This window comes from Sebastes fasciatus, chromosome 11, assembly GCF_043250625.1.
Source record: "Sebastes fasciatus isolate fSebFas1 chromosome 11, fSebFas1.pri, whole genome shotgun sequence".
Taxonomy (NCBI): domain Eukaryota; kingdom Metazoa; phylum Chordata; class Actinopteri; order Perciformes; family Sebastidae; genus Sebastes; species Sebastes fasciatus.
The window spans coordinates 13,455,947-13,593,963 of NC_133805.1; the positions used below are offsets into that span (position 1 = coordinate 13,455,947).

The following is a 138,017-nucleotide window of genomic DNA, read 5'->3' on the forward strand; positions in this document are numbered from 1 at the left end:
TATAAAAGATAGCTATGGAAAAGAATGAGCGAGTAATGCAAATGTTGAAGGAAATATGATTATTTGCTTTCTTGCTGAGAGATTAGATGAGAAGATCGATACCACTCTCCTCAACTCGCTTGGAACCGTTCTTTTTTGGTTTTCCATTATAGCAAAAGTTGTGGATAGTACCTGGTACTTTTTTGGTACCACCTTGGTCGAGGTTCCAAGCGAGCTGAGCAGACACTACACGGTAGAGTTAAAACACTGCAGACCGCTGATTGGTCAGAGAGAATCGTCACATGCATGACATGGAACATCCTGCACAAACCCGCCATTTTTAAATACAATTAACAACAATAGCGACCACAATTTTATTTTATTCACTTGACCCCAATTTACAAAAAATGGCAGCTTGCAAAACCATACAATTAACAAAGTAGAGACGTTCCTCTATTTGGTTGCCGATGGAACGATCCAGCGAGAGAACACAATGTGTTTGTGTGCATGGCGTTGATGATATCACGGCAGTTTCACGTGGTGTCTCTGTGACGATCAGTTTAGAATCCCCCTTACATTGAGGGGGTACTATCTGCGGAGGAAAACAGAATCGAGAAAAATATCTGGTACAAAAAACGAGTTGAGTCGAGCCGTGTCAACATCCATGCTAACGGCCTCTGTGAGGCTGTAATTAGGCACGATGGTGCTTTGAGCTACATGCTAACACATCATAGTTTAGTGTGTTCGCATTCAGGCATTTGCTAATAGCACTAAACCAGAGTACAGCTGAGGATGATGAGACGGTCATTTGTTTTGCAGGTATTTGGTCATAAACCAAAGTATTGGACAAATCCAAATTTTGACAAAATGATGCAGCTATAGAGGAAAAGTCCAAGCTAAGCTAAGTTAACCTTCTCCTGGCTGTAGCTTCATATTTAACAGACGGATATGAGAGTGGCATCGATCTTCTCATCTAACTCACAGCAAGAAAACAAATAAATGTATTTCCCCAAAAGTCTAAATATTCCTTTAAATCCAAATGAGTTTCAAGACTGAAAAGGACATTTTTTATTTTCCTTTTCATGTCATTGTTACAGCAATCTGACATTGAAGCACTTCTTCTGTTCCATTGATTGTTTATTTCCCTACAGCACTTTTTTTTCACATTTTATTTATTGAATTCGGGGCACTTTACTTTATTTGATCTTATTCTGTTTATTTTCATTTAGTTTATTTTTATTGTGCTTTTAAACGATGTTTGAATGCCTTTATTTGCCTTATGTGAAGCACTTGAATTGCCTACGTGTTCGAAAGGTGCTATAAAAATAAACTTGCCTTGACCTGCCTAGAATGTAATTTTTCCATTGACCTCCATGCATTTCTGGTTTCTGGTGGTTTTAAAATGCTTCTATGTGTCTGTCTTTTTCTTGTGTAATGGTAATACATATCTTATAGGCTATTCCTTTCTAAGGGGTCAAAGGTGTCGATCAATAGCCTGACTTCGACATCATTAAATAGTGACGTACTGGGTGATCAAGCATCAACAGATTAGGCAGTAGTGAGTGATGTAAGTACTGGTGGCTGTATAGAGAAGGTTCATCTTTATAATAAAAACAGTACTCGTGAGCGATGTGATCATAGATCTGAGTTTCTAACCTCGGCTGAAATGATTCTGTCAAGTGGAGGACAAATGGGAAGCAGCATGTATACATTATGCGTGTGCATCATGCACATGCACCCTGCAGATAGGCTACATACATGCACACTTTCATGCTTGAAGTCCTGACACATGGCTTTAAGGGCTCAGAGAAAAAAAAAGGCTCTTTTCTTCCTCCAGAGCTAAATGAAGCGAGGAAGCTACGGCAGCCTCCAACAGACAACCTCATTTGTATCAGTTCCCTCTGCCTGAGAGAGAAACGAGCGACGGAGAGAGAGATAGGTAGAGATTAAAAAGATTGATGCTGGAATAAATGACTCAAAAAACATTTGTTGGAATGAAAAGGCCCTTCACACCCACTCTCGACCACTACGGCATTGTGCATTAAAAAGAGGCCAAAAAACCAAGATCAATACTCCTATTCTCTCTGATTTCCCCAAGTGTATGCCAAACCACGTTAGCTGAAAGTGATAGGGAGGGCATTAAACATAATGCAAGCTGCTAGCTATTAGCTCGCAGGGCAGACATGGACAAAAGTGGGGCCTTTAACAAATTCAATAACTGACTTCCTCTGCCTGCCGCAAGCTGTCTCCGAAGGACCTTTTCACACTCTCGGATGATCCTCGACACCCTCCCCCCCCCCGTCCTTCCACAGTCCTAGGGTCATCTTCAGTCCTCTGCAACCTGCTCCTCCTCTTGTCTTTTCTCGCCTCGGACTCGTCTTCAGAACCCTCTAGGGGAGATCTCTCGTAATTTGATGCCTCTTTTCTCGCCTTTCACACTTTAACACAAGAATAAGTAGTAGCTGGATGAATTCACTGTGCTCATTAGGAAGGGGAAGCTTATCTGCTCAGGACACTAAGCTGTGGCTAAATTGGTCATAATTTTACAATTTCTTGCACTATGAAACAAGATTCTGATCTATTAGTGCATGTCTGAAATCACACATTATCCTCATCATGATAAAAACAATATTTAATTTCATGATGCTCATATGGGAGCGATGAGGAGCCGTGTTTCCGTGTCTTTGGGGTTGTATAGCAACAACTACAGGGTGACTGACTCTGCCACTCTTGCGGGATATCGGTCTGCTGCCAAGTCCCTCCTGATTTGGCTGTAATTAACCAGGCTGAGCCTTGTTTGTGCATGCGGACATGAATAGTAGCTTGTTATTTGAACATTAATGGCTGAGTGTGTGTGTGTGTGTGTACAGCCCATAGTTCACCTTGGAACAGCGCCTCAGCAGCTGTGTGTCCTCTGGAGCGATGTTTATGTTTATGTCAATACATCCTCCTGTAATCATGTTTTAGGATGTCCCGGCTTCACAGTTTTCCAGGAAAGGGATGCGTGCGATGTCTGTATCTGTCAACACATGTGCCAACTCACCTTTCACTGTCACATTTGGCTTTACTCTGATGCCATTTCCCTTTTCCTTAAGGTAGACCTTGTGTGGAAAAAGTTTCAGATTATTTTGAAACTAAAGCACAAGAAGTTATTTTCCAATTAAAAGTTTTTCTACTAGCTGCCAAAAAGAAGAAGAAGAAGAGAGTTACGGTCATAGCTGAAGATAGTCTTTAATGATTTGACCTTGGTGTCTCTCCTTGCTAGGACAAAAGTTCACCTGCAAAATGAAGGAACAGCGAACAGCATACAGAGAACATGTTAAACCCATTTTGCCATCCATTAAAAGTTGATTTATTCCAGTGCTACTACGTACATTATGCATCATGTGGCAGTGTACACAGAACAATGATTGGGTTACATTTCGTCACTTTTTGGGTTTTTTTCACTCTGTTATTGATCAGTAGAAGTGTGGTCAGATTCCTGCTCTATGAGGAAAGCCTACTTTTCAGGATAATAAAAAGACTCTGGGATGCGTTTATCACTTGGACTCATCTACCGTCATCAGAATAACATCATGAATGTCCCTCACTTCACTACAAAATACTGTGCAATTTTTTTCTGGTGGACAAAATTGGGTCACTATTAAATATTGGAATGGTGTTTTGGCAGGACTTTGTTGGTGACAGGAGAAAACAAACCTTTACAACAGGGTAAAAAACCCCAACATATTATACCTCCACCAGCAGAAATAAAAAAAAAGTGTGAAATTAATAGAATCTTTAATTTGATATTTCAAAACCTTCTTATCCTTTCTATATGTTTTTCTAGTGCCTATTGCACCCAGTCACCTTTACCCTGCAGTTCACCATTTGTCCCGTTTACTTGGCGACATCTACAATGAGGTCATATTTACAGGACACCCACTCTTGCTGTTCACAAACCCCCGGGCTAAAATGAACGTCAGTAAATGAGCTATTGCACTCATCTTTCTAGTCTCGCCCTCTTTTCCCGGTGCCTGATGAAGGATGAACTCCTTAACACCAGTATCGTCACATCTCTCTAGGGAAGACACTTCAGCATCTGCGATCCTTCCTGGTGTAACTGAATATTACACACTGAGTGCAACATGGCAACATGACCTGGGGGTTCCCTTGCTTCTTCCTTTCTGTTTTTTTCATTCAAACCACTCAAAGGTCTTCGCTGCGGGCCGTTTGGGAAGCTTCTTTGTGTGCGTGGGGACTGATGCTCTTAATGATGACAGATGACAAACGCGAGGCTAAAAACCTGCGGTGTAATGAAGAGGTGGAAACCCTAGATACGAAAAAGGCAGGTAAGGCCGCAATCAAGCAGATAGTCTTCCATTAGCTGTCCTGACTCGTTGGATGACGCTGATTGAAACGGAGACTGTAATGGCATGATAGATCCCTCCATACTGGGAGGGTTTGAGTGTAGCACTGTACGAGAAGTGGCTAAAGGTGGGGGCAGTAAAGAGTCATGCTTCATCAACTCAAGTTGAAAGGAAAACGCTAATATTCATGCTTGATTAAGTTCCACTCGTAGCAAACTGAATGTGTTCTTAAATGAAGTGCTCTCTGGCCAGTCCAGAGCCTGTGGGAGAGTGGACTAACCGTCTCACAGGGTTTAGACTTTGCCACGACTCAACCAAAAGCAGCTTGGAAATAATTAAAATCCAGCAAAATAATAATGATCATATTTGTCTAATGGCTAAAGGGGCCATAAAGATGATTCTTTTTTTATCACTAACATCCTTTTGGGACTCGGATTATCTACCATTCAAACTACTTTAGGACAGCATGCTAGCCCGCTAACCCGCTGACTTCCTGATCTGCCTTTTATATGTACTTTGGAGAAAAAAAATAACTTTAAAGATCCTAAATATCTCAGTCATCACAACTCTAGGATGCATCATACACCATGCCTTTGAGATTTAAAATGTCCTAATGTCTACTCTGTCAACGTGTTTCAATGTCTTTCAGAAAGACAAAACAGAGGCCTGATACTGTAATGTTAAAGGAATAGTTTGACTTTTTGGGAAATACGCTTATTCACTTTCCTGCTCAGAGTTCGATGAGAAGATTGATACCACTCTCTGTAAATGTGAAGCTACTGCCAGCAGCCGCTTAGCTTAGCTTAGCATAAGACAGCAAAAAGTATGAAAACAGCTAGCTCTGGACAAAGGTAATAAAATACACTTACGAGCGCCAAAGCTCACTAATTAAGTTTGTTTAATCCAAACAAAAACCCAAGTGTATAAACAACAAGTTATGGTTTTATGGGCGGCCTATTTCCTGGAGTTGTGTTGTCAATAAGAGGATGTCAGGCAACCAGCGGAGACTCCAGGAAGTGACTGCACTATTTTACTTTTCAGTTCTGTTTGGCTAGAAAGACACATGTTATATTACGCAGACTCGTGACGGTTAAGGAAAGTTAAAGTTATATCTCCCACTAGTACAATTCTCGAGCCTCTGGCTGTGCGACCACTTCGCTCAGAGCAGAGCAGTCAATCGCAGCTGTCAATCATGACGTGTGACCATCTTTTTATGGCATCAAATAACTAATTAAAACCAAACATATATCAGCTTGATAAGAACTACCTAAAATGGCATCTTTGGGAGAAACATTTTTTAAGTGTACTTTGACTTTTTAGTTTGGAGGGGGCAGGATTTATGACCTATACTGCAGCCAGCCACCAGGGGGCAATCGAGATGTTTTGGCTTCACTTTTGGGGAGCTGTCATGTCGTCCATCTTTATAAACAGTCTATGGATTAAACAAACAAGATATAATGTGTTCACTTTAGACAGAGCCAGGCTAACCCCATGTTTCCAGTCTTGACGTTAAGCTAAGATAACCGGATGCTAGCATATCATACAGACACGAGAGTGGTATCAATCCTCTTATCGAACGCTCGGCTAGAAAATGAATAATTGTATTTTCCAAAACTATTCTTTTAAATTTGCAGAGGGACTCATTCATCAAAGTTTCTTCAGCACTTTTATTTGTATCCTTTCAGGATTCTTTTGTATTTGTCTTCATCTCATATTTTAAACAGGGAACATCAACTTCTGCAACTCTAAAAACCCCTAGGTATCCTATAGTAAAAAAAGGTGTTGTAAAAATTACCAAAAGAAAGAAAGGCAACAACCAAACAAAATTAAACATAATAAAATCAAAATCATGTAAAATGATCAAGCCATCCGAGGAAGATCGTGTTCCGTTTCCACTACCATGCAACGGGGCAGAGTTGGCTTCTCGGCTCGACCAGTGACGTGTGCCTGTGTGGCCGTATGTACAGTACCAGCAGACCTCAAGCCTTGCCACTATCTGAAGACCACAGGAAGCTCTAATTAGTGGTGGTGAGGAAGGTAGACTACTACATATTTCATTGTTGTGTGTATGAGTGTGCAGCATTGAGCTAAAAGTGAACTCGTTCTCTGACAAACACACTCGCAAATACTCTCAGTCTGTCTCACTTTCGCTTTCTCTCTGAACTTTTTCATTTCTCACGGTGTTAGTAGAAATAGAAAAAAAATAAGATTTTTCAAAACATTTAGAGTTGCTGTGTAATGGAGGCAATGTTATGCATTACATTAAGACATTTCTTTAAATTTTTGGAGAGGAATGTATCTGAAAAAGGAATGCAATGCTGTATTCAGACTGTTAACATCGTAAAAAAGCTCTGAAATTAGTAATTAAATAACCCTCTACTATTTATACATTCAGGCACTGAAAAATCACATGTCAATATGTAACTAAAAAAGATAGTCGCTCTCATTTTCCCTTGGTAAGAACAAGGAAGCTGAAACCTTGAAGTTGGCAACTGTGTACATTTTTCCTACCCAGTAGTAATGCCGTATGCATCCCCTTTGCTCTTCTTCTGTGTGACAGTTTCCCCTCCCCCTTAAGTGCATTTTCAAACGCTGACCTGACGTCAGCGCTTTCGTAGCCTCGTCTAAAGCTTTCACCCTAACCTATGGGAAAGAATCTATGACACTAGTCTTTTGAAAGGGAAATCCAATGGTTTGTCTCGCTCTCCTCGCCGGACAAACGGATAGACGGACGGATGGGTGGACGGATGTCCTCCATGGCCTCAGAGGGCCAGCAGGTGAGCCGAAGCCCTCGGCTCCACAGACCAACTTCCCCCCTCGTGGTTAAGGACTCTCCGGTGTGATAGCCAGCTCTCACCCCAGCGACCCTGAACTCAGTCATTTTTTAACTATACAAGGGCTTTTACAAAAAAGCTAACTTGAACAGCCATACAATGGCTAAAACATAAACCATATCTCTACTTTATCTCGGTTTTTCAGTCATTTTTAACTTTTTTTTTTCTCTTTTTCTTTTTTTGGATGCATTTGTGTTTTTTCTTGGTTTTAAGTCTTTGTTTGCTTTTCTTTGTTCTTTTGGAGTAGCTCTGATCCAGTCCTGTGCTGAGAGGCTCAGTCACAGAGGAATTGGTTTTTGGATTTGATGTTGGGTGGGAGGGAGGGAATAAGGGCAAGGATCAGGTCGGGGGTCAAGATATGGGTTCATTATTAGTCCAGACATGGACTCGCCAGTGGTTACGGGGGACGGCTTTGGATAGGACAGAGTGAGGTGACGAGTTGGTTTTGGGAAAGAGGGGGCTCGAAGGTGATTGCAGAGGGGTTTGTCAAGGTTATCCGCTATCAGAGGAGGTGTGTGGTGCTGTGGAGGGGGAGCGCCGCCTACGGGCGGTGGAAGTCCAGGATCGCTCGGAGCGTTCGGAGCGTTCGGAGCGTTCAGAGGCTAGTGAGGCGGGCCGAAAGCGGTGAACAAAGCCGTCCAGGAACTCCTGCTGCTGCTGGGTTATGGCTTGGGAGATGAGGCAGGGCAGCGCCTGCAGGCTGCCCGTCACCGAGTCCAGCTTGTCCTCCAATATGCCGATGCGCTTGTCCAGCTCCTCACTGCGCTCCTGCAACTCTGACACCAGGTCATACATCACATTCTGGGTCTAATGAAGGAGAGAGAGTAAATGTGTTTGGGGAGATGCAAGAACAGGAGGACAGAGGAGGAGGGCCGGACAAAGGAGGGAGAGACATGATAAACAACATTAAATTCTGTTTTACAACTTAATAACCACGAGGAGAGATGCAACAAATGAGATTTACAGGAGGCGCGGCGTGTATATGCATTGCCTTTCATGTCGTAAATGACATGGGCCTACTGTAAATCTGACTTACTCAGCCTGAAGAGGAGGAAATAATGACAGGAAGCCGTGTGAAGGGGAGCGGTATAGTTTCAGCAAGTCAGCATTGATTTTTATCTTCCCACCGTTTCACAACCAGCTTCTCCTCCAATCCATTTATAGCCAGAGAAGGTCTTTAATGCTTTATGCTTGACACAACTCATTCATATAATGAAAAGCGTCTCTATTATTTAGGCACTTATTATTCCACAATGGATGCAGTGGGGCCAGTGTTATTGTATGTGGTATCTGCATGTAATTCTTCTATTCAATGGGGCAATTTTATAGGTTATGAAATATATAATAAAGTCTATTCTTTATTTTGACAAATATATTTAATGGGACATATAATTTAATGGTCAGCAGTAAAGCTACAAAAATACATTATACCCATTTAAAGCTTTTTCCAGGCCATTAATACACCTCAGAAATCAAATTATTTTCTTATGTATAAGCCAGAAATCAAAGGGTTACTTCACCATGAGGCTTAACAAAGAGACACTGAGTCGTTGAACTAGTGTAGGGTGTACACAGATGGATCTGACCGGTGAGCAGAGTAAGGGCAAGTCAACACACATTAAAGGCGTTGGCCTCAGAACCTTTTAAAATACACACTGGAGTGCAAATGCCATCCACATCAAATGAGGCTGCAGCCATGCACCTCCCTTTGAACCCCCTCTCTTCTCTGCTCTGCTGGGTCAGCTGACGTCCGTACAGCAGGACAGAAGCTGCCGAGGCACGACAGCGTTTCACCCTCTTACAGCCAGATACAGTTTACAGTGTGTGGTTAGGCTCCGGTTCCTCAAACTCTTGCACTGCCATACAATGTTACCGGAAACAGGAATTCAGTCTGTGTTGAGTTTGACTTTGATTTTAGTTATTTGATAAATATTGATACACATGGTGACAGCAAAACTTCAGGGATAGTCCTGGACCTGTTTCCATTGTTGTCTCCAGTGATTTCAGAGCTCATATAGGCCCGACCAAGAGTGAGACAGTTGGTCTACATTGAACATTAAAGGGAGAGTTTGGGTGTTTTGAAGTGGGGTTGTATGAGGTACTTATCCATAGTCAGTGTATTAACTACAGTAGATGACGGTTGGCACGCCCCCAGCATCGAGAACAGACACAGTGCCAGCATGGGAGCAAAGCATTGTACTGCTGTGGATGTATTTTAGCCACCTAAAAGAAAGGCTCACCTAAAAGAATCAATATCACTTTAACTGTACGCTATATCTAGATTATTTTCACCGCTTTGCCTTGCAGTCAGACAGCCCTTTCTAATGGGTAAATGAAGCCATCTATGCTCTCGCCAAAGCCACCAGACTCCATTGAAAAGCCATGTAATTTTCCCCAGCGGTAGAGCAGCAGCTCCCGTGATCTGTGAGGTGAAATTACTGTTTTTTTCCAATGGAGTCTGGTTGTTTTGGTGAGAGCATAACGGCTTCAGTTCCCCGTCGGAAACATAGACTATATAGCAAAGTAAACCGGCAAAAATATTCTAAATATATAAATTGATAAAGATTTTTTTTAGGTGGGCCTTTCTTTTATGTTATGTGCAGTAACTCCTGTCTGTTTCTCCAAACTGGGGTGTGTGCTGACTGTCATCTACTGTAGGTAATACACCTATTATGGATAAGTACCTCATACAACCCCACTTCAAAAACACCCAAATTATCCCTTTAAGACAATGTGTGTTGTTTGGCGCTGGGCAGGTGGTGTACAGTGCGTTAATCAAAGCCTTTTTTTCCACATACAAGTAGTCATGTGATGACTTAAATATCGATTCTAGCCACTTTAAAGTTAAATCAGAAGGGAGACTTACCTTCGCCAGGTCCACCAAGGTGTTGGCCTGATCATTGAGTTTCCTCTGCTCCATCTTCACACTGCGCAGTCTTGTGGAGACATAGGGAGGGTGGGAGCAGGAAAAGGAGGGGAGGAGGAGGTGGACAAAGGAGAAAGGGGAGGAGAGTGGCAGGGGGAATAAGGGAATAGAGGGCGGTTTGCAGGAGTGGAGCATAGAGAGAGAGAGAGACGGGTTGTTTGGGGGTGATGAAGGAGCAGAGAGAGCAGAGAGGGCCGATAGGGAAGAAAGAAAGAGGAGGAGGAACAACACATTTTTTAACAGGTGTGCTCTCTCACTGATGACATTGAAAAGAGAGATGACTGCCTGCATGCATCGTAAACATATGTACTTTACATATCTATATGTATACATATACAGTATATAGAATATATATATGTATATATATACACAAGCATTCCTGGTCTTGGTCAATGCAATACCAACCAAAACATGCAAAATTGCGGAAGCATACTACGCTCATTTTGAAAAAAAATAAATAAATAAAGACTGTTTATCATGTTTTATCTTTTCTTTGTTACAACAAGATCTATTTGCTCATCACTTTTTACCTTAAAAAAGTTTTTTTTTTCCTGCGATGACAAATTTAATACTGAGAGTTGATCTTGTTACAACCCCAAAGGAATTTGTTTCTCAATAAGAGGTAAAACAATATCTCAATATAGTGCCAAAAAGGTATTATTACTATGACAAAACATGATGCTTTTTTTCCAGCAAGAATGCAATATGCTTCCATACAAGAAAACCTTAAAGTTTATGTTTGAAATCAAAACATTCTTATCTCTTTCCACCCAAAAGTAAGACATCAAAAAAGGAAAAAAAGATGACATGCCCTTTGTCAGTGCTACACACAGCTCAGTGGTAGGACTTCATTTAGACACTGGTCATTCAGTAAGCGTGCAGTGACTGTGAGTGACTTTGTGCACAATGAAAACGTGAGTCTTTCAGTGTGTGTGTGTGTGTGTGTACATGTACATGGGTTGATGTGTGTATATATGTGTGCGTGTGGATGCCACAGATAAAAGATGCCAGAAATAAAGTGTCTGATGACACTGCTGAACACACGGCAACATAGACATTTCAAATAACAGGACATGTTTTGTGATGCCTTCAACATTGTGCCTCCCTTTATCCCTAATCAAATACATTACGGCCCCTGTAAGAACTGCTAACGCTGACGCCAATAATGTGTCATTGTTAGCGGTGGCACCACACACCCATCTATTTGGATGTGTCGAGAGGAAGAATTTCCCCCGTTTGGCAAATTATGGGACAGGATGACATTCAAGGGCATTTATTCATGTGCAAATCAGTATATCAGAGCGGAGTGAGACTGCTCGCTTACGGCTCTCTCTCTGTGGGAAGCCGTTTCAGCTCGTATGTGTCTGTTTGCTCCGCTTTGTTATCCCTTATGGCTGTCGAAGGATGGGGGCTAAAAGCTAAAAGCGCTACTTATTAGTGTAACGCATTAGGAGTACAACTTTATTTAACAAAACCACAACCTACATCTTTTTGTGCTATGTCGTGTGCAAGCTTTGGCATTTGATCTCAAATAAGAAAGGGTAAAAAAAAGCAAAAATCAATACATCAATTATTTAAACCTCATTACATCACATTAAGGGCTGTCAAAGTTAACCCGATAATTACGCGTTAACACAAATTCGTTTTAACTAATTTCTCTAACGCATTAACGCAATCGGGGGGGTAGTGGGCTCAGTTTTAAAGCTAGAGTGAAGATACTGATATCATATGAAACTAGATAAACGTAAGGAACCCATTGGTAACAATTGGTGTCATACTAGCTTGTCACAAAGGAGGCAAAATAATGCTCCAATCTTGGAAAAAACTGGCATGGCCATTTTCAAAGGGGGTCCCTTGACCTCTGACCTCAAGATACGTGAATGAAATAGATTCTATGGGCACCAACGAGTCTCCCCTTTACAGATATGCCCACTTTATGATGATCACGTGCAGTTTGGGGCAAGTCATAGTCAAGTCAGCACACTGACACACTGACAGCTGATGATGCCTGTTGGGCTAGAGTTTGTCATGTTTTGTGCTGTTAATTGTTTTGCATTAATAAATAAATAAATACATTTGCATAAAGCAATCATATTTACCCTCTCCCATGTTGATAAGAGTATTAAATACTTGACAAATCTCCCTTTAAGGTACATTTTGAACAGATAAAAAATGTGCGATTAATCACGATTAATCACGGACGATCATGCGATTGAATATTTTAATCGAATGACAGCCCTAATGACATTACATTAATGTGTGTGCGTGTGTTCATGTCATCACAAAAGCACCAGGAGTGTAGGATGAGTGCTGTTGATGCAGGTTAATATAGCCTCCAGAGCAGCTATATTAATCATGGGCAACATTATACAGTACATCGTAGATGATTATGAACCGCTGACCAGGCCGACAAAGCTCACAGCTCATTCTGTGCAAGATGCTTTTTTTTCTTTCACACTTTCTCTCTCCAGACAACCCTCCACTATTGACACCGGTGGCAAAATGTAGATGCTTATTTTTTTTGTTTCATTCCATTCAAAAGGGGGGATGGGAGGGAGAGGGAAGTAAATGGAACACTGAAGTAAAGAAAAAACTCAAAACAATTCAGCATCCAGCATTTGCTTGTTTTCTTTTTTTTTTTTTTTTTTTTTCATGCATGTCAAACGCAGACATGGAGAGAGGAGGAGGAGGAGGATGTTGAGGAAACAGTAGGAGGAGGATACATAGAAGACTCAACTTACTTCTGAGCTCTGCAGTGATAGAGCAAAACAAAGACAGAACACAATACAGAGTTTTAACCCCACAACATTCACGAAACGAGTGAAACCATTACACTTCTCACTGTAAGCACAGGGTAAAAGGGGGTCGGAGGGAGAGGGAGACGGGGAGGGGGGCAGGAAGGACCATTACACTAGATCGCAGTGTGTGCGCTGGTGTACGTGTATGTGTGTGTGTGAGAGTTTACATTTGTGTGAGCATAACAATCAATGGTACTCTTGAAGAGGACATTGTTAACAAACGCTAGACATGTTCTCAGCTACATCTCATCAGTTTATTCGAAATATTAATAATACAGCCTAAATATTATGTACCACGAATAACATTAAAGACAATCAAGACATCTGTTTTGCATGTAGTAGTTTGATTCCCTCCTCGCTGGTTGGTGGTCATATTTCTGTCAGACATTTTAGATATAACACAAAACAAACGCAGTGTGGGACTTACTGGTGAATGGCTTGGAGAAACTTGCGCTGGTGTTTCCGCACCTTGGCGTGATCGATCTTCTTGACCAACTTAGTGTGTTTGTAGATGAGCCATGTTTCCCTGAGTACATTGGCAGCTGTGTTCTTTACCTGTGAAGCAAGGTTGAGAGAGGCATAAGAGAGGGTACAATAGCTTCTCCAAGGGCAGCGTCGGCACTAGAACGAATATCCAACGGGGGGCGCGAGGGTGGAGGTTTCATTTCAACATTGGGGACACACACACACACACACATATTATGTGGGTGGTCTGGGGGTCGTCCACCAGGAAATATTAAGTGTCTAACACATTTCCTTCTGTTGAATTTTTGTGCATCAATTTATGGTGGAAATGTTTGGTCACACTTCATTTTACAGGTCCGCAAATTTCATGGTAATTAGGTTATAATTATTAAGTAACCTATTTGAAATTTCTTTGGAATTACTGACAAATTACCCCAATATTTACCTCAAAATGCATCCAAAATTACTTTATTATAAACATTATTTAATAATTATATTCTGCTATTTCCCAATAGCTGGTAATTTATTTAATACATTTCCAGGAAATTTTTATTTATGTAAAGGAAAAAAATAAATTCAGGCAACAGCTGACAATTCCAAATACAATGGAATATAATGAAGTGAGGCTCTCAGGCATTCTGTATTGCTCTACCTGCAGTGCGCTCTTGGCGCTCCGCCGGTCACTGGCATGACCAACGTGACCAGAGATCACCGCCAGCGATAGAGACACCCCTCGGTGGCCACGGAGTCGTGTCACATGTAGCACATTTCCTCTGTCGCACACTCCGAGGCTCGCACCATACTAACAAAATTAGTCCACGAGTCTGTCTGCGCCTCTGTCTGTGCTCAGTGTCTCCTCTCCTCATCCCTGTGTGTGTGCGAGTGCAGACGTAGGCTACTTAAAAGTCACGTTTGCGGACCCTATCCCCCCTAGATGGCGACGTTTTGAGGCTGATGTCTCCGCGCATTACGCACCGCCTCTCCAGCAGTTCCTGGCTGCAAGCCCATCTGGAGACTTGCGCTCAGCCCTTTCGATCCGAGCCCTCCCGGGTTGCTTCAAAAGGCAATACAGTTTTCATTATTTATCAATACATGTTTATCATATTTATTAGAATATCAATTCATTTGGAAGCTCATTTGGACAGGCATTGACCCCCCCAATGCAAAAGTTTAAAATTTTGATGTGAGAGAATAAGTTTAGTGTCGATGTAGGACATTTGCACAGAGAGTATAATGAGGACACCCTGAATACCAGTGGCTCTCAGGTCAGGACTCCAAAGGGATTTCAAGATAAATCCAAAAAGTCACAGGATAATTAGTGGAATAAGAGAGATGGAAAAATACATTTCTGCTCCATTTTCTTTTCTTTTGTCTCATACGTCGGGTGTTTGGATCCCATTATACATGCTTATAGGTCTACTTTTAGCCTAGTTCTTTCAGCCTTTAAAAACGATTCAAATTACACAGTCTGATGTTTAAATGAACAGCCTGAAAAACGGAAAATCACTTTTTGACCGAACTGTTTGCAACACATATCCATATGCAACCTGTTATGAGGGCTCAGAGGTAGATCATAAGTAGTCAAAACTCCAAACCCCCAACATTGGGCCCCCTTGTTGGAATAAAAACAGCAATATATGATCACAGTTACTAAAAGCAGCGGTACGCTGTGACTCACTCGTTTGCAGAGTTGTGTGTCCATCATGAAGTTGTGGACATGTTTCTCAGCCTTGGTCAGCTCCAGCTTCCTGGCTACCACTGCAACCACCAGTGCAGTGCAACCAGCTCCCTGTTGCACAAAGACTCGGTCAAACAAACGCAGCAACATTTTGTTTGTGAGCGTTCAATATGCAACTTTACTAGATTTAATAATATAAAATAAACGAGAACCAGCAGAGAAACAAGGGAAGGCGGTTCAAAGTAATGAAATGTCTTGGAATGTTATTTAGCTAGGAACAGTAAGTTGCATTTGGCATTTCTAGTAAGTCTCTTCTGAAACACCAGCTGAAAGAAGTTTTTTTTTCTCGATATGAACAACTTCACATAACATCAGTTAAGTAAGGCAAAATAACTAAACTGTGTTCAAGTTTTCTTTTTTAAAGGCCTTTACACACCGGGAGCATGACGAATATACAACACGAAAATGCTGGCAGCGATGCGAATTTGCTTTTTCAAAAAAAAAGGTTCGGATAGAAAAAAATTACGTTGCTTTATTGCCGCATAATATTCGCGTTCAGTGTGGTACTCAAGTAGTACTCAGTTTGAAACAATATACTGACGTGCAATTTAATCAAACGAAGAAAAAAAAACGCCTGCAGTGTAAAGGCCTTAAGAGTGGACTGTAATCAATGAAAAGCATATGTATGTGGGTGAATATAGTAGATGACTCAAACAGCTCAGCGATCAAACATTAAATCATTTCAGTTGGGGCACCTCAGGTGGTTTCAGACTTTTTTGATCACAAATTGCTCAAAAATCTTCACATATTTATCAACTCTATAAAAGTGAGGTTTAGTATTTTCTCACTGTTCCAGTCCTCCTGTGAGAGTGGTATGTAGTTTATTTGAGAAAGAAGAAGAAAGGAACCCACCATAATCCCTGTAAGCAGACACACGCCTTTCCCACAGTACGTGTGCGGTACCATGTCCCCGTAGCCAATGGAGAGGAAGGTAATCGAGATGAGCCACATGGCTCCCAGGAAGTTACTGGTCACTTCCTGTTTGTCATGATACCTGAAGTGACGAAGACAAGCACAAGTGGGATACACACAGTGAGTAAAACCGCACGCAGTTTCCTGAACGTGAGCATGCTGGAGAATGACGTGGTGCTGAGTGAACCAAACAGGCGTGGTGGGTGGAGGAGGTGGAGGTGGTGAAGATCGAGGAGGAAGAGGAGGAAAAAATCATGGTTTACACCTGTTTTGTAAAGCCAGTTTGGCCTAAAAGAAAAGTCCATTCTGAGTAAAAAAATGACGGTATATTCAATGGATTTGCAAGAGACAATATAATTTCAATTCTATGGCTTTGGGTAGTTTCTACCTGAGAGTTTAATGGAGAAACATGTGTAGGAATGTAGGCAGAAAAAAACAAATAGTGTCCGTTTTGGACAGAAAATGAACACCACTGAACATGTGCTTCATGTTCAGTGTCTGTTAACATAAAAATAATAACCATTTGGTGAGAGGAATGATATGAAGGAGCATTCAAAAAATGAGTCTGAGGCCAAATCACTTACGTACATTTGCATAGAAATTACAATTTGAGACAACGTGTTTCCAATGACAAAGAGACGGGCCGTGTCGCTGGAAGTGACTGGATAAAGAGCACCGCAGGTCAATCTTGATTTGAATATGACAACCCAACAAATGTAATGTCTGAGCATCCAAAAAAAATGCACATACTGCTGCAAACTAACAATTGGCTTATTGGTCACGGTTTGCTGTAAATCTTCCTCCATAGAGTTTACGCTGCACCCAAAAAAAAAAAAAGGTTTGGCAATGCAAATCATCACTTCAAACATCGCTGAAAATAGCTGACAGCTATGCTTGAATTGTCAGTCCAAAGGCCCACAGTGCATATGCAAAGATGTTTCTATAAAAAAACACACACACACACACACTGTACAAAGCTGGATTGATGATGACATTCCCATACCTTTTGCAGCGAGACAAAAGTCCATCACAGAGGCAAATCTGCCTTATCCGCCCACCCTCATTCAACTCGTCTAATTATTCCCAATGGGCTGTCTAGGAGGAGATCAGATAAGATTTAATTTTGGAGTTAAAATCAAATATTCATTAAACACTTTTGAGACAACATCTCACCAACATCCTTCTGACAAGACGACATAGATGGAGTCTTGGGATTTTAGTTAAGGCTTTTCTTAAGGGGATTCTGACAGGGCCAATCATGAATCACTAACGACTATCCAGCGGTGGCCCAGCATGTGACTCAAAAGGGCCGGAACAATCACCTCTAATTAGCGCACAAGTACAGATGGAAGCACTTTGGGGCCAGACGAAGAATTTCTTAAGTTTTCCTTTCCAAAACAAAGGCAAATGCCCGCTACTCCTTCTCCTCCAAGACAGATCATTATCAAATATCATAAATGAACTAATCATGCCTTCTGCAACGTTCTTAAAACTCCCCCTCTCACAAGTGTCTATTCATGCTCAAAGTCAAGGGGGGGGGAAATAACTATGAGCCCTCTTTTGTTCCCCTCAGAATGACCATAAAAAGTGTGCGGTCTGTGGGATTCAAGCTTCATAAATGACATGCAGAGAAGCAGTCTGTGCAATACCATGCAGGAATAAAAAAAGATGTCTGCATCCTGCATGCTTCAAAACCAGTATATTGAGAGCAGGGGGAGCGATGGGGAAACCCGGGGTCCATTTAGAGACCCCGGGTTTCCCCTTCCACCTGGTGATACTGCAGTATCACCAGGTGGAAGGGGACTGTACGTGCGTCTTTCGTGGACGGGCTTTCATTTGTAAACAGTGGGGCAGGATTGGATGCGTAGCAAAGGAAGAAGCTCATTGAATTTGACACCCCTGTCTCTTTTACCTGCATCCCAACACTTCGCCAGCTGCCCTTTGATGGCTGCCAGGGGGCTCAACTTGATCAGCTGGCTAAATATTGTAATTACAAGTGACTAGTATGTTAATTTCATTCATCTTGTCATCAAGGCGAGCAGAGAGTGAGTCATGTCTTCAAGGCAGGCAGAAATGCGCTGCACCTTTTAGCACAGTGAACAATGTAGTCTCACAGCGGCCTTCTCTCTGTTGTAAATATACCCTCCGTAAATATGCTCTGACAAAAAAATGCAGAAGGCATTGCTTTAAGAGAATGCTTCCTGTTTTATTATTGTTTTTTCTAATGGTGGAAATATTAATTATCTACTCTGGGGGGAAAAAAAGGCAAGAAACAGCAATATGGGAATAGAGACAGAGGCTGAATGGGGAGCTAATCAATAGCATTTTAAGGCTCTCAATATACTGTGTCAAGTTTTGGAATAGCATGGAGAAGAGCTGGCACCACTTTCAACCTATTCCAGGACCAGGAGGTATATAGTGTCTGGAGCAGACAGTTTTATCCCCCGCTGTTAAATTCTCCCTGACAGACACTCTGCAGCGAAAGCTTTATCCTGAAATCACGTACTCAAATATCTCAGAGATGATGTTGTTTATCCTCTCCTATACTGTATGTACAATAACAAGTCATTTTACATCCAAATGAGCTCTGAATCTTTGCGTCTGTGGTGGGTTAGAGGAGGGAGTACAGCACGATTCACACAACATAAGACAAACAATCTCTATGGCTCCATCTGCAACTAAACATGTCAACAATCAGAACAGGTACCAACAGCCTTCTTCATCGATCCCTTCAAATCATCACCGGTGTATCAACTAGTCTTAGTCAGCCCTAAAACCAACACTAGGATGTTCTCTGTTTATGTGTACTAATGAATGATTCCAAGTCATTTAAAGGGGGCATATCATGCTCATTTCTAGGTTCATACTTTTGGGTTTCTACTAGAACATGTTTACATGCTTTAATGTTCAAAAAACACATTATTTTTCTCATACTGTCCGTCTGAATATTTCTGTATTCACCCTCTGTCTGAAACGCTCCGTTTTAGCACCCAATTTGACTGTTATCAGGCCATTAAATAGGCGTTATCAGTCTCTATATGCACCATAGATGTGGGTCAAAAGGGGCCTACTACACCTACTACGTTGTAAAAGTGAAAATGAAACTTAAAAGCAACACGTTCTAACATGTTGTAAAACTGAATGAAATGTTACGTTTTGAACACAATCAAAATGGCTTTCTTAGGTTTAGGTAACAAATCTACAACTTCTTTAGGTTTAGGCAAAAAAACAAAAACAGTTAAGTTTAGGGAAAAACATTGTGCTTTGGGTTAAAATAACTACAAACATAAAGACAACTACACATTGTTGGTTTCACATGGGATGCAAACTCCAGTCTCCTGCGTGAAAACACTGTGTTTTGTGTCCCACACTGTCTATACTACAGCGCCTGACTTCGTCTTCTGCTCCTGTCATAAATAATACGGTCACTAGAGATCGTTGTCGTGTTCTTTTATACCTTCTTTCGGTGATCTACCATGTCAATAGATGATAAAACCTACTAGTGGGTGTAGTAGGCCCCTATTGACCCACATCTATGGGGCTTATAGCGACTGATAACGTCTATTTAATAGCCTGACAACAGTCTAAACAGCTGGTTTTAGCGCCTGTTTTTTTAAGTCCCCCTCTCAAAAAAGCCGCAAGACTCGCTGCCCGACGACCTATCCTAACCTTACCTATTTGAGATCAATGCCTGACCTTAACTATCTCAGGAGAGTTTCGCAATCTGCGTGTTACCTTCTAGACACAACCCTTTGCAAAGGTAGTTCTCAAGCTGTGGGCGGTATAGTCTAATGAGCCTGAATGTGGGGGAGTCAAATCTGAATGGCTTGTTGAATCACTTGTTTTCTTATCTAGACAGCCCACAAAAAACTGACTGGGTTGTCTTATTTCACTGTTTGTGGGTTGGTAGGCACTCCAGATACCCAAATGTATGAGCACAATCACTGAAAAAGTGAGTTTTTCATGAGATGCCCCCTTTAATATCTTAACTTCCATTGTGTGTAGATGAGCTCATGATACACAAGACGAGTCCTGAGGAAATAACGACGGCCAAAGTCGACGACACAACCTCTGAACAAACAGAATCGTAACGATGGATCAAATGTGAAAGAGCCACACACTTCCTTCTTCCAACACACACACACGCACACACTTATCAGGAATATTTGAGATGACTAAAAACACTACAATATACAATATTTCTAGGAAACTTTAACATGCATAACTAGCTTCAATCTCAATGTTTTGTGTCACAGTATTATCAGCAATTATCTTGAGGGTTTAGGTGTCATTTTAATGGGTTATTAATATCTTGTTTAGGAGTGAATCACCTCACATACATGACATAACTGTGAAATCGCCATGACACACTGCTTCAATATAAGAAGAGAAGAATAGAGCTGTTTGAGATTTTACACGTATAAAATGCCTCTAAAATACACATCTATTAGGAGGAAAGAGACTTTTAATAATGACAAATACATGCAAAACCTGATACTACATCTATATTTCAAACTTCCTTTAGGAGAATAACAACCTTCCCTCTGTTTCTACTTTCCTCCACCGGTCAGCTGCCACAGCGAAGCAAACGACTTCCTCCACATTCAAAACCTGCTGCTTAACATTCTGCAGCTATCGCCTGCATGCGTATGACAACAGCACTTCCCCTCTTCTTCCTGCCTTTTGCTTTCACATCAACAAAAACAAATTAAAACAATTTTTCAACGAGCGCAAGTCTTGTTGATATAAATGAATTTGAGCGCTGGCTGAGATTACTTGGGGACAAATATGTTGGGATGCTCCTCGGGGAGTGTGTTAGTTGCAGTAAACATGAGCAGATTAAACTCAAAGTGATGATGACCTAATTAAAAAACTGCAAACCTAACAGTGTTTTTACAGCGCAGCCAATATGCAAAGCAAGCAAGCAAGCAGCGGCCGCACACTCCAAGTGGACTGTAACAATTTTATGGTATGTGCATCTTTTAAAATGTTTCCAAGTTTCAAATAAATAAATAAATAAATAACCAAATAAAAAATCAGTCCAACTTAGTAAAGTTGAGCTAAGTCAGTGGTTCTCAAACTTTTTCTGTTATTCCGCCCTTTGGAAGAAGAAATATTTTAAAACATTATCACCTGGGAAAAAAATGGGAAAATATGATTTTAGGTTATTGTGGTGATATACATGTAATTTATGGTGCTGTTAGATCGCTGCTAGACCGCCTCATTAATACAGGCACGTGCGGTAGTAAAGTTTTTGACCGCACTGGAAATGTTATTTTTGAAAGGCTAAACACCAACAAATAAGGGCTGAAGCAGAATATTTCTGTAGTTATTAATAATAATAATTTGAATGTCAAAGTTAGGAATGAAGCTTCGAACTACTCGGTGCAGTCCTACCTCATCATATTTTCTTTTGATTACCGTCAGCTGAGCACATTGTCTTGTTTGTTTCTGAAGCATCGTCTGTTTTTCTTATTGTCCCTGTCAGATATCTGTTCATTCTGTAAACCTACAGATGACCTGTCTGAATGAACCCCGTTGCTATAGCCGATTAGCTTACGGTTCCACCGTGAAAAAGATTCCGTCATTGACACATCAACTCTGCATCACATTTTCCCCCCAGTCATGTGCGCCCCACCTGTCATGCCACACACTTTGAGAACCACTGAGCTCAGTCAATAGAAGTTTTATCAAAATATCTTTCAAAAATGTTTTGATTGCACATTTTAGATAAAATTGTTTGGCATCAAACCAGAATTACAATATCTGATGGCAATGTCAGTCTGTCAGTCGGTCCACCACCATGAAGTTTTGACATTCACGGCCCCCAGAGAATGAATCCTGATACGGTGATCCTCTGACTTTCTTTCTAGCGCCACTATAAGGTTCACATTTGTGGTTTTTATGTCCCCTTCACGATGAATTGTTATATCTTTGGTGATGCCTTAACTTTTCATCTAGTGCCATCATCTGATCAAATTTTCTTTTCTATCGCTTTCTATCACTTTGGTTTATGACTGATTATTCCAAAAACCTATTGACATTCCCATCAGCCTCAGCTGTGCATTGTTTGTGCCATGCCATTGTTCCGAGCAATGGGCCGTCGGAACAATGGGCCGTCCGCAGTTTTGGTGCTATTGCTAATTAGATTAGATTAAACTAAGATGGTGAACATGATACAAACATTTTACCTGCTAAACATCAGCATGTTAACATTGTAATTGTGAGCATGTTAGCATTTAGCTCAAAGCATCACTGTGACAAAGCACAGCCCCACAGAGCCACTAGCATGGCTGTAGACTCTTAGACAACTTACACTGCATCTTTGCAGAACATGTAAATATAAGGACATAAGACACTACTTGGAAAGATACACAAAGACATTGCTAGCTTGGAAAAAAAGACATTTCCACTTGGAAAAACATACATTTCAGATAATGCTATTTCTCTGGTTCCCTGTAATGTGTACGGTGAAAAAGCTTAACAACACTGTAAGAAAGGTTTTCATAGCAGCCTACGATACATGAGGTTTCATACATATATGCAGAGGAAAGAAAGTAGTATCTGCATCCATCTTCCTCCGCTGGCTTCGTGCCCGAGTTTAACTGGTCAATTAATTCTTAAACACACTTGACCAGTCGAGGGGCTCAATGTCACAATGACCCCTCGTCTTATAATCAAACACGGAGGAGTGGCGGTCTCACAAGGTGCGTTTAAATTGTACTTTAGCCAAATCATAAAATACAAACCAAGAGAGAGACTTGCTGTGTTGCAGAAGCCAGACATCGGCTTTTGATTAAGAGTGACTTAATGAGCCTTTGTGCTGTATATTTGTTGCGGGGAACGAAATGATTTTGTTGCACCAACAGCAATACGATTGCACTTTAATCATAAATTATACATAACGTATTGCTGTCAACCGACGAAGTTGTGAATCCAAAAGTAAAGACCTGCTTGGATTGGCTGACTTGCAGATTTTTCAGCGAGGCAGGCTTCAGGCCTCCGATGCCAGAAATGATCAAATGTGTGTGTGTTAGTGTTTCTCATCCATTTTAAATATTGCTGGATGAGAAATTCCAACGAGTCTGCTACACTGATATAACGAGTGAGATTACCTGAAAGTCAAACTATTACAAATAACAGCCCTTGAAACAGTCTTATGGTACTACCCTTACAAACTTTCATATCTAATCTGAACACTTGACCTCACAAAGTCAGGCCTTTTCTGTCCTTCCTAATCTATAACACCACCAGACAGGTTAATCTGAATGTTTCAGTGCTGGAGTGTGGCTATGTCTCTGGGGTTATCAGATAGTGAGTGTCCTATTACAGATGTTTCATTGAATTAGGCTGGAAACACCTGCTAAGAAACTACAAAACATTTATTTTGCTCATATATATAATATGCCAAAGGCCATTCATCACATACCCAGTAGAGTTCAAGTTTACTTTGCTGCAAACTCTGGGTATCCAACCTTCAGGGGACACGACAAGCTTTGAAACACCACCACCACCACCACCACCACTCCACCTCCACTGCCAACTAACACCTAAGCATTTTCTTTCATGTTCCCAGTCTTCCCAATGCACACCGCAAAACACCTAATCTGCTGTACTTCTGCCCACAATACCAAGTTTGGCTTTAAGGTATTGTTGCTCATTAGAACCCATGAGATAGCCGACCGTCTTCCTAAACTCTGCCCACATTCAGGTGCCCCACAAAATGCCTGCCCAAAAAGCTTTCATGGCTTTAATTATTTCATATCAAGTTGATTTAATTTCTAGCAGTTTGTTCTCCTTCGTTGCTGGGACACTTGGATTTCGTTGAGAGAACCTCATTCTATATCTGACAAAACACGTCTAACGCCGAATCCACACCAGAGCCGCCATACGATGTCTGTGAAAAGCTGCGGCAAAGTGCAGCCAAACGAAAAGTTGGGAAAAGTTTAGTTTAGCAAAGTTCAGCCAAAGACTGCCCACAGCCATTAAGTAAACAGATCATGTGACTCCTGTGACATGTTGACCTATGTTACAAAGAATTTCTTCCAGCCTGAAACACATGCACACGCCTCCCACGCCGCAGAAAAATCTAATTATTGCGGCAAGCTGAACTTTGTCGCTGTCTGGCGTAACTTTGGCGTAAGAGTAGAGATGAGTGATGAAAGGATTTTGTCCCTTGTCTGATTCTTTATCGGTTGTTTGATGCAACACTAATTGATAAAGTGTTACTGAGTATATAAACATTTTATAGCATCAATTTACTTTTATTGCTCAAATCCTCTTGAGAAAAATACAGGAAACCACAGCACCTTAATAATATCAGAATAACAGTTAAAAAGGTAACACCTAGGGGTCTAGTTGCGTTCGGAGTTTGACTACCATTAGGACACTTTTTCTTGTAACTTTTGTCTTTTAATTCCCTATTAAAGCTTATCAAATCTTTATGGTAGCTCTAATATTAACAGATAATAGATTGTATTTGAAGTAAGGGGGTACTTCTACTAGCTTTAGGGGATGCGGTACTCACAAGTAAGTAAAAAACACTACTCCTGATGTAAATAATAAGAGCAACATCTGAAGGAACCTTTTAAGCTACTAGCACCTGTCTTCGAACAAAGAACAGCGCTGCTTCGGCTCATGATCTGCAGATCGTATCTGGGGTGATTATATCTTCCACATTCTCTGTTATGCAAACATGCTTTGCGGGCTCTGTATATGACTTTGCCATAGGCTGCAATCAATACTATGCCTGCAGAGCGTGCATAGTTTAAAAACAAATTATCAGATCAAGGCATCAAACCATAGAGAATCCACCTGTCCTTGAGGTTGCAACGATTTGCATAAAATCCATCTGACTTTGTGGAGGAGACGTTCGTTCTAAAGATAATCTTGTGAATGATTCAGATTAAGGGAGAGGTGCATTAGACACTGGGATTGAAAATGCACAGCAAGCAGTATGGACAGTTCACCTTGTCATCCTTGGTGTCCACTGTCAGGCACACTGAGAGTGTCAGTATCATAGAAATAGACTAGGAGCAGAACGGACATTCCCATTCAAATCAACGTAGCAAGATGGTCAGAGCGGCAGCCATTTTTGCGACCGTTGTAGCGGGCTAACTTCTGTGTAAACTAAAACCCTGGTGACAAGATGCGGTTTGCGCTGTACTCGCCGCCGCCACATCCCAGTGCGCTGCGGCCAAAGTTCACCGCTAACGCTTTGCTCAGCACAGCGAAAAGCCATTGTTGCGCTGAGCAGACCATTGGAAATAATGGTTTTCAGAGAGCAGTGGCGTTGTTGCCGCGTTCAGTGTGAAAGGCCCGTAACGGTCCCTCCGCCTCACTCCCCGCCGCTCAGGAGAAGGACAAGCTACGTAGCTAACTAGCCAGCCATCCGTCTCCGGAGCTGCATCCATTATTTTCCCGGCAAGCTGCGACCCACTTTACGACCCCAGTGACGTGTGTTGTCACCATAACAACTAACAACAATCTCCCTTTTCTTTTGTACCGGTCAAAAGACCTGGGAAACAGTTCAATGTCCATTCTACTCGTATTCTATTTCTATGGTCAGTATGTTCTTCAATGTCTGCCAGATCTATGCCAGAATTTGTGGACAGAAATGCTTTGAAATAATGGATACATCATACATCCATTTAACCGGGAGAATAAGCATTTTTGTTGCCACCCATTTTGCTGCATTCTGAATTTGAATCTAATAACAAACTAAAAAAGAACAGCATTCGTTGCTACATTTGTGTCGGTGTCGTTGAACTCGTAGCCTGGAAACTGTAAAGTTGTAAAATATACCTGAATATTTTATGTAAACCTGTGGTTGGTGTGAGAAAGTTCAAGTTGCACCGGTGTGTGTTTCTCTGGTTAGACGTTGGGACAGTCTGTTCCTGGCTGCCGCTGTTTGTATCTTGTGGCTAAGCGATGACACAATCTGGATGTCAGACCTTGGGTGTAGGTGTAGCTGACTAGTAACTCAAGCCTCATAATCCGGCGGTGCGCTCTGAAGGAAAGTCAGCTAAACTTTCTGAGAGCTTGCCTACGGGTCCTCACCGGAGAAAGCGAGGTGAGAAACAGCAGTCTCACATCGCCTCGAAATAGCACGTTTTGTTTCAGATAACAGAGTTAGAAACAGGAGAGGAGAAGAATTAGATAACAGTTAAAGAGAAAAAAAGGAGCGAGAGACCAGGGAGGCAGGCAAAGGCATGCATGCGAGTGTGTAACTGAGTTCTGGCCGGATTAGGCCTGCTTGTTATGGATAAGGGAAGGCAAAGGGACGAGGAATCAGTAGTGGGGGAGAGATGAGGGAAAAACTGCAAAGCATGCCACGTTAGATGGGTACAGTAGGAGATCTGCAAAGGATCAGTCAGGAGTAAGAGCGAGAGGGAGGGAGCCTTATGGTAGTGAGGGAGAAGCCAAAAGAGCTTAGTTAAGGAGCTTAGTTGAGGTAGGTTAGCTCTGAAGATGGGCTGTATCAAGAAAGCACGGAAAGCGGGCCAGTGACCAGCGTTAAATCCATCTACTGTAACATTAGCATCCCTCCCAACTCCACCCTCCCTCTGTCCCCCATGGTTGTGTGTCTTTCATTCCCCCCATCTAGGCATTTTCCAGGTAGACTCCGTGCTCGTCCAATCTCACACCGTACTGCCCTTTGATTGGCTCAGGAGCGTGGTCAATGTGACAGTGTAACGGCGCGTTTATAACAGAAGGTACAAAAGTCACACACAGCACTTTGGGAAACAAGCGCCTCTTTTTTTTTCCACTTTTTTTTTTCTCGAAATGATGGGATTGATAAGTAAACATGAAAACGTGCATGCTGTTTCGATGTTTACCAGAGGAGGGGACGAAGGGGGAATGAGGACATTCAGTTCATGGGTGTAAACAAAAACTGGAGACACTGCATTCAGCACAGAGCATACTGCTCCTTCAAGAATGTCTAAATATAAGAAACAATGGAAAGCGATGCCCTCATTTACCTGCCTAGCAGTGAACTGCGTAACACTACTCATATATAGGCGATCAAAATAATGCTGTGCTAGATAGTAAGACACACCCCAGACAAATGACATTACCTCTCCTTGCATACTCAGACCTTCTTTTTGGCTACAGGAGACAAACTGTCTCCGCCTCTAGAGCAAAATCTTTGGGGCAGAAGCAACAGAAAGTCTTTGGAAAACCATTACAACACTGTTCAATTAATTTTGTGAAGGGGAGACACATAATGGGATGGTAATGTGTGAACACAAAGAACAGAAAGGCTTTTGCTCCTCGACAAATCTTTGGAGTCGCTGCTAAAAAGACTTTTTGTGCAATATGGATCTATAACAATTGCATAAGGAGAGGGACAGAAAAAAATGAGGAAAGACAAATTGCCCTCTGGCAGATTAGTGAAGGTGACTTGAAGGAGCTGCTCCATTTTAGCACAAATTTCCTCCTCCTCACTCCTCCTCCTCCACCTCCTCCTCCTCCTCCAGCCCCTACCGGCCTAACATACAATAATAGTTAGCAAAGAGACGCTTGCTTCAAAGTGCTGCTCACACCGTTGGTCCCTGCTGTGCTCCTACAGCCACTAAAAGCCTGTTTTCTTAGAAGGATGGTGCCACTTTCATGCCAACTAGAGGGCCTGTCTAATCCTCCTTTGCCATACTGAGTTTGGAAAGGATCATCGGTTAATTGTTTTAGAGGGGCTGCCCCTTTCTCCCCGCTACCACCCTACCCTCCAACCCCAATCAGGGCAGCAGTGGCGCCAGCTCGGTGCAAAATGATTGAAGTTGTTGTTGTTGTTGGTGTTTTTTTTCCACGGCTAGAGAACGAGGACTCACATGGTATCCCTATGGAGCAGCATAGTGGGGAAATAGAAAGTACAACAAAACATTATACAAACACACACACACACACACACACACACACACACACACACATGCAGGCACATCTACATGTGCATGCTTGCACCCATCCGTAGTAACGCACAAACCCACCAATCTGAACACACGTTATTCTGAAACTGAAACCAAAGGACTAACGGCATGCACTGCTCATGGAAAGTGTGTGTCACAGAACGTGTGTGTGAGAAAACCTTGTTAGAGATTCTGTGCTTCTCATCTAACCATCAATTTAAATCCAGATTTCCAAATTGGCCCCAGGGATGTGCAGTGTCAGATTCTCGTAGTTTTTTTTTCGGGTATAATTTATATGGAATTCCTGTCTTGGATAATGAGATACTAAAGACCCAATAATTACAATCATCTCAATGTTTAGCCAAAACTTTAAAGGTATAGTTCGACATTTTGGGAAATGCACTTTATTGTTTTCTTGCCGAGACTTTGATGAGGAGATCGATACCACTCTCATGCCTATACCGTAACTAAATGTAGCTAGAGCCATCAACATTAGTGTAGCATTAAGACTGGAAACAGCAAGTCTGGCTATGTCCAAATGTAAAAAAAATCCTCTAAAAGCGACCAATTAACACTTTATATCTTTGTTTAGTGTAAAAATTACAATTTTGGCGTTTTATGGACAGATAGGGACCAAACTGTTTCTGGGCTGGGACCATAGACTGCATATAAAGATGGACGTCATGACAGCTCCCCAAAAGTGAAGCCAAAACATCTGGATCGCCCCCTGGTGGCTGGCTGCAGTATAGATCATAAATCCCGCCCCCTCCATGTTAGCAGATGGGACATTGGTAAAACTAAAAAGTCAAATTGCACGTCAAATTTTTCCCAAAGATGCTTTTTGTCATTTCAGGTAGTTTTTTATCACGCTGATGTTCAAGTGTTAATTTTTCTGATAAGTTTGGTTTTAATTAGTTATTTGATGACGTAAGAAGGGGGTGAGACGTCATGATTGACAGCTGCTCTGAGTGAAGTAGTCACGGAGCCGGAGGGTCAGGAAATGTACGACAGAGATGTAATTTTAATTTTCCATAACCATCACAAGTCTATTTGATCATAAATGTATTTATAGAGATATTGTGGCTAGTTGTGTCTTTCTAGCCAAACAGCTACTGAGATGCTAACGTAGCAGCTAGGTGGCTCATGCTAACAAGCTGCAGCCGTGCTCAGCTCATGATTGGCTCGTATCCCGCTATGTATACAGTATGTGGCTAAGCTAACTGGCTTACCATACAAACACAGGAGTGGTATTGATTGTGTAACTCGCGGTAAGAAATCTAATTAGCGTCTTCCCTAAAATATCGAACCAGTGTTTATCTTTAAGACTGGGAATAAGAACATGATAGAGGGATAGAAGAAGCCATGAAATTCCCAAAATATGAATTATAGTAACCTGCTGAGCTGGACTGTAAAGAGACACTACTAATATTATACAAATTGGACAGTGTGTTGTTTTGAACATTAAGTTGAGGTGATGCCAGTTACACCTCACTGTGTCCCAGAGGAGCTTGGGTCAAAGGTCAGCTGGTTCACCCTGTGAGGTTTAAACCCACCAACCAACCAACAGCTGGGGGTGCTGAGGGGTCCGGGAGGATCTAGGGTTGGGCGTGCGAGGGGGAGGGGAGGTTAGTGACAGGCGTTAACACGGGCGGGTAGTTAAGAGGAGGGGTAGAGGAAGGGAGAGGGGGTACTTAGTAAAAGCAGGCGAGGTGAGCTGCAGGAGGTAACTGAGCATCTGTAGTCGGGGCTGACAGCCTTCGCCTGAGCTGATGCTTGACTTTTACAATGCAGCACCTGTGCAGCATCATATCGGGTCTGACAAGAACCGCTGCTATAGATCTTCCACTCTCCACCCACTCTACTCAAGTCCCCCTTCCACTCCAACTACGCACAAATGACTTTGAAACATCAAAGCTGGCATTAACGTCTCATTTCCCTATGCAAATGCAAAACGAGAAAGGGAAAAAAAAAAGCTTTTCATTTCTCCCTGCCTCTTTCATTTTCAGTGAGAATCGTTGCTGCCCCCTTGAGACGAAGCCCGATGAGCAGTTTTGGGGAGAAAACGGGTTAGGGTATCCTGGGGGCTGCTCCGCATTACCAAAACAAACCATTCAGCAAACAAACAATTAGACACTCATGAATTATGGACAAGCCATCTAAAATAGCAATAAAAACAAGGAGTGGGGAGTCGTGAAGCGATCGCTGAGCTAATGAAACGCATGTCGGGGTGTTTTTAAATAGTAGTATGTAGTAGTGAGGCTTCCTGTACACGTGTGCAGTATTTATATGTAACCTATCCTGATGATCCCACTCAATTCTTTGGACCAGTGCAGTTGAGCGACTGAAAACACGGAGAAGCCTGGCACAAAACAGAGACGAGAAGGAAGAAAGGGTGTCTAGTGATCCACAACGCGTGAATGTGCATCAGCCATTTTGTGTTTTTCAATCTGTCCCCAGCAACATCCATTATTCACAACCCCGTGTTTACCTCTCACAGACGCGCACAGTCCATGCAGCAATGATCCAGGAGGATATACTGAACACCAGCAGAACAGTTCCCGGACAGATGGTCATGAGGGTCTTCATGACAAAGCGTGTGTTGAAGTTGATCTTGTTGAGGGCGCCGATGCTGCGAGACGAAGCGTCCGTGAACAGCTTGCTGTGGAGCAGCATGACCCTGCCTATCAGGTAGAGTCTCAGGAACATGGGGATGGAGAGGATGATGTCCACGTCGGCGTCGGCCACCGACGGCGTGTAGGTGAAGGCCAGCCGCGCCGTCCAGGTGAAGACGTACTGGCCCGGGATGGGATGGATGGCACACACCAGCAACTCCAGCACGATGAAGAAGATCCGCTCATACGTCATGGCTATCCTCCAATCGTCCGCACCATTGTCGACCATAAACAGCTTAAAGGAAAACAGACATACACCAAAGACTTGTTTTAAAAAGTTTCTTCACTTCTTTAGTTTGAGATTTTGGCTTTTTCAGCCTTTTCTCCAATGTTTCCATCCTCTTCAACGCCCCTCACCTTCAAAGCTTTTATCATTACAAACACATTGAATCAAACCCACGGATTTTATTTGGAATTCTAGTCAAGATCTGAAGACGTCGTGCTGAATTAGAGTATGTATAAAATGAAGGAGAAGACATCTAGAAATCTTGCATTTGGTGTAACGCTGTAGCCGTAAAACAGTGGCAACGGAGATTTGGATATTTAATTTAATTCAAATGTGATACATCTGATGCAGCTCAGAAGAAGCAGAACAACCAGAAAATAACATAAACTGAGATGCAATAAAAGTCTGCAAAAAAAAAATAATGTAATATCAGAAATTTGGTCTACAGATTCATTGCATTGTGTTTTTGGATTATACTCATTCCATACAGTATATATTCATAACAGCTACGTAATGAATGATAGTGTCATACATTTAATTAAGTCAAGAAAAATGAGGTGCTACGTGGAAACAGTAGAGCTGCTCCCTCTTAGTCGGCTAGTTGACTAATCGGTAGTTTTGGTCTCAGTCAACAAAGATTTCTTTAGTCGATTAGTCGTTTTTTTATGCTTTTTTTCATGCTGAATGACTTATTTCTAAGAAACTTATGAGCACATCTCTGGTAAACACAAGATTTAAACTGGTGCTTTTGTGTGATTCTTTGAGGAGAAACTCAGTTTTACAGATCTGACGATTAAATCTAATCGATTAGTTGACAAATCGTACGAGTGTTAGTCAACTAAGAATGTCTTTGGTCGAGGTCAGCTCTAATAAACTGTGTTATAGCTTTCTAATTGTTGAACAAAACACCCTGACTTCTGTATTTGTGTACATTCCTTATGTGTGTACCACAATATATAATAACTGTACATCGTAAATGTATACATTATTTTGAGCATAAAGTCACGTTTCATAGCAATTACCTTTTAGCACAATAAAAATAGTATTTCAATTTGATATCCTCATTATCATCATCATCATCTTCACAACACTGATACCAAAAGCTGCTGGTACAAATGAATAAAACAACGTTATTTTTTTATGTGTTAGACTCACCTGGATTTCCCGGGCATGGTACATTATTATAAGACCAAGCAATATAACAGTGGAAAGGCTGATAAGGCATTTCAGTGCAAATGAGTATGAAGATTCCTGTGGTGAGAGAAAAAGACAGGAAAAAGATTTTAGAAATAGCCTTGTGAATTGAACACAATTAACATATTTACAATCACATCTTATATATATCTCAATAACAAGATAAACTCCTTGTATTCCTTGTATATTTAGCCTTAATAGATGGTGAATCACTACACAACCAATGATTTTAGATAGATTCAAGAGAAAGCTGAGTGTATTTACTGTTACTCAGTATTTCTAATCTGGAAGAGAAATATAAACACATGTATACACATAAGTATATATGCTCACAAAAGTACACACAGACAAGCACACACAGTACTTATTAGCCTAAACGTCTGACTGAGACGGGATAATGGGGTTTTACACTCAAACAGCGCAGTCAGGATGTTGCTAAACAATGCAGCTGCAGGTGTAGGTGCAGCCTGATATTATCTATGGAAGCTTTTCCCCGCCATCTAAACTACCAATTAATCAAAGCCCGGCACTAACAGGGGGACTTTCCATTTAATGGTAGGTGCAGAAGAGGCAAGGCTAGCATTAGCAGGGGGGGCCACCACAGTGAGCTTTGCTTGTGATAAATAGGCCAGCTGGTTGCTAGCGCTGCAGCGTTGTGTTTGTGTTTGTGTGTGTGTACACGGGGACCATAGATCTAGGAAATGAGAACCTGTACTACTCAAGTCCCCCCCCTCCCCCCTCTACGTTGGTAAAATGCCATTTGATAAATCAATTTAACAGCCCCGTTGTAAAAATGCGCTCTGCAGCAGGCTAATGATCGCAGGGTTGTTATTATAATAACAACGGCAACAACAAATGACAAGAACAATAAGTGGAGATATCGTTCATAATCGTCAGAGCGGTGACAGCCAGAGCTGCTCAATATTACTCCGTCCTTCGGTGGTCCATATTACAGAATGTATTTTTAGCTATCAACTAGATTGCTTTGCCCCTCAGGTCGACGACATGTTCTCAAGACATTCTAATGTCTGAAATTGTTTTGAGAAGTCCCTGGTGAAATAACATTGAGTAAACCAATTAATCCACCTGCCAGAGGTTCAAGGATTTTTCAGTCCCAGCGCTCGCTGCCTCTTAACGTGTTTCCCTCCTTCAGGGTTTAGAAAAACCTGGCTGAGCCTCAAGTGTCTGCCGTGTGATGTGACGCTGGATGGAAAAATGGACCATCCGCAGCACATGCTAGCTGTCTGATGTGGGAGGGGGTGCTGCTGTGCCACTCAGAGATGGGAGGTCATTTCCATTTCAGCTGCGGTCAGCTTGATGAATGGACTAAACCCCATTCAGTAACAGTCACAGACAAACTATTGACTTTCTTAAAACCCCATAAATCATCCTATAGATTACCACGCCGACTTACTATAGCGTGCACACACACAAACACAAACCTATGTGTAATCAAAAACCTATTTAAAAACTCAAATAGATCTGGCAGACACAAATGGAAAAAAATAAAATCTATCCCTCATGAAAAGGAACATACCAGTGGTTTTGTAAGTTTTAGCCCATTAACTACAAATGTACTTAATGCTGATGATTTTTCCAAACAAACCAAAAGCTTTTATGCCAAACATTTAGTATTTGTACCAGTCAACTGACAACATTTTTAACAGTATAGATCACAATCTAATATCAAACTTTGGATGCCAAATCATCCTTGAAAGCACCAGAGTTTTGAAAAAAGTCCCTTCTCAAGGCACCATGTGACAAAAATGTAACTTTGACAGCAAAATAAAGGTGACAAAATATTCACATTAAAGGAAGTTATACAGTCAAAAAGCTCCATTCCCTACAGTGGGAAGCTGTGATGTTCTCTGAAAAGACACTGAAACTGTCTTGTTCTTTGCAAAGGAAGTATTAGCACGACCACCACCCACTGATAAAGAAGAGACTACCTCTGTATTATGAAACAACTTGTCCCAGTTGTTGTTAGACCTTGTTCTTTTGAACAGCCTTAAAATAGTACTTATCACAGGTAAGTTTCAGGATTCTGCAAATCCATTTCATGACATAATGAAATAGATGGATACCGATGGCTGCCTGAAAGGTAGAAAATCAATGTGAAATCTGGTGTTTAGCTTTATACAATAGTCTGCAGTAATGTTCAAGCTGCACAGTAAAGCTGAAAAGGGGTCACTTGCAATGATGAACCCTCAGAGAATTATCACCCAAATGTGTGTTTTGGCATCTTTCAGCTCCTGTTTTGGTTTTACAGCCTGCAACTTTTTTGTTTGGTTCAGTCTTTCGCTTTCATCAACATAAGTTCTAGCCACAACAGGTAGCCGTTTTCAGTGACAATGAAGGGAGAATGTACAGAGAGCTGGTCATTGTTGTGAAATAAACCCCGACAGGGCGATGCGGCACTCTGACGCAAAGCCAGTGCTGTTCCGACAGCCCATTATTCCGAAACCCCAATAGTCTGAAAAATGTCCCAGTAGACCGAAATCCGTTTTATCTGACAGCCCGTTATCCCGGAAACAAATACCCATTGTTCCGGAGGCCCATTGCTCCGAAGATACACACTCTCCCTGCAACAAACAGAAGCACATGGCTAATTATTATGCAGAACGACATTATCTGACATTCCTGCCCTACTCTGCCTCTGATTGGCTAGTACTTGTTGCCTTTGTTGGTTGGGTTGGTTAGGTTTAGGCATGAGGAGTGAGACTGGTTAGGGATAGTGTAAGAATATCAGGGTAAGCCAATCAGAGGTAGAGTAGGGAGGGACATGCCTTCGCCATAGTAGGAAAAAAAACATTGTGGCCAGGTCCGATGATGTCATTCTTCATAAAAATAAGCCACGTGCTTCTGTTCGTTGCATGGAGAGTGTATTTCTGGAGCAATAGGTCTTCGGAACAATGGCGGTTTGTTTTTCGGGATAATGGGCTGTCAGACAAATGGGCTTTCAGTCTAATGGGACATTTTTTCGGACTATTGGGGTTTTGGTATAATGAACAATGGCATGGCACCCTGTACACTACTTATCCAGAAGTTAGCAACTAGCCGGTGATCAGACAAAATTAGCAATTCGCCAGAGCACAGACAAAGTTAGCAACTAGCTTTTGAATATAGTGTAACATAGCAAGCTAAAGACCCACTTATATTTCTCACAAGTTGGTGAACACCAAAACAGCTAAAACAAGAGTAAATATTGGACATTTATATTCGTCAGGTAGCCAAAGCAAGACTCCAAATGAATGCCAATGCTGGATGTGTAAATAGACAACTGCTAACACGTTAGCCATAAAACACTATAAGTCAAACTAAGTAAGTGACCAATAATGCTTAAATATATACACAACTTGTAGTTAATGGGCTCAAACATGCAAAACCACCTATAAGGTCTTCAGTCCTGTTAAATTTTTACTCACATGCAAATTGTCTTATTCCCCGAGATGAGAGACACCTTCTCAGTGACCTATTATATACTGCAGTGCACTGCAATGTCAACTCCCAAGTAAACAGCCTTATAAATACTGTGGTAGAAGGTAGAAGCTGCTCTGAGTGCTCTGAGTGCACAATATTATTCCTAAAAATACCCTGACACAGCAGAAGTGATCGGCTGATACGGAAGGACAACAACATGTCAAGAGGTGGTGACTTGGTCACCATGACCCTGACACCAAACTGCTCTGCTGATGTCCTTCTTCAAGAGTCCCACATGTTCCTAACGTGTGCTGGGTCATCTCCACTCTTATCTGCTAAAAGAGAAAGCTGCTGTGGGGCATTTGGAATGTCATTCCCATCTTTTATTCCAATTGACCTTTCTCTTCATCTCTGCTTGTCTTTATCTCTCTCGCTCTGCCTAAATCTCTATATATCTATCTCTCTTCATCCCCTTTCCTCCGCTATCCCCCTCTCCATCTCCCTCTCCTGCTGTGAGCTAGTGATTTCAGATGCTGGCTTCACAGGGAATGAAAGACTGCCACAATGGCACCAGTAGTGGAACCAATCCTTCGGCTAAACTCCGATCTGATGCCACTAATGAAGAAGTGGATATTTAAAGAGTTATTATGCTTATTTTCAGGTGCATACTTATTATTTGGGGTTTCTACTAGAACATGTTTACATGCTTTAATGTTCAGAAAACGGTTTACTTTTCTCACAGCTGTGCTGCAGCGCCTCTTTTCACCCTCTGTCTGAAACGCTCTGTTTGAACTCCTGCACCTCCCCCCTCCTCCTGAAAAGTCCAGTCTGCTCTGATTGGTCAGCTGGCCCGGTCTGTTATGATTGTTCAACCGAACGAAACTCTTTGTGTTACTTGGAGACATCAACATGTTACGGAAGAAATGGCGGAACTTCAAGCAAGGTGTTTCAGGCGGTTCAGGAGCCGTGTTTCTGTGGGGGAGAGTAACTCCCTTTGGCGTTGACTTTGGTCTTTGTAACTTTGCAGACCTTCTACATGCACAAAAGAATATATAACACACTAAAAGAAAGAGAAAAACCACTAAAGCATAATAGGTTCCCTTTAAGAAAAAAAAACTAGTAACAAAAGCAAGCCTATAGTCAACAATTTACTGTATAAAAAACAATAAAAATGCTAAATCTGAGATTTTATCCAATCGATAGACCGTTAGTCATAGTATAGATCACATGACACTGCTTTTGATTTGTATTTGTGCACTATTCCCGTCACCTTTGTTAGATAATGTATGTCAGTGTCTGTGCTAATAATCACTCTTCATACATGTGACAGCTGCCAACCCCACACAAATCAAAAATTAACAATAGCAGTGACAACACACAAAGCTCCCACTCATGCATCACACACATGCACAACCTACCTTAGTGTAAACCCCCCATGACAGTTCCGTCTCCGTCACCATGACAACAATCCCAAACATCCCAAAGATGAGTGCGTAGTCGCTGAGCCGCTTCCGCTTCTCGAACAGCGCCCTCCGGTGGCCGAGCCTGTAGCCAATGTCCCTGTTCTTCTTCTGCGTCGCCCTGCATGCGCCGCGCGTGCTGCCCTCCCTGACCAAGCTCTCGTTGGACGCCTTACTGGCATCTTCGCCGCCGTTGCCCTTGGACACCACCACCTCCAGGCCAGAGCTGTGCAGTGTTTGCAAGGGCTGCGTCTCCGAGTCGAGCTCCGCAAGGTTGCGGCGCGACGAGGACGCCAGGCTGCCCACTAGTGGTCTCACCACTCCGCCATTGTACTTGCAGGTGTTCATGGCTATCTGAGGGAGTCGGCCGCTGCTCTCGGAGAGGGAGGGCTTGGATCCAGCATGGCTCAGCTTCTTCTGCTCGGTATTGGCCTGTGAACGGGAAGAAGAGCGATAAATACAATACTATCACAACAAAAACAGTGTAAAAACTGACAGAAGGTTGAAGAGACACACACAGGTTTAGACTTTAAATAGAGCATTGATGTGGGAGTTACATCTCTGTGGCTCTGGAGAGGGCACAGAGAGGGAAGGATCTTGCAAAACAATTTTGGTTATAAAAGCAGACAGATTTAGTACTCAGCAGGACATGTGGCCAAACATACAGTACGAACCAAAATATCAACAGTTCTTGTTTGAAAGTCTCAAATACTCTTTCTTGAGAAACATACACTGAGAGCAAGTAACAGAGATGTGGTTGTTCATTTTAAGTTTAAGCCTGTTTAAGCCCCCAAAAGTCGGAAACTCCCTTTTATTTAACAGTTTGTTTCCGTCTTTTTCTTTCAAGAAAATGGCATCAAAATTGAATGGCTCAAAAACATATAAATAATGAATGGACTTTGATGTATAAATAAAACCATATAACCAATAGTGGACCCTACAAAGTGCAGAAAATTGAATCTTTGCGCTCCACAAATTTAGATATGAATGATTAATGCGCGGCGTGACCCTGTTTCCTCTCAGAGAAACACTCTTCCTCTGCAGAGATAAGAAGCTAGGCTGCCCAAAAGAGAACGAAGAAGAGGAAATGTGGACCTTCTCAAATCAAGCGTACCACAGAGAGCAAATGTGAGATTCCCACTAAGAGGAAAACAAGTGAACCCATTTCCTTTGAAACTCAAAGGGTCGTGGATGCTGTACATAGTGTCTGATGAGGTTAGGGGCGACTAAGGGGCAAGTTCAGGAAAACAGAGTGATGCATGAATGTATTCACACTAGGGCTGTCAATCCATTGAAATATTTAATCGCGATTAATCACATGATTGTCCAAGCAAATTAATCACACATTTCTTATCTGTTCAAAATGTACCTTAAAGGGAGATTTGTCAAGTATTTAATACTCTTATCAACATGGGAGTGGGCAAATATGCTTGCTTTATGCAAATGTATGTATTTATTATTGTTGGAAATCAATTAACACAAAACAATGACAAATATTGTCCAGAAACCCTCACAGGTACTGCATTTAGCATTAAAATAAGCTCAAATCATATCATGGCAAACTGAAGCCCAACAGGCAACAACAGCTGTCAGTGTGTCAGTGTGCTGACTTGACTATGACTTGCCCCAAACTGCATGTGATTATCATAAAGTGGGCATGTTTGTAAAGGGGAGACTCGTGGGTACCCATAGAACCCATTTTCATCCACATATCTTGAGGTCAGAGGTCAAGGGACCCCTTTGAAAATGGCCATGACAGTTTTTCCTCGCCAAAATTTAGCGTAACTTCGTAGCGTTGTTTAGCCTCCTTCTTGACAAGCTAGTATGACATGGTTCATGGTTGGTACCAATGGATTCCTCGGGTTTTCTAGTTTCGAATGATGCCAGCATGTTCACTCACTTTGCTGTAAAACCGAGCCTGATACAACCTCTGGAAGATCGATTAATTGCGTTAATGCGTTAAAGAAATTAGTGGCATTAAAACGATTTTGAAACGTTATTAAAGCGGCCCTAATTCGCACATAAACATTGTGTTCAACCATTAAATAGTAGTATAGTATATTGTGTATATCATTTCTAATTTGAATGAAATAGGAGAGAATTCATTTAACTTTTTTAAACTTATTCTACTTCTCTATCACCTGCACAAAATGTTCCTATTTTTCTTTTCCGACCCGATGCCGTGCAGACTCCTCTCTTCTTGCATTGAGTCGTCTATCGTGTCTGCTCTTCTTGGCAGATAGGAGCGAGTCTCTGTCCCGGTTACGCAGACAGAAAATGTTCAATCCATGCAGAGGCTGTAGAGCAGTCACCCCAGCAGCATCTATCTGCCTGTCTATCCTCTGCCCTTCAGAGACTCGGGCAGATTATCATAATGGGTTATGAAAACTTCACATGGAACAGTGCTTTTTCCGAAACAAGTCGGGGGTGTGTGATAGCACTGCTGGCCCTTTTTATTAGCCTTGACAAAGCATGCCTAATGCCTTTAAATGTGCTGGTGGGAATAAAGAAGGGCGGCCCTAATGGAAATTTACTAACTCCAGTCCTGTGATGCTATCGTCTTGCGCATATTGTGGCTCCATGAGAACAGGACTAAAGGTTAAGGATTAGTGCAGCCCATAGTGTTTCTAATCCCCTTTTCTGTATTAAATTGCTTTTTAATCTGTGCCATTAGGACCCCTCTACACTTTTGAAGACTGTGCAGTGAGTGAACTTTAGGTTTGAATGACAGGAAATCCTGTAGAAATAGATGCTGATATGGCAATAGTGGGCAAGCTGCTGTTCCTTATTTGAGGATAAAAATAGAACGGGGAGTTCCGACTTTTCCTAATTTGATTTCAGTTCCACAAATTAGAATAACAGCAAGGTCCTTAAAGGTGCAATGTGTAAGATATGGCCAGAACTTTAGTTTAGAAAATTTAAAAAATGGACTTACATTATGAACAACAGAATGTGAAGACGTTACAGTGTTGAAGTTATGTCACAGACGTCTATGTGTTGTGTTGCAGAGCTATCTACTGAAATTAGCATGCTAACCAGCTAGCCCCCGGTCCGTCCTGCCTTGTAATACCATTCAATTGTCAAGCTAATTTTAAGCGACCTTTTGCAAAAAAAGAAATGCAAATTAGACCAGTTTCCATTAAAGGGGAACACCACCTAAAATTTGTAAAAAAAGTAAGTAAAAGTAAGTCTCAAACTTGTGATGTCATAGGGTATAAAGTCTGGATCGGTCCATAGACGATGAATGTGAGACTGATTTGTTGTTTTCTTTTGTTATGCCAAAATTAACTTTATGCTATTGTAGTGTTGTCAATTGTGAAACAGAAAATGTTCCCATATACTCAGATCATTAAAATCATAAAAGTTTGATAAAATCACAAGTTTGAGTTTTAGCACTCTAGTTTTTGGATTTGGGAGAGAGTTGTTCATGTTTACTTATATTTCTTGGACTGTCTTAGACCGTAGGAAAAGCAGGTATGAATTTTGAAAATGGGCGTAGTTCCCCTTTAACTGGTTTGGGGGGAATAAACTCGGCTATAGCGTAGCTTTATCAGAAGTTGGCGCTATAGGCGACGCATGGCTGTAATCCGCCAGTAAACAGATCTTAGAAGGAGTAGAGGTTGTGAACCGGAAACAAAACAAGACGGCTTGGCGATCTAACCATCTACTAGAGAAAAATGTTCTGCCATGTCAGCTAGTATTGGCCATGTTTCATTCGTTCCGGAGACCAAGATACGCATTTGCATGTTATGGGAATATCTAAGAAGACGCCAACAGCAGAAACAGCTGATCGGGCATGTGAGTTAAATGTTTGCTACGTCCGAATTTATTCAGCAAAGGCGTTTCCATAAAGCTGGGCATACACTGAACAATTTTAGAAATGTTGTTGTGTAACTCCTACTCCTACTGTACGACTGGATTGTTTGCGATGCAAAGCCAAAGCTCACAACCTGAGTGCTCACGTGTACATGTAAAATAGAAAAAAACAAAAGAAAAGCGACCTGTTGGCCCCTGAGGGCTGTTCTGGCTGTAGACTTGTGTCAATAAAGATTAGTTTGAAAGCTCCGAGGCAGGTACAGTTTGTTTGCTAGCAGAGGTCGTACAGGGCACGATGCTAACAAGGCAGAAACGTGCTGCCTTGATCATCTATGCAATCCTGTCTGCATGTCGAAAAAAAAAGAGGCGCTGTATATGGACTCTCAGGTGGCCAGGAAGACATGGAGAGTATGGCTTGTCCATTTTGCAGAGAGAATTGGAGCTAAGCAGGCTACGTTTTACTATATCTATTGTACATTGTTATCTTGATAGCTACGCTCTGAAGAAAGGCACTGACGTTGGGGAATCAGATCGTGGCTCTGCTTCAACTGTGCGAGAGCCTGTAGACGGCTGACCAAAATTTCTGTCACATCCGACTGTCGGACAAACGGTCGGGAGGAGTTAATCGGACCTCATTCCCCCCTGTACACTGCACCGCAAGCAACGCCCGACGAAGCTAAAATTCGGTGCGACTCTAAAATGAGTCGTGCGGCTCAAAGTTCGGGCCAGAAACGGGCTAAAATCATACAGTGTATGCCCAGCTTAACTCATTTAGCGCATCAACTCTTTGTCGATAAAGGCAAAAAACCTCAAGCGAATGTAAAAAGTTTTTATGCAATCAAGGAACTTTTATAAAATGTTGCCGTTTCCATTCATCTTTTCTTATGCGATACTTCAAAATGTGAATAAAAATATGTGAACCCAAACAGGGCTACTGTAGTGTCTAGTCTGCCCTCAGTCCAACATGAGAGGACGAACAAGTAGAGCTGCCCCGAGGGCTTGTCAATAAGACGAAGTAGCTGGTTGTTTTTCTCGTCTCATAAACAAACTATCAAAGCTTACAGAGTTCATACAGCCTCCGGCTAGTAGCACAGTAAACACACTGACGGCTAATGCAAACTATAGGCCAAACCTGAAGATTATAAGATTAGCAGTGTTATTTAAGCGGCTCTCAGAGTTTCAGGAGTTTGGTTGAATTTTGCATATTCCTGCCCTGCTGTTAGTTTGTTTTTTTAATAACTGATGACTATACATTTGATTGTATGGACCCAGTAGTAGAGGTAAAATGCTGCCCCCTATTTGTTTGGAGCATGTTACACACTGCACCTTTAAAGATGCAGAGTGGATTAAATGTTTTGCAACTGATTTCTTTCATTCCACAAAAGGTGATTGGTATTGGTAACAAAGAGATGCAGCAACAAGGAATCAAGAATCTCTACATAATTAATCATTTTACTGACATAAAAATACACATGTTTCGACGCTCCTTGGATTTTCTCAGCATCAGGAATGGCTCACAACTACTCAATATCTATATAAAACATATAACTGAAGACTATGATAGAAGACCAGCAAATCATCCTAATGCATTTACTGGCTAAGCAGCATAAGAAATATTGCCGGAGTGGACTCAACTGGTGTAAGCAATCAAACTGTATAGGTCATAATAGTCGGCTATTTTAATACATTTTGTTAAATCTTTATAAGTCTTCTCCAGTGCGTAAATAGATTGCTTTTTTCCTGCATCAAGCTCTACAGTAGATCCGCCTGCCAGTCTTTTGAATCTCAAGCATAACTTGTACTGGGCAACTACAAAACATCATTATTCTTTTGCTTTCGAGTGTCACAACATGATGTCATTCATCGTCAAAAGAGAATTTCCTGCTTTTGTGTAGGAAGTAAATAACTCTGAAGTATTTTTAGACCCACTGAGTCAAACTTTCAAAGTGGTTCTGAGATGCTTGATATGTAAATTTGGGTCCTGGACTTTAATATCGGAGAAAAAAAAAATCCAGGACTTTCTCAAACAAAGGTTGTGCATGTTTGTAGAAAAAGTTGTTTTGGGAATTTATAGATTGTGAGTGTATTTTTACTTACTATTGTCTCAACACAGTATTAGAGCGCTATGGTTGAGTGTCTTGCTCATGTTTCGGACCACCAACACTACAGCCAACCTTTTCTACCAACACAGTTTATGAGACACCAGCATGACAAAGAAGAGCATTGTTCATATTGGTTTAAGGTGTGAATTTATAGAGCAGAGCAAACTCTGAACTCTGAGTAAGTCTGACTGTACAACAAATGATTGACAAGCTAAGACATGAATCCTTCCTGCTTCACACTGGACAAACACACCACTCCCTGCATGGGATCTCAATGGTTTTTACCTTGGAATTTCATACTGAACACACATCATTAATGTGCTGGAGTAATTCTTCCAAACTATCTACAAAATGTGTTTTTTATTTTATTTAACCTTTATTTAACCAGATAAAATCCACTAAGATAAAATCTCTTTTGCGATGGCGATCTAGCCAAAAAGGCGTTTGCTTGTAGATTTCATACAAACAATAAAACAAAACAATACATTAAAGAGTAAAAACTAAAGTCCACGCATCAACATAAGAGGTTAAATAGACACGGTGTAGATAATATATGATACATGTAGACAAAAAAGGCAACAAGACATGACAAAATTGTTACGCACTGTAGCAATAACAGTCTGTGGTTAAAACTTCTGATAACTTTTGTTCAAAACTGTTGAGAAGAGGGACTCTAGGTTGAGTCTAGCCTGCAGATCATTCCAAGGCCAATGTCCATAATAAAATAAACTCCTTTTTCCGGACACAGTCCGCACAGGTGGCACCTGAAAGCCCAGCCAATTATTTAAATACATATGAAGCCATGTAGAAGTAATCTGGCTTTGCAAAGCTATGGGTTCTTAGGGCTGTCAAAGTTAACGCAATAACGCGTTAACGCAAATTAATTTTGTGTAGCGGGCTCAGTTTTTAAACATAGAGTGAAGATACTGGTATCATATGAAACTAGAAAAACTGAGGAATCCATTGGTACCAACCATGTCATACTAAGTTGTCGCCAAAGAGGTTAAATAACGCTCCAAACTTGAGCTCAATTTTGGCGAGGAAAAACTGTCATGGCGATTTTCAAAGGGGTCCCTTGACCTCTGACTTGAAGATATGTGAATGAAAATGGATTCTATGGGTACCAACGAGTCTCCCCTTTACAGACATACCCACTTTATGATAATCACATGCAGTTTGGGGCAAGTCATAGTCAAGTCAGCACACTGACACACTGACAGCTGTTGTTGCATGTTGGGCTTGCCATGTTAGGATTTGAGCATATTTTACGCTAAATGCAGTACCTGTGAGGGTTTCTGGACAATATTTGTCATTGTTTTGTGTTGTTATTTGATATCCAATAATAAATATATACATACATTTGCATAAAGCAGCATATTTGCCCACTCCCATGTTGATAAGAGTATTAAATACTTGACAAATCTCCCTTTTGGGTATGTTTTTTTTAACAGCTCCATTCATGAAGTTAGAGTAGGTCAATGACAATAAGCATAAAAAAGATAATTAATTCTTCCCTTAAAACATTTCTATATAGTGTGAACAGAAATGCTAAAAAAACTGAGACTCAAAGCGAAACCCCTAATTTGGTTTCCGATGACTAATTACATGACGATAGATCAGAGTAAAAAGGCCAAGTTGTCACAGTCAAGAGCCTGAGACGTAAAAGGAGAACGTCCCAGGAAGTGTTGTTCCAATAACGTAAATGAACAGGATTGATGATGGACACCGAGAGAGCAGGGCTGCTGTTACATCCTCAGCTTTAGTTACCCGTTTCTGGTGATCATCAGTCACTGAACCAGGTCAGGACTGACCCAAATATGGCAACAGTCCCATCAGTCAGGTTGTATGAACACTGACTGACTGTCTGCATACCTACACAACAGGGATGGATTTTGAGCTTAAAGAGGGGCAGATAAGAGAGACAAGGCACATAGAGGAAGTCAGAAAAAACACCAAGATGTATGGCTGACTTTTTCCTCTGTAAAACTAAAGAGTCCTTCACAGACTTTGCAGCAGGAGTCCTCACATCACATTCTAAAAACCTCAAAGCAGCCTCAATCAATTCCACACTCTCGCCCACTTAGCCAGCTACCCGAGCTCTGGCGCTTTTCGCATTTCCCCTGCAACCCGACTAAATAGTGCGGCGAAAAGGGCACGGCGGGCCAGCGTTGCCCTTGTCGTCCCCTGGTGCCCCCACAGAGGAGACGCGGGGAGGCTGCTTGTCCAGCCGACCGACGGCTCAATTTCATTCTGAATGGCACGCAGCATCCAGGCTCTATGAAATGGAGCCTCATAATCAAATTGAAAAGCCTCAGTGCAGAACAGTTTAAATGAAGGCAACTCTCTGCCTCGCTCCTCTCCTCTCTCCCTCTCTGTGTCTCTCTCTCCAGCCGGCTCAAATCTAATAGAAAATCCTCATTCTTCAATGTTGTGTGGGGCTTCTGTGCTGCAGTGTTAAAGGCTTATACACCCTAAAAATGGAATTGTGCATTATAAAATCAAGTGTGTTCAATTCCGCGTGTTTGTTTGTGAGTTTGAGCATGTGGGTGCCAGTCTGTTTAATTGTGTATGTGTGTGCGTGTGTTGTATGTGGGTGGGTGGGTGGATGTGTGCATATGTGCTGCTAGTTGAACAAGCTGAGCCTCAGCCAGGCACCGGATTAGGTCGGATATTGACGCAGACAGTGTGTAGCGGCGAAACGAGCGCGAGGGGGAATTGTTTGAGAAGATCCACGTGTGTGTGAGCGTGTAAAATTTGCGAGCGGCGGGCGGAGGCTGACAAGGCTGACATGAAAGGAGGAGCGAGGAAAAGGGTAGAGCGGCGAAATAAGGCAGAAATTGAGGAAACATGAAAGATGGAGAGGGGGGGGAAGAGAAAGAGATAAATGAAAGAGAGGGAGGACAGCTCCCTGTGGGTGTCTCTGCCAGCCCCCGGAGTGATTGAGAGCTGCGGGCTACACTCTCCAGTTTGTCCCTGCACACTAGACGCTGTCACATTTCTCTGACAGGCCAGCAGGCATCAGGGCTCCTCCGTCCATCCCTGACCAGCATGCGGATCATTACTCAGCGCTGGTAAAGACGGAGGAAAACCAGAGGCTGCAGCTCCACATTCATGAAAGGAAAACCCTCCATCACAGCACTCTGTGTGCCGCGGTGATGGAAATAAACAATATATATTTAATTGCGATCTTGTTATGGCATCTAATGCTCAAAAAATGAATAGCATAGGCGTACATATCATGACTCAGGGATAACACCATGAATTAAAATGTGTCATCTTTATCAGTGTCTAAGTAGAAATGCTATTTCCTTGCAGCAGTAGAAAGGGTGAACCTCTGTGTGTCGAGTCTTATCGCCCTATACTTCATGTCCTTATATCTCTGTAGGGATGTCTGCTGTTAAATAATGGCTGCTTTTGCCCTTATGCGGGATAAGTCAGAGCTATTGTAAGTGTTTCACGAAGACACGACAGTCCTAGAGATTTAAGAGACAGCCGACGTTCAAAGAGTTTTCACAGAATATTCTCGCTCTGACTTCACATGTCTGGTGCGATCGGCGAGCGTGTGGACGACTGCTTGATGTGAGCAGCTCACATGCGAGCGTGGGGACGAGACTGGAATACGTGAGTTGAAGAACATGGAAAAAGCACAGTGTGTTTTTCATCTCATGCATTTATTCTAACATTTTCCAGTCCCACATCTCCTCATGTATGATGGTGCATATTGTTCGTGTTTAGTGTGTCTCATCAGTAATGCTGCGACGGACCAAAGAGATCACTTGACAATTAAGGCAGGCACACTTCTCATATGGTTGGCAGATCAACCAAAAGGTCACATCCAACCCTTTAAGAACTCTGTAGCTCTAATGGAAGCTGTGCAAACACAGTAGCACATAATATAGCAACTGTATGTATATATAGTGTCTGTGATTTTGGCTGTAGCAATATAGTAGGGCTTTCATGTTTAATATGAAATATATAGTATGGAAGAAAATTAAATATTTGATTGATTGATTTGACATTTTCTGTCTAAAAGCCCAACAGCTGTACTCCAGCAGGGTGTTTTAAGACGTTTCAGAAAGCAGAAAGCGCAATCAGTTTCCTGCGTCATGTGGATTTCGCCACTGCCCCGGTATCGGGTGTCAAAGTCTGGTATTGACATGGTCAAGGATATTTGACCAGCACCTCGAACACAAAAGTCGCAGCATAAATGCTCACCGCCATTCAGCGAGGACGATTACTTGCAAGTGATAGGGGTCTGCAACGTAGCGTCATCCAGGACTATCAGAGGCATTAATGGAATCCCCAGAGGGAAGAAGACCCGACACAGCAACTCAGCCAGAGAATAAAAGGCAACAATAAAATCTACACACAATAAATTGTGACAATGCGATAAAAAAAAATCAAGCTCAGCACTGCAGCCGCCTCAGGGATGCCATAACCTTTAAGCAGGCAAATAAGTAGACTTAAAATATGGGACAATAGCACTAAGTCACAACAGAAACAAGATGAGATGCTTTTACTGTTAAGTTGGCATCCTTTAAAGATCACATTCACTCCAACTGTGAGTCATCCGAAACATGATGTGGCCACAATTAGTTTGTTTTTGGTTTGTGTGTATTTCACAGTGATAAAAATATACAGTAATAAAACAGAAAGAAACAGAAGTAAGAGAACAATATTACTACTATGTGCACATTAGATTAAAAAACTGTCTGCAGATTTCACTGTACACACACCAGGCAGTTAATGATGGTAGCTTGATAACAGAGATATTTATTGGCCTCTAGCAGAGCTCAGCCTCCCTCCCTTCCTCCCTCCCTCCCCCCCTCATGCTCTCCGCTCAGAGATTAACAACAAAATAAGTAGACAAAAACAAGACAAAACCTCCATGGAGAAAAAGGACATGGGTACACGCCTGTGGGAATGTGTTATTGTTAGGACTAATAACGCGCTGTGTTCAACAGAGACACAATTCTATTATAATTAGGACCCAACAAGGTGACTCCATGTGAACCTGTGTGAGTGTGCGTCTCGTAAACTAGGTCCTGGGGAGATTGGGGTTAGAACTGATGGGGGGGTTACTTTCCCTGTGGGACACCCACTGCCTCATTAGGAACAATTTTAATTTCCAGCAAATTAAGGAGGCGGGTTGTTAGAAACTTGATTTGTAGATCGGGGCCATAATGGCAGGACTGATCCTGAAACCAACACTCCAAAACAACAGGAAATGTTCCTGTTCCTAATTGAACCATATGACAAGTACTAAATTAAATGGTTGGTAGGAGGATATCCTGTTTATGACTTAAAGCAGACTGTCTGGGAGAGTTGAAGAGGTGGGGGGAGTTTGGAGGACTCCTCCTGCTTTGAGTCATAACGTGAACATTTGAACCCACAGACATAATACAAATCGTTTTAGATTCAGCGTGATTTAGGCTGCATTCACACCAAATCAGAAAACACCAGTCCTCCCATTCATTTGAATATCGGTAGTGTGTTTAACCTGCGGCTGTGGGGACCGCAGAGGGTGCCAAAAAAAAACGCAGCGGCCTGCAGCGAAAAGTTGAAACACAATTAACTCTTGGAAAAATGCAACCGGACGTCACGCTGCAGTGGCAAATCACGTAACCAGCGATCCAGAGCTGTACAACCCCGCCGTGAGGGAACAAAAGATGTTAATCGTCGTACTCATGCAGTCGATTGGTGTGAACGGGCCATAAAGTGACACACCGCCACACAACCGTCCATTGCCTGTACACGTACATAATATGATTCCTCTCTGAAAAGATGCTCCTTTCGGGGCGCCCCAGTAGCTCACCTGGTAAGTGGGCGTCCCATGTACCAAGGCTAGGTCCTTACCACAGCGGCCCCAGGTTTGAATCCAACCCGCGACCCTTTGCTGCGTGTCATCCCCCCCCCACTCTCACCCTTTCATAACTAGCACTGTCACCATCGAATAAAGTCAAAAAGGCAAAAAAGAAACTTAAAAAAAATAAATAAATGCTCCTTTTAACTCGAGAATCATCATGTTTTTTAAGTTTTCTTTAGTTTTAAAGTAATCCAGTGCTACATTGCAAACAAGAACTGCAAATAGCTCATTTTACATACTTTTAATGGTGCCAATTTGCCAAAATGTGAACAAATATAGGCTAAAACCAGGGACCATCTTGTGATGAGATCACACCAGCCGCGACGCCAAATCGCAAATGGCCCTTTGCCCATTTCCTAACCCCCTACTTCCGGCACCTTTATTTGGACGACACCAACCTCTAACTCTGCATTCATTTTGATCTCAACTACAAACCTGTAAAGTCTCATGACTGTATCCTGCACGGTTGTGACGCTATCGAGGTGACAAAATCTGTCCACAGACTGAAATATAAACAAAGTACTCCTTTGTAGTTCCTGCTACAGTAGGTGTCTACCAGGACCGCATTTTACCATGATGACACACATACAGACTCACGAGGTGAAAACAACACCAGCTTCGCTGTCGCGGTTGGTAAAAACAAGGCTCAAGTTGTAGCCTACAGCTAACTAACTGACTCCATAGCAACATAATACCTCCTGTTTACAAACCCCGTGGGGGGATGGAGGTATTGGGGGGGGGGGGCACAGCTCAAATACACAACATACCCAATCAATCACTCCATCACTCCACCAAAGGGTAACATTTGTCAAAAATGAACCTGCATCAATTTCTTAACACCATTGTTGGATCGTTGCTGTGCTTTCTAATGAGGCAACAATATAATTAAAATTTGGTTATATAAATGGGAATGGCATCCACAACCCTCACTACGTACTGCAGCATATTCCGGAAACTAGTACAGTAAATGTCTCTTAAGCAAAGATGGTTTCCCAGAGAAAGACATATAAACTTAGAAAACGGCCACTCGAAGCCCAGCAAGTTTGTTTGCTGTCACAAGTTGTAAAAAATGCTCATAAATGACACAAGAGCCGAAGAGTCCAAGCAGCGTGTTTGTGTAAGAGAGCATCTTAGACATAACTCGTGTGTGGTGTGAGCAGAGTGTACAGTAGATGTTAAAATGAAAGCAATAAGAAAAAAGTTCAATTAAAATGGATTTAAATCTATTTTGGAATGAACCAGTTTTCCCTAATAGGTCGTTATATGACATATATCAGGCTGCTATCCTAATTATTATTGGTTTAATCATAAAGCTTTTGCAGTTATGGTTCCACGACTGTGAAAAGTTTCTTTCAGATTCCTAAGCTCCTATAATTTTGTTTATTTCATTACACAATTTATTTCATTGAGTAACAATATGAGGAAATGACAAGTCTTAGAAAAGAACAAAAGGCTGGTAAGTACTTTTTTGGTACCGAGGGAAAGAACACAGGACTTAACTTAAAAATATTAAACTGCACTTTACTTGTAATTGGTATTTTAGAAAGAGACAATTCCAGGTTAGATGGCACAATATAATGTCTCACATCACACATTCTCAGTGTTGATGTTGATGTGTAAATGCCTCCATAAAACCTGCTCCTTGAAGTTTGACATTGAACACGGAAATGGGACCAGAAGAGCATTTCAACGTTGCACTAATAAGCTCTCTAAAGCGCCCTCATTATTTTAGCTAATCAACAGTATTGCCCCATATTGCTCCCATTATGGCTGATTGCTTGACTGATGCCAGATTTGTGCTGATAACCCCCTCATAACGAGGCAGACCCAATCCTTGACACATTCCCACACAAACCGAAACTTATGAGAGGAGGGTTAGGCCAGAAATCCCTCTCACTGTAACACCACCGTAGTCTTTTAGAAACATTCATTCTTAGCGACAAACTTCATCTTACTCTCTCTTCATAGTGGGTTATCTAAGACAAACAAGAATTACATTCACATACAATCATTTTCCATTTAGTAAAATACATTTTGGTGGAAACGTAAAGCCACCGTGATTACGTTTTTTCATCAACATATTCAGACCGCCACTTTTTCAATAAATCAAGTTAAAATGGACAAAAGCTAACACTTGTATCATTTCAATTAATTTGAACGTAACCCATTTATCCTAATCCTAAACTAAATTGTAGAACAGTTTAGCCTGGATCCATACTTCTAAATCGGCCCTGATTTGTTAGAGTCAGCTATTTGAAGTGAAATGAAATGGCAGTTCAGTGCGTTTATCAGGCTACTAATCAAATTCAGATTTGTTATTGTAGTGCTGTATTGTAACAACAGCAACAGAAAGTTTGCTGAGCAAACTTTGAAAGTTTACAGGTTAGATCCAGCCCATACCAGCCCGCCGTGACTCCTGGCGCTGGACAGAATGTTTGCAGATATGAGCTAACTTTTTCTGTTGCTGCCGTTACACAGGTTAGACCCAGCGCTGCCGCTGGCCGCTCAATTACGAATCCTGCCATAGTGAAGGTATGACCTGCCCTACTCTGCCTCTGATTGGCTAGTACTCGTTGCCTTTGTTCGTTAGATTGGTTAGGTATAGGCATGAGGAGTGAGACTGGTTAGGGTTAGGGTAAGGATATCAGGGTAAGCCAATCAGAGGCAGAGTAGTGCGGGTCATAACTTCGCTTTAGTAGGATTCGTAACATCACCCACTGGCCGCCAGCCCGCTGTGACCATCCTGCGCCGGACAGAAAGTTTGCCGATATCAGCAAACTTGGCCGAACCTGTTCAACAGCAACACAAACTTTCAAGTTTGCTTTTCGCTCAGCAAACTTTCTGTTGTTGCCGTTACACAAGTTAGACGCGCAGGGTTTACACTGGCTAAACAGCCGTTATGAAACAAAAATACAAAGTCATTTTCTCGTCTCTGCCACTTTGAACTTAATGCAATAAACAAACAAAACGTTCACGAACCGGAGTTCTGTGAATCTGCACTCGATTTCTGTTCCTCAACGACCGGATGTGTGTCTCAGTCAACTGAAATTGAATTGTGAGAACTGATAGTGGAAGTATAATGTATAGAGTTGAATTTTCAGTGAGGATCAAATACAGTTTCAGAGCAACTGAATTAAATTTCATTCAATTTTAATGGAATTCAGTTCCAAACTAATAAATACAAATTCAAATGACTGTGCGTGAGTATGATTAGAGAAATAATGATGGTGTATGTAAAAGAAACAATAGTACATTATAAAGAGTTCAATTATATGTGTTTGAGGACAAAAACCTCTGAGTGCTGAAAGTGTGTGACACATGTTGTATGAGAGGGTGACTGTAGCCACTTCACTGTACATTAATGTCACGTAGATACCCTCCATTGTCATTCACATGTGAAATTATCCTCTCATACTATTATGGTAGAGTCTAACATGAGTAGGAGTGTATAGTTGTGGGTTACAGAAAATGGTGACCAACAACGCACGTGGTCAGGGACAGAAGACGCACACACAAACACACCAAACCACGAAAGCTTGAAATATAGCTCAGCCTATGTCGGACCCTAAGGACTAAGCCATCTTCATTAGGGTGACTGCTCCCCTGTCAGCTATTTGACACCCCAACAGGACCATATATTCCTCACAGAGATTATCACCCTTAAGTGCCCCATAACTCGCTCTGCAATCCCACAATTTTGACCTCTCATCAAACTGCATTCACTCTCGTGAGATCCAGCGATAGCATCAACGTACAAATGCCACTGCCTTGACAACTTCTATTTTCATTGCGAGGTGATTGTAAGTCATTTGAAAACGAGCCCCCTGTAAATTCAGGCCGAGGCAGTTTCTTTCTTTCCCCGAGGCACAAAACATCAATAGAGGAGAGGGAAGCCAGGACAACGTATAGCACAGGACAGATCGATAGCGCAACAAACTCAGTGAAGATTGACTGGAGAGTTGCCTAGAAACGTCCTGCTTGAGATTTATGACGTGAAGAGGACACGAGCCAACTGGAGATGTTAGAGGATGCGAGAGGGTGAGGAAGAGAGAGTGATCGGGAATCAGAGGAATCCTCTTTTGCATTTCAGGGTCAAAGTGAATCCTTAGAGAGAATATATCAATTTTAAATACTACTGAATAACATAAATAGGTTTTTATAAAGAGAATAAACCAACACATTCTCACTCCCACTCCCGCCACTTGGTCAGTACCCCTTGGATACCGACGCATTAAGTTCCCCTTTAAAGCGTTACTTTTGTACGTGTCAGGGACGGCGTGTCAATATACGCTCGTTACAAACATTGTGTCCTTTCAAACTAACCTTCCGTTTTCACAGGAAGTTAGGTATAGGCAACACAACCACTTAGTTAGGGTTAGTGAACCATCGTGGTTGACGTTAAAGGTACTACTGATAACACTGATAATATTCAGCCACTAGATGTTGCATTCTCCCTCCCCCGTTCCATTGCATTCACTTCACAACAAGTCGTTGCCGGCACTTACCGTCAATCTCAGCCATTTATCAGTTTTTTCCACACTAACTGACGACCCAGAGATACCATGTGATACTAGGGATGTCACGGTGAGGACATTTTCCCACCGGTTAATAAACTTGTGACAACACCGGTGTTACTGATTACACCGGACATTTTACAAGAAAAGACGGCGCTCAATATATGTAGAGCGCTTACTTTGATCTTTACTGTCGGATGGCTGTGTGTCTGGCCTCTCCGGTCCAGCTTTCCATGCAAGGCTGCAGGTTTCCATCAGCGCCGGCTCTGTCCTCCGCATGGATTGCCTCATTAACGTTATGGTCCCCTTATAGCATTAGGCTTCAATCAAAAGTATTGCCAAATGGGCACTTTTGCTTTTCGCTATGACAGCAAATCCTCCGCCACCGTCTTGCCTGTCAACTCTCTCTCATCCCGTGTGAGAAATCTGACTCCTGCTACTCTGAGCTGAGACTCCGTACGGAGCGGACACATTCACTTTCAGTTTGTACCGTCCATCAACCGATTATGACGCGCCGCTGGTACGCCAAAATGGACTAAATGGGTTTTATTTCTATAAAAAAAGCAAAACGACGGCGGTGGCGGTGGCGGTGGGCAAGTAATGTAAGCGGTGTGTGCCCGACCACCGTGTAACACCAGTCGTGTAACACCAGTCGTGTAACACCAGTCGTGTTACACCGTGTAACACGACTGCCGCGGCAAGCCTATGTGATACCAACGTCGTTTTACTATTGGCTCACAAGCCTTGTTAGAAGTGGGAATCATCTTCTACAGAGATAAACAAAACATTCTTTGGGACCTGCCAACATTTTTTAAAAGGTTTGATTCAAAATCATAAGCCACACTTTTATTCGGCTCCTTTCTAAAATCTCTGTGGATGTAATATTTTAAAAAAAAAATATTTGTCTACATAAAAAATGTTATTGTTAAGACCTTTAACTTCACTGACTGACGAGTCATGTGACTGGCGACTGACGTTACAAAATAAGTAAATGTTTACTTAGAAGTCTCCTGGTTGAAAGTCTTGTTTATTTGACCCATCCATCACCCCTCCCAGCCGCCCTAGGCGAAGTCATACTATTAATACTCCTCAGATATTGCCTCGGGGGGGGTTACATAGGAGTTAGTTGAAAACCTGGTGCGTCGCGTGCAGTTACTAAAGGGTGCCTCCGTGCGCCAGTATCCGATGCCGTGGAGGAACTGACCAAGCGTCGGTATTTGACAAATTGGTAGTGAGAACAGGTTGAATAAACACAAATGAAAAAAAAATGAATCTCAAACTGTTAATCTGAAAACCATTGTGTTTTATTCCCCGTATTCTAGTTATCTTCCATTTTCATTTCTAAAGATGAGACTTTCCCGTTGAGAAAATAGGAGAAAAAAAGGATATCTCATGAAGCAGACAGTATATGTTTGACATTCCAATGGGAAAATTACTGAAACAGTGACGAGATGAAATGAGAAGATATCAGGTTTCATTGCTGCTCCACACTAACAGAGAGCCCTTACCATATGTCACCCGGCTCCAGCGTGCTCTGACTGGTGCAGCCATCTCCCATAGACTCCAGCTAATTGAATATCCTTATCTGGCTCTGAACCCCCCTCCTCTTTTCTCCGGTGAACTGAGACAAAGGCCAGTTGGAAAAAGCGGTACATTTATATTCACCCACAGATGTAACACACACACACACGGCAATATCTACTATTTACTGCACCACACGTAATCTTGTTTTCAGGTAGGCGAACCATAACCAGACACTGTACTGTACTTCAGTCAAGAGCATCTGTCTTTCATGCTACTCTGTTACGTCTCACATGATAAAAGTTCTGGGAAATGTGCTAACAGCCTCCAGCTGTGTTTTTTCTTTTTTTTCTTTTATGAAATTATGAAATTAAGTGCAGCAGTTTTCTAACGCCCCCTGGGCCCTTTAGTGTAAATTGATTCTATTTTAAAAAGCCCTTTTTTTCTTCCCAGTCCGACAGAGAAGAAGAAGAAGAAAAAGAAGAAGAGGTGGCTGGGGAGCAGAAATGAAAATGGACTCTCAAAGAAAGAGAAGGGAAGAGATTGAAGGCAGCTTTTTGTTTGTGAAAGGGTTAAAAGAGAAAATGGCAGTAACAAAAGGCAAAGTGCGCAGACCGCTGGCCCATTGAGGGGTTAACAGTCGGAGGGAGGCCGATAATGGAGGCTGGAGCAGCTGTATAGGAACTACAGCACACAGGGAGCCCAACACCATAGAAACCGCTAACATAAAAAAAACAGAGTGAGTGAGGGAGGAAGCGAGGTGCTACATTTCTCTCGTGTCAGCATTGTGTGAACACTAGATAAATAAAAATAGCATTCATATATTGTTATAAAAATCAATGCTTTTTTTTATGGACTGCAAACACATGTTCACACCCATTAACGCATATACAGTATGCTGCGTTCGCCCTCTTTGGAAACAGATGCATAATTAAGCGTGGAGTACAGCGGAGGATTCCTGAAGAAGAGGCTCTTCCACATGACTAGAAGCTGCAATAGAGTTAATGTGACCTTTGCCATCTGAAGACAAGAACTGTGGCATCCACATGATAATGATATACTAAAGCTATCCTCCCACTCGTTCACTCGCTCGCCCTCTCTTTCCCCTTACACGCGAAACGCAGGTACAAACGGACATGCAAATGTGCACAAAGACACGCAGCAGAACATACAGAAATATGCCCCCATGGAACAGATGTTTCACTGCAGCTCACATCGCCTGTAGTCAACCTCAGAAGACCCTCGACATACCACGCTGTATCTACATGTTTTATATATTCACCAGCTAGGTGAGTTGAGGTAACGATGGAGGAGGACGGGAGGAGGAGGGAGGGGTGACAAAGCTGAAGAAAAGCAGCTTCATTCAAATTGTCTCCTGCTTCTATTTGTAAAGCTTGCGTGTTGGAGAACAGCCACAATGGCTGGCGATGCATATGCACACAGTAATTTGTATAGAACACGCTTACAGTACACAAACATACACAGAGGCCTCTTGATTAGAGGCTGGGTTTAAATTCCCATGGCGATGTGTTTTGTTTGTATAAAGGTAACGACTTGTACTCGCATTTTCTATAAAAACAGCTAAAGGCAGGGTAGGTTTGTCTGACTAGATATATGCGGATCAGCTGAGGCTTTTTGTTCCTCACTGAATATTTATCAGTGGCCAGAGGAGGCTGTGATTGAGTTTTACAGGGGAACGGTTGTGTATCATGTGCTGTAAATTAAGTAGTACGGCAGCTCAGGGGATCAGCAGTCAAACTCTGACCTGAGGGCATAAAGACCTGATGAGAAGGAGGAGGAGGAGGGGAAAAAAAGAGCGCACAGGCAGAGCGGGGAACGAATATACACACATGTATTCATATGTACGACTAAGTGGCGCACATACAAGCCAAAACACTCTCTGTATGGAATTTCACAATGGCAGGAGCAACGCTTTCCAAACTTGCATTTTTTCAAAGGCAGGCTGCAAGCGAAGCGTTAGTCGATTGTGTGAGCAAAAGTATGATGAAATCACACATCTCTCACATCTCGTTACTGCACCCTGCACTCCCACCAAACACAGTGTTTAACAAACATTTGAAAACAGCCAGCAGGCAATATTGAAATGACTCAATGAGCTCGCGCCGCGTCGGCAATATCATAAGATATGTGGAAAAAGACGCGCACAAACCTGCATCTGCGCACACACGAAGCCATCGCTGTACAACTCTCCAGCAGTGTAATGAATGACAAATATCTGCTTCCAGCTGCATTACTCATACTCTCATAGTCTTTTGTGTTGTGTGATCATGCCCTAACGCGGGAACAGCCTCAGATCAATAACCTAATTAGCCATAAAGCATATGCATTGAGGTGATACATTATATGCCTGGCATCCCTTGGCTAGCATCTCGCAGGAATTACCATATAAATGAACTGCGGTCATTTATTAAGCAAAGAGCCGCGGTGGGGACTTGGCAAAAAAAAAAGAAATTGTGAGTTACAACACACATTAGAAAAGGGAAACATCATGAGAGGTCGAGCAGCCAGGTTACAAATTGCATTGACTGCTGGCAGAGCGAAAACATCTGCCATGCTGTGACTCTACCCGCGGAGTAAGTAAGTAAGCGGCGAAGGCTCACGGCGACCGAGGAAACCCCCAACACGCTTTCTTTCCACTCTTTGTATTCAACTGGACTGCAAGTAATTCAATACACCCCTCCTTGTGCCGGCTCACTCAGATGAAACGCAAAGCGAATGAACGATATCAAGTGGAGCACTATTTGAACACCACTTACAGTAATGTCAGCGTGTGTGTGTGTGTGTGGGCTACCCTTCACTGTGGGTGTGAGTGTGTGTGTGTGTGTGTGTGTGTGTGTGTGAGACGCGGACATGTGTGCACTGTATGTGTGTACTGCACGTGTGTTAAAGGCAAGCGTGAAATGAGTCCAAAAGATTAATCTTGTTCTGCACATGATTCCTTGACCAAACTCAATACCCCCTGAGAGAGAGACAGCTACAACAATACCAGGCTGATCTCTCCATAGCAACACACATGGTAACACAAATCTATTTCAGAGCAGGAGCGCAGCGTAGCACTTAAACACAGCGGACAAAAAAAATAAAAAATAGGGAAAACAGCAATCAATTATTAAAAGAGCTTCATGTTCATACTTACTGCCTGTGTGTTGCCAGCTGCAGCCGAAACTAAAGAGGCTCCCACAGCAAAAACACCTACCTCTCCTCATACAATAGTTCGCGTTATCAGGGATCTACAGCAGAGGATGTGAACTAGGATCTGCCCCTTGTTTGACATTTAATTGTTCAGTGAGGTGTGTTTACTTTCAAGGTGTTGCCTGCCCTCTCAGACTTGAGCACACAAGGCAGTGGAAACATGGAGGCCTAATGAGAGAAAAACAAACGCGAGGGCCTGTAATAACAGCGAGACGGCTGGTACAGAAAGTTTAAATCAACATAATGTTTCTCCTGGCATGAGCCCTCTAGTAAATCATAACGCTGTTAAGCGGATCTGTCGACATCGGTTGTTACGAGGCCCGAGCACTCAACGTTACCTCAGCGTTATTGCAAAGCCAACGCAAACACACAACTGATAAGATTAACTACTTTTCTAAAGACGGCCGGCAGCCCAATTACCTCAGCATTTTTCCTTAATTTAGACAGAAGGGGGAGGGGGGAAAAAAAGTGCTCTGGTATTTACTTGAAATAAATGATCTCAGTTATAGGAAAAACTGAACAATGAAAAGAGAAAAAAATAAGCTTTAAATGGATGAAAGCAGCAAAACAGGAAATATTTTGAATGTTTGTCTTATTTATAGGAAATACTTTGTGTTTCTGAGGGAACAAAACCATTCACTTTCTACTTCTCAGAGCTCCACACACACACAACCAGCACTAAACACGAGCACACTAAATCCTCCTGAGAGACACTAAGTTGGTTGCAAGTGCCACTTTGATATATGCTGTGTTGACCTTTCCCAGATCATATAGGCTGATTATACGCGTGTTGGACTGCAGTTTGGCAGGATCTGCACAAAAAGCTTTACTGTAATAGCTTTTCCTCCTCTCTCTAGCCATCCATTCTGCAATGACACATACAACCTTATGTTCTCCAGAAAGGTGGGCTGGCTCTCGCCTTACACGCACACACACACACACACACACAGCTACAGCAGAGCAACTACAGGCCCGGTACACCCAACAGACACTGGTGATGTGACAGGAGAGAAGAGAGAGAGATGCCACCAGGCAATGAATATTTCTATTCCTTCTTTTTACTATGAAACAGTACATTTGCATCGCATGATAACTGGTAAATGGTGAACACGCTGCAGCACAAACATTTCTTATATACTAAATCACGATACAGCAACAGATGAGCTGAGAGGAGCTGAAACGATTTGCCGATCAATTATTTTTAAGAATTTAAGTAATTTTTCATGCAGAAAATGTTTCATTGTCTTGTGTGAAAGTAAATCGATTATTTTGGGGTTTGGGACTGTTGATTATACAAAACAAGCTATTTGAAGACATCAACTCAGGCTATAGGGAAATTGTAACACATATTATTAACTATTTTCTGACATTTTATAAACCAAACGATTAATCCATTACTAGAGAAAATAATCAGCAGATTAATTGATAATGAAAATAATTGTTGCAGTCTCAAAGCTGAGTACCAATCAGAGACGCCTGCATGCGTTTTCTGATCACATTTGTCGTGCCGAAACGATGAATCGTATAGTCGACAGTTTAGATAATCAATTAATAATTTAAATCATTTATCAAAGAAAATGCCAAACGTCCTCCGGCCTCTCATATATGAGGATTTGCTTCTTACTTTGCAACCAACATTGAATACGTTTGGAGTGTTTAACAATCTGAAGATGTCGACCCTCTGGTAGAGCTGTTACGATTGATCGATTAGTCGTCAACTATTAAAATAATCGCCAACTGTTTTGCTAATCGAAGAATCGGTTCAAGTATTTATTTATTTTTTAAGTCAAAATTCTCTGATTCCAGCTTCTTAAATGTGAATTATATTTCTGGTTTCTTTACTCCTCTATGACAGTAAACTGTATATCTTTGAGTTGTGGACAAAACAAGACATTTGAGGACGTCATCTTGGGCTCTGAGAAACACTGATCGACATTTTTCACCATTTTCTGACATTTTATTGACCAGACAACTAATCAATTCATCGAAAAATAATCAACAGATTAATCGACAATGAAAATAATCATACGTTGCAGCCCTGGACACTATTTCCTAATTATTTGACAATAAAATTGTCAAAATCACTGATTAATGAAATGGTTTGACATCTCAATCTCCTCATCTAACTCTCGGCAAGAAAGCAAATAAGCGCATTTCCAAAAATGTCAAACTATTCCTTGATTTCTACAAATAATCGGTACATTAAATCAATAATGAAGAGTTGTTCGCTGCAGCGCTACAATATTTTTGTCCATAATGTCACAGAGAATGAAACAGGAGGATTGTCCAAGCTTAGGCTCCTGCAAATCACCCATACTGCCCCAGCAAGGGACAGAAGCCCCATAAATATAATAAAATATATGACCTGGCAATAAAAAGTGCACTTCCACTCTATTGGTGGATTTCATCTTTCATTTTCAGAAGAAAAAACCTGTAAATTTCTGGGCCTGGATGGCAACAAATCTGACAAACTTTAAAGTGATCAATCACAGGTTTCTGCTAAACAAGACGTCGGCGCATCCTCACAACTCAGCCTTGTTAAAAAAACGAGAGCAAAACCACCAGTGTTTATGTGTACTACAGTGTCCCGGCAGGAGATATCACCATAGCAGTAAGTGGCAGGCATTAGAGTACTTACACAGCCTATCACAATAGAAGCAGCAATGCACCTTTCAAAGCACAATGTTATTGAGGCAGGACACAATATCGTACTACCTGCCATCAGTTCAGTGGGCTGGGTATCCAGTTTCAGGGTGTGCTGCGGGATACTGTAATCGTATACACTTTATCAGGCTTGTTCTGTCACAAGTGTTTTGTTTAAGGGATTTCAAATGGGAGCGGGGGGTAGGGGGCTGTCTCATTGAGGGCGAGTCAATAAGATGTAACCGCGATCCCGCAAATATCCGTGAATAGATAAGCGTGTCTAGCCGTATCAAAATACTTGGCACGGTCGGATCTGAGCGAGTGGAAAAGGTTTGATACTTGGGCAGAGTCCGTCCTGGGAGTACTTCTAAGATTTGTTTTTCCTTCAGATTTCCAGTTTTATGAGTGAAACTGGATTATGTAATAGTTGTGTAATAAATAAATGTCTTGTTTGCTGAGGAAATTACGTTCTGGAGAGCTGCAAAGCTGGGATAATTATGATGCTAAAGTCATATTGCCATTTTGACTATGTGCAAAAAGTTGTCTTGGAGATCTCTATTGCCTTTGACTTCTTCATACTGCTGCTTCCTACATCATATGACTGGTTTCCTGCTGCATGCTGACCATTTTCCAGCAATTTTCTTTGCCGTAGCCATCAGAGACGGGCAGGATCAGTTTGGAAAAGACAAAGAAATCTCCCAGTATCATAATCAGAATGGATTTAAAAGACATAACGCTCCTGCAGCTTGTTAAAATCCCAGCTGCCTTAAACAGTAATGAGTATTCACTGGGACTATTTTACAACTTACCAAAGATGTTTTACACTATAATTAGTACAATATGGGCTTTCATTCTCCAGTACACAGTAATAATGGAGTCACAACATCCGTATATTCTTAGCAGATTACATTTTATAGTGGTTAATGGATATATATTAATGTATTTTTACTTTATTAGTGATTAGGTCCAAACAAATAACATTTTATAGTGGTAAATGGATGGATATATTTTACTTTATTTATATTTATATTTAATTTCCTTTGGTGTAAGTGTTCTCTGGGCTTGCCTAAGCACAAATGTGAAGACATTTTCAAAATCATTCAAATGGTTTGGCTGAAAAGTGAGTTTTTCTTATCATTCTTTAGGAAAAACCAGTAGTCCCATGTGCCCAAATACTAGATATAGTACGATAAAAAATAAATGTCTGTATCTCAGAAACTACGAGGAGCATAATCAAGTATTTACTATCTATGAACTCATTACAAGTTGAATATCAAATATATGTACAGACATGCAGTGTAAAAAAAAATTTTCATTGTGATCTAAAAAATGTCAAAGCTGACCATTAGATACTTGCCCAAAGTATGTCCATACCAAATTTCAAGACTTTTGACCAATCGGAACAAATGTTGTGGTATTTTTTCTCATCATACTGGGCGCAAATGGGTTAAGGCGATAACTGGCGCACAATAGGTGACACCATTAACTTGATGCCTCTATGATGCCATGCAAACGGAAGATTAGAAGAAAATGAAGCCATGGCATGTACTGGTATACTTATGATATACTTATGATGCTCTAACACCAAGTGGCAGACCCTATATATGTGTCTGATCAATATTATGTAACTAGAGGAACAAGTTCCGCGTCACGTCTTGGGTTTAGCTTCCCTCTTAAACTCGAAACATGATGGCGGCAACTTCAATATAAAAGTTTACTTTCCCTTCAGTCATTTGGTCACTTCGGCGTTCTGCTGATGCTCCAAAATTGAGCCAAGTTCAGAACAGTCGTGTCAAGGTGGTTCGATGTACCACCTTTTGCTACCGGTGCCAGCTCAGCCCCTGAAAACAGCTGCAGCATTTTAAAAAGGAGCTCTTATTTAGATGCTGCGCCCTCATCAGTGCCTCCCTCCCATTATTTCCCCTTTCCTATCCTGCGATATAACAACTTCACATCGACTGCACCTGGAGGAAATGAAAAACAAAAACAACGGTGGTGCCTCGTTTTGAAAACAAGAATGATTGCTTCCACCAGCGAGATGAACACCTGTTCAAAATAATTCATATGTCCTTTGGTATACGAGCAATAATTAGTTTTGTCAACCAGATGACAGGTGGCACAAAAAACAAGTAGTTAATTTCCTTCTTCTGTTAGCGGCAAACAACAATGTACTTTAACATCTTGCACTTTGATTTAGCTTTTTCTGTTTTTTTCTGCAAGATCCGAAACAATTTGTTCTTCAGCTCTGAGCAGCCAGAGAGAACATCCAACTCACTCAGTTATCGATAAAATATTGAACAAATGTACAGTGGCTTTTCTGTGAGTGAGGATCAGTGGATGGCAACATTTGCACTGCCAGTAAATCATGTTTATAATTAGAAATAAATGGCACATCATTTGAGTTAAACTGCTTAAAACTTTGTCTTTTCTCTTTTTTTTAACATACATGCTGACACACACCTTCCCACACTTTCACTTGACCTATGATGTCAATTTGTGCAGGAACATTTCAACTTATTTTACCCGATATCACCTTCCTGATATCTTTTCATCCATGTTGTCACTATCTAATTATCCAACATGCTCGTCACCTTGATTTCATTTGTTTGTCCTGATGTAATAAGTCCTATGAGGTTGATATCTTTACTTCTATTTTACTATATATTACACTGCATTGGACTGTTGAGTGCACGACAGCTCTCCAGGCAGAACATGCAGCACATATACTGTGTAAAATAAAGTGAGTTTGGAAGTATATGTTGAACACCCGGCTCACACTGACAGGTGTATAGCCTACAAGGCCCTGATGATATAAAGCTAACCGTTAACAGTGTCTGGAAGCCAAAACATTGAGATTCCCCTGCTCACTCGCTTTCTGTTGGAAACAACACCACATGCTTTGTCTCTCATTCAGCTCCCAGGGAGCTTCATTTGAATATATTTTTTTCTCAGTGAGGCTAACCCAAAACAACACTGCAACATTACATGGAACAGGTGTGTGTGTGCGCGATCGAGCGTGCGCGTGCTCGTGCGACCAAAATGAAACAGGTTAGATAAGATAGATATCACGCATTGGGTTACATGTAGTTACATCCATCCGTGCACCAACACTGAATGACGATTCAAATACACCCCCCCACCACCTCTCCTTTCCCCCCTTTACATACACACACATACCACGCGCGTGCACACCGTACACATAGTGCTCTATCAAAAAAAAAAATCATATGACAGGCGTGGTCATTGAGAGAAAACGTTAAAGGCCGGTTTTGTTTTTTCTGTCATTAGAGAATATCGCAGGGAGGAAAATGAGAATAAAGATACCTTATGGAAGTCGATGCGGATCCGCTCCTCTCCTTTATGCGGGCTCTCTGGCCACAGGTGATAGCTGGAGCCGTAGTTGGGGCTGTCTTTGCTGCTGCTGTTGCTGTTGCTGCTTCCAGCCGCAGACTGTGAGTTCCCAGCGTACGCCTGTTGTGTTACCGGAGGAGTGACGCGGGAGTCGCGGCTGTGCGCCTGGTCGGTGGTGATCCTCCCAGACTTATTGCGCTCTTCTTGTTCACAGTGCTGCGGACGCTGGGGACAGAGCCCCAGTGCGCCTTGCTGCTGCTGCTGCAACTGCTGCTGCTGCTGCTGCTGCTCTTGCTGCTGTTGCTGCAGCAGTGGAGCCTGGTGAGTCCTACATAGCTCTCCTCCTGAGCCGCTGGCGCAGTAGTAGTTGATAGGCAAGCTGCTCCCCACCAGTAGCTGTTGCTGCGCTCGTAATTGTGGGATCTGTTGCTGCTGCTGCTGCTGCTGCTGCTGCAGGTCCTGCTGAGTCTGATGAGACTCAAACGCTCTCCTGTTAGCCTCGGTTGACTCACATACATTTAAAGAGCGCCCTTTCTGCTGCAAGTTTGCACGGGTTCCTTCAGGGGAGGGGTCGTCCCTCTGTTGTTGGAGTCTTAAATGACTGTGTTGCTGCTGCTGCTGCTGCTGTTGCTGCTGCTGCTGCTGCTGTTGCTGCTGCTGCTGCTGCTGTTGCTGCTGCTGCTGCTGCTGCTGCCTGTGGTCTCCTCTTTGCCCTCCTGCTCCTCCTCCTCCCCTGCAGCGTTCCACGATGCTCGCCTGTTGGTGGTAATTATTATTGGCACTCCTTCGTTTAGATTCCCGGGGAAACAGCAGCAGAGAGGAGGAGGACGACGTCGGTGGTGGTGGTGGTGGTGGAGGTGGTATAGGCGGAGGAAAAGGTGGGGATGGGGAGGAGGAGGAGGGATGTTGGTGGTGGTGATGGTTTTGAGATAGGCTCGTCGTCTCCTGCTCGGAAAAACTGCAGTGGCAGCTTGGAAAAACAGGCTGGTGATGCTTCTTCTTCTCCTGCTGCTGCTGAGAACCAGCCGGGGCCCAGGGATCCTGCTGCAGGTGCACCGCCGCCGGCTGCACGGTGTGGCTGCTGCCGGGTGGAGGTCGCTGCTGCTGGGCGGTGGCGGTGGTCAGAGGTAGAGGGTCTCCGCTGTGCACAGGTCTCCGAGAGGGCTGGCTCAGACACGGCAGCTCCTGGAGGCTCTGACGGTGAGCGGTGCGGTCTCGGTGGTGAGAAGAAGAGGGCGGGGGCGGCAGGCTGAAAACAGGAGCGATCGGGTCTTTGGTCGCTTGCTGCTGCTTGTCGTCGTCGTCGGTGTTGTTGGTGGTGTTTTGGTGCTGATGGACAGCTCCCGAGTACCGATGCCGCATCCCCTTGATCACCGCGTCTCGCTGTGCTGGTTGTTGCTCCTTCGCCGTGCAGAGCTGCTCCTCCGACACCCCCGTTCATTGCGATCGGTTTCCCAGCAGAATAGAACCGACTTGTATCATTGGTTAGGTTTGACCAAAGACCTGCCTTAAATAAAAAACGTCACTGTAGGAGCCAAAAAAAAAGAAAAAAAAACACCGCCTGCCTTCGATGTGAATATCAGCTCCATCTCCATCGCCCTGCTATATGCGCACAGGTTGCAGCGGATCGATCACCATCCTCTTCCAAAAGGCTGTGAGGATATTACATTAAGTGTAGCATTATTATTATTGAGACGTGGAGAAAACTGTGTTTTAAATCATCTTTAATCCACTGTGGATTCAATACGATCGACTTTTTGTCAATGTTGCCACCCTGCATCATAAGAAATCACTTTTTACTGCTACGTCACCCAAAACAGGCCTGTCATTACAACATTATATGCTTTGAACGTCACTTTAGTTTATGATCAACTCTGAGTCCTCCTATAGTGTGATCTCCACAATAAACACTCTTGATATCAATATTTCCCAAAACACATTTCCACTTGTTGGCCACACAGAAACGCCTCAAACAAACAGGGCTGTATAGCAGCAGATTACCTCATGCCACACAGACCTGAGCCTGAGCAGTCTGGTATTTAATAATTTACGCACAATATGCCTGGTTTTGTATTACCAGGCAGAAATATTTAAGAATGGGTTACTGCTGCATGCAGAGGCTGCAGTCAGCTCGCAGAGTGCTGTGTGTGTGTGAGCTGCTGCTCGCTGCTGTTGCATGCTCTCTCTTTCTCTCTCTCTCTCTCTCTCTCTCTCTTTCTCTCTGTACAACATGTTAGAGGCTTCACTGTCTCAGCGGAGAGGAACCGGCTGAATGGAGACACAGAGAGAGAGAGACAGAGAGAGAGAGAGAGAGAGAGAGAGAGAGAGAGAGAGAGAACGAGTGAGACAGAGAGAGAGAGAGAGAGAGAGAAGAGTGAGACAGAGAGAGAGAGAGAGAGTGTGAGAGAGAGAGAGAGAGAGAAAGAATGAGACAGAGAGAGAGAGAGAGAAAGAGTGAGAGAGAGAGAGACAGAGAGATAGAGAGAGGGAGAGAGAGAGAAAGAGAGAGAGAGAGACACAGAGAGAGAAAGAGAGAGAGAGAGAAAGAGACACAGAGAGAGAGAGAGAGAAAGAGAGAGAGACACAGAGAGAGAAAGAGAGACACAGGGAGAGACACAGAGAGAGAGAGAGAGACACAGGGAGAGACACAGAGAGAGAGAGAGAAAGAGAGACACAGAGAGACACAGAGAGAGAGAGAGAGAGAGAGACACAGAGAGAGAGAGAGAGACACAGGGAGAGACACAGAGAGAGAGAGAGAAAGAGAGACACAGAGAGACACAGAGAGAGAGAGAGAGAGAGAGAGAGACACAGAGAGAGAGAGAGAGACCCAGGGAGAGACACAGAGAGAGAGAGAGAAAGAGAGACACAGAGAGACACAGAGAGAGAGAGAGAGAGAGACAGAGAGATAGAGAGAGGGAGAGAGAGAGAAAGAGAGACACAGAGAGAGAGAAAGAGACACAGAGAGACACAGAGAGAGAGAGAGAGAGAGAGAGAGAGAGAGAGAGAGAGAGAGAGAGAAAGAGAGAGAAAGAGACACAGAGAGACACAGAGAGAGAGAGAGAGAGAGAGAGAGAGAGAGAGAGAGAGAGAGAGAGAGAGAGAGAAAGAGAGAGAAAGAGACACAGAGAGACACAGAGAGAGAGAGAGAGAGAGAGAGAGAGAGAGAGAGAGAGAGAGAGAGAGAGAGAGAGAGAAGAGAGAGAAAGAGACACAGAGAGACACAGAGAGAGAGAGAGAGAGAGAGAGAGAGAGAGAGAGAGAGAGAGAGAGAGAGAGAGAGAGAGAGGCTGGGTGCAGACAGAGTTGTCCGTGGTGCTGAAGGAGCACACAGGACGCACACCACTAAAATAGCCTCTGTCTCTAGTAGCCAGAGGATGGACAATCACATGTCCGTCAGAAATTACTTATTTTATAACATAGAAATGTTATTAAAGGACACATTCTGTGTTTTTCCAAGTCTGTCTTATTGTTTTATTAAAGTAAAACAATACTAAAATGCCCACATTGGAAACGTTATTGGTGGCTGCTAACATTCCTCCTATCAATACTGACCAATCCACAATCCTCCGTCTGTGTTTCCCTGAACATTGTTCCCTTGCTGAGTTGTAGTGCAGGGATAGTAACTAAAAACACTAACTAAAAACACTGTAACTTAAAGCACCGGTGGGTAGAAATGGAGCAAATATGATTTAAAAAACAGTTATTTGTTATAAAACGGTCACTATATCCTGACAGTAGTGCATGAGACAGGTAATCTGAAAAACACTCATGTGCCTCTGTGTCCTCCGGTGCTCCTAACGGCATCTGCAAGATTTCAGACTGGAGGAAAACAACCAATCAGAGCCGAGCTGGAGCCTTTCGTCTTTGAGCAGCTGTCAATCACTCGCTAACTCCGATCAAACGGTCAAACTAGGCAGTGCTGATCAAATATGAATCAATATTCTTTAACTGTAATGCCTATTTCTCACCTCAAATGTTTTCAGAATCATCTTGTAGTGTACTGTTTAGCTGTAAAATGAGAAAGTTTGTGACCCGGCAGCCCTGTTGAGATCAGTTGAGGAAATGCCAAGCACCGCCCACCAGCCAGAGCACAGCCAATAGGAACGCTCTCTCTCTGAAATGACCTGTGATTGGCCAGAGTCTCCCGTCTAGACTTTTTAAAGCCTGAGAACAGAGCCATGAGGAGGTGCAGAAGTCTAGTTTTCTCTCATAACACTTAAATTACAATATGCTGAAAGGTTATTAAGGAATCTTTGCCCAATGATGCCAGAAACCTTCTGCCTACTGCAGGTTGAAGAAGATTCCCCCTTGATTTAGTAAACTCTCAGACTGCTGAAGCTGCTCAAATTCTGTTGCTTCAGCTAAACTTTCTATCAGACCTCTCAGGTCATCGCGTGGTGGATTTTCGAAGTAAGTAAATTAACTTTATGTCTTTTAGCACCATTAAAAAACAGAGTTACAGACTCAGCTGATGCACTGAGGGCAAGCTTGTTTCACAGTGTTGAGCTTGGACTGTGCAGCTTCTAACAAACAAAGGTCTTGATGCAGAATAAAGGAGTTTGAAAAATCGGAAATAGAAAACCATTTTGTAACTCTACTAAGGCTGCAATAGGGCTGGGCAATATGACGATATATATCATTAAAACAATATAAAAATGTCTATCATATATATCTCTCTATATCGTTTCCATGGCGATAAAGGCTAGGCCTATATTTATTTATTTTTTCTTTATATTTTCACTTAAAACTTTATTTTGCGCTGGCTGGCTGGAACCACAGGATATTTGGCATTTTTCTTTGATAAATGACTTTAAGGATTAATCAATTATCTGAACTGTTGACTATTGAATTAATCGTTTCATTACAACAAATTTGATCAGAAAACAAATATGCAAGCATAAAATGATTGAACATGTCTGTGATTATTTTCTCTAGTAATGGATTAATCGTTTGGTTTATGAAATGTCAGAAAATAGTGAATAATGTCTGTTACAATTTCTCCTTAGCCTGAGTTGATGTCTTGAAATAGCTCAACAGTCCCAAACCTCAAAATAATCAATTTCCTTTCACAAAAGACAATGAAAAACAACAAATCCTCACAACTGTGAAGCTGTAACTGGAGAATGTTTGAAGTTTCTGCTTAAAAAATGACTTAAATTAATCGATTCTTAAAAATAGTTGATCGGCAAATCGTTTCAGCTCCTCTCAGCTCATCTGTTGCTGTATCGTGATTTAGAATATAAAGATTTTTTTTTGTTATTTTCTCAATTAATCAATTAGTTGTTTACACTATACAATGTCAGAAACAAGTGAAAATGTCGATCAGTGTTTCCCAAAGCCCAAGATGACGTCCTCAAATGTCTTGTTTTGTCCACAACTCAAAGATATTCAGTTGACTGTCATAGAGGAGAAAAGAAACTAGAAAATATCCACATTTATGAAGCTGGAATCAGAGAATTATGACTTTTTCTTTCTTGAAAAAATACTCAAACTGATGAATAGATTATGAAAATAGTTAGGGATTCATTTAATAGCTGACAACAAATCGGTTCATTGTTGTAGCTCTAAACTCTATAGAATAAGATCCAGGTGAGGTGTGGGTGCTTTCAGCTACTTTGGTCCTTTGGTTTGTGTCTGTGGAGTGGAACAAGGACTGTGGACTCCCACAGTGTAGCTTGTGTTAGTAAAGGGTCACTTCACAGCCAATATGGAGAGGAGGAATCTTTACAACCTATAACTAGAGTTGTTTTGATACCAATACCAGTATCGGAAATGTGTCCAATACTGCCCAGAATTCAGGATCGGGTATCGGCGAGTACGCCAGTCTATGCACCGATCCGATACCGTCATTTATTAACCCAGAAAAAAATCAACTTGTTTAACCGAAAATCAATTCTTCTTCACAGCTCCAAAACGGTAGCCTTCACTGTGCTGTCGCCCTGGATGTATCGTGGCTGCCACTGACAACTACTGTATTAGAGCAGCGAAGAAGAACTGATGCAGGTAGTTTGTCACATGACGATAGCAAACAGCAACAGTGTGGTGCTAGTGGAGAGTCTGATGGTAGTCAGAGCGAGGGAAATGTCAGCCATTTGGCGATATTTCACAGTGGAAAATCCAACAAGTAAAACAGCGATATGTACAGTATGTAAGGCTTCCGCTTCCAGGGGTGGCTCTAGTGTTGCCAATTTGTACACCAGCAATCTTATAAAACATTTGAAGACGCATCACAAGAAAGAGCACGACGACTTCACCGAGGCAAAGGAGGGGAAAAAAGGACAGCAGCAAATGCTTGAAACCACTTTCCAACAACGAGATTGATTCCACAAAGATAGCCAAAAAGCGACAAAGATATTATATTTATCACGCTGGTATCGGACCGGTACTCGGTATCGGACTATTCCCCAAGGTCAGGTATCGAAATCGGTATGGGGAAGGAAAAAATGGAATTGGAACATCTCTAGCTATAACGCTTAGAATAATGTACACATAGGCATTTGAGTATTGTATTAAGATCGACTTTTACATCCGTGTTTCTTTCATAAGAATAGGTTAGTATTTGAAAAATATGAGCAACACAAACGCACCATTTTAGTCGAAAGAGAGAGACGTTGAGGCTGAGCCAAAGAGACAGGAGGGGATAGAGACGGAGAGGGAGCCAACTTTACATCATACATTAGCCATTCTTAATAAGTAATAATCCTTTCCTTAAAGCTGGTTCAGCCATTTGGAGTTTTGATGGGTCTAAAAAGACTGCAGCGGTGGCACACTTTGCCTAACCACTGGAAGAAAGCTGAGCTACACTCTTGTTTTATAGCTACGTGAAGTACTGCAGGAATTTGGAGTGGAGCTCTGGCCCGGGCCTGCATTAGAAACATGATCATTTTCATTAAGTAATTGATCGCTGTGACCTGTGCGAGTTCCTTGGCAAGATGGAGTTTCATTTGCTAGTTTGGGAAGCAATGTTACTGCTTCCACATAAATAATTAAATCAAACTTTACAACTCCTGGACACACACAAACACTCATTCAACAAGCGGCTATGAACGCCAAAGACCACATTTTCTCTCCGTCTTTGCTTTTTTTCCCCCCCTCCCTCTCTCTCGCACACACACACCTACAACCATAACGATGCTACAATATTTCACTCAAACGGCCTCTTTCGAGCAAAAGCTGCCACCAGAATTTAGTGCCTCTTGGATTTGTCCCATGCAGCCGTCAAACTTGGCCGCTCCGGCCATGTTAAAGCATATTGTTGGCTCCTGGAGGGAGATGCAGCGGAAGATCTGTGACACTAAAATGGTAGAGGAGGAAACATTGAGGAGGCCAATGGCTGCAGCACGTAACATAGGAAGTAGATAAGAAGCCTGTAATTACAGAGAAAGAGAAAACCGACCAGGGCGAAGCAGAGAGATGTGTAAGTATTCGTGTGTGCGTGAGAGAACGAGAGAGAGAGAGAAACTGATAGTGTGCACTGAGAGAGAGGGAAACCGGACCGAGTGGGAGCGATATCTAAAAAGAGCAGGTGCGCCAACACAGAATAGATCAAAAGAGTTCAATTGAAAAAAGAAGAGGAAGATAGAAAATGTGTTGTACTGTAAGTGAACCAAAAATAATTACACACAGGTACAGAGATTAGCCTATTATCTTAATACAGAACCATCTACGCTGGAAGATAAAGTCATATGTGTTTTTATAATCACTATTCTTACAGATGCCTCCGAGTGGTATCTCATTGTTCTTGGCATCTTGACTGTATAGTGTGTAATGCACCAGGTTTTAATGAATATTAATCAGAGCACTTCTGCCTTTACTTTGGCAGAACACATGGCTGCTTTGGGGTTCAAGCTAGAGTCCATTCGCTTATTAGACTATCTCTCTAACCGCCAGAACACCAGACTGCCGTGACGTCATCAGGACATAAGTTTGTGCTGCTCTAATAATGAACTGTTTGTTTGCTCTCATTAATAGTGATCACGGTCATGTAAGTAAGCCTATGTCCTGTTGATATGACACAGATAACGGCCCCTGCGTCCACAAAGATAGACCCACGTTTACCTTTCGAAATATATTTCTGTTAACAATACACTTTAGTATGATGGCGTAGTAGTGCCATTGTAGGAGCCGGGGGTGATGGTTTGCACTCCACTATAACTATACGTTTTTTTCCCGTAAATGTATGACTATAATCTCAATTTTTGTAACTTTTTTTCTCATAAATTTGTTACTTAAATCTCAGAGAATATCCATTTTTTTTCTCGTAAATTTATGATTTTTTAATCTTGCAAATTTGTGATTTTTTCTTTCACATAAATTTGCCACATTAATCTCCAAAGAATATCCACGTTTTTTTTATCATAAATCTATAACTTTATAATCTCTTTATTTTTCGTAAATTTAGGACTTTTTTTCTTGGAAAATCCTGATTATTTGTCAGAATATTACCCCCCTCCACCAGATATGTAATTTACTTTTTTTTACCTACAATGGCCTTAATACGCCGTCTTACTTTAGAGAGCCGCTGTGTTGTTGTCGGGGTTTTTTTAAGTTTGTAGTTAAAGTCCTGTTCAAGGGTTTCCAAATGGAAGATCTAAGGATAGAGGATGTCGCATGTTGTATAGCTTTTAAAGCCCTCTGAGACAAATCTGTGATCTTGGGCTCTACAAACAAAACTGAGTTGGGTATCGTCACTGTGCTTCGAAAACTATGCATCTCCAAACTATCAGCTTTTAATGAGCTAAGAAAAAAATTTGTTTATTTAAAATGGTATTGTATATAATATCATGGCTTTGAGCATGCAATTCAGTGAGAAAGAGCGTGACCTCTTCTGCCCTCGACATTACAAATACTAGTTCATATTTACTGCTGAATCTCTGCAGAAGTGCAACTAACAGCTGTTCTGAAGACAAAGACGTACGATAGAAAACGAGACGAGGAAGAAAGAAATAAAAAGAGTAGAGAGGACTTTGCTAAAACAAAAAAAGACAGCAGAGGTTTCGAAGACACTTCCTCTTGGTCCCGAGTGTGTCATGTATGACAGCTGAGTGTAAGGCAGCCATCTTGAATTACTCTGTCAATTCCCTGCATGTCATGGCTATGGCTGTCATCTTACTCAACTATGACTAACTGTGAGTGATGCCTCAAGGATAGAGAGTTAGGTGCTGCGGGAGCCACAGCGGCCTTTGATACAGTGTTATGACCAGTGAATAATGTGACACATATTCAGCTGGACGGATGCGGCTGGCCTGCGTAAACGCTGATATGCTCCGCACATGATAAACAACCTGCGATCCTAGAGATAAGAGGCGAGTCGTGACTCAACCCGGGCTGCGGCGTCATCGAACACTCGGCGCAGCCAGTGTGAGATGATACAGAGGGCATGCTTGAGACAGAGCGTCTGGGAGATACACGCTGCCAGCCACAGCAGCGGCAGGGCCCTGCGCCCAATGCTGGAATTTATCTCTGACAGCTAAGATCATTAGTTAGATTTGCTCCGGCTACTCAAATGAATAAGCAGCTTTGCCATCATTCAAGAAGAGGCAGGTACGGGGAGAGTCGTTGTTAAATATCAGCTGACATGTTAGCATCCCAAAGTCCCATAAATGAGTGGAAAGGCCCGCGCGAGGCGGACATCTGTGATGAAGTGTTTTCTATTACCGCCACAAGCAAAGCCAAGGTGCAGGAAGTGATAAAGTGGCCCGTGCAGCCAGCAGCTGTAACGCACGGGCATGCCAGGTAACACCCGAGATGAGAGGAGATTCCATTGAAGGAATGAGGAGATACTCAAGAAGCATCCTGGATAATCCTGATGCACAGCCATAAACTTAGAGGAGCAGAGGGGTGAGTGTTCTCATCCATCTCAGAGGATGAACAAGAGGGCAATTAGTCACCTTAGTCCACACAAACACACAAGCACAGATACCAGCACCTTGTTATGGTCGTTTCCTCTTCGGCACAGCTCTATTCATTCACTGCAATATTAGATTTGCTCGGGTTTTTAATTATGAGATTATGAATGACATTATGAGGAAAATCTTATTGTCAGTGACAATTATTCCCATAATGACTAAAATATTTAGCAAGAAGAAGAGGAATTAAATCTTCATATAGACCAGGGGTCTCCAACAAATAGGTCGCGAGCTACACCCATTTCTGAGTGGATCACTAAAGGTTCATAGAATATGTACATAAATTTGATACCACGAAGTCACTGTAAACTTGTTTATATTTTATATCCAATCAAATGCACACATCTCGTACCCTTCGGATACTAAATTATTATTTGCCAGCTGTCAATTCAACAACTTATGCTGCTTACAAGTTTAAATCAGTGACGCACCAGTTTTGACAATGACTGCAGAAAATAGCGAGGCCAAAAAAAAAAGCAAACAAGACTCGGTCATGTCTATAATGTTAAATCCAGCGGTACCTGTCCACCAGGTCCGGCGAGGACACTAGGGGACGCGCCGCTCCACTCAACTGGCCGTTCAAGCGGTGATGTACCCTTTTGTGGAATGCACCTGATTGGTCCCTGGTTTTCTGCTTGCCGTTTCAAACAGGAAACAACACGGTGGCCTGCTCATAAACTTTCTGTCATTCTGTCTAAACAATCCACCAAAATCTACTTCTGAAAACATTTTAAGTGAGAAATAGGCTATGCCACTACTGAATCTCGTTTAATTTTAGAACTAGATCACCTAGTTTGACAGCTTGGTCCAAGTTTCGTGAGCCAGACGCGTCGCGCTGGACGGGCTCATTTGCATCACGGACTGTTCCCGCCTTTTCATTTTGAAAGAGCAACAGCCAATGAGGAAACTCCAACACTCGTGTAACTTCATCACGTCGCCTATGGCGGGATTGTAATAGAGGTGATGACAGCGGTGACTGAAACGTTATTGAAAGGACCATAAAAGAGAGACAGAAATGATGTCTGCTGTTGACGATGTACAACTTGCTGCTACGAGCAGCTCTCGGCCACTTAAATTTTGTCAAATTAGCTCTCAGAGAAAAAAAGGTTGGAGCCCTCTGAAATAGACAGTTAAACAGACAGTTACAGATACATTTAAAGCTTCTTCAAAGATTTGTTTTCCCATTTGATAGCTCCCACTTTCATTTAACTCGTTTATCTCTCTGTGAGACATTATCTCACTAGCTTTAAAACATTGTACGTCATACTCTCTCCTACCTCTAATCAAGGTCTGGCAGTGTTAATGCAGCAGTGGCAGAGATGTCTCTGGGTTTCGTCTGCTGCTGGTCCTACATGACGCCTTCTCTGCTAATACAACAGCAAACACCTGCCTTGTTTTCTCCGACGTGGCCTTGGCAGAAGCACTGGACCATCAACCTCTGTTCACAGAGCACAATGATGTCACTGCATTGAATGGAGCAGTAGATGACGAGGGGAAGTGAAGAGGACAAAGAGAGAGAAAGAAGCAAACAGGGAAAGGCCCATTTATAACGCAGTCTGATGTGTGTGTGTGTGTGTGTGTGTGTGAGGTAAAGATGGTTATGGCGTTATCGTGCTTATGTGTGTGTTCAAAACATGTGCCTCGGGGTGTGTGTTTGTGCACCAACGTGCACATGTAAACACATGTGCATACCTGTGTGGGCGGATGGGACCGGCGTTTTGACAAGAGAGGCTCAGAGAGGTTTGCCCAGTTGTAAAATATGGTGATGAGAGATAAAGAGAGGAGAAAGCTCATCACTAATGCAAAGGTTCAAAGACTCGGACCGCGTCTCATCATCAGAGCCGCAACAAACACAAAGGAGATGACCAAGTGACCCCACGTATTCACCACCAGCAGGCTGAGGTGGACTGTACACTCTTCTGGGAAAAGCCTCAAGAAACATCCCTTAGAAACAGTCTCAAGAAGACACACACACACACACACACACACTTAAATATGATCACCTTACACCATCTGCACTGGGACAACAAAAAGTTGAAATACTGTACACCTTGCATCAGAGTAATCCAACGCCGGAAATATCCCTTTATATTTCCCACTGCACACCAGTAACACAGAAAGGCTACAAGGTGTAGCCATGTCAGATAAGAAAATTCATCCCTGCAAAAAAAAAGTCATGCACTGGTGCTGTTAGGTGTGAAAATGCAAATGAGGTGAGCTATAAAGGTTATTAGCTACAGATATTAGAGCCTGCAATTGCAATTTCATCACACAATCTTATCACACCCCTCTTTTTTAACTAATACTGATAGAAAAGAGAATGAAGTGAAAGGAAAGGGAAGGGCATACCTTTTATCTGATGGAGGTTGCACATGCAGGCTCTCTCCTTGCAGAAGACACATCAGCGATGATTATAAATGACAGCAAGAAAATCAATAGTCTCCTACTAAGAATAGGGGCTCTCCCAGTCATTGCAGTCTCCTGTCGCTCGTAGCACGGAATAACGGGGAATACACGCTCTGGATTCTTGCAAGCACATGCTCAGCGTATTGTTCCAGCTATTGGCTGCTCCCTCTTCTTTCCTCGTGTGTTTCCTCCCCATCTCCTCCACCTGTTTGTGCTCTGAGAGGAAAAAAAAAAAAAAGCTATGTTTTTATTTTGTATTATTTCAGTCCGCAGTGAAATCTCATTCCCACCTCTGGGTCATGAAATTTAATGGCGTTTAATGTGATTTACAGGAGATCGATACAATTTTTTTATCATTTCGGGACGATAAAATAAAATCTGACACGGTGTGAGTCTCCCGGACAAAAAAAAACCGCTGATGGGAGCTGTGACAAATCAAGAAAAGCACTGGAGGGGGGTTTTATGACCTTGTGTGTGTGCTGACGTCCCCCCCCCTCCTCCTCCTCCGCCGCCTCCTCCTCCCCTCTCTGAATTGATGCGGGGATTCCTGATGCTATTTTTAGCCTCTCGGTCGTGGAGAGCCGTGCGTGGGTGGAGGAGAGAAAGGGAAGAGAAGCAGGAGGAGAAGGAAGAGGAGCAGCAGGAGGAGGGGAGGGGGGGTGAAGAGGAGGGAGAGATGGAAGAGGAGAAGAGAAAAAGAAGGAAGAGGAGGAGGAAGGGGGGGGTTTGTAAAGGGGGGGGTTCCCATGCGGACTGCAGCAGCATCAACACAAAGCTCCCCGCTGTGAGGGCTTTGAATCGTGACCAGACAGCCAGGAAAAACAGAAAAGGGAGCGCCGTGTCATTTTCTCCACACAGGATGGTACTGCTTTCATTGATTTAGCATGATTTCTTTTACACCACTCTTAAATTACACAGCTCTTTGATAAAGATGATGGCAGACAAAAAAAAAAATCATTCAGAATTATGGAGTGTAATTATATTGTGTAAAATGAGAGGGATATGTGGGGATGCTGATCAGGCAGAGTGTTCAGTAATAAACCGCAGTAATAATGGCATTTAGTTTTATAATATACAGTATTTTCACAGCTATTATTAATGCAGGCCTATATTTCATAGCTCTTTGTCATTTAAATGTCTGATTTTAGACCTGTTATGTACACAACCATTTACTGAGCACCCTCAGGGCAATATAATATTGATTCATTAGAGGTCTGTGCTCCTTAAACTGAATTTAAACAGGCTATAGACAAACACACCTGATGGTGTTTTCCATATGTTTATAATAATACTCACTGCTTGTGTTTACCATTGTAAAAAATATATTAAAGATTTATTGCTTATAGGTCTATTTTTTCCCATCCTATCCAGACCAACCAATGCCCACCATAAACAGCCTGAACACTCCCAATTCAAATGAAGTCATACAATTAGCCGCACAGACTCAAATCAGGAGGAAAGTACAGGGACGCTTGGCATATGGGGAGGGGTTTTATTATTTATCACAGGCAGACTATTTTTAGCTCGTGCTGCCGTGTTGGCGTCGAGGGTTTCCGGGCACATTGGTGGCAGGTTTCCCCGTCACCCGCAGGTCACACGGCGGGGGGAGACCCGGGCATACCGTACCGCCAGATAAAGAAAAGGAAGAAAAAAACACGCAGGCATCACAGAGGACTCCAGCTGGTTGCATTATTCACTCGCGCACTTAATCAGAGCCGTATAATTACTGAGAGAAACACGAGCAGCCAAACTGCCGCAGAGGGGGCGTATGTATGGTGGTACATGTGATGAAGAAAAACTAAAATTATAAAGCAGATCGTCTCGAAACCTTAAAGCTAGTTTGAAGCCAAAAAGCACACCTGTGACCGCACAACAGCTAATTAGAACAGGATGTTACTGCGGCGAACAAAGACATAGCCACTCATGCAATAGGCTATTTAAATGTTGGGTATCACAACCTAGTTTTTTTAATATATTGTTAAATTACTAATTAAAAAACTTGATCTGCAGGCAAGTTTTCTTCTCCTTGCTTGTTGTCTGGCATATTAAATTCATACAAGGGCTTTATTGTTTTTGGTTGCATATGACATTAAGACACAGCTCAATTAGAAACACATCGTATACTATCTGCTGTTTCATCATCATTGCATCATTTCGCCTACACAATTGTTCATTGCTTTGCATCTCAAATGCTTAAGGTGAGGGTGCTTTGATAGCACACGGTGAAGTGGCAACCTTTCCTAGATAGAAACAGATACCTTGCTGTATTTCTGCAAACAAATAATTAGCCCTAACTTCTGAGGAATTACCAAGTTCTCACCACAGAGGATTTAGGCCAACGTTGGTTGTGAAAAGAGAGCTGAAAGGATCTTGAGAAGTAGACTTAATGGTGCCGTTTCCCCTCCTAAACAGGAGAATAAAGAGAAGTAACGAGAGCACGAGAGGAATAAAGCAAAAAGACGTGAAGTGAAAAGACGGAAATTGAGAACAATAGAGGACTCTGAGGTAGTGAGGGATAAAAACAGGGCTGTCTGATTGAGTGGGAGACGTGGGAGGGAGGGAGGGAGGGAGACAGAGTGCATTAGAAATGATTGGAGGGGAGCGATAGAACGAGCTGGTGGATGGGGGTAAATTCAGATGTTCTGGATGATAATGCTGCCTTGTGTCCTAATGAAAAAAAAACTAGATGCTATCTGACTGCTGGAAAATGCTGGACCTCTTCTCTCTCTCTCTCTCTCTCTCTCTCTCTCTCTCTCTCCCTGGTGGGGGGTAAGGCCACTTTCTCTCCTCTTGAAGGGCCCTAACTGGCTAAACACAGCGGGGGATTAGCTTTAGCTTCTCTTTACTGCCAAAGTGTCCTCGAGGTGTGGAGAGGCAGCATGGCCTGTCCCCGCTGCTGGCTGTTGGACTGTCTGTCCTCCATCTACTCTGCATGGATGTCTGGATTTCCTCCACTCAGCCCCGCCTGCCTGCATGTCTCCTTATCCATCAGTCTTTATGTGTGTGTGTTTGTGTGTCAACTCGCCTGTTTGTCTGGCCAGCTGTTTGTCCAGTCTGTGTATTATTTATATTCCATGTGTATTTTCCCTGACAGCCGCCCTCTCATGTCTGTCTGTATGTTGACGCCGGTTGCCTCTCTCTGTTTCACTACCTCCATTTTGCTGGACGTCTCCGCTGCTCGCTGCATGCCGGGCCTCCTGTCTGCTTCACTGCCTCTGCTCTGCTTTCAGAAAAATAAAAAAAAAAGTGAAGAGAAAGAAAAGGCTCAGCCCCACCCCGAAAGCAACGTTACTTTGTTATTCACAATGCAGCCTTTTCTAATACTAGTTTACAGTTTGACTGCTCTGCACGTGTAACCGTGGCTAATTTAAAACGGAGCTGAGGGAAACGACAGAACAATGACACAGACACAGTTCTAATTAAGGAATTAAAGCAGCTTAGGTTTAATTTGTAACAAGGTCCGTTCATCAGAGAATTTAACTCCGTACCTTGAATCGGCTGTTGCAGGATGCAGCCCTAATTCACAAGCTGACGTCATCTTCATAATCTTTAAGTATGGTGGAACAACTATCAGCTATTAGCAGCATTGTTTTAACCTTCAAGGGACACTGTGACATTTCAATTTTTGCTCTGGTGTATTTTTTTCACCGAGCCCTTAAGGTTACAGAGTATTTTTAGCAGACAACCACCCTGGAGATTCACTGTCACCACGAGGAATTTATCTTTTTTCCACTTCTCAATATCAAAACGTGCATAGAAGCTAAATTAAGAAACAGAACAGAACATAATGAATTTAGACCTGCACACGTATGTCCACATGTGTTGGACACATTTTTTGTCATTTCTTTAAAGTTTAGTCAGGTGGTTGATTTCTGTGCATTAAGAGTCCAAACTGCAAACACCAAACATCGTAACTACATATTTGGTCAAAGTTGAGTTACGACCTGAATCTGACTTTTTGACATCTGTTTTACTATTTGAAAAATATTATGCCATAGAAATGTATAATTTCTGTACATTTCAGCTGCCACAAAATGGAGATAAGAGACCAAACCATAGTAACTACTCCGGATCAGCGGTAAACTGCAGTTCTCCGTCACGCTTGTGAAACTGCGGTAATGTGAGCCGCAGAGTGCAAAACCGTGGTACCGCCAGTCGCCGTCTGACCTCCGTTGCTCCTGAAGTAGTGTTATTATGGTAATGATGGCCTCTGAGCGAGGCAAACGGCGTTACCACGGTTTCTCGCCAGCTCACATTACCGCAGTCTTAGGAAGGGAGGAATGAGCGGAGGGGTACTCAGTCGGTTGCAATCTGCAACCACACCACTTGATGCCGCCAAATCCTACACACTGTCCCTTTAAAGCTAAAACTGAATTTACTCATTGATGTTTCCCCTATCCGTAAATGAAAACATCAGTTTAAAAAATAAAAGCTAAATATCATCTTTTAGTAATTACTAAAAGAATTAGTTATTTATTCCACATCTCGTAGCTCAATTCAATCCCAATGGAGAAAAAACACCCAGCTAAACCCATGCAATATAGTTAAGCTACCTATCTAAATCACATAATTAAATTAAATTGTAATGTAATCTATTAGGATAATAGGAAGGTATTACTTTTTTATTTGTTACGCAGTTTGCTAGCCAGCCTGAACACTTTAAACCAATTTTCTCAGAATATGCAGCTGTGTGATCTAAAACACAAAGTTGTTTCATCGTAACAAAATTCCAATAGAAATGCATGTGAGGACATTTCTTTTGTTAAAATGTCCCTTATTAAAGCAAACGTGTTTGCTAGACACTATCAGCGATATAACTGGACATAAAAATGATACAGACAACTTGTTTTTAGTTGACTGAAGTGCAGGAGCCTCTTCCAGACTGCTGTGTTTTGGGCCTGATGCTGTTTGTTGGTAATGGGCCAGACAGATGTGCTTGCTATCCATCAGCCCACAACATCCTCCATGTGTCACTAACAGTCTATTTCCCCGTGGTGCTGCCTCTCTTTAAAATGTGTCATTTTATTGTTCTGATTTCTCTCTCTTCTCTGGGGAGTGGAATATGATTTCACAGAACATTAAGTGGATGGGATCTAAGGGAATAGTGTGGGGACTGGGGATGGTGGTGGTGGAGAGCGGCGGTGATCTGGCCTAATTAAGCCCTCTCCCCATCTCCCTCCTTCTCCTCCACCTTCTCTTCCAAGAGCCCACCCGCCCCAACACCCCCTCTACCCCCCATGCTCTCTGATAGGTCGTGACTTTCACCGGGGAGTGTGAAGGGCGAAGGAGTACTCCTCAAATCATAATCCGCCTGACTTTGGGAGAAAAAGGATTAGTCTAGCAGTAGCCTGAGCAGCCATGCGAAGGCACACGCTTCAGCATCCCGTGTCTGTTTAACCCTGTATGTCAGCTATAAAGACACAGAGAGAGTTAATGGACATATTAAGGCATCAGAGCGGTGAGGGTTTATACCTCCATGGTCTTGATGGACTGCAATTATATCAGGCGATGAAGCCACAAATCAAAGCACTGCGTCCAACCCTCGTATATACTGTAAAAGTCAATCTGCTGTCGGTTTATGAGGCTCCCCTTGTTGGCCATACAGTTGAGTTTACATATATTTCATATGATGGCGTGACCTCATGTTTTCTTAATGGCTCTGACCCAAGTATCATTGCATGGGTGAGTGGCGCCAGGTGGGTCTATACAAAACTCGTTTTCCCTCCGGTCTGCGCAATTATTACCCGATCGTCTCCGGTCATTAAAAGCATTACGTCCTTCGCGGTATTGAGACAGAAAGGAAGACGGACAGAGGTCACGCAGGGACGAAGACACCTAGTAGAAACCCATGCTATTAACGCACCATTCAAATGACGAACGACTATGAGTGTTGGCGTCACCGTCACAGGAGAGGCGGAGGGAGCGGCAGGGAGGGAGTCCCGTAGCTACATCACATGCCCCCTCCTGCACGTCGGGCACGGGGCTCGGGCAAGCGCGGGGGGTGATTGATAGCGGTGCCAAGACAACATCTCGTCAGGGGCCCGGTGCACAAGGGTGCCTAGCGGAGGAATGATGGACGAGCCCGTAGACGCTACATAAAAATCGAACCCGGCATATATAATACATTCCCAGCTCCCTTTCTTAACCTGTAATGTATAGTGAGAGAAATTTGTTTCGCAGTCCATTGCCGCGGACAGTGATGGATGCCAAAAAGAAAGAGAGGGAAAGAAGAGAGAGGGGAGGGGACGCGGGGTGATTTAGTTGTGTGTGTGTGCGTGTGCAGACACACTGTGGGAATCAGTGAGAAACTCCGCTGTTGAATGTTTTGCAGCCGTACTTTTTGTTTTTGGCACCTATGCACAAATACATAGAAAAGAAACGTATGTATAGAGACTAGGAAAAGTGTTTTATACAGCGATGCGCCAGTCATCTGTTCTATTATTCAATATAATTTCTCTGAGAACATTTACTGTTTATTAAGACTTATATGAAAAGGTATTATCTCATACAGTTATTATTTATTACATGTTTGCATGTATTTGCAACTTTTCCAATGACTCAGTAGGTTTAGTGCCCACCATGTTTCACCATGATATATCTAAGTTTAATCTCATGATCTTTGTCACATGTTGTCCCTATTTTACTTCTTACTAAGTCTATTAATAAGATGAAAAATAAGAGGAAAAAAACAAATGCAATATGTCACTTTGTGCCTTTGTGTAAACATTGGGCTGATGCTACTTAGAAATAGTCAAGTGGTGACGTTCTCTGTGTTTACAGCCAACTGTGTACCATATATGAGAACACTTGGCCATCCATTTACACTTCAAACACAAAGTGAACACGTGCGCCGTTACATGACCCATCATCACATGTCATACTCTGCTAAACATGCACACACATGCACTGAGGGACCCAATTTTTTTACAAAATGTGGTAAATTATTAGCAAATTATTGTTTTATAAAAAAGAAAAAATTATAATAACTACATTTAAATGGATAAGTTAAAATAAATGTATAATAAAATTATTCAAATTCAAAATAAAAGTAATAATTTCATGCTATTGTGTTTTTTAAATGATGGACACATATTCACTTATTTCACTTTATCATTAAAATCTTTGTAGAATCATTTTAAACAGGTTTTGTATAAATGTTTGAATAAATAAATTAACCGATCACAACTAACCACTTGAAAAAGTATATATTAATTCTCATGACGCACCCCGGCCTCCGTGCACATGCCCTCCAATGTGTGCACTGTTTATACCTTGTTAATGTGGACCCACATACCTGCATGTGCACACAACAACACCGACCACCTCGGTGCATTGTTAGCCTATCAAATTGACTTGTCGTCACGAATCTCCCAGTAGCTGATGAATATTAGATGGGAGCGGATAATACCTCGACAGAGGAGGCCTTCCCCCCACCAAGGCAAGAGAGGCTGCACACTCAGCGGTGAAGCGCTGCCCGCTGAGACCAAACCCCGGCTGCTGAAAGATTCCCCTGCAGTTGTGAGCGGGATGCTGTATAATTGTGGGCGGATTTCATGAAACTCTGAGAGTGAGAGGAAGTGTGTCCATGTGCGAGTGTGTGCAAGCCCATATTTTGTGCATTAGTATGGCAGAGAGAAAGAGAGAGGGATGACGAAGAGAGGTATTCATCTCCATCTATCTCCATAAACCTCCAATTGGATTTTACAGCAGTTGCCTCTTCATCATGAACTGCGATGGATTGTATTCCAAAGCCCCGGCTGTAAGAGGAGGATTTCAAGGCTTACATTTTTTTAGTTATATGTGAGAATGACAAGGAGAGAAGAAAAGCTGTGCGTCAGAGATTTTTGTATATACATATGGATGTGTGGCCTTGGAATACAATCCATGCATGTGATAGACTGTCTGTATGGGCACACATGCAGTTGTGCATATGAGGACAAATAATTGAATATGGAATTATTCAGCATAAATAATAGGACGGGTTCTTTCTCGAGTTTGCCCATTTCACCCATTCAGGCTGTTCTCATATACCGCTCGTAGTTGTACCTACGAAAAAAATAATGCACTGTAATTCGTATACATCCCATGAAATCCATTCACATTTAATCCACGTAATTGTGATCAAGTATAAAGAGCGACAAACGCCGCCTATAGGGAGGAGGTCGGGGTGGATGGGCGGGTCAAAACATCAGACTTTCGCCCAGGAGACCAGTGTTCATACCCCTTTTGAAACCAGAAGTCAACGTTGGTTTAGTTGTCACGTAACTTCCGTACTTAAATTACGTCACTTTTGGTGTTATTTTAACCCAAACCACGATCTTTTCCTAAACCTAACAACAGTAGTTTTGTCTCTAGGGCTATCAAAGTTAACACGATAATAACGCATTAAAGCAAATTCATTTTAACTCCACTAATTTCTTTAATACATTAACACACTTTTTACAATTTTTAATTAACCTCTTTTGGAGGTTATAGCAGGCTCAGTTTTAAAGCTAGAGTGAAGATACTGGCAGCATATGAAACTAGAAAACCTAACATAATCCATTGGTACCAACCAAGTCATACTAGCTAGTCGGGAATTAAATAACGCTCCAAAACTTATGTTAAATTTTTGAGAGGAAAAAATGGCATGGCAATATTCAAAATAATAAATATATACATATGTTTGCATAAAGCAAGCATATTTGCCCACTCCCATGTTGATAAGAGTATTAAATACTTCATCAAACACAATAAATAAATCATACGAGCCATTGTATGAGGATGCATTGCATTAAGCCACAATCTGTGATTTGAATATAAACATATCGGTGAATGAACTGGAACCTCCAATGAAACTCAAATTGATTGACACATTATTTTCATACAAGGGTTATCTCTAGAACACAACTAAATCTCACTATAAAAGGTTTTATTACAAAAGAAATGTGTGTAAGACTTGTTTTAATCAAGCCCATATTTTGAATTCGGACCAGTTATAAAACACACGAAATTCAGATTTTTTATCTGTAACTCAAACACTTCAATAATGTATGTGGAAATTCCTCGATGTATATAGCCAGAAGAATTACCGATTGGGGCTTTAAGAGAAGAGTTAAAGATTGAGGTTGTTTTGACAATGTTCCCATTACGTCAAGTCAGTCCTTTTTTTAGAAACTGACTAAAGCTCTTGCTGGAGATTTGAATAAGCAGAGCTGTAAAACTGATTGAAACAGAATCCACATAGCGTACACCATATCATTTATTTAACACGCACATGGTGTACTTAAATTTTGATTTGTTGACATCGTTGCTTTTATTTATATCCAGATCAGAGAGAACTGGACTTGAGTAATTGATGCTGACACATTACAAGACTGCTTCATTGTATATGACTGACAAGCTCCGCATAGCAGTGTATGACACAACCCCCCATGTTATCCAGCTACATCCAGGCATAATGCCAGACGTACCATACATGAACACTCTATATGGGGTTTCCCCTGACACAGAGAGTAGTGGGTCCAATCTGATCCACATGAACAATCAGGCAACATGACCTGTGCACTCTCATTTGTCATTCTGTCTGAGCTGTAACGGAGTCCTATTATGGAATAGTTTGACACTTGTGCATTTGTCTTATTCATGTTCTTGCTGAGAGTTAGATGAGAAGATTGATATCACTCTCATGTCTGTGCGATAAATGTTAATTAGGGAGCTTTAAAAAGGTGCTTATAGGCAGATTTTTAGGCAGCTGTTTCCCCCTGTTTCCAGTTTATGCTAAACTAAGATCACCAGCTGCTGGTGGCAGCTTCATATTTACCGTACAGACGTGACATGGTCTCAATCTCATCTAATTCTCTGCAAGAAAGAAAATGGGAGTATTTCCCAAAATGTCGTACTGTTCCTTTAAGGAAAACATAAAATTAATTTCCTAATTCCTGCTTCAAATTAAAAAGAATAAATATTAAATTACTGGAATGATTTTAATACAAAGCAGAATGCAGCTTTAGTCACCATGGTCAGCAACCGTGCTAACTAAATGTGAAAAAATAAAAAAAAATTTGTGAGTGAATCGGCTAAATATTGCAACAAGTGATATAAATACAAAGAGTACTTGTGAAATTAAGCTGTACGTCCTGCTGGCTAGCTAATCGCACTGCACAGCGCCCATACAGCGGTTAGCGCTGATAACGGCATCCCCCGACCCACGGTGACGGGATGCGCGAAGTGTGACGCCCTGTTTGCGCGGTTAGCACCGTTAACTGCTAGACTCCAGCTCAGAGATCTCCGTGTTCAGAGCCGTGCAGGCAATCCCGCCTGTATGGGTTGTAGCTGCTGAGGTAGTTGGCCAATCACACGTCGTATTAAATCGAAGAACACTTGCGATGATTGACTGCAAGCAAAAGTTTCGATAGGATACCACTTGGGTTATTTCTGTCGATACCTTAAAAAGTACCGATACCCAGCCCTACCACTAATATGACTTTTATACCCAAAACTCTACTGCGAGTAGACTTACGCATTCAAAGCTGAAGAACTGTATAGGAGTACCATCACATAGTATAGGAGAAGGTTTCTACCTACTGTAAGAGGCAAGACTGTAAAGTGTGACATCATGGAGCGATCTTTATTCAAGCTGCTCCACACACTGCCGGAGGAACACCCTCGTGGTTACATCGTGTGTTTGTTCTGTGTCTGCTAACTGCTCTTGTTTTCTGCCTATTGGGAGATGTAGCACACTTGGTAAAACTGCCAGACTTCGGTTTGTTCCTATATTCAAAGTAAAACACACTTTGCATCAGATTCAAGAATGTTCCTGTTTTATTGGTTTAGATGAGTTTTTTTAGTTTGCTGAGCCTCCTGTTACGTTACATTTTCTGTTCCAAGACTTTAATTTCCTTTCACATATAAGAGAATACATTATTAGTGCGCAGGTACTTTTGCAATCACATACAGTACATTTTGTGAGTGAAAGTTATCAACAGCAACGTGAATGTACTAGACGTCTCAAATAAGTACTATGCATCCAACAAGTCACGTACAAACAGCACAGTGGCTTCACAGATTTCCACATGGTAATTTGTAGGCAGAAGACTGCCCTCACAAAAAGGAAGAACAGTATACGGCTGCACGATTAGGGACAAAATGATAATCACGATTATTTTGATCAATATTGATATCACAATTATTTATCTCGATTATTCACTGATTTTAGCAACAACATATTTTATTGCACTTTCACATTAAAATAAACAGAGCACTGTTTTCACTTCCATGCTCTGCTACATCTCTGTTAATGTACAAATTAGGGCTGCACGATGTTGGAAAAAACTGACATTGCAATATTTCTTTCTGCTATATATATATATATATAGCAATATGAAAAAATACAGGAACATTCACCCTACCCCTTTGTTAGCTATATTTTAAAGTTAAATGCTTCAATCTGGTGCACTTCGAGAGCAATATTAGCAACATTAAGAGCTAGATAAACAATTTTATGCTTTTAATTTAATCATAAACACATTGGTTGTAAAGATAATATATATACCCAAAAGTGAAGCCAAAACATCTAGATCACCGGCTGGCTGGCTGTTAGTTTAGGAAGTGTATGATTTGATATGCAGCAGAGCTTTCTATGAGCAGAACACGCATTTTAAACGTCAATATCTCAGGCGATCATGTTCATTTAATTGTGGGAAGACAAAATTGTGATCGCGATTAATATTTGATTAATTGTGAAACCCTATTAAACAGCTAACAAACAAAACATCATGCTAGTGGTTTGATCTTATACACCTCAACAAATCTAGTTAATTATTCCCCAACGCTGCAGTTCCACACAGCTGTACAGCGCTTTAAAGCGTCTTTTGGCCACTTGCAACTTTAATGTTTAGGTTCACTCTCACCTCTCTCATCTGCGTTGTTTCCAGCAGAAGCAGGACATTTTATCACACGCAGCTACAAAAAGAGTTCAATATGACCTACTGAACAACAACCTGGGAGGAACTTACAGAAAACTTATACGGTGAGTCATTTTAACTACTGGGTACCTATTCTAATAGTACGGGGTACATGAGCGCGTCCATTCTTGAGAGCCGCACGCAGGTCATATACAAGCATCCACAATCGACGTGTGCTGGTGAAGTCAGCTGAGACTGTCTTCAGTCGAGCCGTTGTTGAGGGACGCTATAGAGATGTTTTCTATAGCTATCGGCTCTGGTTTTGGCATTGGGTCTGCTCAGTTTTGGATTTGAGGTTGAAATTTATGACACGACCTATAGCGTTTTGTGTCATATTTTGATTTTGATATTGTGGAATGATGTCAATAAATAAATTCATTCATTTATCACACCATAAATTGATGGAAAAAAAGGAACAAATGAATGCATACAAATTCATCAGAATGCAGGAAATTAAGTGTTTGATGCTCAAATTTTCCCCAGGTGTACCCCCCACATGTTAAAATGAAACCTACGCTCTTGGTAATGGGTTTGTTTTAAATACATGCATACATACTTTTTTTTTCCAAAGCAAAAACACAAATGTACCCCGCAGTTGATTAATAAAAGTACCCAAACTCTAAAAAGAAGATTTGCCTTTTCTATTTTGGTTATTGTCTGTACCCCACCAGTGTTGGTAAGTGGTATATGGTACATTTGAAACAAATCACAGCAGATTTATAGTATTAATACAGAACTCCTAACCTCATCTTCCCCCAAACTTCCAGCTTTGTTGCTCAGTAATGTTCATACTGTACCCAGTAAATATAGAATTAAGGTACCTGTTAGTTAAAAAATACATGCAGTATAAAATCTACAGTAAGTTCCCAGATTACATTGTAAATTGAGAAGAACTACGCTGTACGTTGCGGGCCATATTCTAAACCCAAAAATATGCTGATTCAGTCAGCGACAGTGGTGACCAGTACAGACAGTTCTCAGCTTAAAGATTATGTATTAAATATTTGTTCTTTCATGTACTGAACACTGAAACAATGTACTGTACATATTCATAATCACTGTAATGAAACACCTGATCTAAGCTTCCCTAACCTATCCCAACACATCTTGCATGGATAAATAAATAATTTAATAATGAACAATACGTTCACACATCTGTAACATTGCATTCTTGAGGAAGGGGTTTACCTCAGGTTCATTTTCAACTTAATTCATATTCAAATGTGACATAGTAGAGCTCCCCTATTCAAAGACACTGTCAGGCCTCAATTGTAAATAGAAAAGATTGGCACAACCTAATTAGCATATCGAAGGATCTACCCAACAGATGGCCTTGGATTATATTCAAGGCTTGGCTCAAGTTAGTGCGATGGAAATGTCTGACACAGGAACTGCCTCTCTCTGTGTGCTCATGGCTACTAGATACATGTTATAATCATGAATAGACACTTACCTGATCTCCAGGAAAGGGTTTCTTTGGAAACCCTCCAGTGGAGGCGAGCTAATAGTTAACTTTAAGTACATTTGTATTCTGTTACAAAGGATGATTTAAGACTGAATTATTCTCTCTGCAGTGACTCAGAGTGGCTGAGTCCAAAAAATGCTATATATTTTGATACAGTCCAAACATTTTGAATTACTTCATGCCTATGTAATGAATCAGCGATATCCTACCCTAATCAGCTACGGCTGAGCAACCAGCCAGGTACATTACCAGTCTAAATCCTGTAAAGCCTTAAAGCTGGTGACAGGGCCACCAGTGGGTCAGTGGTACAGTAGCTGCCGGAAAATGCATTAGCTGATAAGACGGACTACCTCGTGTAATAGTACTAAAACAGTATAGGTTAACAAGCAGCGAAGGGTTACATTAACATGGGGACCGAACCTGAGAGCTAATGTGATAAAGTCCCAGTTTAAACAGCCTCACTGCTGCGCAATAATGATGAAACAACTGTCTCATGTTTGCATATCACGACAATGAAGTTGAATGAAGAAATTGATCATTACTCTTATTTTTCACTGAAAAACTAATTACCTTATTTTACTAATTAGTCAACAGCAAAATGAATTAGTTACGTTACTCGTTACTTTACTTTTGTTACTAAGCACAGCTCCGTCAATGACGCATTTGAACAACTACAAAGTCTCAGCCACACATCACAACTTCTGTATTTAACATGTAGAAACAGAAAACAGGCATGGTGGTTTAACCCTGTGTATCCCTTTAAAACAGTTGCTCTGATGTCCTTAGAGGACAAAAATGTCCACGTCAAAAAACTGCCATAAAATGATATATTAATATCATTTCCACTGAGTTAAATCTTTTAATCAGCATCAGTCCTGGTTATAACTACCAAATAGTCATTCAGTTTCAGAATTTTAACCCTTCAAATGCCAGTTTATTTACATATAATGCCACTGTTGTTATGAAAAAAATATATATTATTTTCTGTATACTAAATGCTAGGGGGATTTTTATAACAATGCCAAAAGTTAAATTATTTTCTGTATACTAGATGCAATACAACATTGATTTTGATGCATTTGTTTTTAAAATCATACAAAAAGACAATAAATCCATATAATTATTCATAGTTTTTAAAAGATCAGTCATCATAACTACCAAATATTCATTTTCAAAATGTTAACCCTTTAAATACCAGTTTGTTTACATAATGCTATTGTTGCCAATGTTGTTGTTTTTCTGTATAATAAATGCAAGGGGGGAATTTTTTTCCACAGTCTGGGATTTGTCAATTATTAGCAAAAACATTGATTTTGATACAGTGCATCAAACACTGCAGTGGTCCCTTGTGGAAAAATAGCATGCATTTGCCCCTAAAGGCCAACATGAGAAAATGGTTCAATCTGGTGGAAAATGGTGAAAACCACAATTTTGAAGCCAGGGCTCGAGAGTGAAAGGCTGATATAACAGAATGCATGATTTTATGCTGTAATGGCCGTGGGATCAAAAATCGTGGTTTTAATTGTGGCTTTAGTGTCTGTGTTTTGGCTACACCGTTTATTATAGACTTATTATAGGAGCTGCGATTCAACTTCAAAAATAAAAAATAAATAAATTTAAATCCAAATAATGTCCTTAATGCTGCATAAGGGTTAAGCAGCAAGCTTAACATTAGCCTGGACGTTAGCCTCACGTATCCTCACATTGAAACTTCTGCGTTCACACACCCTCCAAGTCTGAACAAAACCATGTGATTTTTGTATGTCGACGTTGTATGTAGCTAACGTTAGCACGCCAGCTAAGACCACACAACACGTAAGTAAGACAACTTTAGAGTTAGCTGGTGTCGCATTTCTACACTTTTGGCTAGCTGCCTCAAGCCTCTCAAGCTAACACGTTCTACAACAGCCTGTACGGTGAACGCAGAAAGACGACAGCGATATCAACCCTCCATCAAACTCCTGCTGTATAGTGGAGACGGGATGTGGGAGTGAAACTGAGAAACCCTGGATTTGACCCAATGTTTTTACTTGCTGAACAAATGAAAAAGACATGAAACTGAAAGAAAGAAGGAAGTCCGATACTTCAAACTCATTAACATGCACATTAACATGGAGTTGGTCAGGCCCCAAACATCACCTTGTCTAACGCTGGTAGACAAATACACAGGCTGATGGAGCTCCTGCATTGTGTATTGATGAGTGGGACTGGATAGGATGACAGCGCAAAGTGAAACCAGAAACCCTTCGCAGAATGAGGCGGGGAGGGAGGAGGCAACAGTGGTGGCTGTGGTGGTGTGATTTAGTATTTTAACATTATCACTTAACAAGACAGGCCTGGCACTCGGCCCCAGTGTGGGCCAGAGGAGTGCAGGAGGTAAGTGATGGTAGAAAGATAGAGAAAGAGAGGAGGAGAAAGAGAGATGTCCAGTGCTGCCAGGCCATTCTTACCTTTCTTATTCACAAGGGAGAAAGAAAGGAAGACAAAACGATATCGAGAGAAAAGGAGGAAGAGAAAACAGAGAGAGGGAGGGAGGGTGCACTTCCACTTGAAACTTAATTATGCATGGCAGGGCAGCTGGAGCGAAAGAGAGGAAGAGAGATGGATGGAAAGGGAAAGAGGAGAGGAGAGGACCCACCTACGCAGAGGGATGGATAGGGGGCAGGTGGAGAGGAGGGGGAGTAGGAAGGGCAAAGGATGGAGATACAGATGAGTAAGAGGACGGGGGGTGAGGGGGTGTTTCTGTCAGGTGTTTGTGGGTGGTGAAAGTTGCAAATACACAAGAGAGGCCATCGTGTTGACTGATCTGCAGGTGATTCTTCTCAACGGTTAATCTGGTCCGATCAAGGAAGGACATTATGAGAAAACTCAAAAATAAACAACGTTCATTATTCAGTATTTTTTCTGCAATGACACAGACAGCCATCTTTACATTAATACAGGGCCATCTATCCAGATGTGTAGACATATGCTCAACTATAGATAATAAAAGCACAAATGACAAAAATGGCAAGTGGAGGCAAAGACAAGAAATTACAGTCCCAAAACATAATTTTCTTAAAATGTTGCGAAAACAAAAACAGATCAATTAATATTGATAATTATGTGGTATCGAGTGCAATGTTGTTCCAGTGCAGAGATCTGCCTTAAGGCCCTGACACACCAAGCCGACGGTCGGACAGTTTGGGGATGTCGGTGAGCGTCTGTCGGCCTAGTTTTTGTGGACCGTCGACTTGCCCACCCGTTGGAGGTTTTTCGGCTGATTCAGCATGTTGAATCGCCGGTGAGAGAAATCACTCTGATTGGCGGTTCAGCTCAAATGAATCAGTGCACGAGAAGAGGAATAGAAGTGAGGAAAGCAAGCCAACGAGTAAAGTCTAGAGGGCACACAGAAGGATCTTCTCATTTTTCATCTTCATCTCATATGATCATTCCAATACACGGATATCTTCGTACGCAGAACGTACGTGCCAACTGGCCGTCAGCTGTAATCACTGCGGTGTGTTCGAGTGCAACTTGTCGGCCAAAACAAAGGCGACGTGAGGCGACGCAACAGGCCACCTGTTGGCCTCTATGAACAGGCGGCCGGGTATGTTTAGCCATACAAGGAATTTGATTCTGGTTTCCACTGGCTCTCAATTTACTTACAGCGCAAGGAACAAATGTACGGAAGGATACGCAACTACAGCTAAAACAAGGACTCACGGTTGACCAAAATGCTCTTAGCAGTAGTGACCTTTGAGGGAAAGAACCAGAGTCCATGATGGAGGAAGCTACCATATTGGCTAAGTCATACATCCAATTGAACATAACCCTTCCCAACCAACACCAATAGAGCCGTCCTTTTCGTATCCATTTTGCCAACTACAACGACAGGAAGCCACTGCAGGAACTGCAATCAGGTACTACGTCACCAAGCACCACCTATTATGCGAGAGAATAGATTTTGTTGTTTTGTTGTTGTTTTTGTAGAGCAGAAAAATAAGACAACTAACATGGTGTGTCCCCGCCCTGTCTTTCTTTTGCACCTGCCGGGTTCAGGTGAACCCTCGTTCTTTTACCACAGACGGGGGCCAAACACTGAACCATTAGGCCTCAGTATTCATTTATGGGTCCACTTACTGGAAGTGACAAAGCGGCTGTGTTTCAATTTCTTAAAAAGCTACCTCACTGTACTGAGACACTGTACCTGCTGTTGTTCTACTCCTCTGGGCTTAGGTATCCCACTGAGTCACACACACTCGCACTCACACACACACACACACAGAGAGGCAAACAAAGCCCAGAGTGTGCTACACGAAAACACACCGAACATGCACAGACACGCACATGCACACCTCAGCTGGCCAGGAAACCCCATGCACTCTCATCCCGTCTTCATCACGCGCCCTGATGGGGTGGAGAACTGGAAGTTACACGAGCAGCTTAGCTTTGATTAGGTGAAGTGTATTGAATGGACTGCTCATGTTTTAACAGCAGCCTCCCCCCCTGAGATGGACCCGGCCGATAACAGTGACAGGAATATCGAAGGAGGTCGGCCAAGGATGCAGTGTGTGTGTGTGCGTGTGTGTGCGTGTGTGTGTGTGTGTGTGTGTGTGTGTGTGTGTGTGTGTGTCAATATCTGTATCTAAAGACATAAAAGATATTTATATGTCAGATGTAATGAATACATATTTTAATACTGCAACACATTTAACAAAAAAGTGATAGACAGCCATAAAAGCAATGATTCCTCCACTCCATTATTAAACTCACTAACAGTGTTTTACCATCCCATCAAGTATAATCCTCTCCTACATCTTCAACGCAACGTCTTCGTCATCATCGAAACAGTGCGCCACACCAGCTAAGTACTCCCACTCAGGAGTATTTTGTCAACATCACATCAGCTACAAACAGCCCAGTCACACATGAGTGTGTGGAGGGATGAGACGGAGGAGGGAGTGATGGACGGAGAGAAAAGAGGTGCAATGGAGCAATAGGGAGCAGCTGTGAAAGAGCAGCTGGAGTAATCGTTTTTCTGGGCCTGCCCACCGCTGTCTCCGTCTCTCCGTCTCTCCGTCTCTCTCTCTCTCCTGTCTCGTTTCTCACCTCTTACTCACTCACACACTTTCTACATGTGTGTGCGAGCTCTGAAATACAGAATGCGTGTGTGTGCAAATGATAATTATTTTGATCAATATTGAGATCATGATTATTATCACGATTATTCATAGATTTAAGGGACACATTTTTATATTGAAATTTCACATTCAAATAAACAGAGCGCTGCTTTCATATCCATGTTGTGCTACATTCAAACCGTCAAAAACTCTAAATGTAAATGTTTTATTGTCATCTATAGTGTTAGGAAATAAATGATTGCATTTCTATTTAAACATGTGATTTGATTATTATCTTGGCATGAGTAGTTTTAATTATATATTATAAGCTGTTTGTAGCTAGTGTTAGGAAGCTAAACAGGTCATAATACTCTCTATTATCTATTTCATATTGCTGTGAAAACATCTGCTTCAAACGACTGGATTTATTCAAGTTTCTCACCAAAGACGACATTTTACAAAATTACATTTGAACGCATTATGATAGCATTATGATTTACCATCGCCCAATACTCATTGTTACCAAGTAGAGTTTGAATGCACCATAATGTGCTCCGTGCTGTCGGCAGACGAGCCGCTCACTGTGATTACTCTCAGCAGCAGAGTCAAGTGTCTGATTAAGTTAGTTGTTCTAAATGTTTAAAGGTTGTTCCTCCACGGCTTATTTTGGACTTGCAGTTGTGACAAATTGCAGCTTTATGTCTTCTTCACTCACACTGAAGAACTTCCACACCGACGTAGGAATATGAGACTGCTGAAAACCGGCTGCTGATTGACGGTGCATCTCAAGCTGTTATTTTAGGAAGCGCTTGATTGATCCAGCAGAGCTTTCTATGAGCGGAGCACACATATTAAACGTCAATATCGCAGTCGATCATGTTCATGTAAATGTGGGGAGCCAAAGTCGTGATCGCGAATTAATATTCGATTAATGTGCAGCCCTTGTGTCAAATACACAATGTGGACGGATACGCATGTACAGAAAACAAGCTGCAGTCTTGGTGCTTACTCCGATCAGCCTCAATTTCACAAGACACTCGTGACTTTCCAGCATCAGATTGAGAGCCGCCCTGCATGGGTGGGCATGTAATTGCATCACGTTTGACTGCCAGGTGAAGTGGCATCACGTCACAGTTATTGTCAGGACAGTTCTAGGGTTACTTCAAGGGAAGTTAACAGTGGATTAAGAAAGGGATAGGGTGCAAGAAGGTACAACATGGTTTGTTGTTCAGCATACAAAGAATTGGGAAGTAAATGATTTGTAGTAACTGTACATTTGCAGGCTTTCAGTAGTACAACAGCAGCAGAAGTGCCTTTGTCAAACTCATCGATTTAACATTTAACAGCATCTCGATTTCAAATAGTACCAGCTCACACAAAACATATGCTGAAGGTAAATGTGAGACTTCTGAATGCTACATTGGGGATGTTTAAGAAAGTGTTTTTATTTTAATCCAATCACAGAGTAAGCAACTGAAAATTAAATATTATACCAACTGTCTTTCAAATGAATCAGAGAAGAGAATAAAAATCAGACTAAACTGACACTAGGTATTATAACACTATAGAAAGAGGTTTAAATGTATTGCTAATGGTTCTGGCTTAGTATCTCACATGCAAAAACAAACTACAGATCCTCAATTATTCAGTGTGCTATGCCATCAGATTTGCCTGTGAGCGTCACATCGTCTGTGCTGCGCTGGTGGCATTCAGCTCTGCAGCTGCAGAACACACTCGCCTGCAGTTGGTTAAAGCGCCGGCTGCCGCTGCCACACTGCCCTCTACCAGCTCAGCTCCATTAGTTCAGCTTCACCACCTCCCAGTGGCCCCAAGGTTGTGACAAAGTGGTGGTTAATGTCTCTGTATGTGTGTGTGCTTCCTGCATGTGCTTCTATTCTTTCACTGGACAGATTACGCGGATATAATGACATGCATATGGAAGAGCGTATAGGGCGAGAAACTAATTAAGGAAGTTGAGGTAATAATTGGCTTTGGTTCAGAGGCCACCCGCTATGGGAATCTGGGGACATTTAAGTTGTAGAAGAATAAAACGGAAAAGTGACACTATATGCTCATGGCCTATTAGAACACAATTTACAAAATATTAATGAGGACCCTCCAAAAAAATAATAGTAGCCTAGATCTATGAAATGATAGGGAGGACAAAAATACTTCTGAGGAGCCAAATATGTGACATTACACAGACAAATGTACTGTAAGAATGGCATGGGATGTTGAAAGAAACACTAAATGCACAAATGTTGATTTTTTTATGAACTCCAAAACATAAAGACTGAGTACAGAGATTTTGACACGGCTCTAATGGAGCTTTATTATAATATTTAAATTTATGAGTCTACATAAAATGAAGAGTTTCCTGGCATCCTGTGATTTATTAGATAATAAACTGTGTTTTTTTTCAATCACAGCATGGCTATTAAAAAGTGCAAACAAATGCATCATCTGCAAAAACAAGGGTTGAATATGGAAAAATATGAAGATATGAAGCTGCATTTTATTAATAAAACCATATGTATATGTACGACTTTCCAACTGTTTTCCCTGTTTATTTGCGGTATCTCATAGTAACAATGCTAAAGATAGTGAAACACTATCCCCAGGCATGCAGCCAGGTAGATGAGGGGAGATCAGAGACAACAAGAAAGCTCTTTTGGTGGCTCTGTCTTTCCTCTCCCTCGTCCCCATGGGAGCAGCGTCTAATCACACGATGCTCCTGAAGCTGTCACTGCTGGTCAGGACGTCTAAATGTTGCCATGCAGAGAAGAAGACAGACCTGTCACATCACTGCAGGAGATGGTGGATGGTGCCGATAGAAAGAAGTTGCACAATATATGGGAAGATGTTAGGGGGGCCCGGTTTACTAGACATGGATTAAGGACTTGGGCCTTGAGTGGATAGTGTGCATCAGCGGAGGTCTTCTGTCTTTTTTAGAGCACTCAGGTTCAGGAGCAGGACCACATATATTCAGTTGATGGTGTGTCCATTGGATTATAAAGTCCAAATGGCCTCATCATGTGTTCAGATGTGATTAATGTGGAGCCCTGGAGGCATTGAGCAGGGCTGCAAAGACAAGATTTGATGTGAAGGCTATCTATATGTAAAAAGGCAAATGTGTGTGTATTGTGAATTCAGCTGAGGGGGCACAGTGACCTTTTAGGACGGGGGGGGCCTGGACCCCCAAGGCCCGCCCCTAACGCAGACGCTGTATACAGTCTATGATCCAAACCAACAATAAAATGCCATTTCTATAGAAGGCACTCTGATAAAACTCAGACAATTAAACAACAATGACCAGCAATAAGTAAAAAGAGCTAATGTTATAGCCTACGGACACCGCTGTGAGTACAACAAGCTATAACGCTACAGAAATAGCCTGACACCAATATAGACCTTTTTATTTCAGTCTGTGGTGTGGATTTGTGGAATGGGCGGAGCACAAATATAAATCACTTTAAAACGCTATACAGAAAATATATTTTTGTGAGGTATATGGTTGAGGAAGAGTTGTAATAAGGGTTGTGATAAGGGTTGGTTTATATCTACTTTTTAACTCCGGATGGATATGTGGGTTGTAAATAAACTTGGGATGCTGTTCATATATTTAATTTGGGATGTAAATAAATCTGGGATAGTTTACATATTATATTATATTATCATTCTATGATATATGAGTTATTAGAGGAGAAGTGAGAAAGGGGTAGGGAAATATAAGTTTTCTTCTACCTACTCCTATTCAGACACTATTACTCTTGTTTTGTTTGTTATTATTTTGTATCTGTTTTTATTTATTTTTATGTTCGAAATAAAGTCATTTATTCATTCATTGCCATTCTGTTGCAAGGGCAACAGCTTTGGTCCACGTTTACTTCCTGTCAGCTATTGCATTAATAACCAACTGAACAGGAAATACGAAGGGACCCATTGAGAACGTAATGAAACATCATCAAAGCAGACAACACAGAAATGTAGGCTAGGCATATAATATAACTATATAAACTGCACAGCGGCTGCTGCCACAGCACACACATATCCAAGCAAAAAAAAAACAAGAGCAGGACTGTTTGCCTACACAACCTTTAGCGCGCACACACATTACATTGCAAGGAAATGTAGCTTAAAGGTCCCATATTGTAAAAAGTACGATTTTAATATCTTTTATATTATAAAGCAGGTTTAAGTGCTTTATAAATACTGTCAAAGTATCAAAATGCTCAATATACAGAGAAATACACACAGCCCGTATACAGAAATTGTGCGTTTGAAACAAGCCGTCAGGATTTCTGTCCATTTGTGATGTCACAAATATACAATATTTAGACCATTACACGATTTTAAACATAAACATTCTAAATGTGTCCCAGTTTATTTCCTATCGCAGTGTATGTAAATAACATCAGCTGACAGGAAGTAAACATGGACCCAAAATGTTGCTTAGCAACGCAATTCCGTTGCAATTCCGATGAAATGCACTAAAACGGAGTGTTTCAGACAGAGGGTAAATACAAGTATATTCAGACAGACAGAATGAGGAAAATATAGTTTTTTTTTAACATTACAGCATGTAAACATGTTCTAGTAGAAACACAAAATACAAGTATGAACCTGAAAATGAGCACGATATGGGACCTTTAAATTCGTTTGTTGTACTCACCTGTCTGAGTTCTCCACAATCTGCTCCAGGTTCAACTTCTCTGCTCGTTCATCCTCAAAGCAAAAGTCCCCTCCAGTAGTCCACTCAGCTTCTCTGTCCCAGTATAAACAGTCCCAGTCTCTATCTGTCCCACCTGGCTCCTCAAAGTTTATAATGATGTTGAGCTAAAGAGCCTCTGTAGTCACAGCTGTTATTGTCAAAAAAAAAAAAAAGTCCTCACACAACTCAATGAAGGTAAAAGTTCTTCAGTGAACATAGAAATCGCTGCTCAACCGATTTCATCTTTTCAAATGCTAGCTAGTCTAAGCACGCACCTGTTGCTGCTGACGCTAATTGGATGTGTTTGATGTGCGTCACTTAGAGGCTCTATTGAGTTAATTACTGTAGATGTAACCTCTGTTTTAACAAGCTCTGCCCTCTAGTGGCCGCACACACACCTGCAGCTTCTCCTCTGCTGCTGCTGCTGATGATGATTTATCTCCTTTCTTCTGTTTATTCTCACACAGTTGATCAGGACTTTTTAATGTGACATTTGTTTTTACTCTGTAACTGATGTGACTTCAAATGTAACGAACTTAGCGAAAAAAATACAATTATAAAAAAAAAAAAACTACTACAAACACACAAAACAAAGAGTTTTAAATGTGACCAGCAGTACTTTCCCTTTACTTCACAGACACTTTGACACAGCACTAAAAAATAACAATTATTCTTCATTATAATTAAAGGGACTGTTTGTAACTTCTTATACGTATAAATCAATCCGGGTTCGTGTCCCATGCGTGCTCTCGTGTGGCTACGCTGTTCAGACTCAGACTCCAACACAAACTACACAAAAGCACCAAAACCGCAAAGTTACATCTAGTGAAGCCCGTCTTGCAAAACAGTGTTGGCCGCGGTCGGAGGACGCGGGGGAGACCGTAGCTTTGGTCTCCAGGGCTCATTTTACAGCTAAACAGTACACTACAAGATGTTTCTGAAAACATGACAGTAACAGAATATTGATTCATATTTGATCAGCGCTGCCTAGTTTGACCGTTTGATCAGAGTTTGCGAGTGATTGACAGCTGCTCAGAGACGACAGGCTCCAGCTCGACTCTGATTGGTTGTTTTCCTCCAGTCTGTGAAATCTTGCAGATGCCATTAGGAGCACCGGAGGACACATGTTTGTTTTTTCAGATTACCTGTCTCATGCACTACTGTCAGGATATAGTGACCTTTTATAAAAAATAACTTTTTTAATCATATTCGCTCCATTTCTACCCACTGCAGCTTTAAATGGACTGGAGCCATCGTTAAATGTAGGCCATTAGTTACACCTGAGCTTCTCCTGCTATCACAAATCAAAAACTACTGCTGTAAAAGTTCCTTTGCAGCAATTCTCCAGCAGGTAAGTGGTCAAATGTCCTGATGAAGAGCTATTGCTAAAAAAGACAAAGCAAGCAGTATGTTGTTGGAGGATAAGTGCTTTTTTTTACAACGTTATATCCCAAACATTGTTTGTATTGACAGGTTATTACAGCAATCTCTGCAATTACACTGCAATCAAACACCCATTTTGAACCGCATGATGAGTTGTAAATATCAGGAGGAGCTAAAAGAAAGCTTCCGCAAAAACATCTCCTATCCTCTGATCATGGCAGATGGCAGTATATAAAGTCATGGGAGAGTTTATTAATGAAAATTCAAACTTTGGCATCTGAAACAAATAAGCACACCCTGTAGCACCAGGTCAATGTACAGTAGATGTACAATTTATATGAATACAAGTAAATGTGTGTCCTACAAAATAAAATCAGATTTGATTTGAGACTTTATGTGATGTTTGATGTTGTCACTATACTTTTATTTCTCACATGGATCAGATCAGGTTGAATAAACAAATAAGCTTGCAGTGTAAATCTCATTTTAGGGATTTTAAGATTGAGACACTTCATGCAAAGACAAAGACCCCGATGCTGAGGATTTGTTTGACCCAACATCTGACAGATTGTGTTACGTATAGAAACAGGCCTGGAGCACTAATAATAACAACAGATATGTCAGTCATCGTCTTTACTTCTGCTCCCAAAATAAATCAAAATGTGCTTTGATAGATAGACTTCAAATGGGTTCCCCGGTCTTGCACACACCCACACCATTATGTCCAAACATGGACACACATGCAGAGTATATGCACATGAAAAACAGGAACACACACACTTACAACGGAATATAGCATCTTTAGCCTCGACACTTTTACTGTTGGAAACAAGAGCACTGAGAGCCATTTCATTTACATGCAAATTGACACCCACCGGTCCACCACACACAGTCTCCTGACTGCCTGGCATGTATGTGTGTGTGTGTGTGTGTGAGTGCCTGTGTGTTTGCATGTGTGTGAGCAGTGTAGCTGCTCTGCTGGCACTCAGCGAAGGTGCTATTCTGTCCTGCTGCTTTTCCTGCTCACTGGAACTAGACACAAAGAGACAGAAAGAGATAGAGGCTCTGATTTCATTTTCCCTATTCGGTTTAGCAGCTTTTTCAGCCGACAAAACGGCCACAAACAGGAGCCCATCAAAGAGGGCCCCATGCAGCCTGGGGTTTGTCATCTCCTGTTGGCACTGAGTAATGACGGGCTGAGGCCTAGAAGTGTCCTCTGATCAGATTTCTCCTCTTGTCACAAGGAGATAAAGGATCACTTGAGGTGATTGAGCATTTCACAATAATGAGCCTTGAGAGACTGATCATTACAGCAGGAGGGGGAACGGGGCTGTAATGACTGAACTTGATACAGCAGCATTGATATTCAGAGGTGACGCCGCCCGAGTTGGCAGAGTGAACCAGTTCCTCACCAGTGACAACTGGGAGAGGTAAGAGCTGCAGTCAGATGAGGAATAGCACATCGTTGGAAATCAGATATCTGTCGCTCTCTGCTGGTTTACACGAGGCACTGCAGAAAATCTCTTCATTAAATCACTTCCTGCTCTCTCCTGCATGCACTCTGTGTAAATGTGTTATATGATTATATATTTGAGATTTATAGAACAAGATTTGCTGTTTTCAGTCATTACGCTCCAAGCCGCTGGAACAGCCTTCCAGAGGATCTGAGAGGAGCTGAAAATATTGATATTTTTAAACTAAAAACCCATCTATTTAGTCTGGCTTTCATGTAGTGTTTTACAATTTTAGTGTTTTTTATTTTTATTTATTTATACTATTTTATACTCTATTTTACTCATTATGTTTTATCAACATTTTACTACTTTGAGTAACTTGATCATTATGACATTTGACAATTCATTTGTTAATCGCTTATAAAGCACTTTTGAAGTGCTTTTGATTTGTTTGATTGATTGATTGATATATTTTTGGTATTTTACAAGTAATTTTCTAATAATTGTAATTATATAATTTGATCTAATTATAGGGAAAATGTTTATACACAGTTGTTGATTTCCAGTAGAATTTCCTCAAAAGAACTCAGAAGACGCAAATATTTATTAATTATTCTTTTTGTTATTGAAAACTTGATTCTCCATATATGCAGAATTATTGTTTATTTGTCTATAGACACATTTTACATTTTTGCATGTTCAGCTGGCTAAAATACTGTCTAAATTATACGAGCAAAGAATTATTGGTATTTGGAAGTGTACCAAGTGAACACTCTTTCTATTCCCTTATAATTAGTACCACCTATTTATTTCCTTGAAATTAATTAGGAAATTACAGACCTGTATAATAAAGTGTTTAATTTATAGTTAAAACATTTTATGTAACTGAAAACATTTTATTTCTCTCAGTTTAGATGTCCTCAAATGTCATAATATCCATTTATTTACTTGCTTACTCATTTATTTTTTTAATTATTGCAGGCTCAAGGACACAGCTTTAGAAATTGCTAGATGTTGTAAACATTATCAGAGTTTTGTATTCTCCAAGCATCTGCATTTAAATACTTCCAAACTAAATTATCTGCTTACTTCTTGATCTAAATTTAAAATTCATCTTGTTTTTTTTTTGTCTGATAACGCACACAGCAAATAAAACCAATTATCCAAAAAACAATTGTACGCACAACGCAATCCATCCCTCCCCAAATAAAACCAATTAACCAATCAGTCACTGTAGGCTGATTCCATTTGCTATTAAGCGTCATTTAGTGAAGGCTGCAGTATAGAGTGGCAGATAATCAGCCCCACATTTGATTATCCATTGAGAGAATTATACACTGCTCAGTGTGAGGAACTTGGCCGCTTTACAGAGATTATTTCTGTTATTACGGAGCTGAATGGCTCGGCCAAAGGCCTCAATCCGATTTAGTAGCACTATCGGAGAGAGCACCAGTGTTGTAAACTGCACTCACACTGTCGCATCACTCAAGACTCATGTGTGTGCTTGTATGTTCCTCGATGTGTCTATACCTGCAATCTAGTTTAATTGACCCGTTTTCAGTTTCAAGGTTAATTTCTCTGCAGGTTTGATTATTTTAATTAACGATGGAAAAACACTGTGTTACTTAATGTTGATTGGTGTGTTGGTGGTTAGTTTATTAAATCAAGATGCACCAGTGTTGACTGATCTAAGCTACAACTAAACTGTGCAATTAACTGATGACAGATGAATTACAGTAAACACTGGCAAAACCTAAATACATATATAGTATATATATATATTGTATATATATACACACAAAAAAATATACTTTTGATTTGGTTTAAAGTACAGGAAGTACTTGTTATCTTGAATCAATTGTCCAGGTGCCAACGTCTCTAACGTATCCAATGTGGGGTTTAAAGGTCTTATTGATAACATCTTTATGTAGACAAATATATTAAAAAAATATAATAATAATAAATCTACAGAGCCTTAAGAAAGGTGCTGAATAAAAGTATGGCTTTTCCTGAAAAAGATTATTATGATTGTGAATTAATCATTTTAATAATTTTTGCAGGTACAAAAACGTTTTGTTTATATCCGTGGAAGATATCTGACGTTTGGTTCCTACATCTAACAAGGCTTGTGAGCCAGTAGTATAACGACGTTGGTATCACGGGGTATCTCTGGGTCGTCAGTTAGTGTGGAAAAAACGGATAAATGGTTGAGATTGACGGTAAGTGTCTGGCAACGTCTTGTTGTGAAGTAAATGCAATGGAACGGGGAGGGAGAATGCAACATCTAGTAACTGAATATTAACAATGTTATCAATAGCACCTTTAAGTCTTGTACAGTTAGAGAAATGTAAACATTTTTACACATTTTAAAAGATGCGTTTAAAAGAGTTGAATTATGGGAAGTGTAGGATCCAGTGTTTTTAGAATTTGACCCATGGAGACTAAAAAGTCAAGATATCTCGCAATCTTGTAATATTGTGATCCTGCATTGATAGTTTTTTTTTGCATTTAATTAGACAAACTTCACAAAAAAGCTGAGGAATTACAGACAACAAATAAACGCTCATAAATAATCATCAAAAGCTTTATTACAGTGCAGTTTGAGGGCTGCAAATAAACTTCTACAATTATACAGAGAATACATTATATTAACACAAAATAAACAACAATTTCCTTTTCAATTTGAGTGATGTTATTTTTTTCCCTGCAGTATGGGATGTAGTAAATAGTTATTTTTATGAAATATGATCAAGTATCTATAATGTGAAGTGTTTGCTAGAATGCTACATCATTGGAAATATAGCAAATCATTCTTCTCAAGGATAAGGCAACTTAGTAAAGGTTCCTTTAAACAACAGATCAGAACATTTTAAGACAATATTTTTATTGCATGACAAGTAGGGATCTACATCTAGCAAAACTGGATCAACTCTTTCATGCTGCATCCTTTCTCGCAGCAAATATCAGATATTTTCCCAGCAGATCGTCTCATCCGAGAGGACATGGGGTACCAGTGAGGAACCAAGGCGGAGACACCCTTCTCCCCGTCAGACTCTGTAGGGATGTGGTCCATCTCTGCAGCCTGGAGCTCCTCTGCGGAGGCGGCCTGGTCCCCTGTGCAGAAGAGGTGGAAAAGACATCTGGGATTTAGAGAAAGCCCTGGACATTTGTGGTTTTGTGCTTGAAAGTTCTTGTGAAATTAAGCGAATAAAAAGGTCATTATGTATAGCCAGGTCAGATATTCAAAAAGTTCCCAAATGTTCCTACATCTCAGACCCGTCTCTAAATGTTTAAAATGTAAAATATTTCTCATGTCTATCCACAAAGCAGAAGTTTTAAGCATGCAATGGCTCTAAATCAATGCATCTGATGTCTGAAAAAAGTACTTACAGTAGGAGGTGTATTGATGCTGCCCATGTGCAACGTCCGGGATGCTTCTCCTCAGCCGAGAGTTACCGCAAGACGACACGGCCAGACGTATCAGCTCTCTCCCACACATCTTAATCCTCTCCTGTGCTTGGACCACGCACACTGCAGCCACCAGCACCACCATCAGAGACACCAGACACTTAGCGGCAGACATTGTGCGATTGTTATTGCTCCTCAGTTGGTCAGAGTGGATGAGAGGTGAGGTTGGGGTGTGACTTATGAGGAACTTAAGGGGGTTTATATAATCAATGTGTGATTTCAAAAATGCTGAGGCCACAGAGTCTTCGAAAATATGTATTCAGCCTTGGTGAAGCCTTCTCCTCAAGGCTGAAACTCTCATTGAGATAAAAACCTGGTCTGACAGTGATCTACGGCTCCATCTTAAAAACATCATAGGTATTAAGCGAGAAGTTTTGGCGAGTTGTTTTGGCCATTGAGAAACATTGTACTGCACTTTGGAACCGAACAGAGGTCTGACTTTGTTCATTAAGTAGAAGTAAAAAGCATTTCAGATGCTAATAAGAATCTGTGCTTGCGTTTTTAATTTCATTTCATTGACATCCTTCCAAAAATCCTGTTTTGCTCACAGCAAAGCGTCATAATTCACATTATTGCAGTGAACTATTTTCCTTGAATATGAGTTGCTTTTGCACCTTATCTCGACATATCTTCAGGGACGGCAGCTAATTGGAACGGAGCGCGACGGGCGAAGAGATGTCAAGGATATTGACGCAACCACACGGTCACCCTAGGACGTACTGTATGTTGCTTGATCACGCCAGAGATGACTGTTTCATATTTCCAGCACTGATGAAAAATATGACAGGTGGCACTTTAACGTCATAAATGTACTTCTGGCTGTGCTTGGCATTTTAACCTCTAATGACGATATCCTTCGCTGGTAAGCAGTGATCGGTTCATCGAATTCTTATTCTGTATTTCTTGTAGAAGGTGTCATTCAAGTTAGTGCAGCCACATATTATAATTGATTTGGATCATCACAATACTGGCTGTACCACTGACTTCATAATTGTGATGGTCACAGCCACACAGGGTAATCCTCATTAGTTTGCCATCTACAATGTGCAGTCAACCACACCTAAACAAGTAACATCACATAGTTGGGTTTGATTTGGAATCTGTTTATTTGCTTTAAACCTTACACTGTTAGATTTGATCTGTAGGCTACTTGTAGTCTGCAGACAACGTTGGTGGAGAACAAAACAGAGCTAGAGAGAGAGAGAGTACTGGACTCCAAATAAATGCAAATGTTTCTGTGTGTCTGCTGGCTATTTGAATACCACCTGTTTGCTAACACTTATTACTTAAAATCACTTATTACTGCTTTAAGGTCATTCAAAGTTATATCCTTGTGTATCAGTGCATCAAGTACATATGGTAATCACACTATTTTTTTTTAATTATATGTGAAATATCACTTTTTTATATGCAAAACCTTTAATCAAGCTGTTGATCTTTATATATCCCCAACATTACATGTGAGCATGTATCTGTCTGTGTCTGTACTTTGTCCCTCTTGACTGCATCTATTCCTGTCCATTCAGTCGTGGCTGAGTCACATGAGACAGCCAGAGTCTCTCAGTACTCTTGAGTTTTAATTGATGCTGACGACACTATTAAACCACTGGCATCTTTCCCATTACCTTATCCTGTAATACTATTAGACAGACAGCGTCGTCCCTCAGACGAATGAGCCAAGTGTCTGTTAATAGAGATGGACTTCAAGATCCACTTCTATCTAAAGGGAATGTGGATGGTGATAATAATAGTTATGATAATACAAGAATGCTATGCAGAAGAACAGTTTTCTTCTTTATTAAGCAAGGAATACACTTTCTCATTTTTTTCCATTTTGAAGGGTCTTGAGAACATGTAGGCTATACTGTATATTATTTGCCTATATATAATAACATCTAAAGGCTTCACGTAATTTTTCAAGTTTTCCAGCCTGTTTGATTATGTTTTGTTGTATTTTTTATGCACAACAAAGAAAAATAATCACACAATAAAATGTTAACACATTTTACAGAATTTGCACAAACTAAAAATGCCTTTAAATGCAATTTTTACCATATTAAGTTACACATGTTCATGCACAAGAGCTGTCAAATTGGTCTTCATATTTCAACTATTAGGCTACCGTTGTGTCATAACAGAAAAAATTTAAACAGAAATTGGACAGTGGACAAAGTGCACTGCATGCAGAAAAGGTCGGAAAACAAGGAAGCATTAGTTATATTATTCTGATGACTTGCCCCGATCACATTGAACATACAATACAGTCTTTAGACATATGCAGTAATTATGTTCCATATGGGTGAAGTCAAGGTTTAATGCTTCACAGGGCTCTGCTTTCGTAGATCAGGAGTGACCAGCAACACATCTTCCGTAGAGTTGTAAAGAATGAATGAATCAGCAGGTGTTGCATATAGGAGTTCCTGACCAAACAAAGAACTTATTTCCGTTCCCTTAAATCTGTCCTTTTCTCTTAAAACCAGTGCACTGAACAGAACAGTCTTGAGCCGATCTGCTACAAAAACTTGTTTCAAGAGGAAACTGTAGTCCATTTCATTGAGCAAGTAGCCAATAGGGTGCATTAAAGAGGACCAATTATGCTTATTTTCAGGTGCATACTTGTATTTTGGGTTTCTACTAGAACATGTTTACTTTAATGTTCAGAAAACGCTTTATTTTTCTCCTACCGGCTGTGCTGCAGAAACTCTTTTCACCCTCTGTCTGAAACGCTCTGTTTGAGCTCCTGCTGTTGTGATTGGTCAACCGAACCAAACTCTTCAGACTCCGCTCCAGCTCCGCTCTAACTAGCTTTGTTTGAGGGCATGCCAAACTAGCAGCTAGGCAGGCATTATGTAAATGTGTTACTTGGTGACATCACCACGTTACAGAAGAAAAGGGAGGACTTCAAGCGAGGCGTTTCAGGCAGTTCAGGAGCAGTGATTATAATACATTTGCTTATAGCTCTCTGGTGCCCAGGACAAGAATTGGTTTAATGATCTTAGCCAAAGAGCTCAACACAGCCAGCAGGACACTGCAAGGACGGTTTAACTGCAGGACAGAGCCGTGCTTGATCCTGACATCTACAGGCCAAGAACACGGAGCTCAGCTCTCACTCCCTGCTGCGATTATGCCAAATACTGACATGTTGGATGACCTTTATAAGTGCCATTGCACATGTAACTAGTATTAAAAAAAAAGGTGCACCTCTTTTATCCTGCAATATCAAATTGATCTGCCATCATTCATGAAAGTAAGCACTGACATACAACCTGATGGTCAGATTACCTCTGCCACTAAAATAGTACAGTACATGACTGACTTTTTGCCCTTGTCTGACCAGGCAGGAGGCGCAAGCGCAAATCCCGGTAATCCTTGACAAGAAAATTACACTCATGCTCTTGATCGCTTCTGACACCCTCCCTTCTGCACCTCTCGAGCACACTGAGTGACTGGACGACAGGTATACCATTTTGCCGACACATGAAGCATGGCACACGGAGGAGCTTTGCACTATAGGGAATATTTCTCAGGTGCACGTAAATCTGAGGGGATTTCACTGCATGTACGCTTGTATTTCCTTAGTCTAAATCTACTACAATCCACCATGGTGTTTAAACTGGTTTGGTATTAAAATCAAAGTTATACTGTCTGTTGTGCGGAGTATTAAGTAAAATGTAGTTGTCCAATATAGTTCATTAATAGCACTTCCAATGAGAAGAGTTCTTCACAAGCATCAAGTTAGAGTGATTGACATCACTTCTTTAATAATGTTACTGCTTGACCTCCTTGTGTCAAGCATCTTTTTCAGTTCAGCCGGAATTAGTAGCGGCTGAGTGCTATTCTTGGAAACAGACAACAAGCTGTCCAGTGGAAGCATCTTGTCCATTTGACAGAGGAGTCATCATCACCCATAGCGTGCACACAGCACCTACTGCAAAGCTGAAGCTTAAAGCTGATCTCAACTTGCTGCTGCCCCCTCCCCTAGATTGTTTATCACATAGGCTCAGAGTTGGAGGCAGATGGGGTCTTACAATTTCTAGACCCATAAGGCCATTTAGGGTGAGCGAGCTTGCAACTATTGGGAAGCAGAATCCTCGCTCTCGGAATCACTGTGCCTTCCACTGGGCCGATAGTGTATCTCGTCATCAAAATCTGGCTGGGGCGTGAAGCAGGTGTCAAATTTGCGCCTCAGACGTGCCTTGAGCTGGAAGGTGCGCTCGACGTTTGAATACGTGTACTCCTGTTCCTTCAGTTTGGCGTAGTAGTCAGAGAACTTGTTGAACAGGATGGAGATGGGCATGCCGTTGAGGATGATGCCGAAAGAGATGCAGCCGAACGCCACACAGCGGCCGAGATAGGAGATGGGGACGACGTCGCCATAGCCTACAGTGGAGATGCTCACCTGTAGGAAGAGCAGAATAGAGTGATGATCTGTACTCTGCTTTACTATTTGAATAAGAAAATGTAAAAGGGAAAGGATACTCCATGCTCAATACTCATTTAACATTTTTTACATTTAACATGAAGACATTAAGAGCATATTGGGAGTTCCCTTTTGTGCTCCAAAGAGGGAGGGAAAAAAACGCCCCTTGGCCATGAAGAGTCCAACACTTAAAATGTTTCTTGTACTGATCAGTTGGTCTGTTGCAAAGTTGAGAATGAAAAGGATGAAATAGACCTCCAAGAATGCACTGCAACACTTTCCATCTCTCGAATGCAATCACTGTGTCTGGCCACAAACAAGACGCATTACACCGCATTAGAGGGGATTAGACACATATAAGTTAACAGCTGCCACCAGATAAATAAAAACCAAATGTCCCTAAATGAGAGTGCATTAAAACGCAGGGAACCAGGCTGATGATGTACGAGTACGCTAGTGAATTAAAATGAAGTAAAATTTGAGGATGTAATTATGCTGGACAACACAACCCATTTCAGAGGAAATTAATACTACATCTTATTTCTTACCAGTTTGTCATGTAAAATTAAATTACAAGTAGAAACAGAACCCAAAGTAGTGGTGGAGCCTTTGAATATGTTTTCCTCATACACTAATAGCCGAATCCAGAGTTATTTCCCTTCCTCCGTTCGTGTGAATGAGACCAAGGCTGGATCGAGGGCTGGGAGGTGGAGTTAAAGGAAACGCTACTCCGCCTGCTTTATGGGCCCAATGGATGCAGAAGATCACTGGATAATCCGGATACTTTATCTCTCTGCATTCAAGCCATTTTGGCTTCATGCGCCACTGAGCAACACTAGCCTGGCCCTCTGTAAAATGTAAAAAAAAAATCTGCCTATCAGCACCTCTAAAGTGCACTAATCTGCATGTTATGTCTCGTTTATTTACTACATACACAAACAGAAATGTAGAAGTTATGGTTTTACAGTGAGTTACATCTGTTAGAGGTAGAGGCTGGACACAGTCATGGGGTAATCAAAGCAAATGCTTTGTCACAGATGCCACTCAAAAGAAGAAACGGATGTTCTTGAGCAGAATGTGCATAATTGAGAGAACACACAGTGTGGCACCCCTAAAATCAACTTGGGAGGAGAGAGCACATTTGGTTCCCATGTTTCTTTAGTCGTAAGAGATCTGCTGCCCTGTCAAAGAGCAAAGTAACAGTTGGTGCTTAACCACAGGCCAGTTTGGTGGTCCTCACCAGTTAGATACGATCTCATCATGGGTTTGTTGGTTGGTAGAGCCACAAAAATAGCACAGAACATGCCTCTGCCTTGCACCGTGCACTGTGTCTGACTAGGCAGGCACGCAAATCGCAGTAGGCCTAATCCTTGACAACTGAACTGCACCACACTGCTGGATCATTCTGACACACCCCCTACTGAGCTCTTCCTCAGTCAAGAGGAAGAGCTTAGCAAGGTTCATTACCAAGCTACTTGATCAGGAAGACTCTAAGAGGAAGCCATAAGAGCTGGTCAAATCCTCTAAATGCACCATACTTTGTTCCATTAATAATAATGGCTATTCAGGTGTTACGTTATATGAATATGTTGACATTTTACCAAAAAAGAAAACGCATATATTTGATCACAAAAATAGAGCTCACATTCTAATGCAGTCTGGTAAAAAAAAAAAAATGTTTTAATGAATTCAATGTTGAAGTTTACTCACCGCAGCCCACCACCAGGCATCTGGTATGCTGCTGAATGGCGTTCCAGGCTGATCCATCTCCACAGAGTGCATCAGAGCAGAGAAGGTGAAGATGCCCATGGCAATGAACAGAAACAGACAGCATACCTAAATAACGAGAGAAGAATACATGTTAACAGCAGTGCCCATTCACAATTAGAAAATCAATTTATTCAGGACCACATCAGGTCACATGATCATTTCAGCTTTATTATGACTCACCTAGAATACCTACATATTATATGTATTACCACAAAATGTACATACAGTATTTTGGCTAATATACATAGTTACCAAGGACCACTGAGCCAAGAATGGCACATATGCTTGTTTGGATAAGGTTGAGGTTTTTCCTATACAGAACCTTGAGTCATATGTGTTAGCTCTGTCTCACCACAGGTGGCAGCACTGAGGGGGAACGGTAGTACGTTGGACAAAAGAAAAGAAGAGGAGCATCTTGAATTCTTACATGGGCTATGTAAATTATGGATTTAAAAACCTATTATGCTGTTAAATGACAGCAAATGTTTATCCCCTCAGCTAAATAACCACTGACTATGGTGTCTTAGTGGCTATATGAAATTTCTCATAACCTTTTCCGTGCTGCTTTTCTTCCTACAATGGTGAAAGTTTCCATAAAGCTTGAAGGTCCTAAGCTAGCAAATTCGTACCCTGTGTGAAACTAGAAGTCAATGTTGATTTGTCATGTAACTTCCGTTCTTAACTTACGCCACTTCTGGAGTTATTTTAACCCAAACCACAATCTTTTCCTAAACCTAACTAAGCAGTTTTGTTGCCTAAACCTAACCAAGTTGTTTCCTGCTAAGACGGAAGTTTATCTTGAAAAGACTGAAGCGAAATTGACACGTTTGTCACATGTTGCTGGATGTTCGTAGGAAAATGCACAAAAAATGAGGAATAACTTTTCGTAAGATATCATAAGAACCGTTATATGAGGATACGTCACTATGGTGGCTTGTCAGCAAAATGTTTCCTACTTACACATCCAGCAGTTACGGAGCAACATTAGCATTCATTTTGGAGTCATGATTTTGGCCACCTGACAAATAGATATTGGAAATAAATCCAATATTCACTCTGCTTTTAGCTCTGTTTTTGGTCTCCACCAACTCCTGAGGGAAATATCTGCCTTTTTAGCTGTTAAATGCTCCACTATGTTCACCAGCTATAGCAGCTTACTCTGTCTGCCTGCAGTTTGGTGCTGAGCAAGTAGTGCAAAGCTGAAAACAGCTGGAAACAATTCTGATAAGACACACCACAACAGTAAAGTTGCAGACCTGAAAACAAAAACAACGAGCTGAAAGAAGCTAAAATGGGTGACAATTCTGTGTGAGTTCATCACTATGAATAACCACTTTCATATACAAGTAGTCATGTGATCCACTGTTAATGTAGCTGCTTTAACTGTAGCTAATATGGGAGTTGCTTGTGTCCCATTGTTTCATTTGTGCATTTCCCCTCACTAAATGTATTTTTGTGTTTCTGTTATATTTGTGTTGTTTGATGTCTCTTCCTTACCTGCTCAGAGCACTGTCGGATGGTAAAACCAAACGCCCTCATGCCCGTGGAGTGACGGGCAAGCTTCAAGATGCGGAAGATGCGCATCAACTTGACGACCTTGAGCACCTTGCTGACTTTACTGACCCTCGCCATGGCCTTCAAATCTTCCTTTGCACTGATGTCTTCTGAATCCATAACAAACGTCTCAAAAACGATCTGGAGGAAGTAGGGCATCACGGCCACCACGTCAACAAAGTTGAGGGCGCTCCTCACAAAATGTTTGATGTTGGATGTGGTGAGTAACCGCAAAAAGTACTCCAAGGTGAAGAAAAGGATGGAGGCCACCTCTATCCACTCCATGTAGGTTTTGCCACCAAGTTTGTACTGCCTGAGTTCGTTCACTGTATTCATTGTCATGGCAACGATAGAAATGAGCACAAAGAGACTGGAAAACACGGCAAAGGCTTTGGCTGACAGTGAGGAGTAAGGATTCTCCATCAAGTCCCAGAGGATCTTCCGTAAGCCTCCGAGAAACATTTTCTTGTGTGCCTCGCCATCCTGGTCGGGCTTGATCTCATCGATCAACTCCTGGTTCACCTTCAGTTGGTCTCTGATGTCGTCCACTTTCTCCTCGAACAGAATGCGGCAGCACCTGAGAAGAAGAACATCATTTAGTTTTACAAGAGCTAAGCATGCTTGAAATACACAAAGAGCAACTGCTATACAATATACAGCACACCTTGGAGTGTCCTTCAGTTTCAACCCCCAGAACGACATCTCCTGCTCAAAGTTGATTGGGCAGAGACTGTCCATCACCCACAGGACACTACTGCAATAAAAGTGGAAGATGTAGTGGAAAAACCTGGGGTCTCTGTCAAAAAAGAACTCGTCGGTCCGAACGTTGTAATCGTCACAGAGCGTCAGACGCTTGACCGGATCATTACAGAGGGCAAGGACTCCAATCCTTGTTTTTGGGTGTTTGAGGACCAATTTAATCGGGATGTGGAACACCTTTCCGCCTACGTTGAGGTTGACAATGTTTGATTTCCTTGGGTTTGACGGATATTTTTTCTGATCTTTCCTTGCGCTCTTTTTCTCAGCAGTTGCATCAAGGTTGTCCATAGATGTCCATGCTTTCACAGAGCTGTCCTGAGAAAAGGGGAATTCAAGCTCCTGTTCTTCAGCGCTTTGCGAGAAGCTAATCTCCCGCTTTATGGTTGCAAAAAGACTGGAGCGACGCTTTTTCAGCACTTTCAACTTGGGCTTTAAAGCCGCCATCGTGGCAGCTCCTCGCACGATAACCAACAAAAAAGTTTTGTGCCGATAAGTCAATCAGTCAGTGATAAAAACAATAACAACAGTAATCCAAGATCTCCATTTCGGCTGAATATTGTCCTCTGAAAAACACGCTTTCCAGTTGAAATAAAGATAAAGAAAGAGCTACTGTGCTTGTCTCTCAGCATGCAAGAAGATCAACTGCATGAGTTAGGGATTCAGCCTCTTTACTGATTCTCTAATCCTATTGCTGTTCTTTCTATCCAAACGCAAGTTAAAAATACTGTTCTCGAGGATTAGTGTTGTGATTTACGGCTTTGAGTTCTGAGAGAGAGGGGGGAAAGGCGGAGAGAGTGGTGTGATGACAGTGTTGCATTGCTAACAAGGCTATGGAAAGCTTTAGCACAGGACGCTCATATTAATGCTGCAGGTAGATTACACTGTTTTTATGAACTTGGTCTAAACAGTAAAAAATAAACTTGGATTTGTATTTCAGTCCCCAGAATTTAATATTTGGTATAAATGTTTCCCTGTTTTTGTCTGTGTTATAAACAGATATTTTCTTAATAATCAAATCCCTGTTTGACATTGATCCCTTTATAAGAAATTATAAAGAGGATAATTAGTTTGTCAAAACAAAGCAAAGTCAAAATAAAGTCCAATTTTGATTATTATATCATATGACACTGAATGATAATACTGAGTGTATAGACCAAACTATGATTCAGTTTACTAAATCAATATTGTAAAATGAGAGTAAAACATGCACTGTAATAATGTGAACAGGCCACAAAAATAAATGTATTTTATGCCGCCTGTCACTGCATCAATCACTGTGATGCAAAAGATAACATTTATGGCAAACATGCTCAGATTTTCACACAGTAAAGCCTAATGTGTATATAGCATATGGGATTTCCTTATGGTCTGTGTCCTGCAGCTAGACAGACATCCCAATCAAAGAAAATATTTGTAGTCTCTGAAAGAATTCAATATATAACAGGAAATAATTAACAATTGCATGCATACACTAACAAAATGGGAGTTAAACAAATATAGACAATTAATTTGGTCTATCATTCGACATTGTAAAATCAAAATTATTGATATGGCAAAAAGGATTACAACACAATGCCTAATATACATATATATATATATATATATATATATAATTATCTGATGGACACTTTGTGCAATAATCTGGCAAAATTGTAATCTGGCAAAACTGTCATCTCATCAATATGCATATTGTATTTTTATATTTTATATTGTATTATATTTATATATATATATCTATATTGCACTATCTCTTTTTTTTATTGTATTATCTTTTTTAGCACCTATGGGATTGTAACAATCTAATTTCGTTGTACTACACAATGACAATAAAGGGCTTGAATCTTGAATCTAATGGTACAATAATGGTTCAAAACAAAGCAAAGTCAAAATAAAGTCCAATTTTGATTATTATATTAAATGACATTGAATGATAATACTGAGTTTATAGACCAAACTATGATTCAGTTTACTAAATCAATATTTTAAAATAAGAGTAAAAAATGTGCTGTAATAATTTGAATAGGCCACAAAAATAACAAAAACAAAACAAAAAGGATTACAACACAATGCCTAATGGTACGGCCCTGGCTTCTCCACCCATGAAAGTCTGTGTGAATGGTACGGGCCATTCACCGGAAACGGAAGTGGGAATCTTAAATTTAAATTAAATTTAAAAAATATATATATATATATTGAAGGTATTTTTTATTAATTCTTTCAGCCAATAGTTTTTTAATATAATAACAGTCATTATAAAATTATAACATAAAAAAAAAAAAAAAAAAAATTACATTTGCGATATATCAGTGACGCGCAACACGTGACGTCCTTTCCGGTCTAACCTGACAACATGGACGCCAGCCGCGTGCAGCCGATCAAGCTCGCAAGAGTAAGAAAATGTGTTTATATGATGACAGTAATCACATCCGAGCGGATAGACGGAGACATTAACAACTAGTGTTTCATACGGTCAGAAAACATTGGAGCTAAATGTACTTTTATAGGTGGTTTAGACGTCGACACGTGCATCCCTTCATGGAGGCCCAACATGCTACAGTTAGCTCTCTGTTAGCTCTCTGTTAGCCTGCTGGAGACTCTTCTGGACTTAGATCACATCAGAAAACAATGTTTAGCGTCAATGTAACTTTGTTTTTTGTTTTTTTCAGGTCACCAAGGTGCTCGGAAGAACTGGTTCCCAGGGACAATGTACACAGGTATGCTGTTATTAAGAGCCTCACAGTTAGCATGTTACAGTTTAATTACAGGGAGGCTCTTTGATGCCCTCTTTGGTTAATACCCTCGAAATGAGAAGAACAGCTGCAGTAGGTCCGGGTTATTTTACTTTGTGTATTAATGTAATAGGTTTTACGTGTCTTAAATTCATCTGTGTGTCTTGGTGCACCTGGATGAAAGGTAACTTTACCCCAACAATGTTTAAAACTGGTAAATGAGCTCAGTCAGATCAGATCAGATATTCCTTTATTAGTCCTGCAGTGTACAGCAGCACAGGGGATAGTGCACAAAACGAGATGCATCAGCCAACACAGTAAAAAAGAGCTAAACAAAGTAACAAAATATGAACCATTTAAATAGAATGAAGTATAAAAATAGGAGCAGTATATACAGTATTGACAATAAACAGACTTAACACAATTGCACAAGTGGAAAATGATATTGCAATATAGTAATGTTGGTAGTTGAGCTCTACTAAAGGGCTCAAGTTGAAGTCATTCAGGTACTCTATTAAATGTGATTGCTGTAAAATTCCACAAACTTGTGTTTAATTTTTAATCTTATGTTAATACCTGCATTAGATTGGCCCAATAACTTTGTCAACATTTTTACCTTGACTTGTATTTTATTCACTTCATCTGATCTTCTTGCAGGTCCGTGTTGAGTTCATGGACGACAGCAACCGTTCCATCATCAGGAACGTGAAGGGCCCAGTCAGAGAGGGAGATGTGCTGACACTCCTGGAGTCCGAAAGAGAAGCCAGGAGGCTGCGATAGGTGAGCGGGCTCATAAATCCAGTCTTTACACTAATAGGTGTTTGAGTACAGTTGGCATCACCCAAAGTGTCTGCATTAGAGACGCCTATCAGCTATTTGAAGACATCGGTTTGGGCTGGTAATTTCAATTAGGCACATGTCTTGTCTCATTTAATAGAATATGTAAATTATAGATTAATAGATACTGAAAACAATTAGTTGAATCTCATCTGGTGATGGTGTATTGCAAGAGAATATATCGGTGTATGATCAATGACCAGAGATAACTTAAACCCCAGCACAATGTAAAGCAATTTCATATTACAACCCTGCAATAAGGGTATTATTCTACTACTACTATTAACACTATTAAAAAGTCTTAATTTGAAAATCTAGGGATGCACCGATGCAATTAAATATTGCTTCCCTAATTTTGTAAAACAAAATGTGATAAATAAATACATGGATATAAATTTACTTGTTATTTATTGTTAAAATAATCAATCGCACGCCAGCGACTTGGTAATAAATCTACAAAAATTAACAGGAATTACAATTAAAGTGTCTACCTTTTTAATGCCACAATAAATTGGCCAAAACAAAAAACGGAATTACAATTCCATTATATAATGTATATAAAAATAGAATTGATAGATCGGCCCCGTTGTCACCAATACCCCATCCAGCTATTTGAGTCGGTATCGGCCTGATGTCCGATCTGGCATCGATGCATCCCTACTGAAATCAGTGTTGTGTTGTATTGTAAGGTGCTTCCAATGTCCTGTCCTCTTGTTTGTAAATGGCGGTGGACAAAACTCAATAAAACTTCTTTCAATACAGTAAAATACAAAAACACCAGTCTGTGGCCTCAAATTACCATAGAATTTAATCTAGAGCTCTTTGAGGCAGCGTCTATAAAAACTAAGCTTCTCAAATGGAGGATTATTGCAGAGTATTTTGAAATGTATTGTATTATGTAACATGGTTTCATATTTCTCTTAGTAAGTGTACTTTTGACCCACTCCAACTCCCACCCCTGATGACAAAGGGTCGCTTTACCACAGATGTAAATAGGTTTTAACCCAACAGACATTTGCAGCTGAAATGCATTGCTCAGCGCATGTTGAAGCATCAACTGTCAAACACTCATTTGGGGTGTAAAAACATGTAATTCAGTGATAGTTGACCTAGAGTTTGCAATGCATTTCAGTCATGTCCGCACATGGGTTTAGTTCTCTGAGCTGGACTGCACTCAATTCATGAGACAGGTGGCTGGGTTTTAAATAAACAAAACGTGGAATCACTGTTGTTGATTCACATTACAAATGATATTTAGCAAATCTATTACCTGAACTGACCCCTGTACAGAGACTTTTGATGTGTTTTATTTGTTTTGGTGTATTGTGGAGATGGTGTGTGTGTGACTGATTTCTTCTCTTCACAGTGCCCGCTGACGCTGTGAGGTGCAGGTCCAGTACTGTGAAGCAGAAGACCCGTCAGTTTCACTTGAAATGGCTTTCGATCTCACTTGCTCAGATGCTTTGAAATAAATTTGGTTATTAAGATGAGAGTGGATGTCCTGTGTTTACTGTGCGTTTATAGTAGTGTGTTTTCATAATTCATATTTCTTCAGACTGCAACAGGTGAACTGACCTGTCTGATCAATTTTGCTCACAGAGATTGTTTTCTCATCATTGATTTTGTCAGTTGTGGTCAAGTTATAGAGTCAATGCGATTGTGTAAATGCACTGTGAACTTATTCATTTATGATACTTAATATTCTCACGTTACTAATTTAACAGTGGCAGCTTATTTACTTTCAATAGATACACTACGGTAAAATCTTTATTTGATAATGTGACTGTAGTCCAGAGTCTTGTGATAAGAGAAACATTTAAAATATCTGAAGTAATGAGTTAATGATGTTCCCTTGAAAGTGTCAAAGTTAATTTGATCAAGTTTAGTCAGTAATTGAAATGCAACTAAGAACATTTACTCAAGTGCTGTACTTAAATACAATTGAGGTATTCCTATTTTAAGCTATTTTATAATTCCACTCCACTGTGTTTCAGGGGAAATTATTGTACTTTTTGCTTCACTACATTTATTTTAAATTGTTAACTAATTACTTTGCACATTCAAAAAATATAAATCATCTAGTAAATTAATGTGTTATAGATTAAACTTCTCAGCGGTATGTAAAGTTAAATTAGCCCCACCTTTACCAGCTGGAACATTAACCCTCATCCAACCTATTTAACATACAAGGACTACAAAGTGGGGACCCTGAGATTAAACCACTGTAAGAAGCAACCATCATAAAACATTATGTAATTAATGTAATCTTAAAGGGAAAAAAAGATTAATATTTTCTAAAAGTTGGTTAATTTGCATTTTGTGTAAAATGAAAATGGACAAAGCACATGAGGAAATCTGTGCGTGCTGCATCTGTGTCTCTCCACCTTCAAAATAACCAACAGAGGGCCCCTAGTCCCCTGATAGTGTGATATACTGTATCTATTCTATCTATTTTAACTACATAGGCTGCAATTGGGACCATTTGACTGAAGTCCCCCTGGACCCCTTTACATTGGTCTTTTTAAAAAGCACTCATAACAGAAACAGTGACATTTATTGATAAAGTCATGAAAAGTTGGAAGCCCCTGTGAGATAAGATATCTCACCTATCCAGTCGGTAGAATGAGGGTTCAATAATGCTTACCCATTAATACATCAATAACTGTAGTCCAATAATAAACATTCAGAAACGGGCCATTCTGCAAAATCAGTACTTTGATGCAAATACTTATATATTTAGGATTTTGAATGCAGGACTTTACTTATCTGTGTCTAGTACAGGTGAACCTGTGGCTCCTCCCAGAGCTCATCAGGGTCATGGCAGATATATGGAAAACTTTCAATCTACATCTAGAGAAAAGGACATTTTTATAAGTGTTCAGGATGTGCAGTTTACATTCTGTCCAACAGAGGGTAGCATCACTCTTAGTTGATTTTGGAGTTTACATTCACTCCGCTGATCTCAAACTGTTCGAGGAGCTTTGTCTTGTCAGATGAGTTTTTTCAAAACAATCTGCTTGTCAAACTAACCCCTGAAAAAAATTTTTCCCTAACTTCAATTTGTGGATGATAAAAATCTAATAAATTAACGGAAAATCCTAACTGATGCCAATTTGGGCTGCATTTCTTAACTTTCCACTGTTGCTCACAGTGCGAGACGACCACTGGTCTGAAACCACTTATCTGTTGGCTGCGTGGATTCATGGCTTCAGCATCAAAGGTTGGGATGCTGAAGAAAGAAGACACATTCTCATGCATTAACATGAGGATTGTTATTTCTAGGTGTTGGTTATAACCAAGCCGTCTCAAAGTATGTTTCATGTGTTGCCATTTTGCAGCAATTTTTCTTATAAGATTATTATAAGAAACATCCCTAAAATTGAGTACAGATGAGTGCTGCTGGCAAACCCGGCGGTAGGTTTCGACTGTTTTTTTTTCAATTCTTTCCCACCATATTTCATGCAGTTTTCTTCTCCTGTCTTCTAAATCTACTTTTTCTTCTTACGATACGTTACGTATATGAGGCCACGTCTCATCCAGATGATCCTGGCCTGGCATGGCTGTGTTTAAATACAGGGGATCAAAGAACTTAAAGGTGCAGTGTGTAGGATCTGGCAACATCTAGCGGCGACGTTGCAACAGACTGAAACTTCTCCCGTGTGCCAAGCCAGTAGGAGGACTACGCTGGGCAGCTCCGTGAAGAAGACCCGCTCCGTATTTAGATATAAACGGCTTATTCTTGTTGTCAGGTGATTATACACTAAAGAAAACATACTTATTAATATTATATTCCATTTCTGCCAATAGATCCCCCTAAACGCTCTGCACTGTTCCTTTAAAGCCCATTCTGCTTCTACACTATAGGACTCTGTGTAAATGTCTCTAACTTCACATCTATACATTTAATAATGTCAGTCGATGCTGTTGTTTTTTCAACATGAAGGTATTTGGGTGAATTCCAGCTCGGGGCTCATGAAGGAGCCCAGTGTTTGAGCAGGAAAGCAGGCCTGTTTGAGTTATGTGTTGGGATGTGGCTGCTGCATGTAGTCTGTAGGTTTAATGACCTTACATTTTCCATCTCAAGTTTGACCTACTTTGCACAGAGCTTTGAATCGACCTGCTGGTGGAGAAAGAGGAATTTATTTTAGTTGTAAAATCAATACTGTATATGATGTGGAAGCAGTGCGACTGCCAGGTACCATACCATACTTCTCTTATATGTGGATAAACAGTGCTTGGATGAGGTCGTTCATGTATTTGTTTAACAGCATTTTGAAGTCATTAATAAGTAATATATTTATCAAAACACACATGTGTACACAGTACAGTTGAATTCAGCTTTTTATAGCAACACTTGCTTGCTTTGGTTTGCTGAGTGTCATCTTTTGAAGGTTCAAAGACACAGTAAATCACAACTGACTGGCTCGTACAACTGTTACCACCGTCTCTCATCTCTCTTCTCACTGCTATGTAAATGCATCAGACCAAGTCTTTACCAAGGTCAGCCCAAAACTCTTAAAGGAACAGTGTGTAACATTTCGGGGATCTATTAGCAGAAATGGAACATAATCGTTGTGTTTTCGTTAGCTTAGTATGAGCCCTTCATATCTACATAGGGAGCGGCTTCTCTTCACGGAGTCTGCCATGTTTCTACAGTAGCCCAGAACGGACAGACCAAACAGCGAGAGCCTTTCCGCGTTTTTACGTTACCTGAAGGCCACCGTAGTTCTCCGACACGCTTGTGAAACTGTGGTAATGTGAGTCACAGAGTGCAAAGCCGTGGTATCGCCAGCCGCCTTCTGACTTGGGTTTCTCCTCTGAGCGAGGCGAACGGCATTACCACGGTTTCGCACTCGGCGGTTCACGTTACCGCAGTCTTAGAACGGGAGGAGTGAGCGGAGAGGTACTCATTTTGTTGCAATCTGCAACCACACTGCTAGATGCCGCCAAATCCTACACACTGTCCCTTTAAGACGGCATCATTTGGAAGTGTTTGGCTGTAGTGGAAAACAGAGGTGCTAAATAATGACTGTAAAAACTTTGCAAGGTTTGTACTTTTGTTTTTCACAGTTAAAACATCTGCATATCAGTGCCAAAAGCAACACAGGTGTGTACCCATTTTCTTCTCATAGTGCAGATTATTTACCATCACATATCTACAGTACATGTAGCACTGCATACAGTATCGCAGCTGCAGTTCCTGAGGCCTATAAACTTTGAGGAGTTACTGTGGCCTTTGCCAAGAGAGCATCAACAAGTAATGTGAAAACAAGGTGTGAAACTGACACAAACCCACCAATTAGTTTGTGGCAGCTATTCATTAAATAATGTAAGACATTGCAAGACCGAGAAGAAGCATGCTGGCGCCTGAAATAAAGACAGCGATAAAGGCATCTTCTTTTACAAATCTAGTCAGAAAAGAGGCAACAACTCTGGATAAACAGCATTTATCTTACAGAAATCAGCCCACATGCCACTGCAGCATTCGCCCACAGAAGAGTCCACCTCCAGTGCTGCACGTGAACATAAACAAGTGAACAAGTTCATGTTGTGCCCTGAGGCAAATCAGAAAAACAGCCTGACTATTATTCACAAAGCTGGTTTTCAATAAAGCCGCACCTGCTTCATTCTCTAACTGCCTTTTGACAGTAAAACAGAAACAGAAAGGGAAGAATAAGAGAAGTAGTATTTGATAATGAAAGGGGAGATTCCAGCTATGTTATTCAGCAAGCTTTACAGACGACAACAACAGCTCTCTGCTTGAAAACAACCTGGAGTCACCTTACATCCCCTGTCATCATCATCCCACTCCCCTCCGTCTCTCCGCCTCACCCTCCCGTTTAGACTTACGTCTGGTATGTGTTTACCATCTCTCCTCCTCCATCTTCCCACTCTCTCTCTCTCTCTAAAGCATACCAGGTTGGAAACACATCTACAGTATCCCAAGGTCACTCACTGTTTGTCTGCATGCCACCAAGGTCTAGCTCGGCCAGGAGAAAACAGCAGCAGTGGACATGTCTGTCTGTCTGTCTGCAGACAGCATCTGCAACATTATACCAGACACACAAATATCAATTAGAACAAGGACGCTGTGCCTCGAGGTGTACACGTGTAGTAGCTGCTATCATAACACTGAAGGGTGTTTACTGCTTTCCAGAATTAGACATTAGTGCATGCAATTATTCTTGTGCCTCAATTAATCATATAATGCTGGAAAAACATGCAGCTCCAGGGTTTATTTTAGCATTTTAACTGCTCAGAAAGCAACTCATATTTAAATCCTTAAAAAACTATTTTTCTTAACTCCTTTTTGGTCTCTAAATCTCAAAATCCTATTTCTGGTATCTATAAAGAGATAAATCAAATGTTTCCTGTTTAGGGGTCACACCTTTGTTAGTTTGCCTTCACTCAATGATCAGTAGTGAAAGCTGGGAAGAAATCTGAATTAAAGTGCTGACAGTGTATTCCTTTGAAAGGAAATTTAGGTGTTGACGAAGTTATTGCTTGTCTGCATGTGCCATAAATGACAGCAGTTGCAGTAGAAGTATACAGATCCTTGTGTTCAACAAACCACAGCAAAAATTGCCCTCTTGGATGCCCCAATGGTAGATAAAACATGATAACGAGCCCTCCAGGGTGTCCTTTCAGTGGACAAAGCATGATGAAGTGCCCTCTAGAGTGTCCTTAACATTGAGAAAACGTGATGCAGTGCCATATAGTCTGCCCTGCACGCAAGACAACGTTCTACTCGCTGGTGCCCAACCGCATGCAGGTTGTGCCCTTTTTATTTTTTTCGCCCCTGTCCACCTCAGACACCACTGGATCCTTACATAAAGCAGTTTTGATCAATGGTTTTATAATACTGAAGGCTGAAAGAGTTACAGAGAGTTATCACTGCAGTTCCTCTCAGCTCTACGGAGCATTTAGTGTCTTTCAGCTCATTGTTTTGGTTTTCCAGCCGAAGACTTTGCAGTTTTGGTTCACTCTCACTGCTGCGTCATTTTCAGCCACAGCATGCAGCTCCAAAAGCTCCAAAAACAACCACTGTACGCTACCTACCCAGCACCAAACGGCAGACAGACAAAGTTAGCAACTAGCTGGTGAACATAGTGGAGCAATTGACAGTTAAAAATAAAACTATTTTGCTAGAAAACAGAGCTAGAAGGAGAGTGAGCATCCACCAAGAGGCCAGAAACACACGACTCCACATGAATGCCAACATTGCTCCATATCTGCTAGATGTGTAAACAGGCAGCTGATGAAGATGATAACATGTCAGTGCAGTTAACAGCTTGTTTCCGCTGCTGCAAAAAGTGGGCAATAATAGCCTATGATTAATTGCATTTCTTTATTTATGTAAGTATAAGTAACAATACAACAATCTAAGATTGCTTAATGACAAGTAAAAGTCTTGTATTCAAATTATTTTTTAGGGAAAAATGGGAAAACTGTATTATTAGCAGAATGTGATTAAATTATCAAGGTAAAAATATTCATTATGCAGAAAAAAAAATACCCCTTTGAGTTTATTATTATGTATAATATTACTGGATGGTTAATACTGATGTATTAATGTGTTGAAAGCATGCTGTAGTTGGTGACGGTGGAGCTACTTTTAACTACTTAATATAGTATTTGGAACTTTAATCCGTAACAATGCATTGTACTTTATATACTGATCATTTTTTGAGTGACATTTTTGATCCATAAAGTAACTAGTGACTGTAGCTGTCAAATAAATGAGAAATGTACAATGTCCACAGAGCATGAAATACTTAAGTAAATGCACTTACTTTCTACCACTATGTGCCAGTGGTCTGACAAATGTTAGAATTAAAGTCATAAAATTCTGCGCAGATTATGATCCGTGTGACAAATGTACCGCACAGTGACAGGGGCGTGAAGGGGCTCTTTGGGATTGGAGGAACTTGGCAGAAGGCTGTGGGCTTTTGTTTCTCCCATGCTGGTTAACAGGATGTGCAGCAGGGAGGTCATGGAGCATCCAGGGGGGGGGGAGAAGAGAGGCCTCTGATTTACACACTCTGAACCCGGCTACGACCGGGGTCACAGCCCTTAAATTTACGAATGAGGCCCAAAGGAGACAGAGGGGACGCCCAGAGAAGATAATCACCCCAGAGGTAACTAGAAGACATTCCCTCTCTCTCTCTCTCTCTTTCTCTCTCGCCTCTCTTGGTTTCTGTCCTTCTCTTTCTCACAAGCCTCTCAAACTGTTTTTACCCTCTGTGTCCCCCTCCAAACCCTCTGAACTTTAGTACACCCAGTCTCTCCACAGATTATCCTTGTTTCCTGCAATTAATTGCAAAGGGTGAGACTGGTCTAATTAGGCTCCAGGAGGGCAAGCCAAGTTTTTTCTTCACAGCTCGCTGCAATGACGGGAAGCTTTAGAAAGAGGAAAAAAAGGCTGAAACGAAAGATTAAAAACCTGGCATGCATGGCACATCTCTCACCCGAAACATGCTAATTATGTTTACCTGCAAAAGCACAGGGCTTTAATTCACTGCTGTCCAGGAAATCATGCTCAAATAACATAGGAGACCTTGAAAGAGGTACATTTTTTAAACAAATAGCTTTGGATGTAGGCATGAAAAGAAACCCTTGTGTATTTGTGTGAGCAAGAGCAATGTACTGCAGAAATAAAAGAAAAATAAATACAAGACCAGAAAGAGTCAAATGAAGAGAACTTGAAGGATGACCAAAAAAAGCCAAACACAGCTTGGACGAAAGTGCAAAAGGGGGAGACTCCATCGTGCGAAGGTCAGAAAAACAAGCCATCCATTTATTTTTTGAACGCTCCATCCCTGCGATGCATGCGACTTGTAGAATATCTTTTCCCACAATTCCCTGCACAACAATGTCACAGCACAAACAGCAGGTGCGCAGACAGACAGAGAAAGTGGCGTTCTGAAACACAGGGTCAGGTGCTGGGCTGTTGATAATAATGAGGCCTGCTGTGGAGGGATGGCGTGGTGGAGGCCGGGTTACAGAAAGAGCCGTTTTGAAGCACTGTGGCACACGACCTTAAGTAAACACTGTAAAAACAAATCTTTGTGGACTCTGTCCCCTGGACTGACATGAATACTGGCACAGCGAACTGGCTGCATCAACACAGTCACGTGTTGTCCCAGAGGTAGAAGTGCTTCTGTGGCACTGAGGGCAAATATGATGTGACCAGGCTTGTTTAATGAGTATCACACGAGACCTGTGATTTTAACGTAGCCGCAGGTTCAACTTCACCTGAGAGATTACTTACTTACTCACAATTGACTCACTATTGAGCAAGAGGCCAATGGTCCTTAAAGGAACAGTGTCTAACATTTCGGGGGATTTTGTTGCCTTTGGAAGAAGCCAGGCTCTCTGTTTCCCCCCAGTTTCCAGTCTGTGTGCAAAGCTAAGCTAACCGGATGCTGGCCATAGCTTCATATTTACAGTACAGACTAGGGGGACCATATTTTCAAACCCCCAAACCGGTACCCTTAAGTGTACCGTACGTTCATGCACACGCACTATGCGCTATGCACGCACCAGAAAGATCAGAAAGAAGGCATTGTTAAAGGTTTATCACATTCACTACTTTCACCCGCTTCAATCACAGGGCTATCCCTGTCAGGACGCACTGACAGTTTGGGAATCCTGTAGAGAGTTTTCCTCAGAGGAAACTTATTGTTGTCTGGAACTTGGGACAAAAAGTATTTTTAAACTTTGAGTTTTGAATCCGAACAATCTCGGTCACATCATGTTGCTCACCACAGCCACACATCTACTTGTAGACTATTATAATTACAAATGTGGAGCTCATTTTGGCCAGAATGGAGACCAGGGTGAAAGACTTGTGGTGAAAACCGGGACAGTTTGGCAGCGACTGTTGAAAACTGTGACAATTGAGTGTTTTACAGATATTTGTCGGGACTCGGGACACCCAGCTTGAAACTGGGACAATCCCGGACAAACTGGGACGTCTAAATATGAAGTTTCAACGAACTCTCGTCAAAAAAATGAATTTCCCAAAATGCTGAAGTAGTGTAGTTTGTAGTGACAACAGTGAGTCAGTAGTTAACTGTAAATGTCAACATAGTGGTTGAGAAACACTGATTATATATTCAGCAGGCCTTTCAAGACTGCTTGTGACATTTCCATCTCTGTTTACTGTAATCTAACATGCAGAATGTAGCCTACTTGTCATCACACTTGAATGACTCAAAAATGTTTTCTGGGTTAAAGTTTGTGTTGATGCTCTGCCTGTTTTGTCTCTCTAAACTGGGTGTTCAGGTTTGTTCTCTCAGCTAAAGAAAGGGACAGACTGTGTCATTTTGAATACAATATGAGACACAGCAGTCAATAACACGTGCTCAAATCTGAACTCACTGCAGGGTGAAGTTTCAGTGGTGTCACACTCTGCTTTTATGTAATTATCCTGGAAGAATTTGACACACATTTACTGAAATGATACAGTCGCATAACCCTGAGCTGTTGACACAACTAATGAGAGATCAGCAGGGCACACTCTGGAGGCACAGCAAAACAAGCTTTTATGGGATTTGACAAGTTAAAATCAAAGTTTTTAGACGATAATATTTACAAACTCTTTCCATGACAGGTTACTCTGACTTTCTGGCTGTGAAAGTTTGCTTTGACCTGTCATTTACGCCGGTGTTTAAATATCTACTCAGTGAGTCAGTGGGACAAACGGGGGGCATGACTTTTGTCATGACTTCTCAGAAACGAGGTTGCCACAAGTTGGCAATTTTGTATTTTCAACACATGCACAAAGAATGTATCAACATAAATTAAGACTCTGGAGCAAAACAAAATAACACTAATAACCACAACAGGTCATTCTAGCTGGACAAAAACTGTTACATGTGCTAAAGTAATAACTGTAATCACAAGACTGTTTCTGGTAATTCCATCCTAAGACCGCTGAGAAGTCTAACAAAACAAGGCCTGCTGTGCCTCCAAAGCAACCTGCTGCCACCCTTACTGGTGAAAACACAGAAAAACACAAAGCTGAAAGCACTTTGTGAGGCCATTCAATTTCAATTAGGATTCAGGATTTGAGATTAACGTGGATCAGGGTAGTCGTTAAAGACTTGGCAAAGAACAGATGGTCAGAGGCTCAATGTGACATCTGATAATTCTTGAAGTGCATAGGTGGCTTTGCCCTTAAATGTCTTAAATGGTAAAAGAAAAACCTCCTTGTCAAACTCTTGTTTCTACCTGTCTCGTTCTAGTCTCATGTAGGCAGCCAGATACAACGCCCTTAAATAAAGGTAACATTAAAGAAATAGTTTGACATTTTGGGAAATACACTTATTTGCTGTTTGGCAGAGAGTTAAACCTGCAGGAGGCAGAATGTTTTTTGCATCATTGGGCAAGAATTCCATAATAACCGTTCATCATATTGTAATTCAAATGTTCTGAGAGATAACTGGACTCCTGCACATCTTTATGGCTCTGTTTTCAGGCTTTAAAAAATCTAGCCTGTGACGGGAGACTTTAGCCAATCACAGGTCATTTCAGAGAGAGAGCGTTCCTATTGGCTGTTCATTCAACGGAGGCAGCTGTCAATCACTCAAGACCTCCGAACAAACGGTCAAACTAGGCAACACTGATCAAATATTGCACTTCAAGAATTATCAGATCAAATATTTGATCAGCGCTGCCTAGTTTGACCGTTTGATCAGAGTTCGCGAGTGATTGACAGCTGCTCAGAGACGGCAGGCTCCAGCTCGACTCCGATTGGTTGTTTTCGTCCGGTCTGTGAAATCTTGCAGATGTCATTAGGAGCACCAGAGGACACAGAGGCACATGATTTTTTTCAGATTACCTGTCTCGTGCACTAGTGTCAGGATATAGTGACTGTTTTATAAAAATAACTTTTTTTAAAATCATATTTGCTCCAAATCTACCCACTGCTGCTGTAAATGAGAAGATCGATACCACTCTTTCAAGTTCGTACAATAAATATGAAGCTACCGCCAGTGCTGGGTTGCACATTTTGTTACCTTTGGACAGAGCCGGTCTAGCCGTTTCCCAATATTTCCAGTCTGTCTGCCTTATTAAACTAACTGGCTGCTGTCTGTAGCTTTGTATTTACCGTACAGACATGATAGTGGTATCACTCTTCTGATCTCAGCAAGAAAGCAAATGAGCACATTTCCCAAAATGTTCCTTTAAATAACTGAACCTCAGAAATAATAGAGGCAAGACAGTGTCCAAGACTGTGTCTGTAATACATAAGCCTTTTGATGCTATATGTTGCACGACAGGACTTCCAGAGGGTGGGTGGTTTCCAAACAAACGTACAGTATATATAAGAGACATGAGTGTTCAATTTCTGAAGCAATGTCGGTGCTAAACTGTGCACAGCTGCTGTGGTACAGTCATAGGTCAGGACCCCTACTGTTCTGGAAGAACACTTTGTAATTCAAGCCCTCTTTCCTTTTCCTTCTCCAAACCACCAGCTGCTTAGCACTTGACAGTAAGAGGCTGTCTGCCAGTTACCCACATTTTTTCCCAGAGCAGGACTCATTCACAGTCAGATCCCCCTTCAGTTCGAGTGTCTCTCCCATCCGACCTGCTTCCACCTTCACTCCCGTTGATTAAAATTAATGGAGCGATGAATTAGTATCATTGTGATCGGTAACCTACACCCAGTGGCCTCGAGTGCTCCTCACTCTGGTAAACACAGTGTGCGTGTTTGAATGTTCCACAGGAGGCCAATTAGTTCATGGGAATCGGGCTTGATAACCGGGGTACGCACCACCAAGGGGCTAATTTTTGGGGACAAACAGGGGGGGAATGTGTCCTCTTAAACTCTGGGGAGACTAAACAGCTACAGCTTATCACATCTGAGGCTTTGGGTTCATGAAATGTAAAAAAAAAAGGGTTCTGGAGAGCTCGTTTAAGCACCCACAGCTGCCTCATTTGAGCAGAATCCCCAGACAATGTAAATATGTGTTTGAGTTATTTACAGCCACTGCATTTAGCATGGAATTCATCCTTGACCTTGGTAACTTGTTTTGGTCTCCAGAGGGATGTCTTTCAGAGCAAACAGCATACTACAGCAGGGTTCCTCATTATGGACATAAATACATGCTTTCTATGTTGTTTTGACAAAGATAATTCAGTAATTTATAATCATTTGTACACTGTCAAAGGAATATTTTGGTAACACTTTATATAATATTTTTGATATTTTGAGGAATAGGAGCACTTTATTGCTGAGAGTTAGATGAGACAATCGATATCACGTCTGTGTGTTAGTTTTGCTAGTTTTTGTAGAGATTAAACAAACATGATATAGCCTATATGTTAATTATTGAGCTTTATAGGTGCTGGTAGGCGGATGTTTTTAACTTTGGACAGAGTCAGGCTATAACGGTTTCCCCTTTTCTAGTTTATGCAAAGCTAAATATCTCCTGGCTGCCACTTCACATTTAACCAGAGGTGGAAAGAGTATATTGTACTCAAGAAAAAGTAAAAGTAGTCTACTTGTGTTAAAAATGTACTTAAATTGAAAAAAAAAAAAAAAATGTACTTAAAAGTAGGTCAGTTAAAATTTACTGTGAGTAAATGTTACTGCGTTGGCCTACATTTGTAAAAAGGGGGTGGTGGTACGACGATACTACTGTTAAATTAAAAAACATCTTTAAGCTACAAAATAGATTACATTAAATGACAACTTAGTGGCACAACATCAGCAACAAGGCCCCTTATGTCCAAACCAACAGATAGGTGCTCTGCAGTCTGTGCACACAACTGACTACCAATTATATAAAATATACAACTGCATACCTCAGTGTAGGCGCACAAGAATTAACCAGAAAAGAGGCAAAACTCAGACAACTAAACAAAAATGATCGACAATAAATAAAACAAGCTATGTACACCATGATGTTAGAATCAATAGTAGAATAAAACCTCACCAAGCAGACAACGTGGACGAACGATATAAATGCCACATCGGCTGATAACGCACATATATAGCAAAGGAGAGACTCATAGAAAAAGACAACTGCACAGTTTGTTTCATATCTAGCTATATGTTTTTTTACGTTGAAAAGCATGCAACTATGTTGCTAGGCAACAAAGTGGTTGTTGATGTTCTCATCTGGAGAGTCCAGTCAGTGTGTTGTTGTACTCACCTGTCTGAACAGCACCGCAAAGTCCTCCACAATCTGCTCCTGGTTCAACTTCTCCACTCGTTCATTCTCAAAGCATCCAGTCTACTCGGCCTCTCTGTCCCAGTATAACCAGTCCACTCGGCCTCTCTGGTGCCACAGCAAAAGTAGCCTACAATTACCCAAAAAAGACTTTGTTACAGTAACAAGAGTAGGCTAAAGGTAATTTGTTGCTTCCGCCCCTGTATTAATGGTGTTATTATTAGTGTTATTGATCTTTATTATCTTTCTCAGCTTTCTTCCCGAGAGTTAAATAAGAAGATCAATGCCTCTCTTGTACAGTAAATATGTAGCTGGAGTTAGCAGCAGCCGGTTAGCTTAGCATGAAGACTGGAGACAGGTTGAAACAACCAGCCTCTATAAGACAGTGGTATCGATCTTCTCATCTAACTCTTGGCAAGAATACGAATGTGCGAAAGTGTTTCATCCAAAACGTGGAACTATCACTTTATACATCAGTTGTAGTTCTTCGTTAGGCTACAGTCTATTCTGTCATCAGATGGTTTCGTGCATGACTTACAGACTCAGCAAGTCAAGTTCTTGAAGATTTCCTGTCTGGAAGTAAAGACAGATCAATGCTAGAAGGCAGAAAAGACTCTCTGTGCAATCTGTCACCCAACTGCCCTGATATTAAATATCTGAGAACTCACTAAAAAGAATATTTTCTTGAGTGTGGTCTTTCCTAAATGTAGTATCTGCATTTAGCCTGAGGATCAAGTCTATTAGAGTTTCCAATCATTTCTTTGCTCAGCGTATAGAAGTGGGCCTTACCCAAAAAATACTGTAAACCAGTGTCGATTTCCAGCACCGTTAAGAACTAACAGCATACACAGCTGCTGAGGTCAACCACGGTCTATACTTATTTACATTATCCAAATTGGGATATATGTACATTCTGTACTTTTCTGCTTCCTGCCAGCTGGGACACTCATTGAGTCCACGAGCAGTGAGAGCACAGAGGGAACATCATGAAGAGTCTGGGGAAGCCAAGATGTAGGCCAATGTCGTCAATCAGCGGGAGCTCGTTCCTCACGACCAGTCCAAGAAGTAAAAGCATCTCACGGAAAACAAATACTGGACCAGTCGAGCAGAAGCAATAACGAAAACACATCCATCTGTATCGTGTAACACATGTCTGTGCAAGTGTCAGCTGAGGAGGAGATGTAAGGAATGTAAAAGGAGACGACTGTGTGTGCATCTAAGCATGCAAGAAAGATACATGCATGAGTGAAAGTCTGTGGTCAGCTGCACAAACAGGGCACTGGGACACACGTTATTTTAAATTTGGATTTGACCTCAAAGAAGAAATTGCTTTGTGCTTCTTCTTGCAAACTTTACAGGACGTTACAAAAGCTAAGCACATGCAGATATTTAAAGTTTGGCGTCATAAAAAGGCAGAAGTCAAACATTTGTGTGGGAGTCTCTTGATACTGATGCCAAACGGGGACCATCCTTGTCTGAGGACAGCGTGTCGGAGTCCTCACAGGAAATCTCTCATATCCTCTCAGCCTGGTCTCCCAGCCTGGACCTGTTCAATCCAGAGGAGCATACAACTCCTGGGGCAACAATAGCAGAGCAGTCCCTGAAGGGGCCTCACTGGTGAAATGGTCAGGGGTCAAGGCTGAACAAATAGATATTATATATGCTCTCGCTTTGCACCACTGGGAGGCAGTAGTGTGTTTCACCTGGCTGGCTGATGTTCTCAACATACTAGAGAATGGGAACAGGTTCAAGGTTTAACATTTTCCTCCGCATGGTGTGCATGATGCAAGTTCGAACCCGGCTTTGGGCCCTTCTGTGCGGAGTTTGCATATCCTCCCCGTGTTAGCGTGGGTTTTCTCCAGCTTCCTCCCACAGTCCAAAGACATGTAGGTTAATCGTTGACTCTAAATTGCCCGTAGCTGTGAATGTGGGTGTGAATGGTTGTCTGTCTCTATGTGTCAGCCCTGTGATAGTCTGGGAACCTGTCCAGGGTGTACCCCGCCTTCGCCCAAAGTCAGCTGGGATCGGCTCCAGCCCACCCGCGACCCTGAATGGGATAAGCGGTTACAGATAATGGATGGATGGATGGATGGATGGTGTGTATGAATCAGGACATGTGTATCTGTAACTATGCTCGTCTGTCCTGCAGTCTTATGTCTCTCAATTCTAAACCTTTCTGTAAACTGGCGTGGTTAAATCAAAGTTTGAGAGGTAATTTCTTTCTAAATACAATGAAAATACTAAAAATGTCATCATCTCATCACTTCCTGAGTAGTGGAACACTTCCAGGAACAGGTGTTACTAATAATTCATGATGGCTGCCTTCCATTTAGGTGTACCAGCATACTTGCCAACCTTGAGACCTCAAAAATAGAGAGGATTTCAAAAGCAAAGCGGGCTGTCTGGGAGTCCTGCAGAAAAATGTGAGTGACTTTTTAAGAATGAAAATAGCAAAATAATAAGTACGCTGCAACAGAACTTTTTATGTTAAAAAGGTTTTTAATTTAACTTTTAATTCTCAAGAAAGAAAATTTGATAATTCGCCCTTCTGGCTTGAATTTGTGTGAATCTCTGGCATAAATTTGTATTCATCGTTTTTTATTCATTCCTTCATGTTTCGCCCCTGCTTGAGTATTTCTTTCTCTTAGTATTCTCCATTTCCCTCTACGTCTCCCACTCACTGAAGGCCCTTTAAGACACAACGTGACAACAGCACCACTGCGCTCTGATACCCATTATTTTCAATTGCTTGTGCTGCGCCACGACGGCTTTTTGCAAACTTTGGGCGCTGCATACTGTGATGTGTGGCAAGCGCAGCATATCTTCCACCGGGAAACAACTTTTGGTGTAGCTCTATTGTCATCCAGGTGGAAACAGTAGAGCTTATACACGCTGTACAGTGCCAGAAACAGGCTGAAATAACGAAAAGGAAAAAAGGTGTGAACATTTTTCATAAATCGGGAGAAATTCAGGAGAACTGTGACCTCGGGAGGAAACCGAAAGAGGGCAATGACAAACGGGAGTCTTCCCGGAAAATCGGGAGGGTTGGCGACTGTGTGCCAGCTCCAGGCTCCTGGTATTATGCATGCTGACTCACCAACATGGCTTACAGGGAAACCTAATGGAACGGAGCCATCGTTAAACAGTTACACCTGTGCTTTTCATGCTGCGAAAGTCAAAACATCTGCCTGAAAATCCGGCTTTAAAAAAAGTGTTTAACATACTGTACATACCTGACCACACCCCCACCAAAAAAACATAAATCTTTTATTGCTCATTTTTATCTTCAGTTAAGCAGCATCCTGTCGTTTCACCTCCCTGAAGCTCCTCTACATCCACCATCCTGACTGGTGGTGTTTCTACTCAATCACAAGGCAGTCATGAGCTCCATCTACTAACCCTGAAACTCAGTGATCGTGCAGTCGGCTGAAAAGGTCACTGCTTGGTTGCCAAATGAGGAACATTGGGCAGGTGACATTTGAAGAGAAGTGCGGTGGCCATGTGACACTTCCCAGACGTATAGTTTATGTGTGATAATGTGATGGGTGCCCTATCTGATGATGGACGCGTCATAATATTAAATCTCACTTTGGATATTCAGAAGCTGAGAACACATAGGTTTTTGACATTTTATATCGTTTTTTCTCCGAATTTCCTCTTCAAAAGTGGTCAAAATCTTTATTGGAGGTTATTTAGTTAATTGGAATATATTCAGATATTTACAGTATTTCTGGCAAAAACAAGCGGAAAAATCAGTAAAATATAAAAAACATCATTAAATGGTCCCAAATGGAAAAAGATCACAGATCACAGTCTATCCATGGGAACCAGAGGTTTTACGGCTTCGTACATGAGGAAGTCAGGGGGCTGCGCTGGGACTTACAGATGTTCTGCGTTTGGAATCTGGGTAAAAGGTCACCATGCCGGTTAGAGATGGGAGCGGCCATTTTGGGAAATTGGATAAGCAGCTGTAAAGAGGTGTGGATCCGGTGATGATCAGGAACATACGACTGTACTGTGAGGCTTGAGACTTGGAATGAAAGGATAATAGGAGGAGACGGATTCCTGTAAGACAAGCACATTACTGTAGAAATTGTCTACTGTGACTACAATATGACGAGCAGCCTGTTGGTTCTTCTTGTTCTTGTTCATCTGTAATAATATCACAATAGATATAATCTATTCTGCATCATTTGTAGCCTACTTTTGCCGCTTTAAGTTCATTTTACACTTTGATAAAAGCTTTGTGTACTTAAGTAACCTTTTCAGTGCAGGACTTTTGCTTGTAATGGAGTATTTGTACATTGTGGTATTACTATATATAAGAGATCTGAACGGGTTTGTAACATTTCCTGACGAGAAGTTGTCGACTTGTTATGCAATTCTGTCTTTAAGGTCATGATGGAAACAAGCGTGAGTCATCCCCAAAGCCGCAGTACGATCACAATGTCGAGTAAAACTGGATTTCTCCCAGACAGTTTGACTCATGTCAACTGCAGCTTTGCATCACAAAAACAGGATCCCAATCAACTTCAGGCCATTTTATAACCCTACATTGTACTTGATTATTCCTGAATAACCAGCTCCTCCTGACTGACACACAGCTGTAATTCATCTGAACCACCACAGACATATTTCCCAAAACCGAAAAGGAATTCTCCATCGGCACAGAAAGCCAAAAACTAAAGGCGTGTAGTCTTGGACACCCCGCTCTCACATGCCTGCTGAGCTCTGTAATGTCCCAGAAGAAATGCAACGAGGCACGTAGCTACGTTCTTTACATGTACAATCATGACGGTCGCGTACCAGACGGTCATCAAGTATAATTGTCACTGTATTTCTCTCAAGACGCGGGTGTCTTTTTGAGATGCCATGTTCCTGCTTGTACCTGCCGCAGACGGATACCTTTAAACCACTTATCCTTTACCTAATACTTCAGCACAAAAAAACGTGTTCCCATTCAGTGATAATCCTGCTGTACTGCAGTCTGTCACTTCAAACCATAGAACAAACAACCCTGAATTGACCTCAGGGCTCCTATTAAAAGGAAAAGACTTAGAATTAGAAACACCAACTGGAGCCCAGCGTGACAAGGTTGTCTGAGTGGAAACCCCTCACTGTCGAGGCTTTGAGGAGAATAATGCGTATTTGTTACATGCCAGAGGTATACGTGAGGGCCCTGTAATTCCTCTGTTTCCCCTCCCAGCACTGTCAGCAGTCTCCCAGTTACCTTTCACCTACTTAGTCTGGGCCGCAGACAGGAGAGGGTTAAAGCTGCTCCTTCTTTGTGGTCTGGGCCTGAATCACGCATGGCCTAGAGTTCCCCAGCGGAGGTTGTTAAAAAAAAACTACGCCCCACAATGAGGGCTTTCTCTGTGCCGTGAACTTTCCCCTAATTCTCACAGTCCTCACGGCCTCCCAGCAGCAGCACATCTTTACTGAAGAGCACCTCAGGCCAAATTTGTACGCATGTTCCTCCCCTGACGTGCTCCGCGGTGTCACCGACTTCATTCATTCCTCACGTAATCCTGATATACGGTTTCTACAATAGCTGTTAGAAAGGGGTTTTTAAATTATGATCTTTCTATCAAATAACAGTAAAATGTACATGTTTAAGGTTACTGGGATTGTTGTGAAGTGTTATGATTGTTATCAGGCTAATTAAGTTTAAGAGAAATTAAGGATTAAGGCAATTATTCCCTTGTGACTGGAAGTCAGAGAAGGTGTTTATTAGGGATGTAAGAAAATATCGATACAAACGAGTATCACAATATTATGTTGTGTGATATTGAATTTTAATTAACCTCTTAAAAATCCGACGGCCTTCCGTTGGACCCGGACGCTATTCGATCTTCCGGAGGTTGTGGCGGGCTCAGTTTTAAAGATAGAGTGAAGTTACTGGCATCATGTGACGAGATGCTAACTAGAAAACCCAAGGAATCCTTTGGTACCAAGCATGGCATACTAGCTTGTCTGAATAACGCTCCAACTTTACACTAAATTTTGGTGAGGAAAAACTGG

General features: G+C 41.4%; 4 protein-coding genes across 6 annotated transcripts; 1 reads left to right on the forward strand and 3 right to left on the reverse strand.

The window, feature by feature from the left end:
- Nucleotides 1-7,455: 7,455 nt before the first annotated feature.
- Nucleotides 7,456-99,734, reverse strand: kcnn1a (potassium intermediate/small conductance calcium-activated channel, subfamily N, member 1a). Of its 3 annotated transcripts, XM_074650847.1 has the most exons (10): nucleotides 99,401-99,734; nucleotides 76,160-76,432; nucleotides 36,835-37,308; nucleotides 31,958-32,053; nucleotides 30,393-30,811; nucleotides 15,942-16,083; nucleotides 15,030-15,140; nucleotides 13,314-13,441; nucleotides 10,029-10,098; nucleotides 7,456-7,969 (listed from the first exon to the last, which is right to left on the reverse strand). In XM_074650847.1, the coding sequence occupies exons 3-10, from the start codon at nucleotides 37,222-37,224 to the stop codon at nucleotides 7,655-7,657; spliced, it is 1,671 nt and encodes a 556-aa protein (XP_074506948.1). In that variant the 5' UTR covers nucleotides 37,225-37,308; nucleotides 76,160-76,432; nucleotides 99,401-99,734; the 3' UTR covers nucleotides 7,456-7,654. The 3 variants fall into 3 exon arrangements, with proteins under 3 accessions (XP_074506948.1, XP_074506946.1, XP_074506947.1); XM_074650845.1 differs by lacking the exons at nucleotides 76,160-76,432; nucleotides 99,401-99,734 and adding an exon at nucleotides 63,876-65,474; XM_074650846.1 differs by lacking the exons at nucleotides 7,456-7,969; nucleotides 76,160-76,432; nucleotides 99,401-99,734 and adding an exon at nucleotides 63,876-65,479 and having other exon boundaries at nucleotides 10,085-12,717.
- Nucleotides 99,735-104,846: 5,112 nt separating this feature from the next.
- insl3 (insulin-like 3 (Leydig cell)) lies at nucleotides 104,847-105,925 on the reverse strand. The gene is made up of 2 exons (XM_074649731.1): nucleotides 105,667-105,925; nucleotides 104,847-105,390 (listed from the first exon to the last, which is right to left on the reverse strand). The coding sequence occupies exons 1-2, from the start codon at nucleotides 105,857-105,859 to the stop codon at nucleotides 105,188-105,190; spliced, it is 396 nt and encodes a 131-aa protein (XP_074505832.1). The 5' UTR covers nucleotides 105,860-105,925; the 3' UTR covers nucleotides 104,847-105,187.
- A 3,549-nt stretch (nucleotides 105,926-109,474) lies between these two features.
- Nucleotides 109,475-114,884, reverse strand: LOC141776950 (potassium voltage-gated channel subfamily V member 2). The gene is made up of 4 exons (XM_074650825.1): nucleotides 114,153-114,884; nucleotides 113,432-114,065; nucleotides 111,875-112,000; nucleotides 109,475-110,143 (listed from the first exon to the last, which is right to left on the reverse strand). The coding sequence occupies exons 1-4, from the start codon at nucleotides 114,689-114,691 to the stop codon at nucleotides 109,817-109,819; spliced, it is 1,626 nt and encodes a 541-aa protein (XP_074506926.1). The 5' UTR covers nucleotides 114,692-114,884; the 3' UTR covers nucleotides 109,475-109,816.
- A 1,631-nt stretch (nucleotides 114,885-116,515) lies between these two features.
- rps28 (ribosomal protein S28) lies at nucleotides 116,516-119,303 on the forward strand. The gene is made up of 4 exons (XM_074650826.1): nucleotides 116,516-116,636; nucleotides 116,914-116,961; nucleotides 117,634-117,756; nucleotides 119,180-119,303. Exons 1-3 carry the CDS (start codon nucleotides 116,598-116,600, stop codon nucleotides 117,754-117,756), a joined length of 210 nt encoding a protein of 69 aa, XP_074506927.1. The 5' UTR covers nucleotides 116,516-116,597; the 3' UTR covers nucleotides 119,180-119,303.
- Nucleotides 119,304-138,017: the final 18,714 nt, after the last annotated feature.

What these genes read in the sequence shown, in the direction of transcription:
- insl3 (XM_074649731.1), bottom strand. Translation starts at nt 105,859, where the DNA reads ATGTCTGCCGCTAAGTGTCTGGTGTCTCTGATGGTGGTGCTGGTGGCT. An exon ending in GCATCAATACACCTCCTACT is followed by an intron (nt 105,391 to 105,666) that starts GTAAGTACTTTT and finishes TCTTCTGCACAG; the next exon opens with GGGACCAGGCCGCCTCCGCA.
- rps28 (XM_074650826.1), top strand. Translation starts at nt 116,598, where the DNA reads ATGGACGCCAGCCGCGTGCAGCCGATCAAGCTCGCAAGA. An exon ending in AGCCGATCAAGCTCGCAAGA is followed by an intron (nt 116,637 to 116,913) that starts GTAAGAAAATGT and finishes TGTTTTTTTCAG; the next exon opens with GTCACCAAGGTGCTCGGAAG. An exon ending in CCCAGGGACAATGTACACAG is followed by an intron (nt 116,962 to 117,633) that starts GTATGCTGTTAT and finishes ATCTTCTTGCAG; the next exon opens with GTCCGTGTTGAGTTCATGGA.
- kcnn1a (XM_074650845.1), bottom strand. Translation starts at nt 65,264, where the DNA reads ATGCGGCATCGGTACTCGGGAGCTGTCCATCAGCACCAAAACACCACC. An exon ending in TCCGCATCGACTTCCATAAG is followed by an intron (nt 37,309 to 63,875) that starts GTATCTTTATTC and finishes TCCCGTTCACAG; the next exon opens with GCCAATACCGAGCAGAAGAA. An exon ending in CCTTGGTGGACCTGGCGAAG is followed by an intron (nt 7,970 to 10,028) that starts GTAAGTCTCCCT and finishes CTCCTTCATTAG; the next exon opens with ACCCAGAATGTGATGTATGA.
- LOC141776950 (XM_074650825.1), bottom strand. Translation starts at nt 114,691, where the DNA reads ATGGCGGCTTTAAAGCCCAAGTTGAAAGTGCTGAAAAAGCGTCGCTCC. An exon ending in TCCGACAGTGCTCTGAGCAG is followed by an intron (nt 112,001 to 113,431) that starts GTAAGGAAGAGA and finishes CTCGTTATTTAG; the next exon opens with GTATGCTGTCTGTTTCTGTT. An exon ending in ATGCCTGGTGGTGGGCTGCG is followed by an intron (nt 110,144 to 111,874) that starts GTGAGTAAACTT and finishes CTCTTCCTACAG; the next exon opens with GTGAGCATCTCCACTGTAGG.